At 36.2% G+C, this 144,179-nt stretch overlaps 2 protein-coding genes and 2 pseudogenes across 3 annotated transcripts; 2 read left to right on the top strand and 2 right to left on the bottom strand.

Annotated features, from left to right (window-relative positions):
- Positions 1 to 17,989: 17,989 nt before the first annotated feature.
- Positions 17,990 to 18,402, bottom strand: LOC113197353 (large ribosomal subunit protein eL32 pseudogene; annotated as a pseudogene).
- A 5,134-nt stretch (positions 18,403 to 23,536) lies between these two features.
- Positions 23,537 to 34,636, top strand: F3 (coagulation factor III, tissue factor). Its single transcript, XM_026409621.2, has 7 exons — positions 23,537 to 23,610; positions 23,851 to 24,022; positions 25,174 to 25,279; positions 29,227 to 29,426; positions 31,504 to 31,682; positions 32,389 to 32,548; positions 33,732 to 34,636. Exons 2-7 carry the CDS (start codon positions 23,923 to 23,925, stop codon positions 33,866 to 33,868), a joined length of 882 nt encoding a protein of 293 aa, XP_026265406.1. The 5' UTR covers positions 23,537 to 23,610; positions 23,851 to 23,922; the 3' UTR covers positions 33,869 to 34,636.
- Positions 34,637 to 47,448: 12,812 nt separating this feature from the next.
- Positions 47,449 to 134,594, bottom strand: Abcd3 (ATP binding cassette subfamily D member 3). 2 transcript variants are annotated; one of them, XM_026409618.2, is made up of 23 exons: positions 134,365 to 134,594; positions 103,718 to 103,754; positions 96,665 to 96,763; positions 92,909 to 92,997; positions 86,117 to 86,186; positions 84,782 to 84,879; positions 84,121 to 84,244; positions 81,947 to 82,003; positions 79,741 to 79,883; positions 77,098 to 77,167; positions 74,772 to 74,841; positions 74,582 to 74,679; positions 74,395 to 74,486; positions 66,196 to 66,287; positions 66,036 to 66,108; positions 64,661 to 64,724; positions 60,552 to 60,629; positions 60,386 to 60,451; positions 60,208 to 60,297; positions 59,616 to 59,735; positions 53,515 to 53,619; positions 50,550 to 50,606; positions 47,449 to 49,051 (listed from the first exon to the last, which is right to left on the bottom strand). In XM_026409618.2, the coding sequence occupies exons 1-23, from the start codon at positions 134,472 to 134,474 to the stop codon at positions 48,974 to 48,976; spliced, it is 1,980 nt and encodes a 659-aa protein (XP_026265403.1). In that variant the 5' UTR covers positions 134,475 to 134,594; the 3' UTR covers positions 47,449 to 48,973. The 2 variants fall into 2 exon arrangements, with proteins under 2 accessions (XP_026265403.1, XP_026265402.1); XM_026409617.2 differs by lacking the exon at positions 86,117 to 86,186 and adding an exon at positions 87,724 to 87,793 and having other exon boundaries at positions 47,450 to 49,051; positions 134,365 to 134,591.
- Positions 104,951 to 110,775, top strand: LOC113197356 (F-box/LRR-repeat protein 3 pseudogene; annotated as a pseudogene).
- Positions 134,595 to 144,179: the final 9,585 nt, after the last annotated feature.

Below are 144,179 nucleotides of genomic sequence, written 5' to 3'. Positions count from 1 at the left end.
AACAGGGGCCAAGTGCTATGGACTGAAACCATGAACCAAAGTAATCCTTTTCTCCTTATAGAAGAATATACTGAGATTTATCTTGGCTAACACATGTGGGATTCTCAATAAGAGTTATAGCTGATTTCTCATCAGAACTTATGGATGCCAGAAGGCAGTGGATGACATATTCAAAGTTATGGATCAAGAATTCTATCTCTGGGGGCTGGGGTTGTGGCTCAGAGGTAGAGCGCTCAATTACCATTCATGAGATGCTGGGTTCGATCCTTAGCACCACATAAAAATAAAATAAAGATATTGTGTCCACCTATAACTGAAAATAAATATTTTTAAAAAAGAATTCTACCTCTAACAAAACTATACTTCAAAAATGAAGCAGAAATTAAGACATTCACAGATAAATAAAAAACAGGATTTTTCAGAGCAAACCTGCTCTACAGAAGTTTCTAAAGGGAGTCCTTCAGACTGATATAAAAGGACACTAGACAAAAACTCAACACCAGAAGAAGAAATAAAGAGCACTGGTAAAGATAAGTACATAGTAACACCCATAAGAAAGGGACTCTAACTAGAATAAGATATTTTCCATGCTTGTATAATTATATCCAAACAGATTCTGCTGTCATGTATAATTAAAAAGAACCAATAAATAAAAAAGAAAAGTACATAGTAAATAATATGTGATGAACATACAATATAAAGATATAACTTATGTGTAACACATATGAATATGACAACTATAAAAGAAGGAGAGAGGGAATGGAACTCTTCAGGAGCAAAGCTTTGTATAACTCTCAAAATTATGTTGTTAATCTGGTTAAAAATTAAGACGTGATCCTCAGGTAAACTATTGAGAAAACAGTTTAAAACAATCTGTGGTACAGATGGTTTAACAAATCCAGCAAAGGCTCATTGGTACATACAAATAGTAGCAAAACCAGTACGACTTTGAAAACTCTCTGAAGAGAATTAATTATTCATTTAGGATGTTGTTTTTATGAGTTTCTCAGTATACAGTAATTGGAAAAGCAAGCAAGGTGTTCTTTCATTCATTTTAGATTGAGGTCCTCCTATGTGTCAAACACTGTTTGATGCTGTGTAATACTGCTTATCTGAGTCTGTCTTGATGAAGAGCATTCCTTATGAACTTGTAACTTCTACCAAACTCCCTTCTGTTATTCTAATTTCATAATGACTCAGTGTCCTTATTAATCACCTTCATACCCAGTCTGGTCTATTTATTCATTCCATAAATATGTTGAATTCCTGTTATATGCTGTCCATTGCAAATGAAGTGGTGAACAAGGCAGACTGAGTTCTTGCCTTATGGAAACTTACATATAATGTGTAATATAATGTTTTGTATATAATGTAATGATAATGAGTGAATATACCAGGAGGAAAAACAAAACCAGGGTATGAAGATGAATGCTTTTAAACAAGGTGGCTGGGAAAGAAATCTTTAAGAAGGTTACATGTAAGAAGAGATCTAAATACAATACAGAGACCTGGAGAAGTTTTCCAGGAAGAGGAAACAACTACAGAAACTGAAGTGGGAATGAGCAAAGAGTCTCTTTGAGGACGAGTGAAGCCAGTGTGAATTGAAATTTCTTCATTCAGCACGTCGTAGATTCAACATGCACCTTCATGCTTCTTGACGCAATTTATATCTTTACCTGTATCACTAATATTAAGTTAAAAGAACCCTCTAATGTTCTTCTTACCTAAGTCTGTGTCCCCTACAATTCCTTCTAAGCTCCATTGTCAGACATGGCTTTTCCAGAGTGATTTTATCATGTCACTTTGCAATTAATAAAACTACTTCCCGATGCTAAGAAGACCAGGTCTCTATACTCATAGAGCTTATATTCTTGAGGGATCAGACTGACGGTAAACAGATAAATGTCAAGATAATTTCAGATAATAGTAAATGTCAAGAATAAAACAGAGAAATAGTCATGGAGGAGACAACCTGAGATGCTCTAGAAAATCTGGGGGCCATCTGTTCCAGCAGAGGGAACACCAGACGCCAAGACTCTAAGGTGGGGCTTTTTGAGGCTGAACTTCATGTCATCTCCTTTGAGAAGTCTTCCTCAATGCTCCTGGGAAACAAGCTCATCTGAGTGACTAATTCAGTGCTCATATTTATATTTCAGTGTTTGTCAAAATTGTCAAGTTTATCTCTCTCCAATAGACTAAGTCTATCAAGTACTGAAAAACTGAGTACAGAAACCCTATCTAAGTCATTTAGCTATCTAAAACACTGTAGTTATTAATAAGTTATCTGTGGAACTGAACTGGATGAAGCTTAGTGTCCTAACCTGGAAGCTAAAATCATCCATTAATTGAGCTGCAATCCAACTTGAACTCATTCTCATGGCTCCTGTTAAGCCATCCTCACTGTCACTATCTCTCTGGGTAAAATCTGGCTGTTGGCAAATTTTGATAAATCAACATTAAATAGATATAAAATTGTAGAATTCAAATTATTGTGTGCCTCGTTAGAATAACTTCAAGAATTAACATGCATCAACTCTTGGACTGAATTAATCAATTACCTCTCTGAAAAACTGCTTAGACTTTTAAAATTGATACTGACGATACTGACTTGTGAACAGGCTTTATCTTGATTTCAGAAGTTTTTGTTGAAAGATATTAGTCAAAAGACTGTCACTAATGGAATATTTGTTCTATTGCTATTATTTTTAGGTGCTTCTATGTGCCAAGTATAGTACCTCTTTCTGGGTATGTGAGGTTAAAGAAGTGCACACATCTTTGTGTGTTTACCTTTGTGGGATTTGTGGTCTTGTCAAGACACAGTAAAAAACAAGAAAACAAACAAACCAATGTATAATGACAGCTTATGATACACACTATTGAAGACACAAACAGTGTACAGGCAGAGAATAGCAAGGGAGACCTTTGCTTTGGGTAGTCCAGGAAGGCTTCCCTAATAAGTGATTTTTGTTGGGGGGAGGGGAGGGGGGCGCAATGGCACATGCCTGTAATCCCAGCAGTTTGAAAGGCTGAGGCAGGAGGATCCCGAGTTCAAAGCCAGCCTCAGCAACAGCGGGGCACTAAGCAACTAAGTGAGACCCTGTCTCTAAATAAAATACAAAAAATGACTAGGGATGTGGTTCAGTGGTTGAGTGCCCCTGAGTCCAATCACTAGCACCCCCTCACAAAAAAAAAAAGTGATATTTTAAACCGACCTCAGTCGTGCAAAAGAGGAACAGATCTCTCAGCCTTTAATAAATTCTAGATAATTTGTTTAATTTTGAGAGGTAGTTCACAATGTCTTGTGGTTATTATATTTTTCTATGTTCTTAAGAAAAAAAAAAGACTTTTTAGCAGAGAGCAGTGGTGCACACCTGTGATCCCAGCTACTGGAGAGATAAACAGGAGTTTCACAAGTTTGACGCCAGCCTCAGCACTTAGCAAGACCTGTCTCAAAGTAAAATATGTAGTTCATTGCTTGTCTAGCATATGCAAGGCCCTCAGTTCAATCACTGGTCCTACAAAAAAAAATGTGTATTTTTTTAAGCTTTGTCCTACAACTAATCAGAATTCACTGCATTTATAATATAATATGTCATTATAAAATAAGTACACTTACCAAAGAGATGAGGCTGTGTTCTTTATATCCCTTGAGCATGATCTTCTTTCATTCAAGTTGGGTTAAGTGACAGCATTTGTAGCTGTGTTTCCTAATGACACTGATCCCTCTGGTAGTTCCCGAAACGCACTCTTGAAATCATGCAGTTTGTCTCATTAGAACTTGGTGTCTGTGGATCACCTGGGGACATTCAGGTTGGAGCTTGGTGATGGGTCAGTTCCATGGCCATAGGTCTCATACCAGCCCTGACCAGCAACTCTCAGCTTTGTTCTTTAGTTCTTATCAAGGCTGATATTTCACAACCTCACAGAGGTGTTGCAGGAAAGCACTCAGCAGTCGGATTAAATGTTTCATTCTGAAGCACTTGAAGCACTGTCCCCACTCTCCTCAGAAGCAGGACAAAGGTAAGGCAGAAGCAGCATGAGATGCACACAGCTACTGACAGCTGTGCCCGAAATCAGAAGCCCCCTCTGAGAGAGATGATTGCTTAATAGCTCCTTATGGCTGTGTACCCCTGAACTGGACAGGGAAATTACTGCAAATTCCAGTGACCTAAAAAACACATGCAAGGGACCCTCCCTGGGTGAGGGAGTGTGTTTTAATAAAGAAGGAGAACTCAATAGTCACAGGACAGAACTCATGAATTCTTTGAGTCAGAATTCACTATAAAATTTCAGTTAATCAGAAATTTTATGGAAAATAAAAGTTTTATGACTGCATTGCTCTATATAGTAGCCACAGGCCACATGTGATTATTAAGAACTTGAAATGCAACTAGCACAAATCGAGATATTCTTTGAGATATTCTATACACTTAGTTTTGACGACTTAGCACTGAGAGAGCCCAGATGTAAAATGTTTGGAATATATTGGGCTCAGAAAAATATATACTCAAAATCAATTTCATCTGTTTCCTTTTGCTTCTTAAAAAATGGCGACTAGAAAATTTAAAAATCACATATGTGACTCAAATTATTTTTCTGTTAGTCAGCACTGGTATTATAAACTGAATTACCCAAATAAATCCTTTGTTATTTCAAGATTACTGAAATCTGAAATTTTTTCTAACATGTGTTGTTCATTTTCTGGTTTTAATGAGCAAAGTCATTAAACTCTGTAGCTAATGTAATTGGGTCTGTTTTGAACAATGTGTTGAATGACTGTTCATCATCAAAGCTTTGTTCTAAACATTTCTCCATGGCCTCATTATCCTGAAAATGGGAATAGTGGTTCTTCCACAGTGACCTTGCCCTTGGAAGAGCCCTGATATTGGGGCTCTCTGCTTCACAGATTCAGAACAAGGGCCTTGGGGTTTTCTGGCTGAGATCTTAAGGACATATTTCTCAAGAGTTGGTAGAAGAACACTTCTTTCCAGAAAGACAGGCTTTTCCATGTCATTCTGTGTGACACCTTGCTAATTCATCTTTTCACCTCCCAAGATCAAGCTAACCCATATATTTGTCATAGATTGGGCTCCAAACCCAGGAAGAGCCATGAAAGCTAGGTGGGTCCCCTCACCAGGAGCCAAGAGGTGGTATTGGGAGTGGAGTAAGGAGCAATGTGTTCATCACAGAGACACAATGTGAACTTATCTTAAGCTGCATCTCTCTCAGTCCTAGGGTGGCTTTCCCCACTTTTTTTTACTACCTACAAATGGTCAAGCTCTAGAGGAACAAGTCAAACTGTTCAAGTTCACTTCATACTCCAAAGACAACTTACCAATTTTTATGAAGAAAACAATTGCCAGGGATCAGAACATTTGAGTTAGAGTCACTTCACTCTTCTTTCCTTGAAAAAAAAAAAAAAGGCTATTTAGAAGAAAAATTCATCAACAGGAAGGGGTTGTTGGATAGACAAAGGTGGTATATAGGAGAGATAGAATGATAACCCAGCCATTTGAAAAGGGATCAATGGACACCCTATGAAGAGTTAAACTATAAAGTCAAATCACTTAGTGGATCAGAGAAGAGCCATTTCTACTGGTTAACTTGGAGTGAACACTCAGGAAAATACCTGCTGAGTGCATGCACGTCTAATCTAATAGTGAGACAGAATGATACCCAAGCCAGAGCAAGTCTTGACTGGGGTGGAGCAATGTGTTTATCATCCACAGACTCACAGAAAAGGAAGCGTTTCAGAAACAAACTTTGACATTTGTTCCATGCTAAGAGAATAGAGGGTGCCTTGACTGCAGGTAACTATCTGAGAATAGCCTCCTTCTGCAATGAAGGCAGAGGGATTCCATCTGAGGAGAAGAACACATCCTAGCTGTCAGAGTCTAGGTCAACCAGCATCGGAGTCCTAGAAATACGTTCCCTGGTTCTGATTCCAATATCATGAAGCTGATAATTTGACATCCTGTGTACTTTTCAATGGGAAAGACCACGCCAATGAACTTGGTTTGATTATCTAGTCTGTTTAAGGGTTATATATTTTTAATCTGGTAAATTAATTGGATTTATGGTTGGAGACAGCTGTTGAGCATGGAATTCATTCATATTATGAAGCAGAAAAAATGAATTGTGTTCCCTAATGTACTCAAGAGACAGATTCACTAAGTTCCACCATTATATCCTTGCTATTTTGTGTTACTGAATTCCACTGCCTTTCAATACACCTTTAGCAGTGAGCGTAAGGCATGTTCAATCTGGCTAAGATGACCCACTTGGAATTTGCTAGTTCTATCAGTTGACCACATGCTTTGGACAGCTAGAGGCATAGAGAGGGAAGAGACATTGAGCTATTGTTACCCAAAGTCAGCTTCTGAATTAAAAAACAAAAACAAAAAACTTTATTATCAGACTTTTGATGTATAAAATATAAAAACAGGATTATTATTTATTCATTCATGCATTCAACAAACTGAGCATCTGGTGTATCTCAAGGACATATGTTCATGAATAAAATATACAAAGATATCTGCTCTCAAGAAATTTACAGTCTAGAGGGTAGGCAGGAAAAGACTATCAATCAAAAAAAAAGAACTATGTAGTATCTTGGAAAGAAAAATGTGTTATTTAAAATTTTTAAAAATAAGAATAGAGCAGGAGAAGGAAAATCTGGAGTTCTTAAGAAGCAGATGGCAAAATTAAAAGGCTTAATTAAGTATTGTCTAGTTCATTTCCACTTTGAGCGCAGGCACATGAGAGTAAACAGGTAACCACATATGCTTTTTAAGAGTTAATTTGCAAATACCTATAGACTAGGAAAGAAAGTTGAAAAGAGAGGCATTCTAAAGACATCTTTGTAAATTAGGACCATTCATGAGCCCTCGCTGTATTCTCATTAGGAGCTACTTTAAGACCAACCTTCACACACACTACTTACTAAATGATTGTTTAATAGTTGGAAGTACTTTGTCTCTGGGCTATTTACCAGTTTGTATTCTCACAAATCAGCACACTCCCTACACCGAGGGCCCAATCTCCCCACCCAACCTGCATTCTCAAAGGGCAAGAGGAAAGAAAGGTTTTCTTCAGCTGCCAATCAGGTCCTTCAGTCACCTTCCATAGCAAAAGATGAGGAATTTTGATGTTCAGTACCTCTTAGACTATCTAAGGTTGCTAGGCATGTGGTTGCTCAGCAACAAAACAGTGATGCTCCAAGCTGTTCCCACCCTGTGCTTTTCCAATCTACACAATCAGCACTTGGTGGGATGGTTTGGGATGCAGGATTCTTCCTCACATTTCCCAGCCATCTACCTTACTTTTTAAAACATTGCAATGTGAGTTGCCACTAAAATATTAAATTAAATTAAAAGCTGAAGGCATTTTTAACAGAGTTAAATAAATTCAATAGGATCAACAATACAGTTTACCCAATCTCTAAACAACATAAATAGGTCCCTTTCAAGGGAATTCAAATCAAAAGCATGACCTTGATATCATGCCTTCCCGCTTAGAGTTTGGTTGAGCCAGAATTCAGCCCACAGTTTGTAATGGAAAATACCTTCTAGTCCCTCAAGGTCATGCATTCAGAACCCCAGTTTCTATCAGCGTCATTCAATATTACCAAGTCTAAACTCAGGACTTTTCAAAGTTAAACATTGATTATCTTTTCCTTTCTGTATCCTACTTGTGAGGACTAAGCAATCAAACGTGTTTGATAAGTATGCCAGATGAATAAACACAGAAAAGAAATCAAATAAGGAAGCTAACTTGTGTAGTTATTGTGTGCCTTAAAAGGTTGTAGGTTCTTGGTTATTTATGAGCACACCTGGAAACAGGAGTAGGCTTTGGGTTCTCAGTAGACCTCCTAGAGCATGATCTACCTTATGAACGGTATGAACGGTAAAGGAGATAAGCTAGCTTTTAGGAGCCAGATCTTAGATTTGTAAATGATGTCTGGGGTCATCCAGGGAGGCAGGTTTTTTTTCTCTGAGGCAACCAGCCTAATGTAAAAGTCTGATGCCTTTACCCTAACATAAATCCATTGACAGTAACGCTGAGGAAGCCTCAAGAGTCTTGGGAGTTGCCTGGTCACCTCATCCCAGTAGGTAGGACTCCAATTATTTGGCAGGAGCCACTCAAATTCTACAGCAGAGGTCTCTTGGGTTTCTTTAAAAAAAAAAAAAAGAATAGAGAGAGCAGGCAGAGAAAAGTGCTAACAATCAATTTATAGGGCTCTCCAAGACAAAAAAGAAAACAAAAAGCCATATTCAGAGGACTTTCTATACTATCTCACTTATGTAATAAACAAAAATAGAACACCTACATAAGTCCTGTATGTGCATGTAAGCATATGGTAATTAGCAAGTCAAGCTGTCAGCAAAACAGTGCTCCAATTTTTTTCAGTCTGAGATGTTTCACATTTGCTCCAAAAGGGAGAGAAATTAAACATTCAGCATGCAGAGAAAACCCTTGGCCCTCCATGTTCATAGTTCTCCATCCATGGATTCAACCAACCTCATACTGAAGAGATTTGAAAAACAATTATATTTTTACTGAACACACACAGACATTTTTTCATTATCATTATTTGCTAAACAACACAGGATAATCACTATTTACATAGCATTTACCTTGTATTAGATATTACAAGTAATCCAGAGATGAGTTAAAGTACACAGGAAGGTGTGTGTAGATTACATAGCAAATATAATGCCAATTTATATGAGAGACTTGAACTTCTGCAGATATTGATATGTTTAGGAGGTCCTAGAACAAATCTCTATCTTGGAACAGATACCAAGGGACAATTGTATTTAGATGCATGTGAATTAATAACATATGAGCAGTACTAATTTACCAGCCAGTCTAAGACTTCAGAGATCTAGATCTTTCACAAACAACTGATCATCACAGCGTCTTGTGAGGGTGTCTGTTATGGTTTGGCTATGCGGAGTCCCCAAATGCTTCTGTGCCAATGCAGGAATATTCAGAGGTAAAATGATTGTACTGTGAGAGCTGAGATTTAATCAGTCCACCCTAGTTTAGATGGACTGACTTTGTGGTAACTACAGGAAAGTGGGGCATGGCTGGAGAAGGATCCCTGGGAGCATGCCCTAAAGTGTGCATCTTCTTGGCAGCCTCTTTCCCCCATCTCTCTCTTTCTGACTTTCCACCATGAGGTTTCTGTCTCACCTTGGGTCCAGAACAATGGACTCCGCTGACCATGAATGAAACCTCAAGAACCATGAGCCAAAATAAACTTTCTCTCCTCTAAGTTGCTCTTGTCAGGTATTTTGATCACAGTCATGCAAAACCTAACACAATGCCCATGGCTTTGTGAGAGGGCTTCATTCTACAGGGCAGTTAGAAGAAAAGTGGGAGCTCACATGAAGTCAGCAGTAGTATTTGTATTCTGCATCTGTTGGAGCCTAGTCAGAAATCACCCCAGGTTTCTTGAACTGAGTAAATTTGTTGGAGGAATTTAACTGCAAAGATAATAGAAGAGCTGAGAAGCCAGAAAGGACACAGTGAGTCAATCCCAAGAGGAACAAGAATTGATATCTGCTACCATTCCTAGAGACAAAGGGACAGCAGAAAGAGATGGTGCTACCAGATCCCAGGGTTGGACTGCCCAACAGGGCCCAAGGGGGCAGCACAGCCAACAATGGACATGCTGACCAACTCAGGGTCTTTGGGTGGGGAGAAATGCCCTCACTTTTACCTTCTCTCGCCCTCTATTCTTCTGCTGGCTCCTCCCAATAACAAAGCTAGAAGCTAAGGGAGCCTAGGAAATGTATTTCCCTTCCAGACAGATAGGAGCGAGCCATGAATTTAAGGACAAACATGCAAATGACCGACTATGCTGAAATCAAGCATATGGGAAGGAATAGGTTACAAATATGGCAAAGGGAGAGGTAAGGTAGGAAAAGGAGGGAAGTGTTGCTGTGGGTCTCTGGTTAAAGAGAAATAAATAGGTAAGTGCAAGAACTTTCCTTTGCTCATTCCTGCAAAGGGGATATTCTCCCTAAATGCCATAGTTTGGATCTTGAATGTCCCCCCAAAGGTTCATGTGTTAAAGATTTGGTCACCAACTTGTGGAGCTATTGAAAGGTGGTGGAACTCTTTGGAGGTAAGGCCCAGTAGAAGGTATTTGATCCATTGGAGCATGTCTCTGAGGAGTGTGTTGGAGTTTCAGACCCTTCCTGTCTCTCTTTTTGCTTCCTGGCCACCGTAAGGTGAACAGGCACCCTCTGCCACATGCTCCTGCAATCCATTTGTCCCCATTTAGATGGGGCAAAAAGTGGAGATCAGACATTATTTATGTCTAAGACTGATTTTCTCATCTTAAGTTAATGTTTTTGCAAAAAGTGCCTAGATAATTTTAACTAATCCATTACTATAATTTACTTTCTGGTTTATTAGTAATTAGAGCAAAATACATCCAAACAAATTTTTGGTGTTGCAAACCTTTAAAAAAAAAGTATTCATACGGTGATAAGGAAAAAGAAAACTCCATTCATTATTCAAGATACTCAATTTTTTTCTATAACTATGCTCAAATTCACATTCTTGGAAAAATATTGTTGTTTGGATCTTGAATGTATTAAAAATGCAAATACATTTCTGTAAGAGGGAATAAGTCATGTCCCAACCTGAACAACCTGGTGTAGAATCTCTGCTTCCAAGAGTATTGGCTTGAGAAAAGTTAAATTTTTAAGCATAAGCCAAGTGTCTCCACTTATTCAGCCAAAGTATATTGGATATAATGTTGTAGTTTGTGCAGGCCTCTCAATCTGTGTTTTCAAAAAAGAATAAGGGCTACTGGAATCTTGTTGAGACCTTCCCCACCTTTCACCCCCATGGGAATTTGCAGCCTGGAACTCCAGCAGGATTGGAAATCCACTCCAGTTCTCTATGTCCATTCTAACCCATCTCAACCCATGGTTTCCTGCTGCCTCATCCTAAGTGAATACGTGTGAGGCCAAAAGTCTGCCTGGATCCATTCTTATGTAGCAATTTGATCTATACTATTCTAAGATTTGTGCTACTTTCAACACCTGAAAACATCAGTAAAGTTTTAGGCTTTGCATGTAAGATCAAAACAGTGTCACTATTGTCTTTGGCTGGAGAAGTCAAATCAAAACATTACACATTGATCAAACAACATTTGGGAACTTGAGGGTTGGGTGGATTTTTGGTTTGTTTGCTTCTCAGACTGGCTTTGTTGACTAAAGCAGCTGGAGCAGTTGAACAAGTATGGGAAAGGGTGGATCATTTTAAAGACTGTTCCTCCTTGTCCTTCGGTGTTAATTAAGAATTTACATCAATGTTAATGCCTTGGAAAGTAATGAAGTTGGCTGAAGCTAAATTCACCCTTGGAGAGGATAGACAATAAGAGAAACAACAACAACAGAAAGAACAGAGATGCATCTAAATATTCCCTGCGGACCAGGGGGCACCAATGAGAAAACAAGCTTTGAAATTTTACTTGAAGCCATCGTGTGTGAAAAAGACCTTTCTCCTAGTTTTCAAAGTCTGATGGTAGAGGCGGCCGCGTTGGAGGAGAGGTGGGACGCAGCTTGTGGGAACTGGGTTACCTGCAGGGACGTATCGGGGCAGGAGACCGATTGGCGGAGCGCCGCCTTCCGGCAGAAACTGTGAGGATGCCAAGAGGAAAGCGGGTGTGGGCCACAGTGTATCTAGCAAGGGAATGGAGAACCCTGTATTCCTGAAGGCCAAGACCCTGGACCAATACCTTTTGCTCGTGGCCAGGCTCATTATCCATTTTCAAGATATTTGGTTATCACCTGGTGCACCTGCTTCGTGGAGTCCATGGAGGCCCTCCAACAGGACATCTGGCTGAGTCCCCCCATTTGCAGGGACAAAGATTGGATCGAGACTACCCATGACCTATGGCTTTGAGGAACTTTCATCGATTTGGGCCCCAAGGAAATTCACATCTTCAGTGCCCTGGCCTTTATGGCTATGCCTCTCCTGTCCCCACACCCTGACCACCCCTCCCTTCCTTCACACTTGTGGTCCCTCTCCAGCAGGAAGTAGCCAGAAAATCTCATCGCCCTGCTCCCAACACAAAAACAAGCAGGGAGGAATGTTGGGTATTTGGAAGACTCCCCGCCAAAGTTAAGTTTCCTCTCAGGAGAACATCACGGGATCACTTACCCCTACCCCTCCTCTCCAAAGGGCGCCATGCCAAAGAGCACCAAATTCAAAGGTTTTCTTGACCAATCCCCACAGGACACAGTGTCTGCTTGCTGTTCCTGAGTCACCCTGCCAATCAGCACCTGCCAAGTCACCTATACAATCCTTCTTAAGCCAAAGCTTGCAAGCTGTCTGCCTTCTTCCACTCTTACCTCTTCCTCTTCTTTCTCTATCTCTCTGCTCTGGTCTCTTTCTCTCTGCTCTCCTCTTCTCCTCTCTCTGCTCTCTGCCTCTCCTTTTCTTCCCCTTCAGACAGCCCCCCCAATAAAATCTCTTGGTTGAAAAAAAAAAGTCTGAGTTATCATTTTAGTATACAATAATTCATTGAAATGAACTATTGAAAGATGAGATTGAAAGATAAAATAGCCTGCCATCCAGAATTGATGACTGTTTTCTCAGTTGCTGACTATGGCTCTTTTGATCTACTTGGATTCTGGACTTGACCCACTGTGTTCTCTTATAGTGTACATTTCTGCTTTCATCCAACAGGTTCCCTTGAGGATCTGAGGAGCCCCTGGTTACCCCCCTCTGTGCTGATGCATACTGAGTGCTCAGGGTGAGGGTACTAGCAGGATGGATCATGGTCATATGTCCACACTTGTGTCACTTTGAACCCTAGCTCTATACAATTCAGTGTGTGATCTTGAGCAAGTTAAATTAGCTTTGCTAACCCTGTTTACTCAAGAGTAAAAAAATATATAAAAATAAAAATGTAGTATCTGCCTCCCAGGGTTTCATGAAAAGTAAATTAGATAATTCTAGTGCATGGCAAGCCCTCAAAATATTTGGGGTATTACTAGTGACTAAAAAATAACAACCTAAGTAGACTTTATTAATGTTGATAACCCAATCACTTATTTATGAAGTGTTCAGGTAAAGGGAAAGCTACTCATTTAGACAGGTGCTTAGAGCAGGATGGAGTCTTAGGAGGTGAGTACTGGGGAAAACCCACCACCACATGTCCATTATCACCAAGAAGGCTTTGAAGAATTGACAGTTCTGGAGCAGGTAGTTGGAGGGAGAATCCAGTGAGTTGGCCTGGGAAGTTATCATAGGTGATAAGAGAATCCAGAAAATTGCTTTCTGCCTGACTCTGAGACCTGTTTCTCCCAAGTTCTCTCCTCCTCAAAGCCTGTCTAGAACAGCACATCCCTGCTGAAAATGGAAAGTGATGAACAAATTGATAAACAGGTGCAGAATCTGTCATGCATCCAGTTTCCACCTGGCCTTCCCCTTTGGACCTCACCCACCCTGTCCTGAATGGGATATGTGCCCCACCAGTGTGCCTGCCTAAATTATTCTGCCCTGAGAGCTGGTTATTCATTGTGTACTAACTAAATGGCTGAGTCTCAGTAAAAATGAACTGTGCTAAGCCCACAATAGCATAATTACTGCATGTGCCAGTGCTGAAATACAGAGACCCATAAGTAAATGGCCCTCATGTCCGAGTTACTTCTAGTGAAAAGTAAGAATGAGTCTGCATTTGGGGTCAAATTCTCATGATCAATTATATCTGGAAACACCAGATGTTTGAAGTAAGTGAATTGTCAACATATGTTCAAAGAACCTATGAAATATAATCATGATAAAAAGACAAATGTCAATGAAAAACTTCAAAATAAACCCAGACATAGAAATTATTCAATACAACTGGCATAGATCAACCTTGAAAATAAGCTCTGGCCCCAATGTCCAAGTGTTTAAGTAGCAAAGCAAACAATATGAATGTTGGATCACTGGTCCCTTGTCCCCTATCACAGATAGGGAAACTAAAATTGTCAGAAATGGAATGGCTAGACATAAAAGCACAAGCATGCACACACATGCACATTCTTAGTGGAAGGAGGGTGTGCCACTTTTCCATGCCTATGTTTGACTTTAAGACCTAAGCTATTTCACATGGCCTCAAAATTCAGTGTGCTTAGCTTCTGGATTAAGTGAACCATTTGAACTAAATGTTTAACTTGTCCTTAATCTTCTCTTTCAAATGCTGACAGCAGAGCATTTATCGCCTGACCTAACAAGCCTCAGGCACCTAAGGAAGCCAAGAGCCAGCATGCACACTTTTTAGCAACGAAAAGGGCCTGGGCCAGAGATCTGGGGAGCAGATCTTCATGGGGCCCATGCTGGAGACGGCATATCAAAACCAAAGCTGGGTCAGGGAGTGAGCGTAGGTTATCAGGGGAGCCATCACATGCTATCAGGAAGGAGTACCACCCAGAGCTGAGGCTGCAGTAAAGGAGTCAGAACTCTAGGGTGATTTGAAGTGGTTGGAATTCTTTGTGAAAGAGAACCACAGAGATGGCACTTCTTCACACCTAGTGTCATTGTAACCCATCACCATGGGAGGTGATGATTAACCACCCTACCCCACCCATCTCAAAAGCAGCTGGGACTCAGTCTATTGGCACTGCCTGGTGTAATTAGAGTCCTATCTCCACTTTAAACATGGCCTTTCTGTCTTATGAGGGCAGAAGCCAGAGGACCTTCTCAGATATGGCACAGAGCTCTCCTTTATCTCTTGCATCACTGGGAGGCTGCTGGTGGGTCCTATGGTTCATGTCCACACAGGCAACACCATGTTCTTCCCTGTTATAAAAGTAAAACTCTCTCCTGCCCCCAAACCGTCTACAACATACATTGTCTCACTTAACTACCATTGCCCTCCTGGGTTTTTTTTCTTTGTTTGTTTCATAGCTGCTCTTAATGAACCTGATTTCTAAACCATGAAAAAATATGTCTGATGTGAGAGAGGAAAAGGGCATCAAGAGGTTTCTCCTGGGATCAGCCTGACTGTGCATTCTGCAGACATTAATGGCTACTCTGAAGGTGAAATAGGGATGACCACAGAGGAAGATCACAAGGTTGGGACTGATCAACAAAGAGGGGCCCAATACCCAGGCACTGTCCCAGAGGCAGACTCTGAGGTTTTTATCAGACATATGTTCAGACATATGTATCAGTCTTTAAGTAGCAAAGCACTCGACCAAGTTTGGGGGCGGTGGCCATGGAGGAGTTGGGTCAGTGATGGAGACTGACTGACATTTCATGGAGAGCTCATGGGCAGAGGCTCCCTACTGGGTTCCCAGGTAAGGAGAAACCATCATACTAATAGACCAGAGAAAATACAAGTGACTCCATGACAAGTCCCATCTTGAGCCTGGACCACTGAATCATGATGATGAATAGGACATGAATTCTTAAGTGAGAAAAGTATGGTAGAAGGGCCAGTAGATACATGGAAGTGATTATAGATCAAACTTACTCATCATCTCACTAATGCATAAGTGAGAAGTAGGTCAGAAAGGGATTCCTAACCCTGAGTCCAGATTGTCACGACAACCCATATTACTTAATGAATAACAAAAAGAGCGGAGGAGCATTTATTTCATGTTCTTAGGAAAAATGTGCCATTTTCAGGTACAGCTTCTTTTTCTCTTTTTCGGTTCTGGGAAAAAAAAAGCAATCTGGATATAGAGAAACTTTAAGAACAAAATAAATTGGAAACAAAGCAAAATAAAGAGCCCTTTATTTTTGACTAAGGCCAGGTTTTGGCTCAGTTTTCTTTTGGAAATTCCCCATGTTTAGAAGCCAGGGACTGCAAAGAGGGTCAGCTTCACAAAGCAGAAACATGGGGAAATAGGAAAATGGGACTTGGATTGATGCAGTGGTTTTCCCTGAGCCTTCATGGGACATGTGCACATTTTAGCACCATCATTGAGGTGAGGTGACCTAGCACTGTGGTTACTAGGGTGTGCCCTGGAGCTCCACCACCTGCATTTAATTCCAGCTGAGACATTTTCCAGTGGTGTGCAAGGGCAAGCTGCTTAAGCTATCAGGGCTTCAGTTAACTCTCTGTAAAGTGAAAATGTCTACCTCTCTCTCACCAGATTGTTGTGAGAACTAAATAAGTTAAATAACTAAATAAGGTATTTCCTGTCATATTCATTGGTAGAAACTAATAGAAATAAACTGGTATTGGGAGCCAGTAAATGATTCCCAAAAGATCACTTGCTGTTCCACTGGTATTATGACATGAACTAATAAGAAATAATAGAGGGAACACTGTCATTTTTTGCAGAGTTCCTGGATTCTCAGGAAAATTATGCCCATAACCATGATAGACCATTATAACCATGTCAGGGCTACGTCCCGGTTACTGTCTATTCATTTGGCAAAGATCTGGTGGTAGCGTCTAAGCATTCCTTCAAGTGGAAACTGCCTGACATCCCATAGGAGAGAGCTTGTCCCTTCTGGCATGTGAGGACACAGCAGCAAGTAGACATCTAGGGAGCAGAGTGAGCGAGCCCTCGGCAGACACTGAATCTACTGGCATCTTGATCTTGGACTTCTAAGCCTCCAGCACTGCTATTTCTGTCATGAATTACCCAGTCTGAAGTATTTTCCAATTTTTATTTTTTAGGTATTTTTTTATAGCAAACAGCTTGAGACCTAGGTCAAATACTGTTTTCCTCCAGGGAAACTTCTCTCATCACGCTAGTCAGAAGTAAATTCTCTTCTTGGAAGTCCTGTTCACCTTTTACATATTTAAAAAAATCTTGATGGTTATGGGGAACGTACTATGTGCCAGGTTCTGTGTCTGTCACTAAAGATAAAGCAGTCTTTGCTGTCACAGAGCTCTCAAGCTACTAGCAACAAGTGTGGAAACATCTCACTTCATAGCTACTGTTTTCCTTTGTGTTCTTCCCTGATTTGACTGCAAGATACTTTACAAAAAGGATTAATATAATAGTTCCTGGCGGAATCCTCAGAAAACTTGGAATGGAAGAATCATTTGACCTGGTTATCTCACTCCTTGTTTTATACCCAAAGGACTCAAAATTAGCATACTGCAGTGACACAGACACTTCAATGTTCACTATAGCCAAGCTATGGAACCAACCTAGATGCCCAGCAACAGATGAATGGAGAAAGAAAATGTGGTATATATACATAATGGAATATTACTCATCCATAAAGAAAAATTTAATTATGGCATTTGCAGGTAAATGGATGGAGTTGGAGAATATCATGTTAAGTGAAATAAGCCACTCCCCCAAAATCCAAAAGCAGAATGCTCTCTCTGATATATGGATCCTAGCCCATAACAAGGGAGGGGAAGATTAGAAGTTCATTGGACTAGACAAAGGGGAATGAAGGGAAGGGAGTGAGGGTGGAAATAGAAAAGAAAGTAGAATGAATTCAACATATCTTTCCTATCCTTATATATGAATACACCACCAATGTAACTCCTCATCATATTACAACCACAATAATGGGATCCTAATTGGAACAAGTTATACTTATTCTATGTGTGTATAACATGTCAAAGTATACTCAACTGTCACATATATCTAGAAAGAACAAATAAAAATTTGTGATAACATGGCCACGTGCATAGTAACCACTCAATAAATATTTATTAACCTATAGAAAGCAGGATATTGGTTAACAAACCCATAATGATAGAAGATGCAACACAAATGCTGTTCTTAAAATAAGGTCCAGGCTTAAGATAATCTTTCAATTTAGTTGTTTCAATAGCTGTTTATAATGCTTACCAAATTCTGAAAAGCCAGTCACTGCCATGGTACCAAAAGCACTTTCTAGAGTTCATTCTGGCTCTATATCCTTGACTAAGAGTCTTTATTTATTTACTTACTTAATTTTTAGTTTCTGTGGTTTTATTTAACCGGGCGTGTGTGCGCGCGCGCGCGCGCGCACACACACACACACACACACACACACACGCCATGTGAACTGTCTATTCATTCTCATCACTGCACAGCCTGGCATTGAGATTGGTGACTCTGATGGCCAGTCGGGCTGCTCTCTCCACAATGGCTTTGCAGTTCTCAGAAGAAACATTGTGAGCAATCTCAGGACAGTAAGGTTTGTTGCACATGAGCAGCACTTCCAGCTCCTAGACATTGCGGATCAGGAACTTCTGGAAGCCACTGGGCAGCATATGCTTTGTTTTTCTTGTTGCTCCCATAACCAATACTGGGCATCAATCAAGATCTGGCCCTTGAATCTTCTCTGCACCTTGTTGTCAATACCTCTGGGTTTCCACCAGTTGTGCTAAATTTTGACATATCAGTCTGACTGGTGCCAGATGAACTCCCTGGTCCTCATTTTGACAATTTTGGGCTTTGCAAGAGGTGTGAGGGCAGCCATGATGGTGAATACGGATGGCTACCACCTCTGTAGGCAGCACCAAAGAAGAGCCTAAGTGCCCTTAAAACAACAGAAATTTAGGTCTCCCAGTTCTGGAGACTGGGAAGTCCAAGATCAAGGTGCTGGCAGAACCCGCTTATGAGTTCCATTTTCTGGTTAATAGATGGCTCTTTTCACTGTGTTCTCACAAAGCACAGGAAGAGGGAGCTCTCTGGAGTTATTCATAAGGGCATTAATCCTAGTCATGAGGGCTGCACCTGTGCCCTAGCCACTTACCAGCAGTCCCATCTCCCAACCCTAACATTGGAGGTTAGTTTTTCAAGATATGAATTTGTGGGGGAGAGAGATACAATATTACAGCTATAGCATCCTGTTTTCCCTCTTATGATAGGGAATAGAAGCTGTTCCATGGTTTGTACTTTATTTAGAACTATGAGTTACTACAATAGACTAACTTAATGGGTAATGGTTGAGGATGACAATTACAACTAGGTTAACATTATAAATATGTTCCCAATGTGGAAACAACTTCATATATTAGGGACTTACTTCCTGGCTTGAAAGCTCTACTTGAAAGAGGAATTGGTATAATAGGATCATCTATCAAATCATCATCTATCAAAAGCAGCAAGTGATTAGATGGGTGGCAGGTACAAAATTTGGAGCATCTCTCCACTAGGCTATTTTATAAAACATCAACAAGTTTACATGTAAATTACAATAAAACTGCCTTCACACCTACTTTTAAACTTTGTTTTAACTAATATTTTCATGACCTGAGAAATCTCATACCTGGCTCTTTTTCTTCCAGACTTTTATAGAGTTGTATCTTTAAAAAAAATTTTTTTAGTTGTTGATAGACCTTTATTTAATTCATTTATTTATATGTGGTGCTGAGAATCCAACCCAAGTGCCTATCATTGAGCTACAACCCCCAGCCTAGAGTTGGTAGTGTTGAGCATTTGCAAAACTTAGAGTCATTGATACATTCAAACTAATGAAGTACTTGTGTTTCAATTTGCTGAGTTAAAGATACCTGTTTGATTGACTGACTATAATATACCTACATCTTTTTGATTGGGTAGGGGCATGGAACAAAATTTACTAATAAACAACATTGATAAGATTATTTTATATCCAAAGCAAATGCTGATAGAAAATCATTAAAATATTGGCAAAAGCAATGATGATATAGTTAATAAGAAAAGAACTTTTCAGTTTTACTCATCAAGGGTCTAGCAGAGACTCTGGATAATCAGGATGATTGTTTTTATTGTACAAACTTTCAACTATTTAATTTTGGTCTAAATGTAAACGGTTAGACCAGTACATAATTATTTTCACAAAATGCATAATCATGACTGCCAATTTTTCCATGACTAACTATGCCCTGCCTGATGTTTGTTAGGTTCTGCTGAGTCACTTTTTTTTTTTTTCCAGAACTCTATGTTCCCACTAAATCCTAATTCCCTCTGGCCTTTTTTCATACTTTGCCTTTTACCTGAATTTGGGGGAAAATAGTTTCATTGCTCGTTTTGCAATTGCATATATATAAAATAGGTTTTATAAAGATTTACTCTCAGGTTTACCCACTTGCATAAATCTTAATCTATCCCTTTCTTGGGGACACAGACATTTTGAGGAATTTATTCCAAGAAGCCTCTGTAGGCAAGGAAAGTTATCAACAGCAACAGCATCATCACATAGGATGACTGAGTATATTCTGAATCACGCTAGAAGGAAAGCTTTTTTTAAAATGTAACCAGTTCCCAAACTTTGCATTTGTTTCTGCTCTCACCTATAGTCCTCCTGATTAGATTTACTGGCCACAGGAAGGATTGTCAATCACTGCTTAGACAGTCAGAGTTTGCTGTCAAATGCTGCCTTTCTACCCATGGATTTGCATTTTCTTAGCAATCTGAACATTATGGACTGCTTGCTGTCTGGTCCCTAAACAGAAAAAGTTCAGTAACAGATTTAATCTCTTGAATTCCAAGGAAAATATTTGGCTGCATGCATGGTTCCATAAAGCCTTCTTTCATTGGTTGAAAAAAGCACCTACTATGTGCTTAAAATTGTGCAAAGGATTGGGCAATGTAAAGAAAATCCCAGTTCCTATTACCCCAAGGAATAAGAATGGGAAAGACTGAGAAGTAAATGCACAATTGAAATCAAGAAAAGTAGTTGATGAATATGAGTTGGTAAAATTAGTAGCAAGTATTATAAAAATACAAAAGAAGGGTTGAAACAGTACCCTAGACATTTTTTGCCACATTTAATCACTAGTTATGCAAAGGGAACTATAACCTTCTATGTGCATGTATGTTTTAAGGAATAGCTGACAGGATATTTCTGCTAACTAAGAACAAGTTCCCAAAATTGCAAAGTTTTTTCTTTCTTTCTTCAGTTTTTCGTTTTGGGGGTTTGTTTGTTTTGGTACCAGAGTTTGAACTCAGAGGAAGAGGCGCTTTACCACTGAACTACATCCCCAGCCCTTTTTATTTATTTATTTATTTATTTATTTATAAATTTTGAGACAGGGTCTCATTAAGTTGCTGAGGGCCTCATGGAGCTACTAAATGCTGTCTTTTAACTTTTAGTCCTCCTGCCTCAGCCTCCTGAGTAGCTGGGATTACAGGCAAGGACCACTGTGCCTGGCTTCACTGCAAGTGCTTTCCACACCACCTGCAGAACATAGTTGAGTACCTAAGGGTGGATAAACCAATCATGCAGTCAATGGAGTTTGTGATCCAATCTTACTTGCATGCAGTGGGAGTAGAAGAAAGCATGATAATAGAAGGAAAGCCCCTAGAGTGGGAAGATCAGATCTGTGTTACTCTGTTAAGAAGCAAGTTCATTCAGGTCAGCAAGTCTCAGGATCTTGAAAAGAATGTTTGTGAGATCCTCTCCACCCCCTCTACATTCTAAGATTTAATCAGAAAGGACTGGCCAGGCCAGCATGATTGTCATGACAGCTTAGTAACTTATGGCACTTTTCAGAGCCTTCAAGATGTACCAAAGCTTGCCTTTACTGAAGGGAATTTAAAAAATTGTGTAAAGGTAGGGAGTAAGTAGAACAATAAATTTGTTCCTGTGTAGTAAATATCAATAGTGAAATTTCAGGAATGTGCTTTCACAATAGTACTGGAGAATTAAGCCCAGGGTCATTGAGCTACACCCCCAGCCCCTTTTATTTTTAATTTTTAATTTTGAGACAGTCTCTCCAAGTTGCCCAGGATGCCCCTGAACTTAAGATCTTTCTGCCTCAATCTCCCAATAACTGGATTTGGAGGTGTGCACTACTATGCCCAGGTAGAAATGTACTTTTAATAGTGCCAAACAACAGTTGTTCTAGAAATCACCTGGCCACAATCTCACCAACTGGAGAAAAACTTTGCTTTGAAATATGACTTACTATGACCAGTTTTCTTCCTCCTCTTCTTGAAAATAGTAGTAATTTCAGCAAAGAATCATATTTCATATTTACTAAAAAATCTATTCAAACACCCTGAATATTCTTCTCTTCCCTGCCTGACAATGGATATGCAAATAAATATTCATCTAATTCATCAATATTTATGGCACTTTGTGTCACATATTTTTATTATCAAATGGTTGATCTTGGCATTGCTTAAAATTCTTTCATATGATTTCTGGACATTCAGTTAACTCCAAATGGAATTTCTCTGCACAGGGAGGAACAGTTTCTTGGGTCTTGGAAAAATTGGTTGAAGTGTAACAATTTTTTTGACCTTTAACTAGAGAGCAAAGAATCCACCCCAGGTGAGGCTGAAGATCCCAGTAGGGAAAATGACACTGGCCAGAGACTGCAAAAAGGCGTATTGCAGGCTTAGTTTTGCAAATATAAATTTTGTGGGTTTTAGAGCTGGAGGAGAGCTCAAAGAGGAAACCAGTAAGCACAGTTTTCCGCTTCTAGGAAGGACTGCAAATGCTAAGCCTGTGTTCCCTCCACTCAGGCAAGGGGAAAAAATTAAAATTTTGCAAGGTTTACTTTGTTCAAAATTAATTTTTAATACTATGCCTTAGCAGATTTATATGGAAATGTGTGTCTAGTCTATACTAAAAGGCAAAGCTGACTTCACAAACTCCACTCTCCAAGAATCTCCAATACTATCTGTAGGCAACTACAAAGTAAAAACAAAGGAGTGATGGGAGACCCTTTGTTGACAAGATGGTGTAAGATACCACACAAAAAGGATAATAGTTAACATTTTTATGCCTGACAACTTCACAGCAAAGCCCAGAAGAGGAAACAGGAAAATTATTCAGAAAAAAAAAAATACAAAATTTAACATTAGTGGCACAGGACTCAGCGACAGACTGTGAGTTTAGTATGTGCAAAGCCCTGGGTTCAATACCCAGTCTTAGGGGAGTTTAACAACAAACAAACAAATCAACAAACAAAAGCGGGTGGGGGTGGGGGATAACAAGTAGCCTGAAAGTCGGATCATATTTTTCAATTTCATTTTTGGTTTCCCTACACTTGGAAGGAACTCACTCAATCCCACAGATGTCTTCTTCAACGTGAGAACCATCTTTTCTGGAACCACAGGGCTGCAGATGTCACACTGAAATTCTCCCAGAGGCAAACTGCCAGATTTGAGGCTGCTCGTCCTCATTCACTATCCGAGTTGGACTCCATGGCGTCTGGGACAACTGGCCTTCGGACCTGTGGGCTGAGGGCCGTTTATGTCCACAGCAAACATGTGCATTTTCATCACCCTTATATAATGCGATCCTAAAAGCCCTGTTTGGCAGGCAGGCCAGAGGTCCTTGCTCCTCAGGAAAACGAGGAGATCGTCGCTGGGAATGGGACTTGCTCATGACAAGTCCCACCGCGCAGTTACTTTGCCGAACGAGCAAAGCCTCCGTCCCGCATGCGCCAGGTCGCGGGAAATGCCCTCTCCACCCTAGCGGAGTCCTGAACCCTTGCTTTCTACGAAATGCTGCAAACGCTTCCGCTCCCACCAGCACAGACGACACGATCGCCAAACGGAAGGCAAGGATCCCTTCCCTCTAACTCAAGAACTCTTTTCCAACGCGCCTTTCCCCACCCCCCACAGACGTGCGGGCCACCCGGACCGAAGACTGGGAGACGGGGGATGCCCGGAGCCCGGGTTCTCTCAGCACCTGGACCCGCCTCCGCCAAAAGGCATTTTGGCGCTCGGCGGCGCAATTGAATCACGGGTGAGTCATTCCTTGCAGGGTCCCGGAGTTTCCTACGGGGTAGAAGGCGGGGCAGGGGTGTGGATTCGCCAGGGGCCGCCCACCGCGGCGGCCAGTGACCTGGGCGCGGGGCGGGGAGTCGGGAAAGAGCGGCAGGGGCGGGGAGCCCGGGGCGCGCGTCTCTTTATAGAGCACCCCTCAGGAGCTGGGGCAGACTCAGTGTTCCCCGAACCCCCTTTGCTCCTTCTGTTCACCCCACAGCGCCTGCAACCCAGCCTCTCCAGCCTTCGAGGCGCCTTGGAGTCCTCCCGACCTCTCAGCCCGCTGGTGGACATGGCGAGCCCTGCCTGGCTCAGGCTCCCGCGCCTAGAGACATTGTTCACCCGGACGCTTCTGCTCGGCTGGGTCCTTGCCCAGGTGCCGGGTGGTACAGGTGAGTGGCATCCATTCAAGGAAGCGGGAGGCGCGCCGCCCGCGGGAGAGAAGGGTCAGTCCTGGGAGCGCGCTGCCCGGGTTCCCGCGGCGCCGCAGGGTGCCTCCCACCCCCGCTCCCGCGGAGCTCCGCAGGGCTCACCTCGCCGGGTTTGAATGAACCCGTGCTGCGAGGCGCACGGGCGAGAGTTGCGAAATGGTTGTAAGTGTCCCAGACCCGTTTCGCCTTTCATTAGAGATGCTTAGCTTGGTGTGTCCATTATTTGTATAAGCGGATTTTGGGATCCCGCTTTAATTTTGAGTAAAAAGCTTCCTAATGAGTTGCGACCTTGACTGTGTTGAGACGTGGTCCGTATCCGCACAGGTTGACACGCGAAGAATGATTTAAATATTATCTTTCAATGTGTGTTCATCTTCCCTTAATAAAGAGCACCCCTGGTCTTTCTTATGTGGTCTTTGTCTTAAAATTGGATAGAAGCAATCCTGCTGTACAGTGTCGCTAAGATTGGATTAGGCATGACAGTGTGCCTATCCCATGCCTGTTGGGGCTGGGCAGAGATTTCCTCCTTTAGATTATCAACAGAGAAGACCTTAATAAAGCATCCTAATAGAATACATCCAACAGACCGGCCACCATGTCCATCTTGATCTCAGTGAAAGTTTCAGGATAGAAATGTTTTGGATAAAATGGAAAAGGTCAAGTTTGACTTTTTTCATTTGTATGCATTCCTAACTCTTACACATGTGGGATCTACCATAGCTAGGAAGAATTTTCCTAACTCACTGAAAATTCTTCCTAGCTATCCTTCTGTGGTGAGTTGACCCTGAGTTGTGCGTTTCTCCGTGGCTCCTGGGCTGTGCTTCCAGGTCAAGTCATGACAGGGCTTTCTGAATAATTCCAAATGAGGATTTCAAGATCCTTGCCTGTTTCCATAGAAAGGTGGATCTTGCCAAGAGGAAATTCTGGGTCTAGAGAAAATTTGAAAAGTGTTTTTTCTCCCCTCTTAATAATTCAATAGCAAAACTTTTGCAGTTGAAACAAAAATGTAAAGTTTATAGTGATGGGAGGCTGAGAAGATGTTTTATACTGTTAGCACAAAGTTACAGACTGAGAGGTACATGTAATAATAGCTCTTTCTCTGTTGTTTGAAGGCACTCCAGTTAGAGCATATAATTTAACTTGGAAATCAACTAATTTCAAGACAATTTTGGAGTGGGAACCCAAACCCGTCAATTATGTCTACACTGTTCAGATAAGGTAAGTTAGATCCAAAAGAGAGAGAATTAAGATTTTTGATGTTTCTGCTCTGAATATAAATGCTGACTTTAGACTGGATGAGGTTATTTAGCGATGACAAAAAAAGAGGGCGTACATGATAATTTGCTGGCCAGTGTCTTTCAAGCCTCAACATTTCTGGGCCTTAAACTTACATAATGTTTTCATTGTTTTTGGAAATGATGAGAAAATTCATAAGCAGAGTATAAACTGTAGAGAGGTGAACCATCCTGAGCAGGTGCTGATCCTGTGCTTTAATATCAATGATAACTAATCTCATCTAAACATAGATGTCTTTTTGCTTTGCTGTCTAGACTAAGCTGCATCCAACTTGTTAGGGAAAAGGTGGGGAGGAATTCCAATTCCAATGTATACATTGCCCTTAAGCAGTGGTTGATTCATTAATCTTTGGACTCTGAATCGAAATTTGGTTGCATACATGATCTCAGAGGAAGCCAAATTCCTGACTCACTGAGCCGCACAGAAATACTGCTAAAGGACTTCATTGTCTACACCTTCAGCTGTCTGGGGCTCATTGGCTCATTCAAGCCTCATCTCTAATTGACAGCTCTCCCCAGGAGCCAGTCTAAGCATATTTGATTTAAATGTCCAGGGTGTGCCACATGTTTTCCTTGATGGTTTTCACCATATCCTGGGCAAGCTTTTGCTAAAATGTCCTGGGAGGCTTGGTAGAGATTTTAAGAAATAGAGGACAGCTGCTATGGAAATTATTTTTAACACTAATGGTATAAAGAAACAAATGTATCACTGGCAAAAATTAAAAGTGTGTTACAGTTTTGTTATTTTGTGGACTTGTGTCAGACTTCTATAGCATTAAGATGCAGCTCCTAGGAACAGGGTGGGTCTTTTAGGTGGATATTTTTGTTTTTCAAAATGAACTCTATGACAACTATTGCCAAATCATAGGGGAAGATAATTTGCATTCATGCATGAATGCATGTATCTATGTGCTCCATACAGAGAGAGATCGAGCAATTTCATAACCCAAGATTATAGTCAAACTTGTCAAATCAGCTTCTACTAATTAAAAAATAGTAATTAATTTCTTTGATAAGGACCTTAAGTAGACCTTAATAAACTCTTTTCTTCTGGATGACAAAAAATAGATTTTGGGAAGAATGCTAAATATATTCTATCTTATATTTGAGCAACATGTGAAAATATACTTATGATTTACTTGAATTTGAAACATTAGCCTTAGTCAACTCTTTTAAGTTCTTGGACTTTTAAAAGCTGCCATTATTTAAATGAGCATGACCCTTGACCTGCCTACATCAGACCTCAGGTATGGGGAAGTTGGCCCTGCCAGCAGGTCTATCTCCCCATGGTCTTGCTGCTGGAGGGCCTCTGAGTATTTCCATCAGCCACAGCCTGAGTTCTGAGTGCTTCTTTCATCTCCCCACAAGCAAACTGGATTCCTAGGCTGAGAGGATCACAGCAGTTATTGTCTAGATCAGGATACTGTTACTCTGGAAGGTGAAGGATCTATGATGCCTGTGCTGGTGGGTGGGAGTGTGCCCACTCGGGCCTGGAGTTCCAGTTTCCTGAGACCCTGGACTGGGGCCTCTTCCAGTCTTAAGTGTGGCCACAAAACTAGGAGGAAGAGGGAAGGCCTGGCCCAGCATATCTCCTTGGTGGGCTTCCCTTCCCTCCCATTTTCCTCCCTTTAAGAAGCATCTTATCTTTAGCCACCCTTCCATGCCCACTGCCCTCACCCCAAAGTCTGGCTCTATCGAAGGGCAACACTGTCCCCCTAAAGTCCCTATGCAGAGCTCCAGCTGCATTTTCCCCTTTGGAAGCAGGTTTCAGTGGTGGGTGGGAATTGTCACTGGCTCAGGCCTCTGCACCAGACCATCGCCTGTAATACTGATTCCATGGGGATGTTCTGAATACTAAAACTGAGTTTAAAAACTTTCTGAAAACAACCTGCAACTCATTGGTGACCTGTATTCTTTTGGAATTTGTATTAATTCAGGAGGGGCTTTGGTTATTTCCACATCTGGGGATTGTGCAATACCTAGAGGAACCTCAAAGGCTCTTAAGGTTCTAATGCTGTTTATGGTATTCAGAGGCCCCTTCTAGAGAATTGCCCCTTTATTACACATTGACAGGATTTCACTACTTACTGTGATATAGGCCTTTGTGCTAAATTTTGCCAAAGAGCATATGGTCCCTGCTTATGAGTTGGGAGCAACTAAACACTGCGTCTCGCAGACAGTATGTTGCTGCAGAGTTCAGCTAGCTGAATGGCTTGTTTGCCATAGCAATGGAGAGGAATCACCACATTCCCATGCACTCCAAAGAGGATGAAAATTCACTCGGGTCATTCTGAAACAAATAGCCTATGTTTATCACAGAAATTTTTAAAAAATAAAAAACATTCCTATATCAACCTTAATTTGTGAATTTTAAGATAAAAAAAAATGTGCTCACCCGAATTCTTTTAGATTGGTCATTTAATTCCGAGTTTTAAATAATAAACATTTATGGCTCTTATGCATGGATTTAGACAGTTGAATCCATATGCCCCTAATGATTTATTAATTCAACCTGTAAAGGTAGACCATGCTATTCACAGAAAAGTCCCCAAGCCCTGCAGCTTGGGAAGGAACACAAGAGCCAAGTATAAAGAGACGGTGCCATATTCAGTGCATGAGTGGTAGTATGGTGCTGGGGGACAAGGAAGGGAGAGATTGATGCTAAGCATAGTGTTCAATCTGGAGATTCCTGAAGGAAGGGGATTAGGAGCTTGTCCTCAAATAATGGGTCAGACCCTGGCAGGATGAAGGGCAGAGCAGTGACTTCTATCGCTTCACCTGGGATGGGAATGTATGGATCAGGATGCAGTGTTAACCTGTGATTGTTTGGGTCCTTTAGAAAAATTTCATTTTTAGTAAGTTCTTTAAATCGTTTCCCCTTCAATGGTATCTTACAAAGAAAGATCTTTTAGCCTCGTAGTCTTAAGACTTTACTAGGTAGATACTAACTGTATTGTTATCCTATAATTTTTGATAAGATGTGTTCACATCTTGTATTTACATCTAGCATGTAGTATAATGAGACCAACAGACCCAACAGCTCTGCCACTCTTTAGCCATGTGACCTTGGAAAATTAGTGTCTCTAATCTTCCATGTTCCCATATGTTTAAAAAAAAAAAAAATCCAGTACTTTCTTGGAAGGAGTAGATCAAATGAAGTAACATGTAAAAGGCCCAGTATAGTATCGGGCATACAGCAGAGTCAATAAATGATTTTATATATATATATATATATATATATATATATATATATATATATATATTTTTTTTTTTTTTTTTTTTTTTTTGGTATATGGGACATGGTTCGGGGAACTAACCCAGTGCCTCACGAATGGTAGTCAAGCCCTCTACCACTGAGCTACAATCCCGTCCCAATAAATGATTATTAACCACACAAATAATGATGATAATAGAATGATACAGAATATATTAATAGATGAATTATTACCATACAGACAATGTTCTACATAGAATGTAGAATATGATATAGTAACAGAATGTAATGTATAGAAAGTAGACTATAATGAAAAGTTGAGTGGAAAACTTCTAAAACTTTTTCCCAAGTAACTACAACAGAGCATGTCCACTTTAAGAGATATTTAACAACATGGTTCAGAATACAGACTCAGGAGTCAAATAGCTGAGTGGTTCCAAGTGTAGGTGTGATTCTGAGCAAGTCACCCAGTCTCCCTCTCTCAGTTGCCTTCTCTGTAAAGTCAGCCACTCTGGGTGCTACAGGCACTCACAAGTCTCTGAGGGACTGGTTATGGATGCTCTTGTCATCAGCACTGAACACCACAGCGAAAGCCAGCTGTCTTGTTGTATACAGCTTGTTACATTCCATTTCTTTTTCTTCCTTTCTTCCTCTAGTGCTGGAACAGGGGATTGGAAGGGCAAATGCTTCTACACAACAGACACAGAATGTGACCTCACTGATGAGATTGTGCAGGATGTGCAGCAGATATATTCTGCAAGGGTCCTTTCCCTCCTGCCACGGGACTTAGATACCACTGGTTCTGCCAGGGACCCTGTCCTTCAAAATGCCCCAAAGTTTGAACCTTACCTGGAAAGTAAGTAGCTCAGTTTGTAATACCTTTATTCTTGTTCTGTCTAGATATCCTTCCCACTTGACCTAAGATACTAATTCAAGTCCAGCAAGATATATCAGTGATTGCACAAACTCCTTAAATTGACCCCTAGGGGCCACTAGATAAAATATATATCCATAACCACACCTTTTTTTCTCAGAAACTGGCAGGTGCCACAGCCCTCCTCACTTACTCCAGATGTGGCAGGAGGTTCACAGAATGTGAATTTTGGAGTTGATAACAGTATCATCAAGTAACTTTCTCCACTGGTCTGCCCCCAGTCCCTACAAGCGACCAGCTGAACATTTGTGGCCATGAGTGACTTTCAGCTTTCCCCACCATACATATCACACCCCATCTGTCCTATCATCAGACCAGAAATCCCAGTTTAGGAAATTCCTCAAATGGTCACTAATTCATGAAGAAACCACAGTTTCCCTTTGAGCCTGTGCTGACCTATTTCAATCATTTGAACTGGAGTCCCATGATGTGCCAGCTCTTGGCCTGTGTCATTGATCTTGCACTTACTAGAGGTGGCTCTCACCCTGCCTCCCTCATGCTGGTTTTGAAAATGTGGGATGCTTTCCTGTCTGTCTTCCTCTAGTAATCCAACCCTGGGATCTAAGGAGGGAATGCAGAGAATTCCTGCCAAGTAGCAGAATCAAATATTTTTTATCACAACTATGGTTCTGAGCTAGGCATTTTAAATAAACATGTGTACCATATTAAGAAGAGTGAAATCAGCTTTTCTTTTAAAGCTTGCTGGTTAGAATGAAAGTGTATATTATTGGTGTTTTCATATATACCCCTCTGGCTACTCTGTGATGGTGAAGGGTGCTCCAGGTAGGGATGGTGAGAAGAAGGGTTAGAGAGACAATCAACCAATCTTATCCTTCTGTATCTACTTTGCGAGTCTCATTACCCCAGATGAATGTGGCCACCTTCCAGGGCCCCTATTGGCAAGACTCTGTCTCCAAACTCAGTGCCATAGCTGTGCATCTCTGTGGCACCTGGCTAAAGCATAGATAAAGCCAAGCCCCCTCCCATAACTACAGGATCATTGGTACTCACTATCCCTTAGTTGATGACATTTTCATAATTTCCTCCTATAGTTGTTGAGTCTTGGTAATCCAAGTCTTTGTGAGTACAAGATAGAAAATATTAGCCAGGTGTGATGGCACATGCCTGTAATCCCAGCAGCTCAGGAGACTGAGATAGAAGGATTGGGAGTTCAAATCCAGCCTCAGCAACTTAGCAAGGCCCTAACCAACTTAGCAAGATCCTGTCTCTAAATAAAATATAAACAAAGCGGGCTGGAGGTGTGGCTCAGTGGTTGAGTGTCCTTGGGTTGGATCCCCATACCAAAAAAAAAAAAAAAACAAAACAGAAAATATTTTTTTGCATGCACACACACATACTTTGCCCTGTGACTTGCAGGAAATGGATGTTAAATGGGATGTGTTTTACTATTATTCAACTAAAGCACATGAGAAAAATGAGCCATTGCAAGGACCTAGAGGTTAAAACAGATTCCTTGACATACCAAGGACATTTCTGAGGCCTTCCCACAGTCCCCCCCAACTTTTTGTGCATAAACTGTGGGAACTTTCACAACTGCACACTCTTCAGTATGGTAGCCATGACCACTTAAAATATGGCTAATGCCAGAAGTATAAAACACACACTGAATTTTTAAAAATGTAAAATATTTCACAAGTTTTTGTGTCAACTACATCTTAAAATGATAATAGTGGAGGTATAGTGTGCTAACATCTGTTACTAAAATTAACTTCACCTGTTTCATTTTACTTTTTCTAATGTGACTGACTATAAGGAAATTTAAAAATTCCTCTGAGGCGCCCTTTGTATTCCCGAGGGGCAGCACTGCCAGGGAATGTCCTAGCATTCAGCTCTGGGGCCACCAGGACGGCTGATGCCTGCGGAGTTGATTCTTGAGTGTTTTATACGAGACAATAGAGCTGTTAACTGTGACAGCTAGATGAGGTTTACTTTGTATAGACTTCTTTGGTCTCAACCAAGATCATTTTCTACATTTCAGCAAAACTTGGACAGCCAACAATTCAGAGTTTTGAACATGTTGGGACAAAACTGAATGTGACAGTACAAGATGCACGGACATTAGTCAGAAGGAATAACACATTCCTAAGCCTCCGGGATGTCTTTGGCAGAGACTTAAGTTATATACTTTCTTATTGGAAAGCTGGAAGCACAGGAAAGGTGAGAATTTTTCACTTGCTTTTATGTCTTGTTTTAAATTGTGGATCCTTGATTTTTATAGCCCACTTCTTCCCCAATTCAAACACAGCAGAATAGGAGTGGTTGAAAGGATAGTGGGTAAAGTAGAAGGGGAAGGGAAAACAGGTCTTGGTTCTACCTGTGATTCTGAGCTGATTTGTCACTTTAGGCAGAGCCACCTTGGAAACCCAGGACCCTCAGCCAAGGGACTGGACCAGACCTTCTCTAAGGGTCCTATCAGCTCTTACATGTCACATTTCTTCTTCTATTGAGGATCCCAGAAACAAAATTCACTTTACTTTTTTTTTTTATTTTAACCTGGACCAGAGATCAAACCCAGGGCCTCACACATGCCAGGCAAGGACTACCCCTGAGCTACATCCCCAGCCCCCCAATTTACTTTCTATTCAATAATTAAACCTTCCTTCTTTCTTTTCCTGTAGATAGTTTTCAAAGGGGCTACATTGGATTGGATGCCTAAATTGGATCTTCTTAGTCTTGGAAAAGTTATCCTTAGTAGTTATCAGGGATTACTGGTTAGCCAAGTCACTTCTAATCCTTCCTATGTCAGCTCTGTCCACCTGGGCTTTGCTTAGAGCCCAGGTTTTTATTTCCGCAGTGACTTAATAAAAGGGAAAGAATTCACTCTGAGCCTGGAGGAATTAAGAGCCCTTTCATCTTTTCACAGAAAGCAGCCAAAACAGACACTAATGAGTTTTTGATTGATGTGGATAAAGGAACAGACTACTGTTTCAGTGTTCAAGCTGTGATCCCATATCGAACTACTAACCAGAAGAGTCCAGAAAGCCTCATCGAGTGTACGAGCCAAGAGAAAAGTGTCTTCAAAGGTGAGTGGCCCAGCCTGTCATTTGTCCAGGAGGCTTGGATGCCCCCACCTCGGGGTCAGGATGGACGTCTTTTGTTAAACATTCAGAGAGAAACTACCTTCGATGTTTGAGGGTTTGTTTTAGGTTCTCTCAGGCTTTGGGACATTTAGAAGTGATTCTGTGTTGTTCCCTTGTATTAGCAAGTATTTTCCTGAGCACGTACCACATGCCAAACTCTGTGGAGCACTAGGTGTATAGATTTTGTTTAGGATTTAGCATCAAGTCACAGATTTCTTTGGGCTCTTTCTTTTTTTTTTTTTTTTTTTTTTCCTGCTGACTTTTGGATCCTAGAGGAATGGTTTCTGGACCAACGATAGCAATACCTGGTAGACTTTCTGAGTACCAGGTTGGGCCACATAGTAGGAACCACACTATGTCTGTGTGCACATGCACTCACAGCTGGGGCCCAGACATGTGGCTCTGGGAGATATGACAGGTGCCTGAGGCATAAAGCCTATGAGTCTCTCTCGGCTGCCCAAGGGAAATGCTCTGAGTATTTTCAGGGACCCAAATGTCAGAGGACACTTATGGTGATCTAGTTCCTTGGTAATATAAGGTTTTAAATTGTAAAAATCACTTTTGAGTGCAGTTTTCTTTCCTGTTTTTGCTGTTGACAAGAGAAGGCACCTTCCCTTTGGTACCAAACCCCTCTGGGCCATCCTACCCACAGCCTGCTCTCATTCTATCACCTCTGCCTTTGTGCACAGCCACGTCTCTGCTACCCTGTCTCTTCTGTCTGCTGAAATGTGCCCCCTGGGAGGTGTTTCAAAGGCCACCTACATCACCCAGTTGCCTCTCCTCTTCACCTGCAGGCTGGTAGCACTTCAGTCTCCCTCTTCTGTGAGACTGAATCATCTACAGGAATCAATGCCACCAAACTCAGCTTCATTTTTAGCTACTTGTTTCCAACAGCTGTTCTTACTTCCAACTATGTGTATCTTTTTTAGACTGTGAACATTATTAAGTGGTCCATTTAACACTTTTAACCTCAAAAACATGTAGATTTGACAAATTCTTTGCTAATCTTAGTGAGGTGCAAAAAAAAAAAAAAAGGATTGATGTAACTTGGGGTCATGCTCTCAGTTCTCCCACTGGTAAATGGATTCAAGCTCTCCAAACTGATGTGGTTCTTTTTATTTTTCAGAAATGTTCTTCATTGTGGGAGCAGTGGTGTTCGTGGTCATCATCATCATCATCATCCTGTCTCTATCACTGTATAAGTGCAGAAAGGCCAGAGGAGGGCAGAATGGGAAGGAGCACTCGCCACTAAATGTTGCATAGAGAAGGCTCGTTGGAACTGCTGACTGAGGTACCTGCTACACTGCACTGTGACCAAGAACGTTTAAGACAATAGAAGATACAGAAGCACAAATGAGTACTTTGGAGCACAAAGGCTGCTGGATCCCCAAACCTTAGCATTCTGGTTTTGACATCAGCATTAGTCACTTTGGAATGTAATGAACGGTACAACCAATTCCAAGTCGTTTTTATTTTAACACTATGGCACCTTTTGCACATATCATGCTTTAGATTGTATATTCTACACTAAAGAAGAAACCTAGGCCATCCAAGCAGAAACAAATGAACAGATGCCTTAAAATATCCCGGGTGAATTTGTAGAGAGCTTTTTGAGAGGCTGACTATAAATGCTATAGGAAAGTAAGATGGAAATTGAGTGAGCTTTTCTGACATACATCTGTCCTTTTGTAATATGGTGTTTAGGTTCTTTTTCTTTTCTGTTTTCTTCGGTTGGAGTACTTTGGGAAGTTGAAAGCAATTGGCAAACTTATTTTAATATGTTAAATGCAGGAGACTTCTGTGTTGGACACTTTCCTAATATGCATTACAGTTTAGCACTTTAACTGACTACGTGGTGTCAATTAGACATTTGACAGCTAACTATATTTTTATAAGACTACTATACAAAGAAACTACATAGAGTTTATGATTTAAGGTACTTAAAACTTCTGTGGTTAACACTGTATATATTTATAACTTTTTTTAAAAAAAGGTTTTGTATATGGGGATTTTCTATTTATATAGGTTCTATTTGTATATATTGAGTTAATTTATTTAATGTACTTTTATAGAAATAAAGGTGATTGGAAATTGAGACTATTGTGTTTATTATATCTTCCATTCATTATTTACAATGTGGTATTTGCATTAGTCAGCTCTGCTACAATAAGAAAATTACCCTAAAAAAATCTCAGTGGCTTTTAACAACATACCTTTATTTTTCACTTGTACTATATTTTGGTAACTGTAGGTTGGCTATAGGTTCCCATAGTGTCTCTTTATTGCAGGACTCAAAACAAAGGAGAAGTCTATTTGGATCAGGGCAGAGGTAAAAAACAAAAAACTGGTAGAGACAGGCAGCCCCATCTTCAAGATTTCAGTCACCTCTTAAAACTTATACTCTGCATTGGCAGTGTCACTTGTGTTCATCTGCCCACGCTCTGCCTCCTGAGAGGCACCACAAGCTTGTGACAATGGATAGGATATAGCTCTAAAAGGAAAGAAGAAAATGATGCGGCCTAGAGCAGACTTTAGAGAGATTCCTTCCCATGGGCATTAGTTGGAGTTGTGGATGATGATTAAAGAGGAGAAAAAATTATTTGGATCATTGTGTTAAAGTAGGTAAGCCGGGCACAGTGGCACACACCTGTGATCCTGAACTGGCTTGAAGGATGGCAAGTTCAAAGCCAGCCTCAGCAATGGCAAGCCATTAAACAACTCAGTGAGACCCTGTTTCAAAATAAAATACAAAATAGGGTTGGGGATGTGGCTCAGTGGTTGGGTGTCCCCGAGTTTAATCCCTGGTACAAAAAAAAAAAAAAAACTATTAAAAGAAAAGAAAATTAGGTAAAAGGAAACTAAAAAATAAGGAGTGAAGTGGAATGAGTTCTCTAGATTGAGCACTCTTGGCAGGCAGAGTGTCTGCCTGTGTACTGCTCCTTTAGGGAGGCTGCACATGCACAGCTGAGCGAGCTGGCTTTCTCTCTAGAATGTGAAACAGTGTGCTCCATTCACATGCAGCAGACTCATGTTATAGAAATAAGATTCTAATGAGATGAAAATAATGTTCTTGGCACCTACCTGAGTCACAAAACTGCTTTTGCTTCCTGCTGTGGAAAGCTGGCTGCTGTCATTTAGGAAAAATATCCAGATGGCACACCCACCTGGAAGTGGTCTCACAAAGACACAAAGAAAGTATTAAAATATGTGAAGACTCAGTTTGCTATCCAGCTGTCAGTAAATTTTAAATCCATTTTGTTCCTTTGCACCAAAGAACTCTAAGCCTGTCAATAGAACTAAGTATGAAATGTTGGATATAATATCATATCCAAAGGAAAAATAAGCAAAATGAAACTGATGTCCTCATAAAAATGGTAGCCTGAAAGGAGGGGAAAAAGACATTTTGGGGGGGGGGAGAAATTAAGGGAAACAGACCAGCAGTCCTTTTATTTAGTTAGTTTGGTTTGCTTACCATTATCAGTCGCTGCCTATGCTGAATGGTGCAGCATTTTGTTGCACTCTGAAAGCAGAGTGAACAAGAGAGAGGACCCAGGTACAGGTTCATGTCCTCAGAGGAGGGTACGTGCACCATTATCTTGAGTTCCTGCTCACATGGGTCAGGACAAAGAACTCGGCGTACCCCACAATAGTACAGCAAGCTACAGGAGTAGGTGTCTAACTAACCAGGCACTTCCCTGCCAGGAATAATTATAGCATTATGCAATTCCCAGGCTTCATAATCTAAGGAATTTGAATTATCCCACTGTAGAAAGTTTTGGCAGGCTGAAAGCAGGTCTGGGTACTAATGAGGTGAGTATCTGGCTGTTCACAGGGAAGGAATTCATTATAAACCTGAATGAAGCTGAACCACGAGGCTCAGAGAGCTTCCACATTGCAAACATTAACCACTCCTCTGGCTGCCACACCTCTCCTTTTAGCTGCTACTAAAACCAACAGTGCAATTAATTTGCACTGGAGCAGAAAACCATACTTGTATCCAGAAACTACTGCCCTCTGGTGAGCCAAAGTATACTTCATTACCTGGCCTGTAACATGCCTCATAAACCTAATTGTTAGTAAACATTCATGCTTTGAAGAGATAGTTTTCCATCTTAGATTACTGACTAAATTTGGCTTTTATATAAGAAACCAATATTCATGAAATCCATATTTTAGCTTAGTTATGGTTGATAGCCTGTAACCTAAATAACTGTCGATTAAATAAACAATTATCTGTATCCATCAAATGATAAACTCATTCCCAAATGCCCTCCTTACCTGTTCTAGGAAATGTCTATTTAACATTCCTTTCTTCCAAGCATTTCCCAAGAAGGTGCATTACAGTTACAAAGTGAATTTCATTCATTTATTCAGCTTTGGGTGGATATTAGTTCTTTCCCATTGCCCTTGCTTTTCCACCTGGGATCTGGGTGATTCTGGCTTTGTCAATCAGCACATTTCCTCTCTGTGGCTGCAGAAATGGGTTAGGCACACGACCTGACTATATCTAAGCAGAGTGAGACTCAGAGCCTTTCTGGGAATGGAGGGACGCTCTCCTTTTTGATAAACACTGGGAAGAAACATGGGGCCCCCAGAGCTTAAGCAGTCATTTTGGGACCAGCTTTTAAAGGAGCTGACGTGTTGGAGAGTCTCACAGAGTGATAATAACAAGCTAAATCTTTGGTGACATCACCAAACTGCTAGACAAAGCCCTTCCCACAGCCCCTACCCATGGACTTTTCACTGCACATATCTGATGAGTTGTTTAAGCAAGCTTGGGTGATGCTGTATAAGCACTGACCATGCCATATAAACACAAAGGAAGAAGGTCTCTGGAATGTAAGTTTACAATGGAAAATAACATGCCATTTTCATGCCTTCTCAACTACTTAATGACTTTACTCCAAAAGCATTCCTCTTCCAGCATTCTAAGTTTCTCCCTTATTATCTGATCAGTATGTTAGAATACAGACATACTGTATTATTTCCTATCTTAAAGAAGCAGTCTTCCTTATCTAGAAATAATCTTCCTCCCATCTTTATATAAAAAACATGTATGAAGATTTGAATTTGATGTCAATATATCTTATATACAATCAGAGATAATGATAAACTGTGGTATATATGTGTATTAAGAATTGTAATGCAAAAAAGAGAGTGCATGTATAATGGCATAATTTGGCGTGAACATACTTTGTATATACAGAGTTAGGAAAAATTGTGCTGTAAATGGGTAATAATGAGTGTAATACATTCTACTATTGTTATGTATGTAAAAAAGAAAGAAAGAAAGAAAGAAAGGAAGGAAGGAAGGAAGGAAGGAAGGAAGGAAGGAAGGAAGGAAGGAAGGAAGGAAGAAAGAAAGAAGCAGTCTTCCTTACTCTGTTAAAGCCCTAACCTAGATCTTCTTATTTCCTATGTCTTCTTGGACACCACCCTCTGCTTTCCAACTTCTAAATGGTGGATTCTCTTAGCACTTGATCCCACTCTTCATCAATGATCCCTCTCTGGGCAACATAGCCAAGCCCATGTTCTATTATCCAGCTCTCTCACACTACACACCCATAACATCTATATACTATTGGCTCCCAAATGCACCCCACCCCCAGCTTCCTTCCCAAACTCCAGAATTGCACTGTAGGTAGAACTTCATCCACAACATCTTTACTTGGTATCTAACAGGCATTGTCATCTCAGTATTTCCAAAGAGAAATTTTTAATTTCTCCTGACCCCAAAACCATTTATCTCCCTATCTTTCCCATTTCTTAAAAACATTTTTTAGTTGTAGTTGGACACGATACCTTTATTTTATTTATTTATTTTTATGTGGTCCTGAGGATAGAACCCAGCGCCTCATACGTGCTAGGCAAGCGCTCCACTGCTGAGCCACAACCCCAGCCCCTATCTTTCCTATTTCACCAACAGCTGCACCCACAGCTCAGGCCAAGTTTTTTGGTGCCATCCCTGACACTGCTGCTTTCAGTCCATCAATCAAGATGCTAGCTCCATTTTTAAAGTATTTCCCAATTCCAACAGTCAACTCCTCTGCTCTCTCTGCTTCAAGTCACCTTTCTCTCCTACTAGATAAGACAGTAGCCTCCTAGCTGGCCTCCCTGTTGACACAGTTCATTCCTACAGTTCATTTTTCTCATACCAACCAGAGTAATCCTTTTAAAATATAAATTCTGTCTTTAAGGGTACTGCTCTCAACTTTCCAAGAGGGTTGGTTCTATGATAGTGGAGGGAAGGTTATTATGTGGCAATCTGGCTAATCTGGAACCATGTTTTCCAGAATCCTCCTCTTAGTCATATTCTAGATTAGATCCCAAAAGGGATCTCTGCACAGAATTCAGACAGAAGTGATGCAGGAGCCATTACAAGGTTAGCATGGTTAGAAGAAGTAAGAGACAAATGCAGAGGTGTCTGCAGGTTCTACCCTGCCCTCCTCTCCCTTACTGTGACTGGTTTTTCTCTCTCACCCCTGCTGACCAATAGTGACTCCACACCTCCCACTATATACAATCTTCCATAGGCTTTCCCCCAGCTCTCCTTTGCCAGCATTCTCTCTTTTGGAGTCCAAGGGAATGATGACATTCTTCCATGGGGGTCTATAAAGGCCTCAAGGAAGAGGTGGATGGGAATCCATACTGATCCTTCTTTCTAAGGTCTCCCCAATTTTTAGACTAGAGCATCCGATTTCTTGGTGGCTTCCCTTGTTGTGTGAAGATCAAAGGGCTGCTCAGCACAAGCTGGTCCATGCACCGAGAGAGCTTCCTGCTCAGCCCTGCCCCACCAGGGGACCTGCCCTCCCAGGCAACCACCCAGCCCTTCACTATTGAGCTGCTTACTCCCTGATCCAAAGCTATGGGTTTTTATGACTTACCACATACAAGGACGCCATAATAGTACAAATGGGTACACAGTCCATGTACACAGTAACCATAACATGCTTCATTTTCTAACACTTAATTTTTAATTTAGTCTCCCTTTCTACCAGACAGTAGAAACCATTCCCAGCAATTTGATGATTTCACCAGTAAAGATCCCTTTTCGTTGGAGTTGTGTCAACATCCACAACCCCACTACTGCTGTTCTTGCCCTCTACCTCACTCCGTTTCCCCACCAACTTTTCCTTCTAGTAAGGAAATCCTTGTGTCTAGGGATGGTGAGCTGGGGCAGGGGACCCTTATTGCTACTTGTTGCCATGTCTCTTTTAAATCTCTTGTCTATGTACTTAGTCCTGCCTTTTCAGCTTGTCCAGAACGAGAGGAAACTCGTCTTTACTACCATATCTCTTTCCTGTTTTTTTTTAAACATCAGAAATTTATTAGTTGCTCAAAACATTACATTGATCTTGACATATCATATATCATACATTTGATTCAAATGGGGTATGAATTCTTATTATTCCCATGTGTACAGATTGCAGGATCACATTGATTATACAGCCACGTTTATACATACTGCCATACTAGTGTCTGTTGTATTCTGCTGCCCTTCCTATCCCCTTCCTATCCCTGCTCCCCTCCCCTCCCCTCCCCTCTCTCTACCCCATCTACACAACTCATTTCTCTCTCTCTTTTTTCCCCTTCCCCTCACATCCTCTTATATGTATTTTTGTATAACAATGCGGGTTTCCTTCTATCTTCCGTGCAATTCCCCTTCTCTCCCATTCCCTCCCACCTCTCCTCCCTGTTTGATGGTAATCTTCTTTCCTGTTTACTGCAAAGAGGCTGGAAGTAGGTATAGACCAAATCTGGCATCCCCAGTCCCATGGAGAGTTTAGAACACAATCACTTCTAAAGCCAAGACAAATTCTCTGTGCAGAAAAAGCACAAACAAGATCCTCCATCTACAGACTGCACACTCCTTATGAAGGTTTGTCACACATAGGTCTGTTAAGATTTTCCTTGTTGCAAAGAGCAAGAATTCTTTCAAGAAAGTTTAAGTAAAATGGTATAAAAATCTTCAGCCTCTTTTAATCTAAATTCTGTGATTATTTTATTAGAGCTTTAATAATTAACAATTTTTAAAAGTCACTCTTACTAAGGGATATGAAAAAATACAAAAAGGAAAAGAATCCAAGAATTGTAAAACTGAAAAATTGCAATACAAAGATTAATACACTTTAAAATAGGGATCTAAAAAAAAAAAACTTTATGAGAAAGATTCCTGATACTTAAAAACCAACAACCAAAGAGTCATGAAACATCTTGCATAGTAATTTGTGTTTTCCAAGTATACTTCAGGTCAAAGAAGAGACATTACCCTCAAGGGGCAGGAAATATTTCTTCCATTATTAACAGCATCTGGGCTGGAAGTGAACTTGATCACTTAAGATTGTGGCGCCATCTTCAGTTCCTCAGAATAGTATACAACTTAAAACCCTTTAAGTCCCAAGTTTCCAATTCTGCAAACATTTCAACAAAATTGACACAAGGCGCATTAAAATAGGTTGCAAACCATAATCTAGAGTTTATATATTCCTTATTATCATTAAGAGCAAAAATAGATATTGTCCTATAAATAGGACACTGGAACAATATATAGAATCAGATAATTTGAAATACAGTTTGTTCCTCCAAATAAAATGACAACGTAGTTCTAGAAAATACTTCCCTGAGTGCATTTATTACATATCAGTTATGTATGAAACATTTTGTTCAGTTGAACAGTTAGAAGTAACTTTTGCAGCAAAGTTCATGCCATTTCCCCAGTGAATTTAAAGATGTTTCAAATGCCCTAATCATTCATCCCTTACTTTCTCAAATGAATACATGTCTAAATATATAATCATTATTCAAAAACTACCAAGTGGTATATTTGTTGCTCAATTTGAAATTTTATAGGCATTCCCTATTTGGGATGATGGAACAAAATGGATTAACCAGAAAATTCATAGACTGGATTATAAAACAGTCTAAAGGAGTCATAAATTAATGCCAAAATACCATACCTATAAATAGTTTAGAATGAGGAACATGAGTGAAGGGGTGGTTGGAATAATTGAACCAGACAATCTTTTCCAGGTTTCTGCAACTCTACCTGCAATGGTCACTACAGCCCACAGCTGGAGGAGCCACTCCAGATGCTGCTACTTGCAGTGTGGCCTGAGACAGTTGTTTCAGTACCATTTGACAGCTAGTTAGAAATGGACATCAAGGGCCCCACCCAGACCTACTGAATCTGAATCTGCACTTTCCAGATGATTTGTATATACACCAACCACCTTGATTTCCTTCACAAAGGTGGTGGGGGAAGTGGGATGGAGAAGTGAGACAGACATGCCATCAATGGACAGAAATTGCATAGATTTAACAAGAAGATGTCATTTATTAAATTTTATCAGCCAATTGTTAATCCATGCCAAAAAGAGAGTCCTGATCATATTGCAAATGTCACACATTTCCCAGAGGCAATACTTTGAGCACCGCTGCCTTAATAAACACCTTTCTATAGATCACAAATTTTCCTGCTTGATTCCAGTGATCATTGGGTCCCGCCTTTAAAACTGTTTACTTCTTAGGTCTCAAGAGAGCTCTCCACTGGTGGATTCCCATTGCACCCTCACTAATTGCTTGCTACATTCTTACAACTCTTTAATATTTTTAAAAAATTTTAATTTGTTATATATAACAGAATGCATTATAATTCATATTACTCATATAAAGCACAATTTTTCATATCTCTGGTTATACACAAAGTAGAGTCAAATCCTTCATGTCTTCATACATTTACTGAGGGTAATGATGACCATCCCATTCCACCATCTTTCTTGCCCCTATTCCCCCTCCCTTCCCCTTTGCCCCTTTGTCCTATCTAGTACAATTCTTAACCTCATATAGCAGTCATTCACCTGTTGGAGTCCCATTTCTGGATTGTGATTTCCTTGCCAAGAATCATGCTTATGTATTTGAATTCACTCATTGATTCACTTATTCTAGTATTAATATCTACTATGTGCCAGACATTATGGATTTTATTAAAATATAACAGCTATACCTTCAGCTCTTATGGAGCTTACATATTTTAGAGCAAAATGTCATATAAGTCATTATAATAGCAGATAATGTTATGATAGAGAAAGCAGAGTGTTTGAAGTCATTTGCATCTAACTTGGACTTGAGTTTTCTAAAATCTCAGCTGAAGGACACAGTTCACCAGGAAAAGTAGGGAAAGAGAGTGAAGTGTTCCAAGAAGGGAAGGTGCTTATGCATCAAGCAGCACCTTGGGCATAGACAGTACAGAAGAGTGTGTTGGATGAAGTTTGGACATTTTGTTGCCTCAGGCATTCCAAAGTCAGTCATTTAGCAAAATGAGTTTGGATTAAAAAAAAGAATGGGGCCAATTAATGTTTCAAAAAATATTTTTAAAGTACTGGCTATAACTTATTTTTTTTAATTTAGGATAACTGTCCATTTTTAAAATTGAACCATAATAATCAGATCACTGAGTTCTTCCATTCAAGAACTTCCAAAAGGAGTTTCACCTGCACCAACAGGAAGTTCTAAGAAATCAAACATCCTGAGTCAGCTCTAAATAATAACTGTGAAAGTGACAGTCTAAAGAACACCCCAGAATTGAGGCCCTTTATTTATTTTAGTTTTCTTAAATATATTAAACTGTTTAATGCGAATAACCAATCTTTTATATAAAAAGAACACAGGGACTTCAGAGTCTTTGTGAACTTCTGGTTATAAATGAAACACGTTTCTCCTTTCCTTCCCAACACTCCACAATAAGGATATTAAGCAAATACAAAAGGTTTAATTCCTTAGGGACAAAATGGGAGATGTTACTCCACACCTTACGTGTGCACAGGAATAAAAGGGAGGAAAATTAACTTGCTGCCAAGGAGCTCCTCAGAGCCTCAGCCACCAGGACTTGCCAGATGGGGCAGCGAGTATTCTTGGAAGGCAGGGAAGAGACACTAAAGTAGGAAGGGTCAAAGGAAGGATGAGAAATAGTAGTAGTGGTAATCATAATCATCATGTGCAAAGAAGAATCAATATACTGAAACTTCTCAACAGTAGATTGGACATGAAAAATAAAAATATAAGAGGACAATAAAAATATTTAAGGAGAAATCATCTTCAGATTAGATTTATCCCAGCTGCACTTTCCACATATACAACAGACTATGAATATTTTCAAATGTACAAGCTTTTTCCTTCCCCTGCCCTCTTTTCCAGGAAGTTGCTGCAAGACATGGTCAACTGAGGAACTTACAGATCCAAGGAGCAAGCTCAGAGTAGGGCTGACACTTCAGCATGCAGCACCACCAGCCTAAAGTCCAGGACAGAGGGCTGGAAGAACATCTCCAGAGGGCAACACAACAGTGAGGCAATAGATGGCACAACTGGAGACGATAGAGAATTACTGTTATAATTACTGCAGAAAAGGCAAGGTTTAAGAAAATGAAAATCAGACTTAGAGGGAAAAAGTAGGAAAGGAATGTTGTTCTCTTCTTGGTGCTACAGAACAATACTACATATTCTTCAGAAAGTAAATTGATTGTTAAATTATTTAACTGTCTAATTAGCGAGAACTTCTGCATTCTATTGGCTGCAAAAATAGTCTATAAGTGGGTCAGAGAGGCCCCATATATACTTCTTCACAGTGGGCTAGCACCATCATCCCAAAGCTTGCTGGTGCCAAACTCAAATTCTGACATCTCCAACAGACAGAGCCACTAGCTCTGGAAGGTATCTCTTAGGAGGGATTTCCTCTCTCATGCAACAACCCTGTGTTTGGACAGCAGCCAAGGTAGAGGGGACTCGCACCTCTAGGTGAATGTCCAACTCCTCATGATCTCATCTTCTGTCTGCCTCTCGAGTACCTGAACTTACCAAAAGAAGTTACCAAAGTCTGCAGGTTCAAGGGGAGGTAATAAAGATCTTCACCATGGAGAATATCAACCACACCGTAGAGTATGTGAGCTGGGCATAGTGGCACATGTAATCCCAGTGGCTCAGGTGGCCAAGACAGGAGGATCACAAGTTCTAGGCCACCCTCAGTAATTTATCAAGGCACTAAGAAACTTAGTAAGACCCTGTCTCAAAATAAAAATATGATGGGCTGGGGATGTGCTCAGTAGTAAAGTACCCTTGGGTTCAATCCCCAGGACCAAGGGGGGAAGAGGGGAAGAAAGAGGAAGAGGTGGAGGAGGAAACAATCTGTTCCAAAGACCAATATAAAAAAATTAACTGCATTTTTATATTACAGCAACAATTAGAAAATGAGATGTTAAACAGATCCCACGGATACTGAAATCAACAAACCTCAAATGTTTAGAAATAAAGCAAATTAAAGACACAAAACTACAAAATATTCCAGAAGTCTTAAATAAATGAAAGGACCTATCCTGTTCAGGGTCGGATGAATTCTGCATTTGCTGGGTATGTATGTCTGTCCGGTCAGGTAGGTTATGTTTATTTATGTATAGGGGCTTAATTTTGGTTCAGTTATTCTGTCAGCTGCCACAAGGCATTACTCTTCCTCAAAAACAGTGGATTTATGTATTTTTCCTTAATCCTATCAGTTTTATGTGTTTTGAGCCTACATTATTAAGTACATACAAATTGAGAATTGTTACTAATTACTGTTTGATCCTTTTGTCATTAAAAAATCTTTATTTCTACAAATGCTCATTGTCTTACAATCAGTCTACTTTGATACAACATTTAAATACTAATAAAGGACTCATACTCAGAATTTATACAAAACCTCTGAATCAATAGGACATTCTAGAAAGAGGGCCCAAAGACTAAACAGGTACTTCAAAGAAGATGATATCTAGACAGCTAATAAACATGAAATGAGTTCAATTTCAATAGTCATTGGGAAAATACAAAATGAATCCACAATGATTAACCTGGTGACTAAAGACACATAAGTCTAAACAAAACACTGACAATATCAAGGAATTAGCAAGGGCTGGGAAAACTGGAGTTCTTCTACACTTCTCATGGAGTATAAAAGAACAACTTGAGCAGTATACTACAAAGATGAGCATATCCCATTCCAAAAATGATCCATGTGCCCAGACATTTAAAATGTTTACAAAGACTGTTCTTAATAGCTCCAAACCAAAAATGGTAATGGCTGAATGAAAAGTAAGGGCCTATTCATGTGTTTAAATACTATACAGCAATAAACAAAGGAACTACTGTCACAATGGCTCAGTCTCACTACACTGAAAGAACAAAAAAGGCTATCTAATATACATCAAATACAAAACCAGGCAAAACTAGTTTATGTGATAGAAGTTGAGGGCTAAGAATTGGAAAGACATAAAGGGAGCTGGAGGGGTGGTTATTTATACCTTACCTTCTCAAAAAGTACATTTTCTTAAGAATTCACTGAGCTCAAATTTATGAATTTTTTGGCATATGTACTGCAATAAAATGTTTACAAACTTTTAAAATGATTTAATTCAAAAGGGAGAATGTAGAAGAAACATGGGTGGTAGGAAATGTTTAAAATTAATAAATCAATCAATAGCTACGGGCATACTGTTAAAAAATTAAGAATTACCCCCAATTAAGAATTAAAAATAGTTGCTCTTAGTGGGTATAAGTAATTGCTTCTCAGGTTTTTAGTACTAGATTTCTTTTAAAAGTGACAAGCTAAAAAAAATAAAATAAAAAATAAAAATGACAAGCTCATGATATGTATAGAAAAAGAACATTTCAATCCTTCACAAAGGAAAAATTACTAATGTAGGTTTTTTTTAAAAGTAAACGGCTTCCTAAAATCAACAATGCTAAAGTCTATCTGACAGAAGAAAATACACTCTGCTTTTAGGCACAAACTATGGTTTTAAATACCAAATTTCAAAGTTAAAAAATTACACGTGGAAATGACGGTTGCTATAAGATTGTCACAGTTGTGTAAGGCAAATGTTAATCTCTAGAAGAGAGGGAAAGAGACAAACCTTGGACATATTTTATTTTATCAATGTATAGCAAACCACCATGGTTATTTACATACATATTCTCACTATATAAAAAAGTAGAGGGCCTGGCATGGTGGTGCATGGCTGTAATCCCAGCCTCTCAGGAGGCTGAGGCAGGAGGATCAGGAGTCCAAAGCTAGCCTCAGCAACTTAGTGAAGCCCTGAGCAACTCAGTGAGACCCTGTCTCTAAATAAAAAGGGCTGAGGATGTGGCTCATGGTTAAGTGCCACTGGGTTCAATCCCCAGTACCAAAAAAAAAAAAAAAAAAAAAAAAAAAGGTAGGATGTTAGCATACAAAGTGACATACTTAGTTTGCAGAATGCTTCTCATGGACTAAAGTTCTTATTTTTTATTCTTTAGATTAAATTGCTATTTCTCAATGTAGTGTGTAGAAGATGGTCCTAGGAATTATGTAGAGAAAGATGTTACACTGTGCAATCATGTTTTGGAAACAATGGTTTTCTTCATCTTAGACCTTCAGAGAACCTCATCATGTTAATGTACACTGATTCTCCAGAAGGCTCTTCCTCTATACCTTGAATGATGAGGCACTATATTTGTTAAATTGAAAAAAGAAGACCCCCCCTCCCTTTTGATGGCAAGAATCCATCACAGAAGGAATCAGGAGACATCCAGGAGGACACATCCATTAGCAGATTTAAGGCAGCCCAGAAATCTGAAAATCTGCACTTTCTGGGTCTTAAAATCTTTCCTAGGGCGCCAAGGTCTCTTAGGTATTTAGTAGCATTTGTGAAGTACACTGAAAATTTTATTAGGATTTTCTAAAAAAGAAACGAACGCACATACAAACCAAATTCAACAAAACTGTAAAAAGAAACATGTGCTTGAAGATACTTTCTGAATGTTAATTTATTTTTGTTTTTTTCAAGTCAAGACTATATGAACTATGCATGAACCACCAATATTTAGATACCAGAATAAAAAAAATAAACAAACAAACAAAAAACAAGCAAAGGTTGTATAGGGTATCTGATTTTTTTTTTTAATCTGAACAGAAAATAAGTATACAAGTTTGCTAAAGAGAAGTGGTAAAAACTGAATGTTATGTATTATGTAATCAGTACATCAAGTTTACTTCGGTAGTCAGTGATTTTAGTTAATTTTGCAAAAAATAAAACCAGTTGCAGAAACAAGATTATAAAATGCCCCTTTCCAAACCCACATTGATAAACCCGATTCATGTCTAGCTTATTATACTCAGATTCAGTTCTCCTTGTGCAAATAATACATGTAATCATTAATGTTGGTTTGGTGAACTGAAACTCATTTAGGATAGTTTTAATATAATAACCCAAATGTGAAAAAGTTATTCAAGATTCAGAGATAAACCAGTACCTAGGAAACATAATTCACCCATGTGCGTGATAATTTTTAACATATTCTTCAAAATAAAATCACGGTCAGAGACTGTGATGGCCCTGCATACTCAGTGCATTGCTTTACGTGGTGCATTCCTATGGCTCACCTGGAGTCTAAGGCCATATGACCACCACGCTTCTAAAGAGTAGGCTCCTAACACACAAATCTGTCCAATTTTCTTCAAGATCTAAACTGCTTATAAGACCTTGAGCTTGACATGTAAGAACTTTGCATTTTAATATCCCAAACATTGGGAAGACTAATGACATGTGACATGTCATTAGTGTGTGACATGTAGTAACCATCCCTTCTAGGCAAGACTATACATACACTTTCATTACATCACCACAAAGAACCCTCAAAACAACTCAATCCTGCAGATTGAGAAGGGCACATTTATTATTTAGCTTAAGAAAGTCCAAATGGCTCTCTTGGGGTCAAATGCACCCCAAGGCATATATAAGGAATGAGTATAATTGGCAGCAAAAGAAATCTGCCACTGTGTGATAAATGCCATTAAGCAAAGAGATGTCATACATTTTAAGAATATACTGTGATTCGTTTGGTTCCCATTACCATGGGGCACAAGAAAATGAAACTCAAGACTACTTCCTTTCAACTGGACAAGAGATGACCCCAGTTTTAAACAGGGCTCTTCATTGAAGGAAAAGACAGAGCCATAAAAGTCAGATTAGCTGACTTCAAATGGTTTACATCCCAGGATGAATCAGATTACACTGATTTAAGCCCAATTTAATTTAGGCAGGTTTTTAACCACAAGAATAAGGACATTCTTAGTACATATTAATAATTAAACCAACATATACACAATTAGCAATATCCTATATAATATTAAATGTTTTAATATGTCCTCAATTACACTTTACCTAGTTAATTCGTTGTTTTGTTTTTTTTTTTTTAAAAAAAAAAAAACAAGCTCAACTTTATTTTACAATGCACTTTGTATTTCTAAGAGTATTCTGTAATTATTTGATTTCATTGAAGCAGGTACAGTTACTCCGGATTTCTCTAAGAGCCAAACTCAACTGTATCTTCTGTGATCTGTTTGAATTCATAATTGCCTCTGCCATCCATATGTAGGTAGTACTATGGGAAAGAAGGGAAAAATCAGTAACTAAGAAAATACATAGTGCTTTTCTTTATAAGAATAAAATATAGGCTTTCACATTCTTTTTAGGTAACCAAATCCACATGCATCCCGCAAATTAGAATGTTTCCATACTTCAAGCACCAAGGATCTGGAGCTACCAGTAGACTGACCTGTACCACTCCCTGACTGCTCAGTAGGGCTGTCTTCTTTTTTTACCTGATTTCTTAGATCAGCTCAGAATAACTTTATGGGTTTTTTTGCTTGCTTGGGTTTTTTTTTTTTTTTTTAATTTGCAAGAATCTCTAATGTTTTTCGCTTGTTGTTTTTACTTAAAAAGGGCTATATAATGTCTAAATAACCTACTGTGAAGACAGGACAGCAATTACAAAGCTTTGTTGTTACTTAGTAATTTTTTATTTACATACTTCTTATTTATAAAAAGTTTTTCGTTTTCCATTTTTTGCATTGCTATGTTTTAGTTATTCTGGCCTTTATATTCCAACTCTTTGTGTTTCCCTCTTCACATGATCACTGGCCTGATAGTTGTTTTGTTATTTGCTTATACCTTCAAAAGAGGAGGAAAGGTAAAATATAAGATGTGTCCATGTCCTATGGCTATAATTTTGAAGAAAACACAAAGGCTTTGATATATTTTAAACTTTGATTTCTAGTTACTCAATTTCTCATTCAATTACGGAAAATGGACAAATTGTAATATTTCTTAAGATAACAAAAACTAGAATCCATACAGCTATGTAGAAGTGCACTGCATTTTATTATTTCATATAGGTCACTTTATATTATCATCTCAACCTTTTCTTTTTGTGGTGCTGAGATTGACTCCAGAGCCTTGTGCATGCCAGGCAAGCAGTCTACCACCGGGCATGTGCCAGCCCTAAGCCATATGGTTCCTAAAGGTAAAAACAGTAATTTGCATCCCTCATGACACTCAGCCCTGAGCCTGGCAACAAATGGCACTTAATCAGGCAATATCCCTAGGACAGAATACCTTTACCATTGTTCCAATTTTTCTCCAATCTTCTTTCAATCAAAGTTTGTTCATTATTTAGGAATGAAAGCAAGAAATATTTAATTTCCCCCTATTAGTCCTCTACTAAAAATTCTCTAAATTTTTTGCCATTTAATTTTTCTTAAGATTTTTCCCCATGTCAATATTGGATGATAAGAAAAACTTAACTATATTTGTGACAGTATTTTGCAAATATTGCTGGTTTTAATATAAGAGAACCAGTGTCTGTCACATATAACTAAGACTGTTTATACACCTTGTAGCTTTCAAAACTGACAACTACAATAATGTCTAAGAAAGTCCTATTGTTTTTATAAAACTGAAATAAAACCACCTTTTTTCCTTAAGGTGCATATTATTTAGAGAATATATACCATAAAATCTAAAACTATACTCATTCCAACTCACATATTTAAATAAAGTAAGCTTTCACTGTCCCACCATACAATGAAAGAAATACAAACCTCATGGTGTTTCCAAAGAGATTTTCTGTGTGACACAGTGAAGAGCGTAATGCCAACCTAGTGAAATGAAAATGACTGAAGTTTATATTAACAAGTCAAAAACTAAACTAGTAACACATATTTAAGCTTTTAAGATAACTACCTTCCATGGCTATAGTAAAAATCAATGTCAATAAGAAAAATTTACAAGGATGCTAAATGTTTTCTGGTAATAGAAAGCAATGGTCATCAATCACTCAAAAAAAACTAAACTGGCATTAAGTGCATTATATTGTTTTAGGCTGAATACATATCTCCTAGCACATTTTCTATTTATCATGAAAATATGTGAAAAGATAATCTGACAATAATAAAAATAACAAAAGGTCAAAAATCAAGAAAAATTAAGTCACCACAGCAATGTCTGTAGTCAACTTGCTTCTCAAGTGCAAGGTAATAATCTCCTATCAAAACTCTTATTTTACAATGTGTCTTGGAATTCAGATTTTGGAAATCTATTATTTAGCACCCCTCCTCAGGAAGGTTCTGAGGCAGAATTCTATAATTACACATGAATGTTTCTGTAGAAATATATATGAACACTGACATTAAGTGAAACAAGAGTTTAAGTATTTTTTGTTAGACCAGGTTTTATTACCTAATGAGCTATTACAAAACTAATGAGAAATGTTCTAGTTTTAAGAGCTTTCTGAATTTCAGACTGAAAATAAGGATTTATAGTTTTGCACTTCAAATTTTCAAGAAAACACTAATAGATACAACTGTAGCTGCTCTGAATCAGTGGTTTTCAACTAATGAGTGATTTTTGTCCCTCCAGTGACATTTGACAATATTGGAGACATACTTAGTTGTCACAACTGAGAGCACTACTGCCATCTAATGGGTAGAAGTCAGAGATGCTGCCACACATGGCAATACACAGAAGAGCCCTTAGAATTATCCAGCCAACATGCCAACAGGGCTGAGGATGAGAAACTCTGCTCTATGTCACTGTTTTTCAAGAGACCTTTCAAAGCTGACAGATACATGTATATGGGTTTCAAGCATATGTCCCATGATTTCTAACTTTTACTTTCATTTTGATAATTTTTAAAAATTAGTCTAAGTTTATTCTAGATCATTTCTACCATGAGAGTTCAGTGCCCAAATTTGTACTTACACTTCTGCTGGCACAAAGTGGTTCCACTTAAAACTTATAATATGCCACAAATCTGGGTGTCTTGTGAATAATGGTTATGAATTGCATGATAAAATAAGTTTATTAACAGTATTAAAAATGTGTATTTCAAATGTATACTAATCTGATTTTTAAAATTCGTTTCAGTGATTATATTTGTTCATGTTTCTACAATAACTGAATTAGATTTCTACTTAATGTAGGCATTCTTTACATGAGAATAACTTAAGCCAAAATATAATAGCAAAATTGAGCCTAAAAGATCTGAAAACTTCAGATTTTATCTTTCCATAATTAAGTTCCATACCAGTGGCTTACTCTCAGCAAAATGGCACAAATTCTAAATTGTGCTTAAGTTTTGTCTAAATTCAATTGGTGAATTTGTATTGGTAATGTAGCTGTAAAAGAGCTCTAAGCTTAAGGAGATCACACCTCATTTTCTGTCTATTCATGTTTAAATGTTATAAATGTAAACAATCATTGAAGCTGCATATAAACTTTTTTTCTTTTAAATAGAATTTGTGTTTTAAAGAATTCATACAATTTTATGTAGAGACAGTCTATAACTAAAACATAACAGGAACCACATGGTCAAAATTACTAGTGAAAAGTCTCCACATCATATGAACAAATACAGACTATATGGTTTTATATATAAGAGAATACCACAAATACCTCTAATACCTACAAAAACTGAAAAGGAATGTGAAGAACTGCATAAAAATTACGTTACTAAAACTGATTCAAGAATAAAAAATAAAGCATTAAAAAAAATGAAATCAGTAATTAAAATCTTCCTAAAAAGAGGAATATATAGCAAATTCATTTTTTCATCATTACACTAATGCTTCTCAAACTTTCATGTGCATTTGAATCACCTGGGGATTTTGTTACTATGTAGTAACAAAATGAGATTCTTCATTTCTAACAAACACCTAAACAATGCTGATGTTGCTGATCTGTGACCACAGTTTGATTAGTAGGAATTCATTATATATGTATTTATTTTATATATTTATACACAGACACAAACACACACATATACACACGTATCAAGTATTTGCATGTCTGTGCGTATATACATATATATATATATATATATGTGCAACATAACCTTTTTTATTTACTATAAACGCTCTTTTTTTAATATTTATTTTTTTAGGTGTAGATGGACACAACACAATGCCTTTTATTTTATTTTTTTATGTGGTGCTGAGGATCGAACCCGGGTCCCGCCTGTGCTAGGCAAGCATTCCACCGCTGAGCCACAATCCCAGCCCCTACTATAAACTCTTAAAGAACATGAATAAGATGTTAAAATACTCTTGTACCTCATTAATTTACAAAGAAACTATAAAACAGGAAATGTTATTCTTGTTCTCAAAAATCTAACAGATGGTGGTAATTATTCACGAATGGCAGTGTAAACAAGACTCAGATCTGTTCACTAGAAGTTTGGAAAAATATTTCCCAGGACAAAGAATAAAATGGATACATTAAAAACTGCCAAACGATTACTATTGATCTTTCCTGATAAAAACTAAATCATGTTCAGGTGAAGTTAACTGAACAATCTAAGAAATGATCAGTTTGTTAACTCTTAGTGTAAGTAATCAGGTAAAGGGGAAACAGATTCAAACATTTGTTTAAAATTCTTTAAGCAAGACATCATCTTTTGATAGCAATTCTGTTACTTACTAACTTGGATTCTTCTCTTTGGATACATATTTGGCTGGACATAGCAAATGTGAAGGGGACATAGACCCTCCAAGAACCTGTGACACTCACCTTCCGACAATGACTGTAAATGTAGCCTTCCACATCCACACTGACTGCACTTGTGCATTCATCCAAAATGGCAAACTGGGGTTTATGATAAAATAATCTTGCCATCTGAAGCACAAAAAAGGAAATAATTTGTGTAAACACATGCAAAACCTAAAACTGATAAGGTAAATTTGTTTTAATTAAATATGCATTTTGGATTCCTATAAAGTAAGAAAATTATTCTAACTCAAAAATTCTACTTCCCAGAAATAGAAACAATACAAATAAAGCTAACTGTTTTTAATGTCATCTTAAAGGAGGAAATATAGTACATGGGGAATAATTTATTGCTAAGAGTGAAATAAAGTTCATTAAGCAAACAAGATTAGAGGGCAGTATACCTTAACCAAATCTTAGAATTTAGACAGTAGTTGACTTAGAGCAAAAAAAAAAAAAATCTCTTTTTTAAACATTTGGTTGGTTGTTTAAATAATGATACAAATTGCTATTTCCACCCTTTTTTTTTTTTTTTTGGTACCAGGGAACTGAACTCAGGGGCACTTAACAACTGGGCCACATCCCCATCCTCAGCCCTTTATTTTGAGACAGGGTCTAAGTTGCTTAGGGCCTCACTAAATTGTTGAGGCTGGCTTTGAACTTGTGATCCTCCTGCCTCAGCCTCCCAAACCACTGGGATTATAAGCATATGCCACTGCATAGGCACCAACAGTTTTTAGTGTGCCCATTTTATGTCTCTGTTGTCAATACTGGGTATGTTCATTTTTTAAAGCCTTTGATAATTTTATAAATGAAAAATAACATCAGGACTGTAATACCCTATATTTTTTAGATTATCAGGAATACTGAACACTTTCTCACATTTATTTTATTTTATGAAAACTGTTAATGATGATCCTTTGTCCACAGATATTTTAATTTGTCATCTGACCCCAACAACGATTTCCATGTTGCAAAACCAATAAACACCTTCCTATCCCTACCCAATTTCTCTTCTCAGCAACACTGTGCCCAGATGACTACTCCCTTCTTTAGAAAGTGACAGTGAAACCAATGGGCATCCTCGTGCCTCCTAGGCTGTTTTCTCAAGTTTTCTTTCCAGAACTTTGTCTTCTACTTGACCTTTAAATGTGGGTGCTCCTCAGGCTAATTCCTGATTTCCCTTCTCTTTTTCCTATGCTATAAACTTTCTGAGTGATCTCATTCAATCTTACAATTTCAAGTAGTATTCATATTCTGAAATCTCCCAATATATACCTTCCCCATACTTTTCTAATTTCCAGATTAATATATAAATTCCAATTTGACTTTTCACTTAGATATCTCAAAGGACTCTAATCTTTTAAAGTTTAAAACTCGAAGGCATTTTCTAGATTTATCCCTCTAAAATTCACTCCTCCCCTCATATTTAACATTTCAGAAAATGGCACTAACAAAAAGTCACTCAAGCTAGAGAGCAGAAGTCTTGATCCTTTCCTTCTCCTCTTCCTCCCACCTATGCCTTGAACACCTATAGTCTAGTCCAGTGAGTTCTGCAGAGTTTAAGGTTCACTGTTGCTCATCTCCAGAGTCTGTCCTTGGTGTAGAACACATGCATCTCCTGCCTGGATGACCACAAAGAATCTCCTACTTCTTTTCCCCTCTCTAATCCATTCTCTTTAAAATTAGAGAGAATCTGTCAGAAATGTAAATCAGAACTTCACTCTGGCTTAAAAGCCTTCAAAAACTTCCCATTTAACTCTGAGTAAAATTCAAACTCCTCATGAGGCCTCCAAAGGCCCTACACAATCTTACTCCTGCCCATGATCTAACCTCAACATTCTGGCCATATTGTCTCTTCCCAACTGCTAGGAATAAGGTCTCTGAGGTCTTATAGGTTTAGCACATGTCATTTTCCCCCTATGTCTCAATTGCCTGCTCCTTACAACTTTCAAATTTCTGCCTAATGTTACCTTCTCAGACAAACCAACCCTAATCCCTGCATTTCAATCCAAGTGGGTCCCTTTGTATGTGATGAATTGGAAGTTTGTCTTTGTCTACTCACCTAAGATTGGCAATCATTTTACTCCTCTCTAAGACTAAGATTCACTATAGTAGAGTCTATGATTTAACCACTACTATATACCCAACATTTACATAGGGACAACATTCAAATATCTGAAAAATGAATGACTAAAGCAAATAAACAGCTTTCTTGGGGTTTGTATTTGTATGAGGTGAGGACGAGGAAGCATCAAGTAGACATTATCAAGAAGTTCAGCTCTGCAGAAAATGAAATGTACTGACACAGGGAACCTTAGTCAAGACAAAGATTGATTTTTAGATTAAAAGAGAGAGAGAGAGAGAGAGACCTAAAAATATCTTTCTGAAAGAAAGAGATTAAATTTAAATGGAGGCTGGAAGGGTACAAAACTGAAGGCAAGGGGTGTGATCAAGTCAGAACAGAAGGCCCATAAAATCAGATGAAGACATTTATCCTTTCCCAAGATGGATGGCATATCTGCCATGGACAGCAGAAACAGGGCAGAGCAGATCAGTGCAAAGTCAATCAGAAGACATGGTTATCGGAAGGCATCCCACAAATGTCCTCTTCTCTGCCCCCACCTTCACTACCCATGCTCACATGGAAATTTTCTCAGGTATGTGTGCCCCTCTCTCTTCCATTATGCTGTCAGCTACTTGATTCCACAACACAAGAAAGCTATCAAGTCATATTGCTGCTTGAGTTTAATAAGCCCACCCCCTCTATCCATTTTAACATTCACTAGCTATGTCTGTTTGGCAAGCTACATAACTTTACTTAAGTTCAATTCCTCTGTAAATTGAGGCATTCACAGTTCTTGTCTCACAGAACTGTTGTAAGGATTAAATAAGATAACTTGTGTAATGTACTTGGCACAGTGTCTATCACCTATTAAGCAACCAAAAATTAGCTATTGTTTAACTGAAATAATAGCCTCTCTTTTTCCTTTCCTTTAGAGTGGTAGAGTAAACAATGGGGTAGAAAACTCAGGATAGGAAGTTCCTAAATGATTATCACAAAAAATGAGAGATGAGTAAAAATAAGTAAAATGATTGCCAAGCCACGCTGTGAACGCCTATGAACTGGAAACCATAAAAATGTGGTGGCACCAATCCATACATCATCATCTCAATTTCTTCAGCCATGCTCAGAAGCCTGGTAGAGAAACACTCAGGCAAACAACTTTTCTTGGTTTGGCGTTTAGAAGAAAAAGGAGTAGGAAAGAAAGTTAAGGGGCAAAATCACCTGTTCATCTCTTTAAGAATGTCTCTGGAGCATCTCCTATGCATCAGGCTCAGGACTATGTCCTTGTATTAGACAGGGAAGAAGGCAGAGTCAGAAGAGGACCAAATAACATAGAAAAGGAAAATATTCTGGAGAGCTCAGTGAGTCTGAAGAAGAGGGACAGTCATCAATTTAAGGCAAAATAAAAATAATTATTAAAATGAATTTTTAAAACACTAAAAATTTTGATATCTCTGATATGAGGGTTTAATTCCTTTCATACTTTTATCAATATTCCCACTTTTCTACCATAAGAACTTTTTCATAATTAAATATTGAAAAATTACTAACTAGGGATAGCAAGAATAGAGGAATAGAAAAGATAATTTTTTCTATTAGACAACCCAACTAATGATATCAGCTGAAACAATCCTGGGTAATGATGGGTGGCCTAAATGGGTGCAATGAAAAGGAAATGTCACTTTTGAGATTTCTAGGAACAATGAGAAGAGAACTGGTAAGGCAGCCCACCTGCACAGCAAGAGATACATAACGTACTGGGATTAAGAGCAAGAGCTCTGGTGTTAGACCCATCTCAGTTGAATCTCAGTTCTGCCTTTAACAGTGAGACATTAGAAAGCTGCTTAAGTTCTCCAAGACTTTACTCGGGACTGTACCTCACCTCAAAGGGATGCTGGGAGATAGGAACAGCCATTTGAAACCAATCTTCCCTCTTCATTATCCCAGTGAACTTTCTTCTTAGCTATAATTGAAGGCTGCCTAGTCAGTTGATAATATGGAACTCCTGATAGATTATAAGGGCAGGACTTAGCAGTGCCTTGCACAGAACAGATTTTCTCCTTTTCACTGCACCCATTTGGGCCCAGCCATCATTAGCCAGGATTGTTTCAGCTGATATCATAAGTTCGGATGTCTTAAATCTCTGATCAACAGAGGCTTGCTTCACTGCTGAAATAATGAATTAGTCATCTTTTCCCCTACATGTACACTATGCTCACTGGACCTCCCTGTGTTAAACATCACTCCATTCCCTCTCTTGTCCCAAATTCAAATTCGGACCTTCCTACCCAAGTTTTTTTTGGTTCATTTGTTTTACACCAACCTTCACTCTTAGAGATGGTTGTAGGTGGTTCTTAAACATTATGCCTTCTTTCCTCCTAACTTTTTTTTTTAGCTTTAGGTGGACACAATATCTTTATTTTATGTGGTGCTGAGGATCGAACCCCGGTTCTGCCCGAACTAGACGAGTGCTCTACCACTGAGCCACAATCCCAGCCCTCCCCGAAACTTTTTACTTTGACAATTTTTCAGTCCTACCAAGACAACTAAAGAACAGTAAAATCAACACACATATACTCTTTACCTCACTTCACCAATGTTAATACTTGTTGTGTTAGCCTTCTCTTTCTGCCCCTCTGAAACAAAACAACAAACCCTCTTTTAAACTTCACCTTCAACTCTCCAAACACTGGCCTATACAGATCACACCCTGCTTGGGGCTTGGCCATACTCTGGTCACACTGTACCACTGGATGAGCTTATATCTGTAATAGTTGTTCCCAAACAACTATTTATTGTAATAAATGCCTGGTTTTAAGGGTTCTCCCTGCACTTTCTATCGCTTGCTTTCCCCAGATATCCTCTCACCCCTCTCTCACACCCTTGAATTTCTCACCTTCACAAAATACTACCCCAAATGTACCTTTATACCACACACACAGAATTTCTCAGTTAGGCACATTTGTAATTTTTTCTGAGTTTCCACTGTGTCCATGAACTTCCTCCTTTCATTTTTTTTGAAGTTATAATATACAAATTTAAATTTGTTCTCAATTTGCAGTTGTTTCGATAGTCATCTTCTAAACTGGCTTCTAGAAATGCCCAATTATTTCAAACTCTCTCTCCTCCAGCCCAATTTCCATTTGGAATACAGCATATATCTCTTTTCTCTTGTGTTTAGGATTCATTCTTCTCTCTTGACTAATCTCATGTACTAGCCAGGCAAATAACAATATTAGGAAAATTAGGTAACTAAAGGTAGACTATAACCTAAAGATAACAGGTAAGAAATTCTACCATAAACCATTTCTTTTGCTTTTTTTCCTTAACCATAGTTTTCCCTAATTTCCATAAGGCTAACACTGAGGAAAGAAAATCCTCACTCTCTTCAAACTATGGAATGCATAGATAGAAGATGACCCTTTAGAAGTTATCCCTCTTAACAGGGTATCCAAAGTATCGTTGTTAACACATATGTTTAGGCCATATTTTTGTTTTGGGATAAGTTTTGTTGTAAAAATTAAAATAGTCCCTTCTACATGTTTCCTTATATTAGGAAAATTTAAAACTTCAAAACAACTTTAAGCAGTAAGTAAAGATACATATAATAGTGAAGGGAAAAGCAAGAGCAGAGAATAAAATGATAATAAAATTGAGCTGATGATTTTTAGTACTTTCAGCTATTTCAGGGAGAATAGCATAAATAAGACAAAACAGGCATCTGTGGGGCAAAGATACAGAAAGAGATCTTATAACCCAATCAGATTTATCATATATCCCAGGCCAATGCACTAGTTTCCCCCAACTTTGAGAAAAATACATTATAGTATACCACTGGATCTGCAGCTTTTCCTTTCAGAATATTATTAATCAATTTTTCAGAATTCCAAATTTACATGCAAGTTAAAAATTTCTAAATTTACCATTTAAACTAATCTTTATTGTAATAAATGCTAAAGAAGACAATAAAACTGTCTTAATTAATCAAAATGCTGAACTCTAGAACAACTTTCAAGCAAGCAATTGCACTTTGTATAAGTCTTCAGAGTATACTTACTGCCATTCTCTGTTTTTCTCCTCCACTAAGCACATCCATCCAATCCTGAATGCTGTCCCAGCCTCCTTCCCGTTCAAGGATATGACCCAACTGTACATTGTCCAGGTACTCCTTCAGTACCTTTTGGCAAATGATTAAAGACAAAGTCAAGCTTATGATAAACCAATATTCTTTATATTGTTTTATTTAAATTAGTATCTCTATAATTCGATTGCCAATGCCATTTAAAAAGATACTCTTCAGGAAAAAAAATGTGGCATAAAAGTAGTTCTGAACTTTTCAATGCCTATCTATATCAATCTTGACAAAACATGTTTAGCTGCTTAGAGAGATTAATACTATTGTGCATAATCAAAGGATGAGGGCAATTAGAAAAATAAGTGATAATGTAAAGACAGCTGTACATGTGAGGATCACACTTAAGCAAACTGGTTATCACCTCACCTCAACTTAGAAAGTCATAATTAAGGGCTCAGGAAGGCTTCAAAGGGTGGGACAAACTACCCGGAATCTGAATACTTAACTGACTCAAAAAAAAAAAAAATGTGAAAGGGAGCATTTTCAATGGGTCTAGATTATGAATAGTCCTTACAAGATCAGATATCCCCTTCTTTTTCTGATCTTCTCTTCCATCTGGATATATCACTTGGTCTCGAAGCGTTCCAAGAGTCATATAAGGTCTCTGACAGTAGTATAGCAACATTAGAAGGTAAGTTTTTAAAACATAAATAAAAAGATCTTAAACATTACAAAACAACTCAAGATCATACCTGAGGAACATAAAATAACTTTCCTCTCTCTGGCTTAGTTAGACGTCCTCCAAAAAGAGGCCATAACTATAAAAGGAGAGAGGAAAGATGTCAGTCATGAAATTCACAACATAGTAGACAGTATTGCAAAATAAGGCTGAAAATTTGGAGGCCAATTTCTACATACTTCACCAAGAACACGAAAGAGTGAACTCTTTCCACAGCCATTTGGACCACAAATTAGAACATTGGCCCCAGATCGAACCTGAAAGAAAATTAATCTATGAATTAATTAAATCAAGTAAATATATATGCAATAATCATTTTCTTAGAGACAAATAGCTCCTTGCTAATGATAAACCTTCTTTTTTGTCTGTAAATGTGACATTAGATAGAGCAGTAGAGGGTTATATTAAGAAATATTTTACTTTTGCTTACTTTACAGTTTTTTTCATTTAAAAACCACTGATTGTTATCACTCAATTTGAATTAGAAACAAAGCTAAAACTTTAAAAATATCTGAGAATTCTTGAAAACAATGTGCATATCCATCTTATAAAAAAATAATTGTATATACAAACTGTTCCTATGACTTGCTTATATTACTTAACAATGTATTACAAATATACATTATATTTGTATATTTAGATCCCTCTGTCCATTCTTTTAATGCCTGCAGTACAATCCATTGTAAGAATACACTAACGTATTTAAACACACTTCCTTTGGTTAAATAGTTACGGCACCTGCATTTTGTTTTGCTTTCTTAGATAAAACTGCAATGAACCTCTGTATCAGCAAGCAAATTTATGCACTAGTGAAAGTCTACAGATTCTTAGAAATTAGAAGTGTTGGATCAAACTTCATGTGCATTATAAATACTTACAAATGGCACCAAATTTTTCTGTAATAACATAAAGTGAAATGTAAAAATGTAAAGTGTGGTTACATTCTAAGCTTATGGCGTTTTAAGTATCTAATCACCTCTATGAGAAATGAGAAATGAAAAAACCCAGGTTATAATTCTAGTTTACAACATTAACATCCACATAGCACAGCAGGAAAGAAGTCTGATCAGAGAACCAACTGTGTAGCCTGGCTTTGACAAATTTTTTAAATTCATGAGCCTTAGATTCCTATTATTTAATTCAATTAATATTTACTGAATGTTCTGTGTTAATCTCTCTTACAGGGCTGCATTAGTGAATAAAAGAGACAACAAAACCCCTGCTCTTATCTGTTAATATTCTAGTGGGAAGAGAAATACAATAGAGAATATGCATAATAAATAAGTAAATTAAGTTGTGTTAGAAAATCTCAAGGGTGGTGGAGGAAAAACAGGTCAGGATAAGGAAACTCTGGAGAGGGTGAGGGAAGTTGCATTTTTAAGGTCAAGAGTAGACCTAATTGAAATGGGTAGAACTTTGAAAGAAGTGAATTAGAATTTATCTGGAGAAAAACTCTTCCAACCCATCTTCACTCACAAAAACCTGGTGCAAAGGCACTGAAAAAGGAAGGTAGCTGTCCTTTTCAAAGAAACAGAAAAGAGGTTGATTTGGCTGGAGAAGAAAGAGCAGAAGTGAAGAGTAGTAGGAAAGCGATGGGGACAGGACGGGGCAGGAGAATCCTACAAGGCATTGTAAGTCACTGAAAGGACTTCAGCTTTTGCTATAATGAAATGGAGGGTCATCAGCATTATTTATATTAGCCAACAGGTGGAAGCAACTAAAGCAGATGCATGAATCAACAAAATGTGGAATATACATTACTACTATCATGTGGATTTTGAGTGTCCCCTAAAGGGGAAACTTGGCCCTTTGGGTGGCACTATTGGGAGATAGTAGAAACTTTAAAAAGTAAGGTCTAATGGGAGGTCTTTAGGTCACCAGAAGCATGCCCTCAAAAGAGACAATGGGACCACAGTCCCTTTCTCTTCCTCTCTTTCATTTCTCAGCCATGAAATGAGTACTTCTGCTCTGCCACAGGTTTCTACCATGATGTGCTGCTTTGCTACAGGTCCAAAGCAACAGTACTAACCAATCATGGACTGGAAGCTCCAAACTGTGAGCCAAAATAAATTTTTTCTTCTAAGTTAGTTATCTCAGATGTTGTTACAGTAACATAAAACTAACACACATAAAATGGACTAGTACTCAAACTTTAAAAAATAAATTTTAATACATGCTACAATATGAATGAATCTTGAAAACACTGTATTAAGTAAAATAAGCCAGATACAAAAAAGACAAGCATTGCAGAATTTTGTTATATGAGATAGCCAGAATAATCAAATTTAAAAACAGAAAGCAGACCAAATCCCTTCTAACTTTGCTTAAGTCATATGTGTACCTATAATGTTAACTTACTTTACTTCTGGATTCAGACAGAAATAAAGGAAAGCAGCAGAAAGGACCAAGAGGCATTCTTAAATGGAGAAGTCCCATGTCCCTTTTTACCCTCAGGAAGTGGCAATAAATAGGCTTCTGGAAAACTGATGAAGACAGGGGTTCTGAGCTGTGTTTTTGCTCTGAAAGCAAGTCTGGAAGGTGGCTACCTACTTGGCACAGGATACACTAAAGGGACTGGAGTACTGAGGGCTAACTAAGGAAGCACTTCTGTGACCCTTGGAGCCATTTGACATTTACCAACCATATTTAGATTTTCTGTACTTCCTCTAGTGTTTCCTAGATTTAAAATGTGATAGTGATATAATTCTCATTGTTGGGCAAGTTCAAAGTACTTTGCATAACTAACATTGTTCACTTTTACAGTTTTTTAAGAAGATAGGAGATGTACTTAATTACTAAGAGCAGAAAAACTGAAGGTCTAACAATTTAAAAACAAATACAATAATTACTCTTTATTTTGTAAAGTATTAGATAATGAAAGCAGCTGAAGAAACTCCCAGATAAAACACAGATTACAGAAGGCCATACACATAAGCATGTAGAGAAAAATTATAGAGCTGTGCTGTTCAATATAGCAGCCACTGGTCATATGTGGCTATTTAACTTAAAATCAAACTAATAAAATTAAATAAAGTTTAAAACTGAGTGAGCTCCTCGGCTGTACTAGTCACATTCTGAATGTACCTGACTATAGTGCTGTACAGAGCAGATAAAGAACATTCCATTATCACAGAAAGTTCTATTAGACAGAGGAGAGAGTCTGCAAGATAGTAATTTGTTACTAATCTTTACAAGACCATTCATACAGTCCCACAGTCACATAACTTAAACAGTAATCCTTAGATCCCCAAGTCTTAGAAATTACACAAAAATATTCATTGCTTTTTATTTTTAATGTGGACTATCATATCCTGTTTCACTAAGAGCATACACTGAACCAGCATCACTACTCACTTGGCCTGGAATTCTACTTTTTTGAGGGATAGCTATTTGTAGTGCAATTGGGCTGCTCTCCTGCTGGTTTATCAGTAATAAAATAGCCTATGTCTTATTTTTATAGGTATAAATCCTCCTGTATAGTCAAAACAATACCTAACCATAATTTCTTTTTTAATTTAAATGAAATTAAAATTATATTCACATATTTAAATTATCATTCTACACTTTCTGCAATGATGGAAATGTTCATATATCTGCTCTGTCCAATACCACAGCCAGGTGTGGATACTGGTCACTTAAAATGTGACCAGTATGACCGAGGAACTTAATTTTAAATTTTGTTTAATTTTAATTAGTTTGATTTTAAATTAAGTAGCCACATATAACTAGTAGCTATTGTACTGAACAGCATAGCTATAGAATTTCAATTAACTATATCTTCTATGGCTTTCTTGGTATGTACTTTATTTGCAAAAAAAAGAAATATTTGATACAGTAGTAGTACTTGAAATTTTAAAGTCAGGTCAAAATTAGATTTCTAAGTTATTTAAAGACTTAGGTGTGTTGTTTTTTATTTTTTCCAATTTGTTCTTTTTGGAGATACAGTAGAGTATATTCTGACATATTGTACATACATGGAATATAACAGATCCTAATTAGGATCCTATTCTTGTGTTTGTACATGATGTGGAGTTACCCTGGTCATGTATTCATAGGATACATTCAAGGATAGGAAAGTTATATCCAATTAATTCTACTGTCTTTCCTATTCCTCTCCCTCTTTCCTTCCCTTCATTCCCCTTTGTCTAGTCCAGTGAATGAGGATTTAGTTTTGAAATAATTTCTGTGAACTTAGATATTAAATCAAGCCTTAAAATTAATTTAAATATTCAGACAATAATTTTTCAGTTCACTTTTTAGGCTTTTATGTAAGCATCTTAAAACTTACTTCAAAATTAAGATCTCGGATTAAGATATCTCCATTTGGTGTTGCTAAAGGAACATGATCAAACCTGTAGAGGAAGTTAATAAAGAGAATGATTTTAAAATATATAAGGAACTTGTACAATTTAATACCAAAACCACAAAAAACCTGATTTTAAAAACTGGGAAAGAACACAAATAGAGACTTCATAAAAGAAGAAATTTCAGATGGTCAACAGGCATATGAAAAGGTGCTCAATACCTCCAACTACAAAGGAAAATGCAAATCAAAACCACAATGAATATCACCTATTAGAATGACTATTATCCAAAAGACAAGAGGTAATGGCTGGCAAGATGTGGGGAATGGGGAACCCTTGTACACTGTTGGTAAGAATGTACATTAGGGCTGGGAGTATAGCGGAGTGGTAGAGTGCTTTGCTATCATACACAAGGCTCTGGATTCCCAGTATCTAAAAAAAGAAAAGTAAATTGAAAAAGCCACTTTAGAAAACAAAAAATTAAAAATGTAATTACCATCTGATGCAGCAATTTCACTTCCAGGTAGATTTACAAAGAAAATAAAACCAGAAAACCAGATAACCAAAACCAAGGCCAGACAACCAGATAATCAAAAATCAGACAATCAAAGAGATATCTGAACTCCCATAGTCACTGCAGTATGTATTCTCCAAGCTGAGTTACAGAAATCACTAAATTTCCTTCAATTAATGAAAGGATGAAGAATATAGTGTGTGAATACATACATACATACATACATACATACAAATGGACTATTATTCAATCTTTCAAAAAGGAAGGAAATCCTGCCATTTTTGAGATGGATGGAACATTATACTGTGCAAAATAAGACAAAAAGAAAAATACTATAAAATCTTACTTATGTAAAATCTAAAATAACCAAATTCATTGAAAGAGAGAATAGAATGGTGGTTTTCAGAGGCTGAAGGAGGAAAAAATGGGGATGATGTTGGTCAAGGGTATAAAGTTTTGGTCATAATACAAGAGCAAGCTCAGGAGATTTAATGTATAGCATGGGACAATAGTTAAAAACAATGCATTGTATACTTGAAATTTGTTAAGATAAATCTTAAATTCTCACACATACATACAAATGTTAACTATGTAGAGACGTCAGACATGTTAATTAGCTGAAATGTGGTGATAATTTCACAATGTATACATAATGTCAAAACAATCTAGTTGCATATCTGAAATATATATTTTCTATGTCAGTGATATCTCAAAGCAATTTCTTAAAAAACAAGATTAATTTTAAATTAAATACTAAGCAACTTTAAGCTAAAAGAGAAAGGTTATTACAAAAGCTTAACAAGGCTACTATAAAGCTTATGGTGCTAAAGAATCTTTTGACATACTTTATAATGTTATCTGCAATGATGATTTCTCCAGTACCAGGTATCAAGGTACTGACTTGTACTCCTTCAGTACCTGAAATGGAAAATACGTATTAAAGCATCATATTGTGTCAGTAAAAACTTAAAAATTGTGACCTCAAACTCTGACATTCATATTTACCCTTTTCCTGCTGCAAGACCATTGTGCGTTCATATTTGCCATGATTTAAATCCTTCAGTACTTGCATTAATTCTGTAATCCGGGCAGTAAAACTAAAATTTTAAAAACAGGAAACCATAATCAAAATTCCAGACTATTATTACATCTTTTATTTTATACAAACCTAACTGGAATTTCTAAAATTATAATTCAGTTTAAATAAAATAACTCAAAAGAAGTCTCACCATGAAGAATTAGTGCTTTCTTCAGTAAAAGCAGGAACATGGAGATAAGGGAAGAGGTTTCAGAAACTCCCCAACTCAACCACACAATATGTGATTAACAAGCAAAACAAGACAGTTGTTTAATGTTAGAATTTTAAGGAATATTTTTATGGACCCTATAAAAGGACAATTGCTAGTGTACTCCTCAGACCCAGGAAGGAGAGACACTGTGATCCCTACTGGAGTGACCTATTAAGAAATGTGTAAAATCAACCTTTCCATCTGAGTGAAGAATACACTAGATGTGTGCCAAATGCATGCTGCCTCCCTGAACACAGGGAAGAATTGGGAACAGTCTCTTTTTCTTACTCTGGAAAGGGAAAAAGATAAAGAGTTCTTAATATTAGATGGAAATTGCTGGGGCAATAGACAGAAACCAAAACTAGTAACATTGTGGTTATCAGAGAAGTAAAAGGGAATTTTTAAAGAACAAGCAGAAAGGTCCTAAAGGAAATTTTGGGAGGTGATGGATGTTTTTATGGTATTGATGGAGTGATGTTTTCCCAGGTTTTCACTCATTAAGTTGTATGAATTAAATACATAGTTTTTTTAATACGTCAATCACACCTTAATAAATTTTTTAAAAGAAATCCTCAAGGAACAGAGCCATACCACTCCACATAGCATGAAATATATAAAAGCATGAGCAAAGTTATTACAAATAGAAAAAATATCAACATTCTCAAGAGAAAGAGACTCCTCATAGTGGTTTGCAAGTTCTAATTGACCATGAAGATATTAACTATCACAGGGGGAAAAAGAAAGGAATGAAGAGAAATGTGAAGATGAATCACAGGCCCAAGAAAGATCTTAAGTGATCAAATTCCCTCAGGTAATCTGAAATTTATAGGGCTTTTTTCATTATGGTTTTTCTTTTACATTTGAGTCAAATGGGGTATAATTTCTCATTTTTCCAAGTGTACAGGTTGCAGAATCACATTGGTCATACAGTCACGTATACACATACAGCAATACTAGTGTCTATTGTATTCTGCTGCCCTTCCTATCCCCCTTCCCCTCCCCTCCCCTCCCCTCCCATCACTTCTCTGTACCAAATCTAATGTGCCACATTTCTTCTTTTTTTTTCCCTCACACCATCATACATGTATTTTTTTTAAATAACGATGAGGGTGTCCTTCCTTCTTCCGTGCAATTCCCCTTTTCCCTCCCATTGCCTCCCACCTCTCTTCCCTATTTAGTGGCAATCTTCTTCTCATGGTCTTCCTCCCTACCCCATTTTGAGTCACTCCGCTTATTCAGAGAAGACATTCGGCATTTTTTTAGGGTTTGGCTAACTTCACTTAGCATAATCTGCTCTAATGCCATCCATTTCCCTGTAAATGCCATGATCTTGTGTTTTTTTTTGATGCTGTGTAATATTCCATTGTGTATAAATGCCATATTTTTTTTATCTATTCATCTATTGAAGGGCATCTAGGTTGGTTCCACAGTCTAGCTATTGTGAATTGTGCTGCTATAAACATTGATGTGGCTGTGTCCCTTTAGTATTTTCTTTTTAGGTCTTTTGGATATAGTCCAAGAAGGGGAATAGCTGTGTCAAATGGTGGTTCCATTCCCAGCTTTCCAAGGAATCTCCATACTGCTTTCCAAATTGGCTGCACCAATTTGCAGTCAAACCAGCAATGTATGAGTGTACCTTTCTCCCCGCATCCTCGCCAGCACTTGTTGTTTGACTTCAGAATGCCCGCCATTCTTACTGGAGTGAGATTGTATCTTAGAGTAGTTTTAATTTGCATTTCTCTGGTTGCTAGAGATGGTGTACATTTTTTCGTGTATTTGTTAATTGATTGTATATCCTTCTCTGAGAAGTGTCTGTTCAGGTCCTTGGCCCATTGTTAACTGGGTTATTTATTTTTTGTTGTTTAACTTTTTGAGTTCTTTGTATACTCTAGAGATTAGAGCTATATCTGAAGTGTGAGAGTAAAAACTTGTTCCCAGGATGTAGACTCCCTATTTCCTCACATATTATTTCTCTTGCTGAGAAAAAACTTTTTAGCTTGAATTCATCCCATTTGTTGATTCTTGATTTTAACTCTTGTGCTATAGGTGTCCTAATAAGGAATTTGGGGCCTGACCCCATGTGATGGAGATTAGGACTTTTTCTTCTATTAGACGCAGAGTATCTGGTTTGATTCCTAGTTCCTTGATCCATTTTGAGTTAACTTTTGTGCATGGTGAGAGAAAGGGATTCAATTTCATTTTGTAGCATATGGATTTCCAGTTCTCCCAGCACTATTTGTTGAAGATGCTATCCTTTCTCCATTGCATGCTTTTAGCACCTTTGTCTAATATAAGGTAGCTGTAATTTTATGGATTGGTCTCTGTGTCCTCTATTCTGTACCATTGGTCTACCAGCCTGTTTTGGTGCCAATACCATGCTGTTTTTGTTACTATTGCACTGTAGTATAGTTTAAAATCTGATATCGCAATATAGAATTGCTTTAGCTATTCTGGGTCTCTTACTTTTCCAGATAAATTTCATGATTGCTTTTTCTATTCTGCAAGGAATGCCATTGGGACTTTGATCGGAATTGCATTGAATCTTTTGGTAATATGGCCATTTTAATAATATTAATTCTGTCTATCCATGAGCAAGGTATATCTTTCCATCTTCTAACGTCTTCTTCTATTTTTCTCTTTAGGGTTCTGTAGTTTTAATTGTATAGATCTTTCACCTCTTTTGTTAGCTTGATTCCCAAGTATTTTTTTTTTTTTTGAGGATACTGTGAATGGGGTAGTTGTCCTCATTTCCATTTCAGAGGATTTGTCACTGATATACAGGAATGCCTTTGATTTATGGGTGTTGATCTTAAATCCTGACTTTGCTGAATTCATTTACTAGTTCTAGAAGTTTCTTGATAGAACCTTTTGGGTCTGCTAGGTATAGGATCATGTCATTAGCAAATAGTGCTAATTTAAATTCTTCTTTTCCTATATTTATGCCTTTATTTTCTTTCATCTAATTGCTCTGGCCAGTGTTTCTCGAACTATGTTGAATACAAGTGGTGAGAGAGGGCATCCCTGTCTAGTTCCAGATTTTAGAGGGAATGCCTTCAATTTTTCTCCATTTAGAATGATGCTGGCCTGAGGCTTAGCATAAACAGCTTTTACAATGTTGAGGTAAGTTCCTGCTAGCCCTAGTTTTTCTAGTGTTTTGAACATAAAGGGATGCTGTATTTTGGCGAATGCTTTTTTTGAGTCTATCAAGATGATCATATGGTTCTTATCTTTAAGTCTATTGATGTGGTGAATTACAGTTATTGATATCCATATATTGAACCAGCCTTGCATCCTAGAGATGAATCCTACTTGATCATGGTGCACGATATTTTTGATATGTTTTTGTATCTGATTTGCCAGAATTTTATTGAGGATTTTTGCATCTATGTTCATTAGATATATTGGTCTGTAGTTTTCTTTCTTTGAGTGTCTTTGTCTGGTTTTGGAATCAGGGTGATGTTGGCCTCATAGAATGAATTTGGAAGTACTCCCTCTTTTTCTATTTCCTGAAATAGCCTGAAGAGTATTGGTATTAGTTGTTCTTTAAAGGTTTTGTAAAACTCTGCTGTATAGTCATCTGGTCCTGGGCTTTTCTTGGTTGGTAATCTTTTGATGGCTTCTTCTATTTCCTCACTTGATATTGGTCTTTTTAAGTTGTTGTGTATATTCTCCTGACTCAATCTAGGCAGATCATATGACTTAAGAAATTTATCGATGCCTTCATTATCTTCTACTTTATTGGAGTATAAGGTTTCAAAATAATTTCTAATTATCTTCTGTATTTCTGTAGTGTCTGTTGTGATATTGCCTTTTTCATCCCGTATGCTAGTAATTTGAGTTCTCTCTCTTCTTCTCTTCATTAGCATGGCTAAGGGTCTGTCAATCTTATTTATTTTTTCAAAGAACCAACTTTTAGTTTTGTCAATTTTTTCAATTGTTTCTTTTATTTCAATTTCATTGATTTCAGCTCTGATTTTAATTATTTCTTGCCTTCTACTGCGTTTGCTGTTGATTTCCTCTTCTTTTTCTAGGGCTTTGAGATGATGTGTAAGCATTTATTTGTTGGGGGTTTTTTTTGGTTTTTTTTTTTTTTTTTGAGGAATGAACTCCAAGCAATGAATTTTCCTCTTAGTACCGCTTTCATAGTGTCCCATGGATTCCAATACGTTGTGTCTGTGTTTTCATTTATCTCTAAGAATTTTTGAATTTCCTACTTGATTTCTTCTGTAACCCATTGTTCATTCAGTAGCATATTGTTCATTCTCCAAGAGATGTAGGAACTTTTCTTCCTTCTTTTATATTGATTTCCCGTTTTATTCCATTATGATCAGATAAATTGCATGGTAATATCTCTACTCCTTTATATTTGCTAAGAGTTGCCCTATGGCATAATATATGGTCTATTTTTTAGAAGGATCCATGTGCTGCTGAGAAAAAAGTATATCCGCTTATGATGGTTGATATATTCTATATATGTCAGTTAAGTCTAGGTTTTTAATTGTGTTATTCAGTTCTAGTTTCTTTATTCAACTTTTGTTTGGAAGATCTGTCCAGTGGTGAGAGAGGTGTGTTAAAATCTTCCATGATTATTGTGTTGTGGTCTATTTGTCTCTTGAACTTGAGAAGAGTTTGTTTTATGAACATAGCAGCACCATTGTTTGGGGCATATATATTAATGATTGTTATGTCTTGTTGGTGAATGGTTCCCTTTAACAGTATATAGTGTCCTTCATCTCTTTTGATTAACTTTGGCTTGAAGACAATTTTATTTGATATGAGTATGGCCACCCTTGCTTGCTTCTGAGGTCCATGTGAATGGTATGATTTTTGACCTTCAGCCTGTTTATGTCTTTTCCTATCAGATGAGTCTCCTGTAGGCAGCATATTGTTGGATTTTTTTTTTTAATCCAGGTTACTAGCCTATGTCGCTTAATTGGTGAGTTTAAACCATTAACATTTAGGGTTACTATTGATATATGGTTTGTACTTTCAGTCATGTTTGTTTGTTTTTGTTATTTAACTTCATTTGTTTTTCCTCTTTGATTAGTTTTTTCATTTACTGTGCTACCTCCCCTCGTTGATTTTCATTGTTGTTTTTCATTTCCTCTTCATGTAGTGTTTTGCCCAAAATGCTTTGCAGTGCTGGTTTTCTGGCTGTAAATTCTTTTAACTTTTGTTTATCGTGGAAGGTTTTTATTTTGTTGTCAAGCCTGAAGCCCAATTTTGCTGGATACAATATTCTTGGTTGGCACCCATTATCTTTCAGCGTTTGAAATACGTTGTTTCAGGATCTTCTAGCTTTCAGTGTCTGTGATGAAAAATCAGCCGTTAACCTAATTGGTTTTCCTCTAAATGTAATCTGCCTCCTTTCTCTTGTAGCTTTTAATATTCTCTCCTCGTTCTGTATATTTGACATTTTCATTATGATGTGTCTTGTTGTGGGTCTCATGGTTTTGACATTCGGCATCATGTAGGATTCTAGGATTTGGATTTCCATTTCATTCTTCATGTCTGGAAAGTTTTCTAAAATTATTTCATTGAACACATTGCTCATTCCTTTGGTTTGGACCTCTCAACCTTCCTCTATCTCAATGACTCTTAAGTTTGGTTTTTTTGTTATCCCAGATCTCTTGGATGTTTTGCTCGTGGTTTCTTACCAGCCTTTCTGAGTTGACTAGACTCTTTTCAAGATGATATATTTTGTCTTCGTTGTCTGATATTCTGACTTCTAATTGGTCTACTCTATTGGTGATACTCTCATTTGAATTTTAATTTGGTTTATAATTTCCTTCATTTCCAGGATTTCTGTTTGATTTTTTTGTATCCCTGTAGAGTTGTTCTTCTGCTTCTTGTATTTGTTTATGTAATTTGTTGTCAAAGTGATCTTTCATTGTCTGCATTTGCTGTCTAAGGTCTTCTTTAAGACTCCATACCAGCTGAAGCATGTATATCCTGAAATTTTTATCTGACCATCTCTCTGCCTTGTCTAGCAACTCTTGTAATGTTGAGCTGTCCTGCATTGTTTGTATTCCTTTTTTTTCATGATGCCCACTTTTCTTTCCAGCTCTGTTGGACTGCTGTGCTATTATTTTCTCCTATAAATTTGTTTTGATTTTGTGTAGCTCCGAGATCTCTCCTTTGTGATGGGAGACAATGTCTAGAGATGTTGGGTTCAGTTGTAATTTAAAGTAATTTCATCAGTTTCTTAAAAGGCATACAGATTCTGATGGTGTATAGAGAACTGAAGTTTGGTCTTAGGACTTTATGTTTAGGTGGAAAGATGTGATGATATGGGGGTTAGTATATCTTAGCTACTTTGGAGGAGAGCTCTAATGAAGGGGGATATTAACAGGAGAATAGACAGGAGTATTTGGGGATAGTTAAGTACTTAGGAGGACTATAGAAAGCCTAGAAACATTCACCTATTTGCATTTAGTAAATTACACGTAGTAGAGAGAAAAGGAAAGGAAAAAGAGAAAAAAAGGAAAAAAAGGAGAAAGAAAAAAAAATATATATATATATAAAAGGAAAAATAAAATGCACTCCTAGAGTTCTATTTTCTTCTCTTCCAGTGGGTGGAATTGTGCTTTCCAGGCTAAGTCTCTGCCCAAAGGATGTAGGAAACAATACGTGGGGAGGCCCTGCTGGGTGTCTCTCCAATCCCGGTCTCTTTGGGTTGCTCCTGGTCTCTAACCCCCTTGCTTCTCCTGCTCGCCCGGCCCATTACCGGGGCTCCTCTCCACAGTTCTAGTTTCACTCTGGGCATACAGCTCCCTGGATGCCCTGCTCTCTTGACCGACTAGGCACCCTCTTTGTTTGTTATTCACCCAGTCATCAAGGCTAATCTGTCGCCAAACTTGCTGTGTGTGATCCAATCCGCTGACGTCGATTCTCCAAGATGGTGACCGCCCGTTTCCAAGCCGGGGAGTCCAGTGAGGAGGATGGACCTGGGCTGTTTCTTCACTAAATTCCAACTTCAATTCTCAGTCTGGTGCCCTGTGGAGGCAAGGGTGTCAGACCTCCACAGGATCCGAAATTCCATTTCTCTGCGCTGCCAGGTCTCCACAGTGCTCAATTTCGCCCGGCCGTGGAGGGTTACTGTTTAGTTCCTCGGGTTCCTCCGTGCCAGGGCGGCTCGATTTCTCTCACGTCTGAGCTGTGTCCATGCCCTTCCAATGCTCAAACTCTTGCCTGAGACTCCATGGAGACCAACTTCCCTGAATATTCCTGACAAGACATCAACTGGCCGTTTTGAACTCACAGCCTGTGAACACAGTGGCACGGGTCAAGGGGCCGCTCACTCCCTTCCCGCCGCCATGTTCCTATCAGTCTATGGTCTTTTTTTTAATACTACAGCCCTTTGAGAAGAGTCTAAAACATTGAAAGATTTCATTCCATTCCATGGTCTAAGAACAATTTCATTTTTACACAATCTGATTATATCTACATCTGCACCTACAGATGTCACATGCAGACTTTTAATTTTTTTTCCATCAAAGTCAGTTCAAATGTGGGATGGTTTTTTTCTAAGTTTCCACTATTAAAAAATCTAAGAAAAAATTGTCATGGAAACAAAAAAGTTCAAACAAAAAAAAAAATCTATTCATTAACTTAATTTCTGAGAATTAAGAAAAGGCTGCCATGGCCCATCATTTCCCAGCTCATAAAATGCCAGTATCCACCAAGTAAAAACCTGAGAACCACTAATGTAATGTAAGGCTCAAAACAAGTATCTTCAAGAAGCATGAAAAGATTTCTGTTAGAGAAAAATCTTGCTTAATTAACTTCTATCAGAATCAGCTTCCTTGACTAGGAAACGTTGCCCCTTATCTTAACCTCACCTGGGCACAATCATTAAGGACAACGTATTTTTTAAAATAATCCTCTGTAATTGCTCATTATTAGCCAGTCTTACCCAGCCAATCTAGTCATTTCTCGCCCAGCCAAAACTATTCGACCCAGAGCTTGAGACATTCGCAAAAGCATCCTTCCACTTTGGTAGTAATCCTTAAATAGAAATAAATATTAGTTTTCATTTACATTTCAAAAATTTTAAATAAGGTTATTTTTAAATTTTATTATCATCATTATTGTTACTTTACCTCCAGAAGCTCTGAATGCGTACTCTTGAGATGACGAGGATGAGATAAATCTAGGAAAGGACGACTCACAACCAGGTAACCAACTACAGTGGCAATGTCTGAGAAAAAAACAGTCAAAGATCTAAAACACTATCATTATTTCACTTTTTCCACAAATCTCATTACACCATCTCTTTGAAAACATACTTACATTTGGCAATTATGCTATCAATGAAGCCCATTGAAAACCGAAACAAAATGAAATTGTGTAGGTGTTCCACCTGTCATAAAACAGAAGTTTATTTTCTTAATATATATAAAAATTAAATCTATCATGAGGATAAAACAAACTATAAAATTCATTTATTCAATAAATATTTACTGAGTATCATTTCTGATTATAATTTACATCACACTTCCCTGAGTATGTGCTGATCACAGAGCAGGTGCCAAACACACACTTCATGAAACAATTTTTAAGCAAACAGAATGGAAATTATGAAAGCAATTTAACAATGTTGCTTCCCTTGCGTGTTACAATGCCTCCGTTTATAATATTGTTAGACACATATATCCCCAAACCAATCAAAAGCCAAAGAAAAGGAATAGAGATGAGCTAATTTGGATGAACTATTAGCTATCCAGATAGGTACTCAATGCTTTGTTATTCATGAAGACACACAGTCTTTAAGAATTACATTATAACCAATCTGAACCAAGTGCTAATGTAAATCAATGCCACACAACCTGAGTCTGTGAATTGCATTATCTGAAAATTAGAAATCTACAAACATGATTTATTCTGGAGTTTTAGGGTTCTCAAATTCTCTACCTATCAGATCATTCAAGGTGCTGCATGATCTGGCAGAGTTCTATTTTTAAGCTCGTCTGCTTCTATTTTGCTACTCTTTTTTTTGGGGGGGGGATACTGAGGATTGAACTCAGGGGCATTTAACCACTGAGCCACATCTCCAGCCCTTTTTTGTATTTTATTTAGAGACAGGGTCACTCAATTGCTTAAGGCCTTGCTAAATTACTGAGATTGGCTTTGAACTAAAAATCCTCCTCCTGCTTAGCCTCCAGAGCTTCCTGCATCACCCCTGGCTATTTTGCTACTTCTTGTTGAGCCCCAGAAATACAGGTTCATTTCATTTCACAGGCTATCCTCTTGTTCCCTCTGTTAGCAACAAATGCTTTCTTCTTCCCACATGAAGTACCTAATCCTCACTTCATGTGGGCTTCTGACTGAACAGTGCCTCTTCAAGAAGGACCTTGGCCATTCTAGACAAAGTAGCTAGGCAACAAACCCCATCATACACTCTCCCACTACTCTGCTTCCTTTTAGGTTACAGACTTTATTATTATATAAAATAATAAAGTCTGTAATAAAGGATATTAAGCAGAATATCCAATTGTTTACATATTAACTGTATTAACTGTCTCTTCCACTAAAATGTAGGCTTGCTAAGTACAGGGTAACTTGTTCTAAGTATCTGCAACTACAACAATGTTTGGAGCATTACTCAATGAATACAATGCATCAGACATTGCTCAATGCTACAGACACAACAATGAATAGAATGGACCAGGTCCCTGAGCTCATAGAGTTTACATTTTAATAAAAGAGGATAACCAGAAAACAAATAAGATAATTATAAACTGCCATGTACTTTTAAGGAAACAGATGATTAAAACAAGAAGGAACTGTCACAGAGTGATTTCAAATAGGCTCATCAGTATTAATATTTGAGCTGAAAATCTAAAGCATGAGACTAATCAAGCCATATAAAGAGCAAACTGGTAAACAGCAGTCCCCTGGAAAATGGCCTTAAATGCGTTTTGTCAGTGAGCACTGAAAAATTTCAGTAATGTTAAAAGATAATGCAAAAATCTAGTTTCTGAAATAATTTAAAACTTCTTTTACCTTTCTCAAATATGTATCTAAAATACATATTTAATTTCACAAATTTCGACTAAAATGTAAGGGCCCCAAAGGAAAGATTTTATCCATGAAGTTCATCATCTACTTATCAGTAGCACCAACAATGGAGCCCATCAAGTACTTGATATCTTTTGAAAAAGTAATGAATAAAATTACTTGAATTCAAATTTTCCAAGTAGCAATTATGTACAAACTGAAATAAAGCTTTCTTAAGAAACAAATGTTTATATTCTAAATCAAATATCAGCAAACTATGACCCCAGAATCTAAATCAAGGATACCACTTGTTTTTGTAAATAAAGATCTGTTAGAATACAGTCACTCCTATTCATGTATATATTATATATAGCTGCCTTTGAGTAGCAGAGCTGAAAAGTTGCAAGAGTCTGCATGGTTCCAAAAAAGCCAAAATATATTACTTTAGTAAATTTATCCACTTTCATAAGTGGGCAGATTAATATTCACAGATATTTAAAAGGAAATGTTTTTAAGATATGTATACATATATACATATATATACAAGATAAATATTTTCTGGCGTAAGCCAAAAAAAAAAAATTCTGTAAATACATGAGCCACAAATATGTCATCTTACCAGTTTCCGGAAGACTGAGTAGATTGTCTGCTTTTCTCTTTTATTCCCGTTGTAAAAGGCAATTTCTTCACTATTAAGGAAAATAATTTAGCAATTAATTATTGCTTACTTAAGACTGAAAAGTAATTGAAATACAATATTTGATGACTAAAAGTTTGTATTTAAATGGCTATTTTGTGACTAAGAGCTTATCTGGTGCATCTCAAACTATCTGCTCAATTTATTGGGTTGCAGCAATTCACACTGGGATGGATCATACACTGGACTGTAGCCAATGCCAAAAGGTAGTCTGGCTATAAAAAATATGACAGGCTAATTCTCAGGAATTTGAAATAAGACACAGTAGGAAGATGCTATGATATGTAAAAAGATATGGCTAGGACAGACATTATAGTCTACAAGTTCAAGTAGAGACCCAAACAGGAGGTGGGGGGGGGGGCGTAGAAAAAGACAGGTAGCAATGTCTTCACAGCCTTTGAAAAACAGAAAACCAGGTTAAGTCCTGAAGGCTTCACAGTGCATTCCCAGGAGCCCAGATGCATAGTAATTGTTCTTATTCTTGGAACCCCACTACATCCTCATAAATGCCCTTTTCTAGAGCTAGCTTGAATGTGACTACAAAGACAAGAATCTTGACTAGAAAAAGTGGGGAGGAGAGTGGATTTGATAGATGAAAAACTGTTCCACGGAGTTTAGTCAATTTGTTAGTCATATAGCCAGCAAGTTAAGAAGCTGAAAATATCACTCCTTTCTGACCTTAAAGTTTATAGTCTTTCCACTATACAAATATAACAATGTAAACCATCCCAGCAAAGTCCCTTTTCTAGCAGAGAAAAGTAAACATTTACACAGAACTTTAGAAGTCACATTTGAAGCAACTTCAAAAACCATACAAAATATTTCTTAAAAGTCTTCATTTTTTTTCCCTTAAAGTTTTATTCTATTACAAAAAACCACCTGTATTTTTCCCATCATGAAAGCAAGGTATTTTCTAACTCGACCACTTCCAGAAAAATTACTTTCCATAAAGGTGAACCACATTTATCCTGTGCTTCCCAGCTTCCTTGACCTGACACAGAGTCCCATATATGAGAATCCCAATACCTATAATTACTCTTTTCTTCTTCTTTGTTTTCTTTTTTACTTCTACCTCCTCTTCATATCTAAGTCTACAGATGTTGATGAGATGAGAAATTTTCCTTCTCCTGGAATGAGTCATTTTAGCCCTAATGAAAAATCTCAAAGGACTGAACATCTTATAATATTAATGACTGACTATTCAACATCTATTCTCTTCCAAGTTTTTCCTAAGAGACCTCATTTATCTTAAATTTACCTATTCTTTTCTGTGCACCCTAATGCTCACCCCCAACTCACAGAGTACAGGATCCCAACTAATCTAAGCCAATCACTTTGCTGTGGTTGCTTTAGGCATGGGCAAACAATATTTTGGTCATTGAGATGTAAGGGAAAGTCAGCTATATAATTTCTGGGAAAGGTTTCTTTGCTCCCTTAAAGTGACACCAGAAGAGATGGCCCCTTTTTGCTCCTGCACCTTTTTGCAAGGTGGATAGGCTAGTGCAATCTGGGACTGTTTTTGTCATCTTGTAATCACGAGAATTAACCCATGGAAGGGGGCAATACACAAAGAAGGGCATCACAAGAGAACATTCAACAAGAGCAAGAGCCCTAATCTCTCTTAGGAGTCTTTATTGTTGGGATCTCATGAGTCATGTTTGCTTCTGGCAGTAAAAAGTATCCTAGCTGATACCATCTTTCATTTATTTGGCAAAACACCTCTCTACTTAACCTTCTATATTCCCTCCCCAGAGTACAAAACCCCATGTGAAACTAGTACCATTTTAACAATCCAATAAGAAGGAATCATTAAGAAAGTAATTTCCTAAGTATTTTACAAATTTCAATAAAATAGCCTATAGAGTATTATATAAATATTAGGACCCTCAAAATGACTTAAGATTGGCAGACTGATAATATTTATTGAGCACTTGCTCCATATCAAAAAACTGAGCTAGAAGCTTTATATAAATATATCAAGTATAATCCTCTATATTATTCACTTCTTATAAACAAGAAAAGTGAGTCTGAATAACTTACTAAAATCATATAATATATGATCACTTAAGTGAAGAGGCAGGTTTTAAAATTAGTATGGCTCATCAAAGATGCATAGTTTTTCTTCCTATTTTGAATACTAAAACTACCTGGAAAATAGGTAAAAACACATGTAGTAAGACTGAATTAGACAGCACTGCAAACATACTCTCAAAATAAAAATGTTTGTGGGTAAATTGAGAGAAAATTTTCTTTGAATAAATACTATAAGCAAATTTTAATTCGAATTGTACACATGACTTAATTTAAAGCAAAATTAACAAAAAGTAGTCAACAGATGATATGAAGAAGGGAATCAAGGATACTATATGGGATTAACAAGAAAAAGGGTTAGAAATAGGAATTAGTGCTTAGTAAAACATACTGTATAAAATGTACATTTCAGAACAAGAAAATATGTACATACTATTTCTGTAAAAGCATTACTAGATATTTTAGAGTCAATTTAAATGACATCAATATTCATAAAAATGAATTTTCTGATAACCCGCAGAAATTTATTCTTACCTGTTTGTAATGAGCCGGGAATTAACATATCTATATTCACCTTCATACTTTTGTTCAGTAATTGTCATCTTACCAATGGGCCTTCTCAGTCTAGTTAGGAATAGCCCAGACACAACCAAGTAGGCCATCATGCTTGCTGGGCCCTATTATTTTTAACAGAGAAAGATACACAAAGTTCAAGGATACCATAATAAAATCCACTGGATGCAAACATGTACAATTTCTATAATTAACTCCAATGAATGATAGAAAAGGCTCCTTGGGTTAATGTTTTTCCCTGTTTCTTTCCTGAAAAAATACACAATAGTCTCTACACTTTCACTCTGTCTACTACTCTAACCAATGCAGTTCATCCCCACTCTCCCATATCTGCTTACCTAAAAAGCTATAATTTCAGTTCTTACTTTTCCTGCAGCATCTAATGCTCTTCTATTCTTCTTGATAAGTTCTTAGTATTCCACAATAATCCTCATATCTCTGTCCTATTTTTCAATGTTAATATTCCCTCAGTTTCTTTCCTTATCTCTCTTCTTATCCCAAATTTGTACTTCTAGTCTCATCACTCTTATGATCCCAAGATATTATTGCCAAATTAGTATCATCACACATCTTCAACTCACTGCATAGACACCTCAAGTTCAATTCCCTCAAACTCTGCCTTTCCCTGCTTGTACATCTTGCTTCCAGCTGCTATACCTTCTAACTTTGTAAATGACCCTATCACTCATTCACCATTCTAAGAAAGAAGATTCAAGCTGTCCACGTTCATTACTGACCCTTCTTTCATTACTATATAAAATATATCCTATGCTGTGCCATACAAAAATAATTATTTCCTGAAAATGCCATTCAGTGAGGTTGTTCTTATGTCTGGTAAGCCTAACCTATCTAATGAATACCCATTATCTCCTCAAAACAACTCAAGGATCAGTTCTAATTCTTCCAGGTGGTTAGTACCTGCCACTTCCATTATTAAACTTTTCACACTGTTTTATAATTGCTTGAATAACTACATGTTTCACCTTTGTTCACATGTCACAATTTCTCTTCAGGGGGAATTTAATCATCTTTCTGTACTATCTAGCATAATGTACATGAAATATAGTATCTATTCAAAATTGTTTTAAAATTAAACCTAGGGTTATGGGGTGCAGATCAGTCACAGAGTGCTTGCCTAGTATGCTGCAGGCTCTAGGTTTGAGCCCCAGAACCACCAAAAATTAAAAAATAAAAACCTGAAAACCTGATTGAGAGTCTGGGGATATGGCTCAGTGCTAGCACACAGGTTCAATACCTAGCACCAAAAAAAAAAACAATCCTGATTGATTCAAGGTGTTTCAAAAACTACTGGAAATACAGGGCACGTGATAACTAAAACATAGTTTTTGCTTTCAAAATATGAAAAATCAGATTAACAGTAATACACAAAGACATGTTTGTTTTTTATACTAAAACAAAAATAGTATAGCATAGAGATAAGACAGATTAGAATTAGTCACTCACAATAAAAATAAGCTTTGAGAATGATTTAACCTGAATTACAGGATAGCAAAGGGTTAAGATGCTAGACAAGAAAAGTCAGACAAAACCCACTTTCCCTAGTGTTTTGGAAAGCAATAAAAACCATTATGTAAGTTATTTATTAATCAACTAAAAATGCATATATGTACACATAACATAAAACAATCCCACCATACATGCTTGTGTTATAAATACTTATGACATTACATATTAAATGACTAAGTGAGAATATTCAAGAGAAAATTTAAAGGTAACTCTGGCCATGACAAATGCCAGAGGAAAGGTAATAAAACTCATGGGGATAGTTATATTATTATAAAATAGTCTTAAAATTGTTGTGACTATTCTGAATGTACTGCTGATATTTAACATTCAAGTTTTAGAGTAAAATGGTTGTCTTCAAATCTCCTTTTAGACATTACTTTTCAACAATAAGTGTTTATGTGTTCAATGTTTAAGTACTTCTGGTTATTACTGCAATAAAATTTTTCCAAGTGTCTGACTTAAGGGAAATTAAAAAGCTAAATTAGAATTTTTTAATCTTTAGTATAGTTTATAACCAAACTTTATTAGGTGCATCATGTGAAAACATGTTCTTTGGGATACAAAAAAATTTCTTAGACCATCAATCTATTCTCAACACAGTACTATAGCAATTTAAAAAGTGAAATAAAAATAGACTTACCTCAGCTCCAATTGCACTTGTTAACTTGAAAATATATAAAACTATATCTAAAAATGGCTGTAAAATAAATACAGAAAATTAAAACTGAAGAACTGGATTGCCAACTAATACATGCTAAATACAAAATGTTACTCAACATTTAATACTTAAATTATCAACATGTAGAGTTCATACTGAGCATAATGTACTATAATAGAACTCAGATCAATGACTACATAAAACATACAGTTCTTATCTCAAGAAACCTAAAATAAAGATAACCTTAACAACACCTACTGACATCACATAGGAGAAATACTCATCACTTTCCATCAACTAAGACAGCCCTACTGTGATAATTAACTGTTAGCAACTTAGTAATTTCTCAATGTAATCTAAAGACACACAACAAACGTACCTGAGCTGTAACCTCAAATCTACTATCAACTTTTCTAGTTCTAATCATCTTCAGAAGAGGTTGTTCCTGCTCTAAAACTGTTTGATTCTATTATTTTATCACAACATTTATAAATTGAAACTATCAAGTGAGCCCATGAATTTAATTTTATGACATAAAACTCAAGCTTCTATAACTACCTTACTTATACTGCTCCTCACAGAGAAGTCAACTGTCATACTATTAGTGGCATGCACCATGAAGTGTTTCAAGGACCCCAAGTTTTGCTCATTCACTTGAAATCTACAGCTTCCCCTTCAGATGTCACTAGAAGAGATTGGCCAAGATCTACCTTTTCTTTTTTTCCTTTTTTCTCTCTTTTATAAATTATCAAGAAGTTAGAAATACTCATAAAATTCAAGTACATTTAAAAGTCATTGACAAGTCAAAAAAAATGACTCAATTTAAGTCAGATATCAAATAATTAGATATTTAAAACAGTAAACACATCACAGCATCTCTAGAATTAATTCAACAATACTCTTTTCTATTGTAGATGCGACAAGACCTGAACTACACTTTTGCTCAAGTGCCAAGATGTAAAGAATATATTATAATTTGCCTATAGAACTGGTATCAAAATTATATAAGTTTTATGTAAATCCCCCACCCATAAACCCTATATCCCCTACCACCGCCACATACACAGAGAACAAATTTTCAATGTAGTAATGTGAACAGAAAAGAAAGCTGAATTACTGAATTACTATTTGCACTTGTCTAAGTTCCTAGAGTTCAGATGAGTTAGCAAAGGCATCTGGAGAGCTAAATAAAGAATAAAGTTTGGCATGAAATGAGAATATTTTAGCAGAGGGCCTGTATGTATACAAGGAGGGAAGTTCTTGTGGATATATATCCCTTTTTCAAGTACTGCTTTTCTCTCCAGCCATGTACCTGAAGCAGGAGCATTCCCAGTCTTACAACTTGACCTAGTCCCTTATGTATAGTTTTTTGTCCCAAGACTGGATATCTGGGTCAGTTGTGACTGGAGGCAAAGATACTCTAATCAATCCAGTTTGAGACAAGGTCCTACCATAGTTCAAGGGCAGTTATGTTGATAAGAGTGGAAACTGCAGCATCTCAGATGAAGAGGGGAGGGGATGCTGGGTTAACAATCTTACAAGTGCCTGTTAAATATGCTACTGAGTGCAGGAGATAAGGACAAAGAAGCTGGCTTAATGAGAAGACTATAGTAGAAATTCAAGGGTGATGAGAGAAGATGAGTAAGACAAGTAAGAACTGAAGACATGAACAGCTTAAAAGAAAACTGGTTAAAGCTTATCAAAGTCAAGAGCTTGGGCAATATTCTGAGAAGGGAAAAAAACAGTATTTAGAAAACTGAAATAAATTTACACCATGTGAAAGTTTTCTGTCTACAACTTAATGATCTATTAGAAATGGAGAAAATAAAACACAAAAAAGGTAGGAAGCCCTTCATCTGTAGTTTGAGGATGTGGAATTAGATACATAAATTAAGTCAATTTCCAGCAACTTCACATGTACACAAGTCAAGAGATAAGAATTCAGATGTATTTTACAGAAATCAACCTGAAAATTCTTACAAAATCTTTGTAAAAACAGTGAATGACCAATTCTAAGCTAAAACACAAAAATAATATTAAAAAATAATTATATAATTGTAACTATTATAACAATTCCCGTTTTCTCATAAAAACACTGAATATTTATATGCTAAATTCAACAAATTTAACAATTTTTTAAAAATAGAGAAACTTACCTTAATAAGATTTGAATACAGATCAACTACACTGTTACAAAATTTTTCTACATCCTGTGTAAGTAGCTGGTCTGGATTAGCTATTCTGTTGTCCAGATTTCCCATTTTATAATATGTGAAAGTTCTAAAATAGCAATAAGAAAATGACAAGTGATATTAAACACATAACCAAAAAAAATCATATTATGCCACCAAATGCAAACACAGAGAAGCAGAAATGTCTAAAGACAGAAAAGACTCTAAGAATTGTCTTAACTTATTTTAGACATAAGGAAGCAAGTCCAGAGAAGGATGACTTGCTAACCATGAGCCACGGTGAGATTCCAGATAACTGAGAGATCAGATCATCCCCAGTATGCTTTTGTGTCTAGAAGTAGTTTTCTTAAAAAACATATATAAAAAAATAAGAAAAACTTCTATATCTCAGTATCGCAAATACTAACTGTTCAGTTTAAGTAGTTTTAATTTAAAAGTAAGCCATCACTGGGCTGAGGTTGTGGCTCAATGGTAGAGCACTCGCCTAACACGTGCAAGGCCCTGGGTTCGATCCTCAGCACCACATAAAAATAATAATAATAATAATAATAAGTAAATAAAATAAAGATGATATTGTGTCCAACTAAAAAAAATAAATTAAAAAAAAAAGTAAGCCATTACTTACTGGAGATACTCCTCATAGAGGTATCTGGTGAGCCTTACTCGGAAGCACAGTTTGAGCTCATTTAACCCATATTTCAAGAAGTTATTAACCAGAGAGATCTAAAACAAACAAATATTATTCGTATTACTTCACTTCTTACTAAGATATAATTTACTTCTGTATCAATTTACTGCATCCACAAATCCTATGATTTCTATAACTGCTAGTCCATATTATTATAATTCAATTGTTTTACTTAGAATTTACAACAATATACACAACAAGCTAAACCAAATGCAAATGGCTTTTATTACCTTATATTAAACTTTATGTGGAACTTAATCTAGAATATTAGTAATTATAAAATATTACATTTTGTGAACAAAAAAATCAAAGCTGTCATCTTTCTATACAATGTAAAGAAGTGCTTTTAGAAATCCAAACATTTATTTTTATATCTTCTATTGCCTGCTATTAGAACTACAACCCTATACAATAAATGCTACTGAGTTTATTTTAAAAAACAGTATAAGTTTTATACCAACTAACGTTGTCTTACAGATTATTTCTACAGCTATATTTATTAATACTTTCCATGATAATATAAAAATTAATCCTCCCATAGTTCTGAACTCATATTTACATTTCAAACTCATTCATAACAAAAATTTTCTCAAGTAGTACTTGCAAAACACTGGTTTTCTACTGATTCTCCATCTTTAATATCTATGTTGCTTATGCCAACCACCAAGGTTTATTAAACTAGAATTTCTGATATTCTTTCAATTTTTATAATTAAGCTTCTCCTTTCTATCCCCAAATTTAGAACACTAAAATTCCTATAGGGTCAATAAGATAAAAATAGGAACCATGCTAAAAAAATCATTCATATTTTAAAATAAATTATTTTTAATAAATTCAGATCATAAATTCTAATTTAAGATCAATTCCTATAATAGCTTAAAGCAATTGCTCTCAACCAGGGTGATGTGCTTCCCTATCTTGCCTCCAAATTAGCACAATATCTAGAAACATTTTTGGTTGTCACCACTAGGAGAGGAGTGCAACTAATGCTACTAAATACTAACACTGGGGAAAATATGGCCTGAAAGTTAAAATAAAACTCACTAAAATATGTATACCACAAGTGAAATTGAACCAAGCAATTTCTTTTAATTTTTCTACCTACTGTGATGATTTACATTTAAATATTAGACTATAAATTACAAAACTAAACTCAAATTAGAACTTTGTATCATAAATCTTTAAAGAACTTAATAACTAAAAATCTTTAAAGATTTTAATAAGATGAAAATTTTCCCTAGATGAATAAGATTTTTCAAGAATGAAACTTACGAGAGGCATGGCAGCGATGAAGTTGAATAAGTACCTCTTGAAATCTTTTCTGCTACGACCAATGATACCACTGCAAACCACCACATGCAATGCGTTAGTTGCAAAAGAAGCAAAATTAATAAGAAAATTTCTGCAAAAGTCTAAATTTACTCTTGGAAATTTCTATTGAATTAAAAAATAGAAACAAAGATAAGAAAAAATATTTTCTTACAAAACATTTTCAAGCTTTGAAATGCTATCGTGTAAGAGTCTTCATGAACCTCACTCTGCAGATGACAAAATTAAATAAGGATGATGATAACTAGGGGCTGGAGATGCAGTTCAATGGTAAAGTTACAGCTAATTAGCATATGCAAGATCTTGGATTAGACCCAAACACCACCAAAAATGAAAAAAAAAAAAGAACAATAACTAGTTCTTTCCTTACTAAAACTGGGAATTTGTTTAAAAAAAAAAAAAGGCTTAAGTTATCACAAAAGGAGTTTAGATAGTGAAACAATTAACAACTTTCATAGCCCCAGGAATGGGTCACTATGGATAAACTGAAATAGTAAATTTTTCCTTTAAAGGGTCAAGAATGAGAATTCTAGGCTTCATATCCCTTAAGGTCCCTGTTGCAACTACTCAATTCTTCCACTATAGAGTAAAAGCAGCCAAGGGCCTGGCTCATGTGCTAACAAAATTTTCCTTAAACCCATGACTTGTAGTGAGAGTTCCCCTGTGGGTCCTAGTTTCCAACCCTGGGACTCAACTCTAATTAGAGAAGTCAAAGAATGGTTCTGTAAAAGCTTCAGATTCTTTGACATAGTTCAGCTAAACCAGCTCTTCTTTTGTCTGCTTTTGATCTGTTTTACACACTTATCTGTCTTTAAAATACACATTAAAATTTAGTTCTTAATAAAAAGTTCTCTTTTATAAGTTTGAAGTTTGAAAGTCACTGTACCATAAAGATCTCTGAGTATGATGTGTCTGTGATTTACTAAAGAGATATAATTTATTTGATCACAGAATTCTTTTCTAAGAATTTTCATTAATTTCCCCAAATGTAACAAAATATATTTTAAGAAACACTGGACTAAATGATTTAACACAATGCCCCACCAAAAAATGACTGATAAATGATAGAGAAATAATTTCCTTTCTATGAGGGAATAGGTAAATAAATTTGGGGAAATTTGGGTTAAAGAAAGCTAATAAATGCCTTTACCAAAAAGACCTTCTCAAAGATTTTAATACATACTATCATCGTTGTAACTCTCTAACAGGGGCTTATAGCATGTAGCATTTCCTTGGACAACACTTTGGGAAATGTTATCTTAAACTAATTGAAAAATTCATAGTCCAATTTTGATATAACATTTAAAAAGCAAATAAAGTCTAAAAAAATTAAACTAGAAGTTAAAATGGAACCACACAAAAATTTTTATAGCAATAAGAATATCAGAAACATTAAGCAATTATATAGTACAAAAAGTTTAAAAGTTTAATTAAATTAAAATTGCTTGAACCAAACTACATAAAACCAAAGTGCTTTAGTGCTGCCCAAGCTATGAAGCACACAGATTAAAATTTGGTAAAGCACATGCCATCATTCAGCAATGGTTTACCATTGGAGTAGCAGCTATAAATTTATAAAATGGTTCCTTGAATAGAGCTTTATTTCTGCTTATTATTCCACTGCAAAAAAAAAATAATAATTAACAAAGAAAATTTTTATTAGTAGTCCTAATCTTTATTCCAAAATATATAAGGACTTTTTACAAAAGATACTTTGATAAATTTTAGAATGCTTTTATCCAAATGGTTGAAAACAAAATATATCTTTATGATGAGATAAAGCAGCAACATGTTAAGAAGGATTCGCCTCCATATCTGCATTTATTGAATTATTATAATTTCTACCTAAAGACATATCCATCCGACTAAGATCTGTCTATGCTACAAAGTCATCAGACTCTACAACAAATGAACTTATACAAAGAATACTAAAATGCATTAAGAACAAATCTTTTGGAGACTCTTTTTAGCAGAAATACATGAAAATAGACCTGCACTGGAAGAGGCAAAAAAATAAAAGACCAATAAATCCTTTGACAATGTGCTTTTAATAGTGATAAAGAGAAATGTATTAATTATTCAAATAAAACTGCCTCACATTATGAATGCACAATATTTTAATACTTTTTAATTTGACCAAATATTAAAAATATTTAACCAAATATCAAAGATCTCATACATAACAGAGTCTCAAAAATATTTACTTAGTAGAAAATCAACAACTTTAATATTACTATTTTATAATTGGTGAATGTACGTTAAGAAGATGAGGAAATTTCTTGTACTATTCTTGCAGCTTCTTTATATGTTTGAATATCAAAATACCTTAAGAAATTTCAGAAAAACATAAAAAACTTTTTTAAAATCTCCATTTTATTTTAAGACAGGGTCTCACTGTATTGCCTGGCTGGACTAAAACTCAGCCAGGATCCTCCAGTTTTAGCCTCCCAAGTAGCTAGGATTAGAGGTGTGCCACCAGACCCAGTTGTAACTAAAATTTAAAACTGAGTATCCAGTAGGTTGACTATCTAGTAGAATAATAAACTGGCTCATGCTACATAGTAACTTTCTTCTTGTGCATCATTACCAATTAATATATTACCTACTCTTGGCTGTGTATTTTTCCAGGTTATTAGTATTTAACAAAATTAAAATTATTGTGTATTCAATTAAAGTTGGAAATCCCTAGTATACAAAAAAAAAAGTATTATTCTTTTGGATTGCTAAAGTATGAAATCACAAAGCCTGAATAAAATGGGAAAAAAACTTTCAAAAATGAAGTGATTTTCTAATCTATTCTATTACTGTTCAGGGTTCTTTATAAATAATATGTGGCTGATTCTACACAGATACCTAATATGTTGTTCAATAGTGGATGTAACCTGTATATTTTTGCCACAAGGCAATTAACAATATTATAACTGGGGAGACTATACTTTTATCAAAACGTAAGGCATTTAAAGTCACAGATAAAATTATCAAAGGAAAAATTAAATTTTACAACTCATATGAAAGGACATAAATGTCTTCTATCCATCAGTTACGTAAGGTCTCAGATTACTTGTGCACACAGTTTATAAAAACAAAACTTAGCAATAAAATTTATTTTCTTCAAGCTAATATACTAGCAGCAATGAACAAATATTTCACTTATGTTTATGTTTTACTTCTTTGAATATGTTAGAGGATTCCTCACTAGGACACATATACATAAAAAGGCTCCTACATACACCCTTCAAGGGAGACCAGACAATCAACAAGCCTTTATTCCTGCTTTTTAAGATCTTCACTTTTAAATATGAATTCACTGTCAAGAGCCACATAATACTTGAGAAAAGACCAGAATAACAAAGAACCATGAAAGAAAAAACACTGAGAGCTAAAAAACAAAAACTAAAACAAAATATACTTTTAAAAACTTAATTAATAGCTTGAGATGAAAAATATTGCATATTTTAAAGTATGATTGCTACAGAAACATCCACATGCAAGAGAAATCTTAGAAATAAAATTATATTGTGTACATGTATGAATATATAATAACAAATCCCATCATTATGTATAACTATAATGCACAAAAAAGGTGGAAAGAGAAAATTTTTTAGAAAAGAAATAATATTGTAACAAAAATTCACTGGATAATAATGTCCCAGAAAAGAGAATAAAATGTCACAGTTGAAAATAGAAATTTAAAAATATACAGGTGATCAGTCTGGGATTCAACTCTCAACTAAAGATTTAAAAAAAAAAAAAGAGGAAGAATTTTTTTAAAAAACAACAACAAAAATATTCCCAGAATGAAGAATGAGTTCCCAAATTAAAATGAGCCCACCTCATGACCAGCACAAAAAATGATGAAAAAAATTCATACCAATGTTTAGTGAAATTTTCAAGTACAGTAATACCTAAACATTAAAAAATAATAATGAGAACGACAATAGGCCTCAAGATCCAATGTGGGTATATAGATTTTTAAAATTCTTAAATATTTATTTATAACATGTATCAGACATATTTAGCAAACTCATTAAGTGTAATTAAATAAGCTGAATCACTTAAAAGGCAGCATATTTCATTTTAAGAAAAAGGACAAAATTCCATAGTGATATTGATGATGTTGATAAAAGTCAAGGTGTGTGGTTTTTAACCTTTGCTACAATTAGAAGCACCTAAGACATTTCAACAAGTGAGGACTAACTGAAGCAGGATCTGTATGGGTGAGGCTCAGGCATTAGCAGTTTTAAAAATTCTCCATACGAGGAATGTGATGGACATCATTGTCCAAAGTACATATATGAAGACAAGAATTGGTGTGAACATATTTTATATACAGAGATATGAAAAATTATGTTCTATATGTGTAATAAGAATTGTGATGCATTCCGCTGCCATGTATTTAAAAAATAAAAGCAATTTAAAAAATAAAATTAAAAAATTGAAAACTGGAAAAAAAAATTCTCCTATGATTCCCGTCATTCTGCAACCAAGGCTGGGAGATAAAAACCAAGAAAAATGGTTTCAAAATGCTGAGGTAAAGTCATTTCCAGCTTGGAATACATAAATACATCTAAATTATCAATCAAGTGTGAAAGCAAAAGAAAGACATTTTCAGATCTACAAGGTCTCAAAAATTTATCTCCTTTGTAGCTCTTCTCAGAAAAAAAACTGTCAAAATAAGAAAGTAAACTGAGAAAGAAAACATTAAAAGATCCAGAAAATAGGTTATTTATTGCAAGAGAGAAAAATGAAAGAAATTCATTTCAACCAGGTGCCATGGCATGATCCTTTAATCCCAGCAGCTCCAGAGGCTGAGTCAGGAACAGCTAGAGTTCAAAGCCAGCCTCATCAACTTAGCAAAGCCCTAAGCAATTTAGTGAGATCCTGTCTCAAAATAAAAACTAAAAATGGCTGCAGATGTGACTCAGTGCCTCTGGATTCAATCCCCAATACCAAAAAAAAAAATTTCATTCCCCAAATAATTATAAAAGTAAGTCAAGCTGAGTATGGTGGCACACACATATAATCCTGGTGACTCAGGAGGCTAAGGAAGGTGGATCTCAAGTTCAAGGCTAGACTGAGCAACTTAGTAAGATCTTGTCTCAAAATAAAAAGGACTGGGAAGCTAGCTCAGAGAGAGAGCTCTTACCAAGCTTGTGCAAGGCCCTGGTACAATACTTATATCCAAAAATAAAAAAGCCAATTCAAAATAACTGCTATTCAGTGGGTCTAAAGTAGAATCAATACCAATTAGAGCAGCAAGACAGGAAACTAAAGGGACATAGAGGTGGAAACACAGACATAAAACTGAGAGATTACCTACTACCTTTGACATACTATAATGCTGTGAAGACTTTACAGTTTTGTCAAAAGGTCTGAGCTAAATTATAACAGTAGGCAAAATATTAAAAGTGCACAAAACAAAACTTTGCAATTTATAAATGCAAGGACCAAAAACAAAAATGTTTTTTAAGCATGTGGCTCAGCTGTAAACAATAGTCAATATCATGTAACCAATAAATACAAATTTAACAAAAATTGCAACATGACATTGAGAATATGATCTTGGGTATCAACAGGAGTATGAAAGAGCTAATTTTCTCATCCCAAAATAAGAAATGTATACGTACATTTTGGAACTGAAAGAATCTATAGACAGAAATACAAGTATGTTATGCCAAAACACAGAAATAAAATGAAACAGTAAAAAGAATGGAAAACAACTGGCTCTGAGTAATGGCAGTTGGAAACCTAAGCCACAGGATTGTTTTATAATAAAGTAACCTTTAACCTTTGCTGCAATTAGAAGCACCTGAGACATTTAACATTGAGCTATGTTCATATTTCACTATGATTAAAATAGAAAAGAATAGGACTTACTAATAGTTTTAGGGAGGCTTATGTTAAATTTAAAAACCTACATAATTTACCTATATTCAGAGGTATGTGCTTAATTTAAGGGCTTTAATCCTCTGTAGCTAAACTTCTTTATTCTCCTAGAAAAATAAGTCAAAATTTAGGTGTCTCATTCAAAAAGTTAGCTTATATTAAGTATTTTAAAAAATTTTCTGACAAGAAAAAAAACTTTTGACATTCATTTGGTATCATAATACATTCCTCATTAAAAGACAAATGGTGAATGGTTATAACAACCATATCCAATCTAGCATTTCTGAAGTTGTTAAAACAAAATTATCAATTCTTGTGATTAATAACATATAGAAAGAATATGATGAAAAAATTTTTTTAAAATACTAAATTCAAAAGCAGAAAAAAGGTCTAAGTATTATTTCCTTCTAATCAACATGTTCAATGTAATTCACTGAAATGCTTTGATTTTTCAAAAAAATCATATTATTCATATCAGATATCCCACTTGGTGGCTCTTTTAAATTCCTATGATTGCACTTGTACTGTACTTTAATTTTGAGATTAGTTGTCTCTAATTCCCTATAAAATGTCAGCTCAGCAAGCCTTGGTACAGAATTTCTCCTCTTTGTTGGAGTATGTATATCCCTATTAACAAGTAGCACAGTGCCTGGAATGTGGGAAACAAAAAATTTTAAATAAACAAATTTGACTTAAGTATCCTTTGCCTGATTTAGAATTTTTGTTAATAAATATTTTTATTTTTGTCTATAAATATTTTTTGTTTTATAAGACAAAGTTTAAATATGAGACAATTAGTATTTCACATATATATATGTATTTACACAAGGAAGGTGAATGGACAAGTACCTTTCAATGAGTGTCCCATTTTGAATCATCCAAACATCACAATATGTTCGAGACACCAGCATAACAGCAATAAGTATCAAGTATCCTGTCTAAAATAAATCCAAGTATTACAAATTAAATGCATTTGTAAAAGTTAAAAGGACAAGTACCTGGTAAAGATTTTTGGTTTCAAAATTTAAAGCTTTCTTGTACCTTAATACAGTTGAACTACATTTTAGCTATCGGCAATTTTTAAACATAGCCTAAAAGGAAACTTAAAGTTATAAAATAAATGGAAAAGGCCTTATAGATCATTTAATCTCTCTCATCTGGAATTCAAAAATGGATCCCTGAGTTATTATGGCAAGATTTACACATAAAAAAAAATAACAAGAAAACAAATTCAAGCAAGTACACTTGTGAAACTTCATATAAAAAGTGATAGGATGGAAAGGTGTGGAGTAGCAAAGACAGTTATGGCATAGAAATACATTAAATAAATTAAGTAAAACAAAGATGACAACTGATATTACAGGTAAAAAGAACAGGTGAAGAATTTAATGGTGGGAAAAAATTAAAACCATATGAAGTATGGTGTTGCATATAGAGCCAAATTTAAAGTCAATATGAAATCACTGTAAACTGCTACTAAGTAGAACAAAATGTTAAAAAGAGATATTCTGAGAATGTTACTTAAGCAATGCTGTGCAAGATAGATCATGAAGCAGGAAGAGATGAGAATCCTGACACCACTCCCTCCTCCCCCATCAATAAACAAATTCAAAGCTGATCTTTGAAAACTCCTAAATTGGAAGAATATGAAAGTAACATAACAAGCTAAAGTTGGGGAAAGGACCTAGGGAATTGGAGGAAGGAGGTTGTTGGATACTTTGTTCAAAGTTATTGAAGTGAAGGACAACTCCATCTATTACTTATATACTTTTTGTGAAACACACACTGTTTTTCAAAAGGTGAATATATTGGAAATATGGCCCTTGAAAGTGAAAGACAAGGCAGAGGGTCATAGCACAGAAGTTATTACATCAAAGAAATTATGTAAATGAGCTGTGGCAGCTGCTACCCCAATGTTTGCCAGAGTTAGCTAGAAAGATATCACCTTCCTACCCTATCCCAACATCCCCAAGTATTTAAATGACAACAGAAGAACCTAAAGAATTGACATCTACAGTTAGCATTTATTAAATGTTACATGTATACATGTTCATTTAATAAATGCTAACTGTAGATGTCAATTTAACTTATGATAATACCAACTTTAAATACAGTCTCAAATCTAAAGTAATCATTAAGGTACAAAGAAAACATCAGACCATTAATGTTTTCCTTCACTTTATATTCTTGGCTCATTTTTTTTCTTTACATGAGTATCAAGTTTACTTGTATTACTATCACAAAATCTGGTGAACTAGACAATTGTGAAATGCCTTCATACAACGGATATCCTTAAAATTACCACTATTCCCTATTACTAATGTATGCATGCAATAGAAACTAAAGATCTGCACTGGTTTAGGCAATCCATCTCTCAACTTTCGTACCAACTTCCACACATTCATATGTGCTGCATTTTCATTTCTCTCTCTCTCTCTTCCATTTTCTATACTTCTAAGGGAGTTTATTCTGCTTCCTTGAACTGGGGTTAAACCTAAATTTTTACATCCCTCAAAGACAGTATATAAAATGACTCTGTGACATAGCTAGATCTAAACACAACTGGGAAACTAGTCAAATAAGACCTTTCTACCTCCTCATTGACTCCTGGGGGATTATCCACAGTGCCCTGATGAACTCACCGTACATGCAGCACACCTGCAATCAGCAAAGTAAGCACTGAGCTGCTAAGTTTCTAGTGAGTAAGATGCCAATCTTTCCAGAGAAACTTGCATTTCTAATAGAGATTCTTCAAAGCCAGTTAGGTGTAGAACACAGAAAACAATACATTGTGCCTAAAGAGTTATAAGAAATCTTCACAAAGCAGGTAACAAGTGTTGTTTTATTTTTATTTTTTTTAACATATCTGGCTTGGGGAGTGGTAGGGCAGGATGTTAGAAGACATTGAGAACAAGTGAAATCACAAGAATCTGATTGTAAGACTAAATAATCTTCTAAGCAGATGATATTGAAAGGAAGGCTAAAGTCAGATTGTGACTATAAGAGAAAAGAAGCCAAATGTTTTTATGTGTTTTAGAAAGAAGACTGGACAAGGAAAGAAGCAATAAACAAGTAATAATGCAGGTAAGACATAGTGAAAAGAGCAGGAATATAAAGGGGAAAACTAAGTTATGAGAAACTCTAGGGTACTTGAATAGAACATTTATAATATAAAGAAAGGAGTAGATTTTAAAGGTGTGTGATCTCATTTTTATCAAAATACATGTTCGTACACAAGAAGACTATACATTAAAATGAATGCAATCTGCATTTGGGGTAAAATTGGGAGTTCATAACCCACTTCAATCTAATGTATGAAATATGATATGTCATGAGCTTTGTAATGTTGTGAACAACCAATAAAAAAAAATAATTAAAAAAAATATATATATATAATTTACCACTGAGAATGTAGCTCAGTGGTAAATTGCCCCTAGGTTCAATCCCTAGTACCAAAAAAAAGTGCATTTTTATCTATGACATTTTAAATTTACAATAGATATAATCTCATTGTAAATTAAGAAGCATCGGTAGAAAAAAAAAATGAATGAGAAGATGATAGGGCTGAGAAGAAAATGTATCTGCATTTTCCAATTTTTTATTTAAGAAGTAAGTATTACCTGTCTACTTAGGGAAAAAAATGTTATTACATTATTTCTCATTATTTCCTAGTTTCTCAAGGACACAAAGTCAAGCAAAAGAAAATGAGTCCCATGTGATGGAAGAATGGTGAGCTCTTGGGGAACTAGTGCTTTGGGAATATCTTACCTTTATCTTGCTATTAATACATTATAAGGCTAATGCTTTTTAAAATACAATGGGAAATATTTTAAAATGATAAAATGACAGAAAACATTTTAAAAGAGAAAATTCTAGAAGTGTGACTAATTAAAAAACACTAATATCCAGTTAAGAACAGGAGGAAAAATAAGCAGATACCAGTGACTAAAAAGATGTGGCATGGGGAGGAAGAGGAGACAAAGGCAATGATATTTCTAATTACACAATGGAAGAGTGCTGAAGAATGAAAAAGAATGCTGCATTATTTTAATAATCATTAAGAATGTCTATCAAATAATGATAAAAATAATCTTGATAAAAAGATAAAAGAAAGGATAATAAAATTTTATTCCTACAACCAGCTCACTTCCTGAAAATATTTAAAGAATTTAGATACCATTTGAGGTATCCTAGAAATATATTTAATTAAATATGAAGAAGCAACCCTCAAAAATATTCTATACCAATATGACTTATAATCATCTCAATGTTATAAAAATGCTTTGTCCTTTTAAATTTAATCTTGGTTTTAATAACAGTACTTAACACTGAAGCAACACCATGGAAGGTAGCTATAATGCAATACTCTAGTATTTTACATAAAACAGAATGAAATAATATCTCATAAACAGAATACTATGTAAAAGCTGGCACTGAGCAAGCATACTTGCATGACGGACTAATTTAGAGACAAAAAAGTTAGTAGTCTTCTTTATTACACAGAAAACATTTGACCGTTAGTACTACCTAAGAGTTATAATTTATTGTTCTAATCTCAAAACCTTTAAACTTTAACATTTAACATTACAATTTCATAAGACTTACCTCTTTACAAAATGTCCTAGGGACCATGATTTTCAGGATCTGTGTGAGCCTTGATAAAAACACCCTGTCCACCACAGCTCGCTCTTTTTTCCCTTCTTTCTACATTTAAAAAACAAAACAAAACATTTTTAAGACAGTTAAAACAAAAAAGATTAAATATTTCATCTAAGTCAACACAGACAACTATCAAGATGATTACTGCACAGTTCTTCATAAACACGATTCCCAGAAAATAAGATGTTCCCTAGAAACTGAATAGGGAAGGGAGTTGTGGAGCCATCTGAATATCTAGAAGCAAGCAGAAGAAACAACAACTGCAAAATAACAAGGTGAAAGCATGTTTAATGTGCTTGAGGAATTACAAAATGACCAGTCTGGATGGAGTTTTGAGAAAGGCATAGTAGTAGATGAGATCACAGAAGAGTTAAGAAATCTTCAAGTACTTACTAATGTTTCTTTTATTACCTACTTCTTGATTAACAGAAGACTACAAAAAAGAAAATTACAACAGGATTTTCTGTGATAAAAATCAGAAAATTTTTGGATTCCTAGATTTCCAATAAGCAATTTGCTAATTCACTCTCTCCTCCTTATAAATTCAAAGACAGAAAAGGTTCCTTTATTCACGCAGTACAGTCTATCAGGGAAAACAGATTTTTTTAAAAAAGGAAACCAATAAAAAAAATTATTACAAATTGACTAGACAAGGCCTTAAGAAAAATAAGAATGGTTCAGACAGGATGGCCAGAAAGATCTCTTGTCATTTACGCTGAGACATAAATAAAATGAAGCCACATGATTATTTGGGAAAGGAGGACGGGGGTGGGGGGTGAAGCACAAGGAAGAGCAGCACAAAAACCCAGTGTTGGGAATAAAACTGTTGTGCATTTTAACAGCAAGATGCTAGAGCAAAAGGAACAAGAATGACAGAAGGTCAAAAGGTAGACAGGGCAGAGCCTTGAGGTCACAGAAAGGACTGAGAATTGACTATTGTTGTAGAGATATTAAAGATAAAATGATGTTCTCTACCTCTGAGATTTCTTTATTTTCACTGGATATATGAATTGTCTATGGTAGAGAATATTTACCTTATTGACAGTGACATCAATAGCCTATGGTAGAGGATATTTACTTTAATACCCTTAGACCATCTGGGGAAACAGCGGGAGAAACTTTTTAGAAAAGGCAAGACACTCCAGAACCCCAATCCCTACCTAGCCCTTTTCTGACTCTCAAAAATCAAAGTTCACTAACTTGTTTGATTAACTAACTAGGGATTAAACCCAGGGCCTTACACAAATTACGGAAGCTACATCCCCAGTCCTTTTTAATTTTTTTTTTTTTTTGAGAGAGATAGGATCCCACTAAATTACCCAGGCTAGCCTTGAACTTGTGATCTTCTTGCCTCAACCTCCCTAGTAACTGGGATTACAGGTATGCCTCATTGTGCCCAGCAGTACTATCCTCTTGACAAACAAATACCCATAGTTACTATTAGTTAGACTACTATTACACAAACTTCAGAGTAATTATGCTTTAATTAATATCTAACTTGAACTTAAAGTGAATAGTTTTAGTACTGTATTTCACTGTGCAAAGTGACTTATATAAGCCTAATAAACAGGCACCAAGTAGTTCAGAATTGTAGACAAAGAAGCTTGAAGAAAAGGATAGACAGAAAGAACTAGCTGGGTGCAGTGGTCCATGAATTGCAGATCTGAGGTCAGCCTGGGCAACTTAGCAAGAACCTGTGCCAAATTAAAAAACAAAAAAGTCTGGAAATGTAGTTTAGTTGTAAAGCAACCCAGGGTTCAATCCCAGTAATAAAAAGGGGGTGCTGGGGAGAACGAGAAAAAAATCAGTCCACCCTATCACTGCTGTACGGAGATTCAGTGTTTCAAGTCTTTCAGAGATATAAACCATCTCCTACTGAATTACACTGACAGTCTACTGTATTCACACATACATTCTTTCATTCATTTATTCATTCAACAAATATTTACTTGATCCAAGGCAGTATACCAAATGATCAGGACACAGCAGTAAACAAAAGAGGCTAAAATCCTACTCAAAATCTAGTTGAAGCCAGCCACAGCGGCACACACCAGTATCTCAGTGGCTCGGGAAGCTGAGGCAGGAGTATCGCAAGTTCAAAGCCAGCCTCAACAAAAAGCGAGGTGCTAAGCAACTCAGTGAGACACCCTTTCTGTAAATAAAATACAAAACAGGGGTGGGGATGTGACTCAGTGGCCAGGTGCCCCTAAGATCAATCCTGAGTACCACTAAAAAAAAAAAAAAAATCTAGTTGAGTTAGCCTATTATCCTCAAACCAAACCTTACTACTTCAACCTAAATCTCTTATTTCCCAAATTAAGAAAATACAGGAAGAAAAAAATAAACAGTAGGCAATATACAACCCACTACTTTAAAAAAAAAAAAATTAGACTTTTACTGTCAAAGTTTTCCTTCTGTCACCACCACCCCTTCACCTCACTTTATCTATAGTCAATATATACTATTAACAGACTATAATCTCAGTACCCTCCATCCATTCCTAGCTTATAATTCTGAAATGAAATGTCCATGAAATAATTTGACACAATGAAGAATGTTTTTTAACATTTTAAAAAAATGTTATGAGAGTAACACTAGCATTTTAAAATATTAGCAGGTAAGTGGTCTCTAGTTCCTCCTCCTCCTTTTCTTCTGTTCCTCCAGTCACTCACTGGTTTCTATTCTTAAGTTACTTGAAAGCTGACTGGATTTTCATTACCTTTGAGACCATGAAGGAAACTACATTCTTCCAAAAGTCATCAGAGAGTTTTCTACAAAGAAACACCTGGACTGGAGGGTTGGCTCAAAAAAGACAGAATTAGAGAAAAGAACAGAACAGCAAGATGCTCTACATTTACACAGTAAAATTCATACTTGAAACCAATATAAATAAGAATACAGTACCTACAGAGACAGCATGTTTCCTAATACTACTAGCCTTTCCTAAGAATTAATTTTAAATTCAAACTTGACTTTGCCAACCTCTAAATTTCCCAATATTTAGACTTTTTTTCCTCTCTAGTGCTGGAGACTGAACCCAGGGTCTCCTACATGCTAAGCAAGTGCTCTTCAACTATGATATACCCCTACCCCACTTCCCAGTACTTAAAATATATGTATTTATATAGAAAAGGCAAACAAACCATTAGATACAAATAATAAGAAGTTAAAGTAATAATACACTCAAGAAAAGAAAAGTAACATTCTGGAGAAAAATCAAATGGCAATGAGATGTTCCTACTGAAATGTCAATCAACTTATAAAAGTGAGATGAACTAAAATTAACTGAAAAAGACAGATGTTTAAAATAGCAAATGAAATAAAAGACCATATGATGCTGGCTAGAGTATAAGTACTACTGTACGTTGCTGGAGAAAGTGTAAATTGGTACAACTATTATGTTTAATCTAATCAAAATGTAAAATGCACACTAACTATAAAATGTAAAATAATTTAGCAAATTTATTTATAGTAACTTATCCTACAGATATTCCTGCATAAACATTTAGTCACACAAATGAAAAAAGTCTGCACTGTTTATAATACTATTAAATAAATACAATCTAAATAAACATCAATATTATATAAATTATGGTAAATTTATTAAATGAAAACTATATACTATAATAGGGAAGGAAACAGTTCACATTCACTCAACAGAATACTACAGAGTAGTTAAATTAACATTTCCAGCTATAGCTGCAGAGCTAGAGATATATCAACAGAGATGGCTCTAGGGTGGGGGAAAAAATCAGAATGATATCTATATTTTATTTTACAGGTGAATTTATGAAGTTTCTAAATACGTAAACTACTTGTACAGTTGATGGATATACACATATTTAAACCTATCCACACAACCTAAAAATATAAAAATATACCCAGGAATGCTAAATATGACATCTAGCACATTGTATAGCTTTATACATTTTGAATTTTGTTTTTACAGTACTAGGGATTCAACCTGGGGGTGTCACTCCAGCTCTGAGGCACATCTCAGGCCTTTTTGTTTTTTAATTTGAGACAGGGTCTCATTTGTGATCCTCCTTCCTCAGCATTCCAAGTAGCCAGAATTAGAGGTGTGCTTCACTGCACCTAGCATTATTTTAAACTTTATAACACACACATCAAAATTAAATGTACACTTTAAAATCAAACTACTTTCTGTACTATTTGCTAACTTTAAATCCTTTACCCATCCTTAAATCTCATGCCTTGTGAAAATTCTTTCACTCTACCCCCATCTCAAAGATTATGATTATAAAATATTTCAATTAAAAAAAAACTCCTTTTAATTGCTTTCTCTCATAAGAATCTCATAAGAATACATCCACTGAAGAAAAATTATATTCTGATAAGCAAAAATAAGAAACCAAAAATAAGAAATAAGAGATATCAACTGTTAATATTGGTATATAGCCTTGCAGATTTCATTTTACTGAGACTGTGTGTACATACACATCCTATCAATTTTACAATGGTGGAATCAGTATACATCTTGTATATTTTTTATTACTAATCAGTTAGATTAATCTAAATTTATCTTGTTCACACTATACAACCTATAAGTAAGTATATGTTAAAACAAAATTGTACAAAATTGAAAAATAGGGAGAAATACTAAAATAAGTCAAATGAATCTTGCTATCCTACAAATTGCTGATATGACATGCAGGTAATAGGTATCACTAAGATAACTAAGTTTTGATTATTCAGATATAACATACAAGAGATAATAATCATAGAGATATACCAGAAAACTGGACTTATGCACATTTTATTCCATTTTTCAAATAAGAAGAAAGATGAATTATAACAAAAATTTTGTCGTTAATCTTCAGGATATTCAGAAACTACAATAATACATAGGGTTTAGGAACACTTAAGAAATGCTAATAATTAGGAGTAGAGCAAGTTTACTAAAAAGAAGTCATGTTAAACTATTCTAATTTTCTCCTTTGTTAATATACTGTATTAGTATATTAGCTGACATGTAGAATGTATGACAGTGTGGACTAATTTTTTATAACTGCCATATATCTGGAGCCAAGAACAATGCCAGGCATATGTGAGAGACTCAATCAATATTTGTTGAAAGATTGGCTTAATAAATGATGTAATAAATTAACCAAGGATTGTGATATTTCTCTAAAATTCTGGTGGCCTCAATGGACAAATAAGAACTAAATTTTTCTATAATTAGATATAGTCACAGCTAAATAAATTATAACCAAAAATAAAAACCCATAAAGATTAAGAAATGTCACAGAGTAATATCCTTGGTCCTTTCCTAGTCAATACTATTAGCAATTATGAGGAAGAAAAAGAAGGTAAATTAAATGTATAGATAATAACTTGTACTTAATACACTAGATATAAGAATTGTACACTAATAGTACTGATGGTGAAATTCATTAAGCTGACATTTACAGGTATAAATTAATATTTATTTAAAAGAAACCAACTAAAGTACCCTGTGATCCAGCAACTCCACTCCAAGGTATATCCCCAAGAGAAATGAAAACAAACATCCACCTAAAAACCGGTACACAAATGTTCATAGTATCACCATTCTTAAAAGCCAAAAAATGGAACCACCTAAATGTCCCTCAACTGATGAATGGATAATAAAATGTGTTATACCTATACAATGGAATACTATTCAGCAAAAAAAAGAAAGAAATAGAATATTGATTCAAAAACAGCATGAATAAACCCTGAAAATATCATGCAAAGTGAAAGAAGACAGACATAAAGGACCACATATATTACATGATTCTAGTTCTATGAAATGTCCAGAAAAAAGCAGATCAATAGAGACAGAAAAAAGATTAGATTAGTGGCTGCCAGGGGCTGGGGGAAGAGAATGCTGAGGCAGTAACTAATACTTGGTATAGAATTTTATTGGGGAGTTAATAAAATTTTATAAAATTAGATAGCAGAGATGGCTTTTCAACTCTGAATATACTAATAGCTACTGATTTACATACTTAAATGAACGAATATTATAGTATATATGAACTGTATCAGTAAAGTTGTTATTACAAAAAGAAAGAAATCAACTGATGAATATAGAATATAAGGTATCTGCCAACAGAACTATTCATCAGAAAGATAACTATAGGTTATAATTTACCATAAACTTCACTTAATGTAAACAAAAGTTATGACTAAATAAATAATCACAATCTTAGACTGAATTTTAGCACTATGGTATCCATATCAAGAATTGTAATAGTATTGACATATTCAATGCCAGTCAAGTTATTTCAACTACATTATATTCTTAGTGCAATGTTCAAGAAAACTAGCTTAAGCCCAAAGGAATGTGTACAGAATTGAAAAAGGATCAAAAAGCCATGTCACATGAGAAATATTTGAAGAAATGAAGATTGCTTAGCATAAGGGAAAAAAGACTTGGCATTCACAACTATCTTTAAATATATGTGTCTATCACAGAAAAGAGAGTAGATTTGTCCTGTACAGCTACAAATGACATAACAGAGTTAGGAAGCAAGCAGGGGTAAATTAACCTCAGCATGGACTAGAACTAACAGTTGTAACTGCCTCATTGGAATAATGCCCTCCACAGAATGCACAAATTCAAACAAACACTATGAGACACTAGTCAAGATTCTATTTCAGAAAAAAATTCTATAATACATACCAGATTAGAAGTGATATTTTTACAAAGCATGGCACATAACCTGTAATCCCAGGGACTCAGGAGGCTGAGGCAAGAGAATGTTAATTTAGAGTCTTACAACAACTTAGCTACAGACCATGCCTCAAATTAAAAAACAGAGAGGACTGGGGGTATGGCTCAGTGGCAAAGCACCCTGGATTTAATCCTCAGAACAACAACAACAACAACAAAGTGATATTTTAAGTTTCCTTCTAATTCTAAAAATTCTATGATTTTATCCTAATTCAGAATTGTGTAACAAAAAATAAACTAAGTATATAAAATACCAAAATGTAGAGGATATAAAAATTTACCTCATTGTTCTGTAATGGTGGTTTTCCACTTTTCTTACTGCAGGAGGAAAAAAGAGAGAGAGAGCTTTACTTTATTTGCAAAATACGATCATCATTAAAATGATCCTAAGATGTCAAAAAGAATATACCATATTCTCCAAATAGGTTTCTTTTCATATCCTCCTGAGAGAACATATTTAAAAGTAATAGTTTAGTTGTTTCTTTACAGTCTCAGTAACCCTTATCTGAAATGCTTGGAACTTGTTTTGGATTTCAGAGTTTTTCTGATTTTGGAATATATGCATATTTATTATCAGCTGAATATCCCTAATCTAAAAACATGGAATGCTCAAAAAGTTTCAGATTTCAGATTTTTAGATTAGAGATGCTCAAACTGTACTAAGGATTATTTCCGGGAAGTGATAGTAAGTGTTAACTACAACTATGTGACAAATATTTTGTTCGGCAATTTTTACATATATATTATATAAATATATACACTTATTTTACAAACCCTTCTATGTAAAGATGGCAATATATTTTTTCATTTGTGAATCGAAGTTTCGCCCTATAAACTGCTTTCACAACTGGGACTTCAATAAACTTACACTAAAAAAAGCTTGAAATGTTTGTACACTGAAATACTATTTATACAGTGAAACACTGAAATGTTTCTCTAGCTGCTGGGAAACTTCCCCCAATCACATAGGAAATCCTGTGCCAGTATCTCTCTTAAAAATGAGAGAACATGTGTCATTCACATATTAGAAATGAGAAAACTGGCCTGGAAAGAGTAAAAGCCCAAAATTTATGATTTGGCTACTAAACCATGCTACCTCCCTAAACAACAATATAGTTAACCAACTTAGGTCCTTTTATTACATACTCCCAGAGTACCTGTGCTTCTATATAATAGTGATTATATTTTTAATTTCTTGTTTTATGTATATTTCTTTCTAGAAAACTAGTTCCATGAGATCAGGAGCTACTGAGGATTGGTTTCTCTGAAGCTGAGATAATAGGGTATTTGGGATACAAAATGTTTGAGATTAACATCTGTAAATTTTAAGACAGAGAAAGCAAGTTCAGAAAGAATTGTGATACAGGACCAACAAAATTTTAACCCAACTAGATGAAAGTTCTAAAGCAATTACTGTCCATCAGAGCACTCTGTGATTTCTCTGCCTGCTTAATATATAAATGTGTGCTGCCACAAAGAGGTCATGACTCTGCAGCTGAGGTGGACCTTAAAGCATGGGAGAGGAGGCTGCCTGGATTCTGCATTTCTCTGCTAGGTAGTAATCCCTACTTTAAAGAGGAATCTGAGCAATACATCTCCATGTCAACTACAGGAGTCAACCCTCTATGTTCAACACTTTGTTGAGCTACAAAAATCTGCATAATGAGCATTTTCAGTAATAAAATACCAGTTCACCCAATAAAGCTAGAAAGCCAAACTTAATTACAATTCAATAGATGTTATTTTTAAAAGTGCTTAGGTTTATTATTTCTAATATCAATTGTACTACAGGATTGTTTATCTGTTTAAAACTGTTACAAATTATAAAACTATTTCAGAAAATGCCTTTTAGCACAACAAATATAATAATCAACAGAATGAAGAGACAGGCTTTAGATGAAAATATTTGCATACATCTGATAATCCAAAATACACAGTAACTCAAATGACAATAGAATGAAAACAAATAACCCAATTAAAAAATAAGCAAAGGACCTGAATTATCATTTCTCAAATGATCAACAAACATGAAAAAATGTTCAACATCTCTAATCGGCAGAGAAATGCAAATTAAAACTGCAGTATCACCTCACAACTGTTAAGATGACTATTATAAAAAAGGCAGAAAAAAACAAGTGTTGATAAGGATGTGGAAAAAAGGGAATTCTTGTACACTGTTGGTGGGAATATAAATTATCATGGCCATTATAGAAAACAACAGCAATTTCTCAAGGATTTTAAAATAGAACTCCATGATACAGCAATTCTATTTCTGGGTATACATCCAAAGAAAATGAAATCAGTATCTTGAAGAGAAATCTCTACTCTCATGTTCATTGCATTATTATTCATAATAGACAAAATATTAAATCATCCTAAGTGCTCATCAAAGTCCATCAAAAGATGAGTAGAAAAAGAAAATGTAATGTAATATATAATGGGACATTATTCAGTCTTTAAAAAAGAAGGAAATCCTGTCATTTACAACAGCATGGTTAAATCTGGAGGACATTATGCCAAATGAAAGAAACCAGGCACACATACACACAAAGAAAATACTTCATTATCCCATTTATAACGTGTAATCTAAAAAAAGTTGAGATCATACAAGAAAAAAGTAAAATGTGATTGCCAGAAGCTCTACTCCAGGCTGGAAGGGGGCGGAGATAGGGGGCAATTGTTGGTCAAAGGACAGAAAGTTTCAGTCAAGAACAATAAATAAGTTCTGTAAATCAACTGTATGAAAAGGTGACTGTACTTTGATACCTGTAATTACTTCATAAAACGTATACATCAAAACAAAATTCTAAAAAATAAAAGTCAATAAAAATGTCATAGCATTGCTAATAAACATTACTAATTGGTATTTATACAGCTAAATAAGAATCCATGTAATAATTAGGTACATTTACACATATACATACATACACCTACCTACCTCCTCTCTCTCTCTCTCTCTCTCTCTCTCTCTCTCTCTCTCTCTCTCTCACACACACACAAACACACACATACACCCCAATGGGCCACATGATCTCCTGGTGCTTTTTCTGCTTCAAGTTTCCATGAAATACTTTGTTCTGAGTGCACATCTTATTAGGCATTCCCTTGGCCTAAGCACATAATTAATGTAATCCTATGTTCTTTGATCAGCCTGTGATGATTAAAACAAAACATTATTCTGTTGCTCTATGTTATTTTCATGATTATAAAACAAAGTTCCATTTTAAGATCTCGGTTTTTCAGAAATTCTCTAAAAAAATCTCTCATTTATAAACATCCCCATAAAAGAAAGTTTTAATGGCAAAATTATTCAATATGAGGTCAAAAGCTGAAGAAAGATTTTTCTCAACTTTGCATTAGCATACATCAACCTAATACAAATTCTACTACTGCAAATTTGTTTATTACCATATATGTGGTCTGTAGACAATCACTTAACCATTCAGACATAAATACCAGCACTGAGATCTGTGAGTATGGTAGACACTAAGATAATCAAGAATGTGCCAAATGTGCCAAAATGCAAACACAAAATTAGAAAATTCTCATAGAACTTTAGGACCTAAGGGACAGATCTTAGACCTACTATCCTCAGGTCCTAGAGATACCACTCTAGCCCACCTCAGTCAAAATCTCTAATGAATCTCCAAATCTCCAGCTTTCATGAGTTGTTGACTTGAATATCTGTTTTTTAAACAGGGTTTAATGAAAATACTGTAAATATTATAAACCTGATATCCACATCTGAATGTACCTTTCCACCCTAAACCTACTCTTCCGTTTTCCTATACTGAACATGGGTCCTAATTCAGTGAAGATATTTCATATATACTAGCTACCCAAACAACAAACTTAGGAATTATTCTGAGATATCTTTCCTTTCTCACACCTTCATTTCCACTTGTTCTCTACACTCTTTCCAACTCTATTGGAACTGAGGTCACCAAAATTTCTCACATGATCTAGTATAATATTCTTATCTACTTTCTAAGTAGTTTCCTCATTATTCCTCTCTCCTATTCATTACAGCAATCATACCAAATATGGCATGCATTACAAATATACAGGTACATATATATGCACACTCATACATATACAAATATACACCCATACACATTGACCACATATATGTATATAAAACATGTAACCTGTCAATTCAACTAAAACAATGCTTAGAACCTAATTTTAAATTTCAATAAACAGGGGAAAAGGTTAATAATTTAAACATCCAACAAAAAAACTATAAAGGAACAAGGGAAAGCAGAAAGTAGAAAAGGCATAATAAACACTAATGGATAAAAACCCAAGGGTTGGTTCTTTGAAAACTAAAGCATCAGATAATCTAATTCTAAAAGGAGTACAAAAATGCAAGATAAAAATAAATAAGCACAAAATAGATGAAATTCACTCATTTTTAAATGAGAATTCTTATCTCAAATTTCTATAGATTTGAAACCTTGAATTAAATTAGTAATTTTTTAGAAAAAGGAAAAAACTAAACAAGCTTGAAAATTTGAGAAATTTGCAAAGTTTCAGGTACCTACCTCCTATCCACCTTATCCCTTAAGAAAAAGCACCAAGTCCAAAAGATTTATAGTGGAATTCTACAAAATCTCCAGAGAAGAGATAATTTCAATGTTTTGGCTATTCTAGGGCATTAATAAAAGAAAGTATCCACATTATTTTTGCTTCAAGTAAAATACCAACACGAAAAAGCTGAAAAAGTAAAAATAAAAAACGGTTTCTCACTCTCAAGATAACCCACGTTCTCCCTTGAACTCATTTTCCTAATTTTGTTTTTGTGCCTCTAAAAATAAATTTTTGAACAAAAAAACTACATCTATTCTCACTTCTGCCAATAGTGAGAATGCATTGGATATTAAAAAATTAAATACTTTAAATTAAATATTTTAAAATAAACATATAATCACTTTCAGAACAATGTCCAAACTCCACAATGTAGTACTCAAGAACTTCATGACCTGGTTCTAGCCTTGTTTTTCAGGCTTATCTCCTGTCACTAAACACAAATATTCTGTGCTTAAGTTACCTTAACACATCACATTGAACTATACAAAACTGCAAATATTTGGCCATTTCTCACAAAGTGGCAATTTCACATGCTTCCATCTAATGCTATATTAATCTTCCAGTATGTCTTTCTATACTTCCCCTTAAAAAGCTTCTTCCTCAATTAACCTGCTTAATTCCTACCTGTCTTGAGAACTCAGCACATGACTTCTTAGAATGGAGTGATCATCTCTTATCAGTTCGCCTGGAACAACCTTTCTTACACGTACTGACCTTGTATAATGATTAATGGTACCGTCTTTCAGTCTCAAAACTGTACCCATTAGAAAAATAAATTACAGGTGACCCTGTCTTAGAAGCCTTCTCTGTTCATTTTCCATCCACAAACAGTGTGTATTAAGTATCCTCTGTGCTCCCTTTACAATCTGTACATCATATCTGTCCTTCATCAGCTACTTGAGAGCAGGAGCCAAGTCTTGCTCACCTCTATATCACTGATGCCTAAGACTATGACTGGTACATGGAAGGTGCTTTGGAAACTTCTGCCCTGTTTGCCTTTTAAATTTTATTTTACTTAATATGTTAGTAAAGTTACTTTCAAAATTAAAAAAGGAAGGAAACTGTTAATTGAGTTAGGTCAACACTTTCAGAATTTACCAATAAAACAGAAAGATCTAAACAACCAGATAGCTAAGTGACCAGCTTTGGAAAACCTGCTAGAGCTGAGGCAGTAAACCAACTGAAATGAATAAATGAGAGAGCAGTTTTCTAAGACAAGCAACATGAGGAATACAAGGATACTAATTTTTTCATGAAACACTCAGGGTAAGATAAGTGCTCAAAAGTTCAGCTATATTTGCATATATTTTTTAAGTATCTCTTGATATCTAGAATTTTTCCAAATAACTTGAGTGTTTTATCTAATTTTTAATATAACTGAATCCCATTTAGAAAAACCCATACCTGGACACAAATTATTTATCATTGACCATTGAAGTATTTTTAAAAAATAAAAAATTTAAAAACTACCACCTGCATTCAAGATAAATTTTAAAAAATTATTGAGATTTTTCTCAATGAGTATAATTTGATTTTTCTTTACATCATCAAAAGTACAAAGATCTGGAGATAGACAACAGAGGAAAGAGTATACATATCTTAAAAGCCAAATCCTAATAATAAAATCCAAATTTAGTAACAATGTGTTTCCATAAAGCAAATATTATATACCTAAATTTAAATCAATTAGAATTCATTTAAGGAGCCATTTATGACAAATAAGAAGTCCAACCCAAAACTTGTTTTTCCTTATGCAATTCTTTCACAAATCAAATCTCCTAGATAAATGCCCTTGGCAATAACAACTTTCATCTTCTAAGGATTTGAATTCATTTTTAAAATGCCCCAAAGCAGTTCAAGTTATGTCATAAAAGATAGGTGATTATTTCAAACATTGATGCTTTTGGTCCACTGAAATTACAGACTCTACCATAGAAGAATTGTCATGGTAAAAAGAGGGAAAAAAAGAAAGAAGCCAACAACTCAACTCTGATGCAGAGTACACTTAAGACATAGGTACCCCAGTAATGATCCATCCCTCAAAGTACTAGTGGCCAACAATAGTGATACACTGACACCACTAAAAATGAGCAGCTTTCCTCATGTCTCTTCAGCCGGTATCCTTTGTGTGGCTGATCAATGTCACGGCTTACCATGGCCCTGAATTACCACTAAGTGATGATCTGCTATTTACTCTGCTTTCTCAAAAGCATGTTCATTTAAAACACTTGCACATTAATGCAGTCAGTGAAAATCCTGGACAGACACATTTCCATATTACTCAGAAAAGCAGGGATGCATTCATCAAATATTCAACCACAGTGAACTTAGTGATGTATTTTTTTTAATATAAAAAGGAATTTGACCCATTTTTTCATTATGAAATTCCTGCCATTCATCTTCACTTTTGAGAAATCGGTAAGCAAAGGCACACTTGACTGTGTGGGAATGACATGCCCTAGACTAGTTGAACTAGTAATGTATGCTAATGGATTATAGTTGCTTGATGAAGAGTTAATTCACATTCCAGAATGTTGCAAAAATCTGTCAGCACTGAACTAGGGGAATGTGAAATCTCATGTAGTGCTTTTGTTGAGTTTGTGAAGATGTATGGTGGCCACCTGTCTCAGTTATCCATTATGAAGAATTATTAATTCCTGGCAAAAAATATAGTTTGGAGCAGATTCACTGGGAAGTATCCAAGCATTCTGGTAGGATGTGATTTCCAGATACAATGCCTACTTGGTAAGGACTGCATGATGAAGGGCATGATGAATAGCACCTTAACTTCAAGCAAATATATTATAATAAAAATTTATTTGCTGTCATTCTGATATAATTCTACTATTTTGTGGGACATAACTTTGATACCCAGTGTATACAAAAGGATTATTTAATAGGTTATTTAATTTCACATGCCTGACTTATGGAGATGTTTTGAATTTGAACTCAATCAGCCAGCTACATCTTATTTGAAAACTATACATTCAAACCATCTATAATAATCCTATAAATCAGTTTGGGGCAGAAAAATCCACTTGTTCCTTTAGCCTGACAACAATCAAATCTCTAAAACTTAAGGAAAAAAAAGATTTCAGATTAGAAAGTAATAACCATTTCTGAAGATTAAACAATTCATAGTCTGAAGGAAGCAAAAGCCATACATTATAATATCTAAGAAGCAAGTACTAAGAGGTTTTCTGAGAGAGAGAGAGAGAGAGAGAGAGAGAGAAGAGAGAGATAATTTTTTTAATATTTATTTTTCAGTTTTCAGTGGACACAACATCTTTATTTTATCTTTATGTGGTGCTGAGGATGGAACCCAGCGCCCCGAGCATGCCAGGCGAGCACGTTATCGCTTGAGCCACATCCGCAGCCCCTCTATTCATTTTTTTAAATGACATTTTAAGGTCTTCAATTATACATACACCTGTTATGAGCGAGGTGTTTAATATAGCTCAGGAAAGTGAGCATTTTGTGATAAAAGTATAGGATATATCCACATCTAATGACAAAGATTTGTTGAATGTTCTCATGTTACGAAGCTGTTTTAAAATTTTTTTTTAAAAAAAGGTGTGTGGGGGATGAGAAATTGGAACACTTAGAAAACTGATAAATATCACACAGTGGTTATTATAGAAGGGTAACACACAGAGCCAAGTTCAAACTACAAGGAAATAAATGGAATAGAAGGGAAATAAAATTTAGCTTTGTATAAACTTCTAGATTTCCTTTGTAATCTGCTAAAAGACATAAAGTTCTTTTCTGTAATATATTACTATGCATGTGGCACTTGAGGCATTATAAGCAAAAGTAGGGACTGTTTTATCAGTCTCCTTGGTTTTTTCTTTGTTTAAACTAGTTTGAAAGTATTTTACTACAATTAAAATGAAAATCTTATCTACTTTTAAAAAGCCAAATAATTAAAGAAAACTTATTAAATTGTTTTATAAATTATTTCCAAGAAAGAATATTAGTCTCCAGTGAATTTTAGAGATGGCTCATCTTTCCATTTTGGAATTATGATGTTAATATAAGTAGAGTTAAAAAGGGAGGGTTGGGGCTAGAGCTCAGTGGCAGAGCACTTGTCTACTATGTGTACGACACTGGGTTTGATCCCTAGCACCACATACAAAAATAAGCAAATAAAATAAAAGCATGCTGTCCACCTACAACAACAACAACACAAAAAAAGAAGCACCAGGGTACAGTTGAGCATAAACAGAAAATATAGAAGATGATATATTTAAATTCATAATATTATATATTTGAGTAAACATTGCTAAGTGAACTGAAAAATTTTAATAGAAAAATATCTGCTGTTTTGTGATTGTTAATTTGGTTAAACTAATACTTTATTTTAGATAGATTTTATATTACTTTAATATGAATAAAAGTAATTCCATGCATTCAAGAATCTATATAAATACTATGTTTGGGGTTATATTTAGTATTTAATTGTTTTAGATAAAATATAAACTTTGATTCTAGGTACTATAGTGTAGTAGATACTATCCTCCTAAGAGAACTGAAAGTGATTTATCCCCAGAAATAATCATAATGCTTGAAATGGTTCCCTTCAGTAGTATGACTTTTAGAAAGTATTTTGGCAATTAATAGAAGTTAATCTTAAAATACATGAACTTCCTAAGAATAAAATAATAATTATTTTGACATAACTTATGCTTTTCAAAAGAGATATTTTATGCTTCAGTAACATATAAATGAGAATTTAAAAGGCTCATCTAAACCAGAAAATTAAAAGCAATTATTATAACATTTCCCCCCTCTTACCACATAGTTCTGATTGTACAAGAAACACTTGTACCTAGTAGATTTTGTTTTTTTAAAACAACTCTGGAAAATGGATGAGAGTACATGCATTAGTTCTACTAACCAAAGCTTGAAAATTTAATTTTTGTACAAATTGAATTATAAAATGCTTGAAATACTTTGTTACTTTATAAGCAAAATGCACAGCACTTAATCTGTTTATACTGTAAAAAATGTTAAATGCTTTTATCAATTTAGGAATAGTTACTAAAGAAAATTTAAAAGACAAATTCCTTAGAATTTCTAAGGAAATGAATATTATAATATAAAATTTGAAAGCAAAAAAATCTACAAGCCTTATCACAACATTATAGATCACAGACTCAGATATATAATAAGGGATTCAAAGATGAATAGGATAATACTTGCCTTCAAGGGGTTTACAATCTAGCTAGAGAAAAGTACTTACAGACAACTAGCCTATCAGAGTAGTATTTAGATCTAAGCAAGGTGCTATTAAAGACAAAGTGAAAAGCAACTAATGTAAACCCAAGAGGGGAAAAAAAAGTAAAAACTGTATTCCAGAAATGATGTGAAATCTAAACTGAGTTTTAAAAATGAACAGAATTTATGGGAAGAGTGATAAAAGGTATGACATTCCAAGTTAAGTTAATGATAAAGCATTAACATGATAGTGATGTGGGAAAACAATGATATAACTCCTTTGAGAAACAAAACTATGAAACATGAAATCTGAGTTTTGCTTTAAGATGCTATGCTACAAAGCATCTTAAGGGTCTTAAAGTTGTTCCCTTACTGACAATGTACCTAAACAAGAAAACTTTGCTCTTAAAAGGAAAGTATGGCTACTATAAGCCTCTAAATTTATCCTGACAAGAACTGTTAAATAAAATGTCCAGACCACAATAAAAAATAATCAAGCACCAAGGTTGAAACCACAATCTGAAACCAAGGACCAACAAAAATTACAGAAGGCAAACAGACCCAAAAAGATTCCAGACACTGGAATTTCCAGACAAATCCTATAAAATATAGTATGTATTAAATAAATATAAATAAGGGGGGAAGCAGAATGAAAGTAGTGTTCTAAAATCATTTCCTGGGAGGATGACGGAGTATCACTAATGTTTAGACTTGTTTAACATTTGTTAACACTGTTCAAAGGTATGTAATACATGTTAAAATGTGTTGGGTAAACAGTAAAAGACAAAAAGAGCTCTGAGAATAACTTCCTAACTGGAAGGGGGACGGGCGGGGGGGGGGGGGGATGAAATAATAAAAATAAGAAATCAATTGCCTTACAAGTAAACCCAGACAAAACCAAAGAGGAACTGTTCAGTCACAGAACTGAAGGTAAAAACTATTTTAAATATCTGAGTTTTGGGCTGGTTTATTATGTAGCAATAGATAGCTAACAGATATAATTCTGAGAACTCATGCACCAAAGAAATCTGAAAATATCCTGAAATAAATGATACATCAAATAGTATGTTTACAAAATGAAAAAATTTACATATCAAGAAATCTGTGGAATCTAAATGAAGCAGTAATTCAGAGAGATCATTACTTTAAATACATATTAGAAAAAGCAGCTGATTATAAAAACAAAATTAACTGAGAGAAAAATAAAAGAATATAAATAGATGCAAAATATGATTTAAAAACAGACACTAGGCAGGTAAAATAAAAGCTCCATTTCTTTTAAAAAAAAAGTAGTACTTTATAAACTTGCAGCAGGATCCAAAAAGGGGGAAATAAAAATATTTGAAATTAATTAATAGATTAGACAAAATCACCACCAAATTCCTACAATGCTGATTCTAAAATTATACACAAATTAAGAACAATTCAAGAGTTGATAACTGGAGAAAATGAAGAGATATTAGGGAATAAAATAGACCAAAATATATTGTAATATTGTGTGAGTGTACAAATGTGTAACAATGAATTCTACTATTATGTGAAATTATAATGCACCAATAAAAAATAAAAATTTTAAAAAGAGTTGATAACTGGCAAACTTCTTCACAGTTTGTATACAAGATTCACTATATTCATGAAATAGGGTTCCTCTAGATCACCTGTTTCTTTATCAAAATATCCAATTCCCATAAAGGCAGAAAAGTCACTTTAAACATCTTATAAAGAGGATTACAATCATTCTTTTTTATTTAATACTTTTGGTTGTAGATGGACACAATATCTTTATTTATTTTTATGTGGTGCTGAGGATCGAACCCAGTGCCTCACACGTGCGAGGCAGGTGCTCTACCACTGAGCCCTAGCCCTAGCCCCAGCCCCTACAATTTTCTTAACAATAATTGTAAAGGTTTTCTTGTTTTTTGTTTTTTTTTTTTTTAAATCTTTTAACCAGACACAATGGCATGTACCTGTAGTCCCAGCTGTTCAAAAGGCCAAGGCAGGAGAATCAATCACTTGAGCCCAGGAGATTGAGGCCAGCAGGCTGGGGCACACAGTGAGATCCCATATTTTTTTAAAAAAGCTTCTGTTTTCTGTGATACCTTGGTTTGCAATCTGAAGCAATGAAGGTCTCTGGCATGCCAGGAGGGCTCCTCCTACTGTGTGGGATTCATGGCCTTGCTGATATGTCTGTAAATTTCTGAATTCTGGCTTTTGGTCAGAATTAGATGAATGTCTTTGGTGAATGAAATGCCACCCCAGCCTTATGAGCTTTATCTAGGAACTGTTTGTTCTGTAAGCAGAGTGCTATCTGGCTTCTTCAAATTCATTTACATTCTTACCTCCGGTGGCATCAGGAAATATGAACACCCATGGGGTGTTCACTCACATATGAACCAGTGATTTCAAATATCAAAGTCTATACCCCAATATCATGTTTTGTTCAAAAAAATTTTTCATTCATCTTTGCACATAAAGAGGTATGGAATAATAGTATTCCATCCGGGAAAACAACCCCTGGGCCAGTGGGAAATAAAAACTCAACATTATCTCAAGTGGAAAATTTGGGGACCCTTCTAGGAGCATCAGATGGGCAAGTTTTTCCCTTGGTAGACTAATTTTTATTGCTTGGTGTGAAGTGGAAGAATTAAGCTACAGATTCTGGTGGTGAAGATAATCCTATAAGCCCTGGAACTCCAGTGATCCAAAGGTTGCACTGACTCTTAAGAAATGGACAAATGTATATGGATATTATCTTTTACCTTTTTAATAATGTTCTTTTAAAAATCAGTTTGCTCTGCTGTACATATTTATGCATGTGAGGGGAAAAGGAGCTTCCCAGACTTATATTTGTAACAAAGGCAATTTCTTTAAAGCTTTTAATTGTGATTATAAACTTACTAAAAAATGCTAGACTATTACAAAGATTTCTCATATACTTTTCAACTACATTTCCCAATTAACATTTTACCACATTTGTTTTATTATTCATTTTCTCTCCATACACATATACAATTTTTTTCTGAAAGATTTAAAATTAAATATCTAAATACATCAGTGTCTATTTTCTAAAAACAAACACTTTCTCTCACATAACCACAGTACAATTATCAAAACTGTGAAATTAACATTGATGCAGCACTATAATCTATAGATTTTATTCAAATTTCTCCAATGGTCCCAATAGTATGTCCCACCCTATTCAATCAACACCCTTCCTTTCCACTGTGCTCCCATTCATGCCCTGTAAATAACAAATTTTATCACTTTCTGATTTATCTATCCTGTTTCTTTTTGCACAAAATGAGCAAATATATATACATTTGATTTTTATTCTGTCTTACATAAAAAGTAACATATCACAGTCTTTAGTAATTTGCTTTACTTCCTGACAATCATTCTTATCTGTCCACAGAAAGCATCTTCATTTTTTTAGCTACTCAAAACTCCACTATGTGTAAGAACCAGTTTGTCAACCAGATTTTATGGGCATTTAGACTTTCTCAAACAGTTTACAATTACAAGCAATCCTCTAATAATAATCTTATGCATACTGTCACAGCTGTATCTTCCATGAGACTGCTGAGTCAATAGGGAAATGCACAGTAGTTTTGTTACCTATAGCCAAATTCCCCTCCAAAAAGAATGTGCTTTTGTTTTAGCACCAGCAGTATAAAAGTGTAAAAATGTGTTTCTCCATTGCCTCACAAATAAAGTATATTATGACATTTTTCAATTTCTCCCAATGTAAATGTGAAGCAGTCTCTTAGTATAGATTTAATTTGCATTTCTCATTTTGAGTGAAGTCAATCATACATGTAAGAGTCATTTTTGTGTATTATCCCTTTATCTGTGATATACACTAAAGATAGATTTTACATTGCCATTTGTCTTTTGACACTTTGGTGGGGTTTTGCCACACATGAAGTTTTTAATTTTATGAAGTCAAATAATCACTATCTTCTTTTATTGTATTTGAATTTTTGAGTCACACTTTGAAAGATTTCCTATGTATCTAGGTTACAGAGGAATTCACCCACTTTTAATCTGGCACTGGAGTAGCTTTAATGGATTTATTCTTACATATGGTATATTTATTCTTGTATATGGTTATTCTTATTTCCAGTAGCTTACCAGTTTGTCTCATCAGTGTTTATTAAAAAGTGTACCTTTTTCCAATGATTTGAGATGAATGGGATGATTTTAAATCTCCCTGAATCCATTTCCCACCTCCCAAAAAAACCCAGACCGAACAAATAGAATAGCAAACCCAAAAATCCATGGACAACATATACAACAAAATTTTTTAAATGATTAAGTGTTCCTACAAGACCCAAAATATAAATATGAGGTACCAAAATGCCAACAGCTACAAGACCTGAATGATAGCAGTATCTGTGTAAAAAAAACAGTAGAGAGAATTAACAGGGTATCCAAAATCACTAAAATAACTCACTGGAAAATTCAAATGGCCAATTTAAGAAGAACAGTGAAAGTGGAAGGAGTTCTGCACATTCCAATACATAGCATGGGGGTTCAATGAGCTCAAGGTAAGGTTGGAATGGGTAAAACAGCCTGGAACCCTTAATACTCAAATTAAACAACTACAACTCCTTTGGGGTTCAGAAAACAATAACCCAAACATGCCACTTTGGATTTCAAATTGAAAGCACTAAAAAGCATCTAATGCTTTGCTACCTAAAGATTGAATCTGCCAAAGAATAACACAACTGTCTTCAAATTTTCTTACTGAAGTTTCATTAACCAAGGAAGATTATCACAGGAAGAAACTGAAAATCAGACACTATTCCTCAAGCCAAGAACTTTGTCCCAAGCCACTGTCTATTTATTCCTCCCCTAAAAATCATTTATTCCCCTACTTTCCTCTCTCCTATGAAGAGTGTATTTAAGTCTCAACCCTCCAGCCTTTCTTTGAGTTCTCATATTTTGTTTGGTGCTTAAGCACATTAACAAACTGTTATGAAAAAACAGTCTATTGTCAGTTTGTTCCATCATACTCAAATATTGAAGGGAAAGTTTGAACTTCCCTACAGCTTCCTTTCAGAATAAAGCCTCACCTTGAAGAGAAACTGAGGGAAACAGAATCCAGCGCAAGCTGACTGAGAACTAAATGAAGGAAAGAAACAGCCTGGAAATCTGACAGTAAACTACCATATTTTCAACCATTACAGGAAAGCAACAAAAGAGGGAGCTCTAGAGCACAATTAGAAAAATTATACTTCTCATTTTAAAAGGTGAAGAATTAACTTCAGATTCAGAAAATAAGCAACAAAATAGGCTCAAAGTTAAATCTTTTACATCGTTATTTCAAAGATTAAAAAACATAAGTGTATTCCTACATAAAATGAAAAGATGTCAGAAAGACTTTCCTATAGGAAATAAAAACTATAAATTATGATCTCAAACTAAAAAAATTAAGTTAACAATGCAGAATATAAACTAGTAAAGAAAACAATTTGTAAAACTTACAAAAGTGATAGTCAGAAATTTGAAAAGATAATTTAAAAATTGAATATGAAACTATAAGAAATACAGAACAAATTAACAGATAAAACTTGAAAATAATACACAAATTATATACATACAATTTTATATATTTAAACAGAAAACAAACCATTTGAGAAAAGTGATAAACATAAATGACAAACAAAGGTCATCTGATTTGTTAAAGTTCCCTCATAATTATTTTTAAAAAGGAAACAAAAAATAAAACTACAATTTGAAAAAACTCACCTGCAATAAAAGGGATTTGAAACCATAATATTAAACCACATGAAAATGCCAAAATTTGATCATTTTTTGATCTATAAAAATGGTTACTTCAAGCTGGGCATAGTTTCACATGCCTATAAGCCAGCCTCAGCAACAGTGAGGCCCTAAGCAATTTAGTGAGACCCTGTCTCTAAATAAAATACAAAACAGGGCTGGAGATGTGGCTCAATGGTTGAGCGCCCTGAGTTCAATCCCCTGTATCCCCTACCCCACCGCCAAAATAATGGTTATTTCACGTGGTTCAATAGAAAAGGGGAGAAGGAAACTATATACTTCAGAAAAATCAACCCAGAAGAACCCAGGATTTATTACTAAAATAAATGAATATAAGCTAACAACTAAAATAACATTTATAAGTTTTAATATGTGAAAACAACGTTTGCGTCCCCAAAAGAATAAGTCACACAAAGGAGAATGCAAATAGGTCACCACCAAACTTTGTGAGCAGAACTTAATGTCAGAAAACAATGGAGTAACACATTCGAATAGTCAAGAAGAAAAAACATGAACCAAAGAATTTTAAGTCTAGCTGAATTATCAAATAGTCAAATATAAGAACCATAAACTGTTTTAAATATGAAAGCATTCATGAATATTGTCCATGAGTGAATGTTGTCCATAAAAAAAAAAAAAAAGAATGATCTTGGACAAAAGGAATGACTACAGAGCCACTGTGATAAGGAGAGGTAACGAGCATTAAATATTTATTTACTTGTAGAACCAAGACTAAATAAGAGTTAAAAGGGAGAGAATATGCTCTGATGATGTAAATATAATACAACCATAAAAACATGAAGAATTTGAAGAGCATGTATTTTGTTTAAAAAAATACTTTTCAGAAATCATATTGATTTATCTGTAATACTACCTGGAGAGTGTTATGTGTAGAAAATGTGATAAAGCAACTGAGTATCCCTGTGATATTCTAATTTGACCATCCCCTATATTCTTAATAATCAGGATTAATGGTATAGAAAAAAGGATATACAAATGTTTGGCAGCAGTTAGTGATGAGCAGTGAAATATGAACCAACACTACAGCTGGGTCACAGGGTTTCTTTGAAACTGCCTTTAGTGAACAATCAAGTAACTTGTAGAACAACAACAGGTGTACTAACCCTGAGAATAAACACATGGAAACAGAGGGAGTCAATTAAGAAATAGGTCAAGAAAGAAAGATCAATGGAGCTAACTTCTTGCAGGGTCTACTGAGGTTATTGTAAAGTTAGAATTTATGGACCTAAGTTTCTCAATGTATTTCAGAAGGAAATATCATTAACAATACAAGCACACTAAGATGAATTTTGCCCAGTCATTGATCCCAGTACCCACATCAACTTGTAGGTAAAACCCTTTGAATAGAATGGCCATCATTACAGTTCTGGAAAGAACCAACTAGGGTCAAAAGCTCTACTGCCCAATATGAAGGAGGAGTTGAATAACTGACTGGGGTCAAGTACAGAAGGTGGTTCCCAGGTCTCAATGCAACCATAAAACAGCAACAAAGCCTGGTGTGGTGGCACATACCTATAATCCCAGCTGCTCAGGAGGCTAAGGCAGTAGTAGGATCTCAAGTTCAAAGCCAGCCTCAGCAAAAGCAAGGTGCTAAGCAACTCAGTGAGACCCTGTCTCTAAATAAAATACAAAATAGGTCTGGAAGGGGCTGGGGTTGTGGCTCAGTGGTAGAGCGCTTGTCTAGCATGCGTGAGACACTGGTTTCGAGTCTCAGCACATATACAAAAAAATAAAGGTCCATCAACAACTAAAAAATATTTTTAAAAAAATAGGTCTGGAAATGTGGCTCAGTGGCCAAGTGCCACTGAGTTCAATACCCAATACCCCACCCAGCCCTGCCACAAAAAAAAAAACAAAAACAGTAATAAATTTGGAAACAACACTGTTTCTTCTTGATGACCTGCTCTCCAAAGAGTTCTTTGCTGGAGTCTGACTTTATTTGAAGATACCAGCTCTCTATTTCCAGAGGGTTTTTGCTGGAGTCTAACTTTATTTTCACTCATAATATAAAGTTCTCTTGCTTGGCTTTTTGTATTTGACTTCTAATATTCTTTTGCTGAAACACAAGAACCAAGATTTGTAGCTTCAACTCCCCACTCTACTGTGACACAGATGCAGAAAACAGTAATTTAAAATCTTCAAATCCTATATACAGACTGGAAGTTATATAATATTCTATTTGTTTTTAAGAAAGGCCTAGACACAATGGCCAACAATCTCAACAAACATACCCAAGTTTCAGTTGTGATCTTGAAATACCATTTCCCATTAAAAAGAACCAAACTCTTCTTGGAAAAGAGATGATTTTAGGTCTGATCAGAATATATCTAACAGGAGCTTAAACCATACTATTACAGGCAGGAAGGAAGTTACTATCAAAGACCTCTGAGGCCATGACAACAGGGCTAAGGAACCAACTTTAAAGAGACTCTCACTGGACCAAGATGGACAACTGAACATGAATAAAGATAATAACCATAATGAACAGATGCACAAATAATTAAATCAGTGGTTCTTGAACTCACTGATCACCTTCAGACAATAACAGGAATCTAACATATTATTCTGAAAATTGGTTAATAAAAAAGCAACTATCTGGGCTGGATTGTAACTCAGTGCTAGAACACTTGCCTAGCATATGTGAAGCACTGGGTTCAGTTCTCAGCACCACATATAAATAAATAAAATAAAGGTTCACTGACAACTAAAAAAATATATTTAAAAAAAAGAAACTGCCTATCCTGCTTTTCTTAACTGAATTGTACCAATGGGTAACCAGAGAATAGAAAAGTAAAAGTTTCTTATTATGGAAGTATTCTACCTTATAAATAAATAACAGAATTCAATATATCATCTTATAAGCCTTACCAATAAGTCAATTATGTACACATAAACCATCTATGACTGTTAAAATCACAAAAGAGAAACAATCATACACTATACACTTCTTGACCAAGTAACCACACCTGGGCCTACAAAGTATTCCTGTTCATAACAACAAAGACAAACAAAACTTCAGTCTGATTAAGGTTTTAGATCCAACTATCAATTTGCACAAAATACAAAGGATAAAACATTATGCAATCAGCAAAATTCAGAATCTGTATAGGTCAAAATATCTGCTGTTTCAACAAACAAACTGTAAGAAGAAAGGGTAAAAGATGAATAGTAGGGTGATGTATACTTTCAGAGACTTAAAAAAAAACAGACACAACTAAATTATATTGCTCAGCAATGCACATTTAGGTTATAAAATTTAAGGAAATGAAATTAGTATAGAAGTCAGAATAGCAGTTACTTTTAGGTGAAAGGAAAGAAGCTGTGATTGGAAAAGGGTCACCTGAAAGACTTCTAGAATGGCCCAGAGATCCATTTCTTGATCAAAAGGTGGTTACAAAGGTGCTTTATTTATAAAAAGAATCCATTCAGTTATATATGTCTGTATAAATTTTATGCAGTTTTCTATATCTGTGGCATAATCCATAGACCTTTCTTTTCAAGTCAATAATTCCATGTCTTTGCTCAAGCTGTTTTTCCTATCTGGAATGCCCCCTTAGCAAGACACTCCATATCCCCAAAAGATCAGGGCTCAAATGTGAAATTTGCATTTGAATTAAACATTCCCATCTCCATACTCTCTCCCATAAAACAGAGTTCCCACAACTAGTCATACTTTGGTTGTACAAATTTTCTATTACTAAGATCACTCAGTTTGGCATCTCAATGCCCAGCCTACTGACATACAGCATTAAATAGAATGTACTGAATAAATATTCTATTTCTTTCCACATTAATGTCTCCTCTGAGGGTGGGAGAAATAGCTATTTTGTTGAAGGAATAAAATACAAGCAGAAATGTATCTATTTATCAATAGTTAAACTGGAAATATTTGATATTAAAATAAAAAGTGGAATCCTTATGAACTATTAAGTCTCATACTTTGCTTTCCCCTCCCCCATCGCCTTACTAAAACATCTTGGGTATTACTGAGGTAGAAAAAAGTGAAATAATTCCTACAGTTCAAAAATACCTTAAATCTAATTTTCTAATGCCATATAACTATTGATAAATAAATAGAGAACAACACCTTAACACATCATCAAGAGATGGGGGCGGGGGGAGGAGTTGCTGAGAATTTAATGAGAAAAATAGTATTAAAGTGTTCAAACACAGAACTCTCTCCTTCTGTTTCTCAAGAGAATAAAATCTTGTCTGATTTCATTTAATGATTTTTAATGTTTTTTTCTTGATTTAAATTTTAATCTTCCCAAATGCTCAAATACAAAACTAGCATAAAAAAGGTTCTGCTTTCTCCCACTGTAAGATCCATTTTGAAAAGAGACTTGTTCATATTCACTGGGTCCTTAACACCTAGAAATTCAGTGTCCAATTAGTTAAGATACAGACTTGTATCATACCCCCAACTCCTGAGAAGAAAGACCTCTCAATCAAATCTCTATACCAAATAACTCAAAACCCAGCATTTCACATACCGTGGGCATTCAACTGACTGAGTGGTATGATGACTAGGTTCCTTTCTTTGAGTAGCTCTTTATTCCACCTACTGTTCTCAGGCCAGGCTAGTTCCTCCAGTCCTACTTCTGGAAGGAGGAAACTATAGTATTCAACCTTGATTTCTTCTTTTCACCTCCAAGAGAAACTGAAGAACTACAATAACACTGAATTAGAGTGAGAAGTTTGAGTTTGATATGCAGTATTTTTATAAAGAAGATAAAAGCATGCATGATAAAAGGGAAACGCAACAGTATGCTAATACTATTTTAATCAAAGCTAAAAAGCAACAGTTTTAAGTTACATGCTCATTTCAGAAGTTAAAATGTGAAAAAAGTACTAAAATGTGGGGGAAAAGACTATCTTAGAATCAATGAAATGTGATAGTAATCATGATAAATGATGGGTGTTTTTTTCTCCCTTTTTCTAAATCATATCTTCTAGAGTGTATATTACACTTTATCGGCAAAAATGTCTAATATTTAAAACTATGAAGCATTGAAAGTAATTTTTAAAAAGTTCACAAGTTTTGTGGAATTCACTAAACTTATAAAATCATTGCCTCTTTACTTGTTAAGAGAAACTATGTGTCCAGGTTGCTTCATAGGTTTAAGTTAAATATATATCTTTAAAATAATGACATAAAGTAGACATATAAACACATGCTGGCTAAACTTTTACCTAGAAGCTGCCCCATTCTACATGGTATATTTATTTTTAATGCTGATATATATATATATATATATATTAAGAAGTCAAAATAATTTAGGCATTAAGTAAACCATTCAATTCACTTTTATGTTTATTATTATGATCCTAGTATAGTGGTAAGACTGTTAATCTATTAACAGATATCAAAATACCTATAACTGTGCTTTGATCAGCTTTATTTTCAATTTTATACTTTATTAAATTGCATACACTCAGGGACTGCTATTCTAGGGAAAGGTTAAGAAATGCAGATTAAAAAAAAAACATCTTTTAAGCACATTCACAAGTTGTTCTTAAGAAGGTTTTAAACCATTTTAATGCATACTACAGTTCCCACTTGAAAGAACACAACCATCAGTTAGCCAAAACATTCTGTCTACATGCTTAATAAAGACTCTATTCTTAACAGAGATGCCTACAACAAAAGTGATTTTATTGTACAAGAATGCTACAGGTCTTTTCTTCCTTTGGTTCTATCAATTGAACCCAAAGATGCTTTACCATTGAACGATATCCACATTCTTTTCTATTTTGAGACAGGGTCTCTGTAAATTGCTGAGGCTAACCTCAAACTTTTAATTTTCCTGCCTCAGCCTCCCAAGTTGCTAGGATTTTAAATATGTGCCACTGTACTCATCACAATTGTTCTTTTTTAATTATTATTAGTTATTGATGAACTATTCGTTTATATGTGGTGTGGAACCCAGTGCCTCCACACATGCTAGGCAAGCACTCTACCACTCAGCCACAACCCCAGCCCCTCACAACTGTTCTTAAGTAAAGCTACCTAATTTTTTTTAATAATTTTTAGTTGTTGATGGACCTTTATTTCATTTATTTTATGTGGTGCTGAGAATCAAACCCAGTACCTCACACATGCTAGGCAAGCACTCTTCTGCTGAGCTACAGCCCCAGCCCACAATGCCTAATTTTTTAATAGAAATACTACACATGCCAATGTAAACAACTCTAATGTTCCATAAAAATCTCACTAAAAGAATGGAGGAATACCATTAAATTGCATTTAATCTGGTGTACATCACTTCAAAGTAAATGTAAAAGACCCTTTCTTCCTCCTAATTCCAGTTTATATTCTGTTGCAACAGACTAGAAGTTAATTGTATTCATCAGGTCATGCATGACCATGATATTGATCCTTTGGGGAAAATACAATTTATCTAAATTGACAAGAGTGGCATGAGTACTTAAAAGGAAGAGGTAAATTCTAGGAGCAAGAAAAGAGTTCACGAAAATATCATATCAAACTAAGCCCATTCTCTTCTCTGAAGGAATATGGAAACTCTATAAACTTTGTTTACTATGCTACAACGTGATGTAAACCAAATCAGGGGTTCTCTGCCTTTTCCATGAAAGAGACCAATGGCGCAAAGAATTCTAGGACCTCATCTTCACGACACCATGATCAGAAAAGTCCCTTCCCAATTAGTAGCTTCAGAAACACCCCAAAAGAGGACTTTGGCCTAATACAGATCAGGTTATGAATATTGTCAGAATGCCAGGTCTGTTAACAGAAGTGCTGGCAAGATAAATATTCGAGCCAATATAATACCTAGAAGGTGTCAATTAATAGGAAGGTTAGAATGGTATAATTAGACAGCTTTACCCTTAGTTTGGTCCGATTTCTCTTTAATGTATTGGGAAAATATACAGAAAGAATGGCTAATATGCAGGATTAGTCAGGTGTGATGGCGCACACCTGTAATCCCAGCGGCTTAGATGGCTGAGGCTTGAGGCCTGAGATCAAAGCCAGCCTCAGCAACCTACACAGGCTCTAAGTAACTCATCAAGATCCTGTCTCTAAATAAAATATAAAAAAAGGCTGAGGATGTGGCTCAGTGGTTAAGTGCACCTGGGTTCAATCCCCAGTATCAAAAAAAAAAAAAAAAAAAAATATCCAGGATCAAAAAAGTTCTAAAGGGAAGAAGTAAAATGCTCAAAAAAGGTTTAAATGTTAGGACCTGCACTCAGGTTTAAAATAAACTAAATAAATAAGCACAAGTTGAGGAAGGAAAAGGAAGTAGAACCATTATATAAACTAAATGTGAAAAATATTTGGCTGGTATAAAAATGAATGTCATCTCATGCTTTTTTAACAAAAGCTTAAGATCTACAAAGCAGGTCATAACTTTGTTCTATTTTGTGCCAGTGAATATGAAATTTAGGAACACCTCTTTACAAGGTGGAGAAATAGAGTATCATATTACTGAAGCAGCAACTGAAAAATTACTGAATACCTGAAACTGTGTCACATAAAACTAACTTAAACACTTTCCAACTCCAAAAGTAAATGATTCTATCAACTGAAAACGGCTTCTTTAGGGAAATTTCCATAGACACATGTGAGGAAACTTTTAGGAAAGTTCAATAATTTTTTTTTTAATATTTTTAGTGTTGGACCTTTATTTTATTTATTTATATGTGGTGCTGAGAATCGAACCCAGTGCCTCACCCATAAAAGACAAGCACTCTTCCACTGAGCCACGACTCCAGCCCCAATAATTTTTGAGTAGCTAAATGGGATATTTCGTTGTCTTCTTCATTTTCCTTTAGCAAGCACAGCAACAGCCTATGAGAGTTATTTTTATTTATTGAGCATTGGGTTAAAACATTTTCTTGTTTAATCCTCACTCAACTGTTGAATTATGTGAATACTATTATCCCCATTTTACTAAGGCTCAAAGATGTTGAGTTAATTGACCAAGGCCATTTGTTAAGAGAAACTATGTGTCCAGGTTGTGGACAGATATAGCAAATGGTTTCTTAAAACTCTGAACCCATACCTGACTCCAAAGACCATGTTTTCTACTACATCAAGCTACCTTCATAATCAAAATTAAGCTGCTACATTAAAAAAATTGTTATTTCAAATATATAAATATATGCAAATTAAAAGAATCTTTCAACATTATTTTGCACCTCTAACGCAGAAAAAAATTAAATATTCCCTTACAATGAGTAATTATATTAGAACTCAGTCACAGTATTGCAAAGTGACACAACTCTTTAAAAGTAGTATGTCGTCAACCTATGCACCTCTAGAACATTTACACTTTTTCCACAAACACTAAAGATAGTTCATAAGCTTCCATTTATTAATCCTATTTCTGGCAATTTATTCAAGGAAATATTCAACAGAGATGGAAATGTTCACTCACAAAAATACACAGTACTACTTATAAATATTCCAGAAACAATATTTAAGGGTAAAAAAAATCATGATTAAACCACAGAAATATTTATGCATTCTTTAAAAGAACTATAAGAAAGATGTACACCTCAAATGAAAATAGCAAAACACATAATTACAGAATCATCAGGTGTGATGATGCATGCTTATAGTCCCTATTACTTGGGAGGCTGAGATGGGAGGATCATTTGAAACCAGGAGTTCAGAGTCCAGCCTGGGAACAAAGCAAGATTCCATCTTCAAAACAACAACAAAAAATTATAACTATGTAAAAAATGCATATAACAAAAATACAACAGTTTATTATTGTTATGGCATTATGAATAGCTTTGATTTTGTAGTTATCTTTAATATTTTCACTTTCTTGTTAACTGTCACAAGTAGGTTATAAATGGTACTAATATCATTTTTATAAGTTTCTGAGATTTGCTTTACCTATGGAAATAAGAGGCAAAAGGAGTCCAGCTCCTAAAAAACTCATAATATAGTTGAGACAAAATTTATATCTGTAGCAAGAAAAAGGTGTTATTTAAAACAGCAGTAACCACAGCCCTAAGAAAAGGGCATCTGCGAGATAGAGTTAATCAACAAATATTTTCTGAATGCCTACTGTATGCCAGCCATAGTTCTAGCCACTAGAGCTGTAACAATGAACAAAACAAAATTTCCTACCCTCATGGTGTTTACATCCTGACAGCACAGACATGTAATAAATAATATGTAAAATAAAAAGTGCTTTTGATAATGGTAAATGCTAAGAAAAAAAATAAAGCCATGAAGGTAGACAGTGTGTGTACTGAGGATGCTATTTTAAGCTGAGTGGCAACGTGCTCACTAACGTGTCTGATAAAACTGAAGGGGGAAGGTATAAGCAATGTGGTACCAGCGACAGAACATTCCAGGCAGGAGGAGAATAGCAAATGCAAAAGCCCTCAAACAGAATATCTGCCCAAGGATGTTAGTGAACCAAAAAACTAGGAAGTGTAATTAATTAAACAACTTTCACCCAGATCTCTCAGCAGACCATAGACAGCTACATAGTTCTCAGAACATTGCTCTGGGCCTGATCTGCCACAGTTGAATTCAGTACACAGTTGCTTTTGCTGTAAATCCTGTAATGCTTCTTTCACCTATGGTTACTTAAGCACCATCTTTTATTCTAGGGATCCAAATGAAGCCAACCCATATATCCAAGGTTCATCCTAAGGATCTCAAGCAGCTCCAGTCCCTCTAATGACTCATGCTTATAGTCTGCAAACCACTCTATGGACCTGTGAAACTGAAAAGAGTGAAACCATTCCTTTTCAGAGTTGGATTTTAAAGGAGCACAACTCACAAAAAAAGATAAATTTGATGTTTTCAGGAAAGTTATAGAAGGATTGGTAAAAAGGGAGTGCAAGTAGAAGCTAAAGATGTGAGGACATTTGAATGGTTAAAAAAAAAAAAAAAAAAAAAGGTCCAGGACCAAGCCAGTGAATCTTATAGGAAAAGAAAATAGCCAAGAAATTGCCAATAGTGGGAATGTTCAAGCAATTTCCCTGCCCCCCCTTCTTTTTCTTATTAATACAGTATTTGTCTTTCCTCTGACAAACCCTGAGCTAACCACTTTCCCCAGACTGCCTAGGAGATACAGGAAAAGAAACACAGAAGGCCGATGAGGCACGGGAGAAAAAAAGAGACTGCTCCTTCATATGGCGAAGAGGATAAGAAAGGCTACCATCCCAGACAAAAGAGCACCTCCAGAAGGGCAAAACCCAGAATGGCACAGGAGACCTGTCACTTCAGAGGAAGTCCCAAACACAACCCAAATCCCAGCCCCAGCCTCAAGGAACTTGTTTGCTGTTGTCAATATCCCTCGGAGTGGTGCTGGTTTAGAAGGTGCAGCTAGAGACAAGTGAGGGGATGCAGGAATGCCAAGCTCAAGAGGCTCTTATCTTTTAGTCGGGTCAGTTCAGCACCACTGCAGATAACGGTAAGTTCAGTAACCGAGAGGTACTCCTGACCAAGGATCCTGACTTGAGGAGGCATACATTTTCAGAGGTGAGGGGCCATCACAGAAGAACTCTTTAAGTGCAGAGAAGACAGTGAGTCTCAAGCAATTTCTTAAGTAAAAGAATTCTGAGATATTCACTATGCTGGGACACAATCCCTACTACTACTCCCAAATTTTCAACAGAAGTCTTCTAGAAACCCTTGCTTTGTGGATCTTGATTCAGAGAAATCAAGGCAGATACCAAAGAGACAAGGTTAAAAGACAAGATGTAGGTAGGATCTAAAAATAGAGAAGCCAAAAAGTGAAGTAAAGTGTGACTAAGAAAAACACAAGCTTCTTGAAACTCCTCAGATATATTTGGGGTAGGAAATTGTACCCCACCATTTATAGATTAGAGTGTTAAAAAGGGTAAAGGGTAAAGGTATACCCTTTATCAAAACACATCGCTAGATTATACGCTATAAACATGATTAGGTAAATCAAGAAAGACATTTAAACGTGTTTTTCAGAAGATTAAACAGGGAGTGATCATCATTTAGATCATCTAGAATAGCTAAATACTTCATGGAAGAGGTAATCCTGCTTTATTAGCTCTTCAAGGATAGTAAGATTTGGAGAACAGAGTACACAGAGAAATTTCAGTTATGGCCAATAGCATGGATAAAGCTCAGAAGCCAAGAATGAGGGTAGCCTGTTCAAACAGCATAAGAAACTGGCCTATCTGGAACAGAGCACCCCCTGGCAGGCAACAGCACATAAGATTAGCCAGGTAAAATGACACCAGATTGAGGAAGGCTCTGAAATCCAGGATAAGAAATCTGAACTTCACAATCACTGATGGGAAGGGAAAGAAACTGCTTTGTTATGCTTCATTTAAGATAATAAAATACTGCGGCAATGTAGACTGATTCCTTTCCCTGCCTTCTAAAACTGGAACACCAGTTTCCCACTACCCAGGTTATGTTCTATACTACTAGGTACACCATCATTTCTGTGACGATAATGCCTCTACTTGTTTGTACTAGTCCCACATCTCCAAGGCATTTCAATTACCCTTAAAGATTTTTCAATAACTTCAAATCATTTATCTACTCTAACACTTATCTATCCTATGGTAGATCCAAATAGGGACTTAAAGGTTACTCAGTCCATGCCCTCAAGAAACTCTGATGCAGGCAGAAGCCAAGAAAAGAAACCAGCACAATACAAAATGTTAACTGCTATAGTACAGAGATGCTTAAGAGTGTCAGGAAAGCAGAGGACATCTATCAGTGTGGAGACAGGGAAAAGACAGAAAACACCTAAGAGATTAAGTGTAGACTGAATCTTCAAGAAAAAGAACTATCACAGGGTAGAAGTGGTGGGTATGACACTGATTACAATCAGTCTGCAAAGGCTAGGCACAGCCTGTCACCTCAGAGATTACAAATTAATTCCACATGGCTGGTAAATACAAAAAGTAGTCAAAGACCAAATAATTAACAGAAGTTTTATTTTAAAGTAGTTGAAAGATTTTAATGAAGAAATACTATGAGCAACTTTACATTTCTTAAAAAAGAGCTCTGGTAGCTGTGGAAGATAGATGAAAAGGGCAAAGTTTCTTCGTATCATAAATGCCACAAAAATATGATAAAAGACTGCTATAATATTCAATTTATTTCATTATCCATTCCCACCACCTTCCTAAGTTTAGTGCACATTCTTCATAAAACCTACCCTAACCCCTTCAAACACAATAATCTGGTCTTTCTCAGAACTTTGAGGGCACGTCTGCCTAGACACTTCACTGTCATCATCTTACATTTTAAATACTTGTATTTAAGTTTGCTGTCCTTAATAAGAACAACAGCTTCTTAAGAAAAGATGTCTCATATTTTTAAATGTATGTTGTGTGTGTGTATATATATATAATGTGTGTGTATATATATATATATATATATATCCCTTATAGCACCTAGCACAGTAATACAACATTCAGAAACAGACACTCCTTTGAACTAAATAAATGGCTCTTATCCATGAGTAAAAAGATTCCATTTTCCCCATAAATAATAATAAAAATAGAATGTATGATTAAGTAAAACTAAAGTGAAAAAAGTTAGCATAGTAGTGGAAATGATTATAAATGAATACAAAGAAACTTTTCTCTGAAAAATTCTAATTTGTGATAGGCATATATTACACAAGTACATCCATTCACTTAAAAAATGTATAACTAAGATTTCAATGTATACAAATTTCACCTAAAAACCTGTAAAAACAAGGGGTAAGGAGCTGGTAGATATAGTGAAAAAAAGAATATCAGAATATTCTTGGTACTTCCTAGTAAAATGAACAGGGGGATTATTATATTATTATATGTGTGTGAAATTTTCCACAATAAAAAGCTGTGCAAATGTATGAGATTTAACTAGTAAAAATAATAAACTTACAAAAATTTAAAATAACCCAGAACATTAAATTACTCATTCTTCAAATGTTTGGAATAACAATATCTTGTAACCTTTAATGTGGTTTTACTAGATCTATTACCTATACAATTCCAAGAGAATACATATTCTAGGACAAACCTACTATTAACAACATGGACAAAAGAAGGCTTAGTAATCACATGTTCCTTAATTAAGCACCGGATAGACATTAAAATTAGTCCTGTTACAAAAGATATCCCAAAGGTCAACAAAATATAAGGTTGGAATTTTATAATCTTTGAACTGTGATAATAAAGTAGTGAGTAAAAGCAAGGCATAAGATTCTGGAAGTACATAACATCTACAAAGACAGACTCAATACCATTTTCTTTCTCTCTCTCTCTCTCTCTCTCTCTCTCTCTCTTTAGTTGTAAATGGACACAATACCTTTATTTTATTTTTATGTGGTGCCGAGGATCAAACCTGGTGCCTTCCTCATGAGAGGCAAGCACTTTACTACTGAGCTACAACCCCAGCCCATCAATACAATTCTTAATGATTTCAAAACAGTTCAATCATTTTATTCAGTAATTTCAACTCCACATTTATCTGCTCATAATCTGCTTCTCCTCCCACAAAATACTTGATGTGTAAAATAAAGATTTTCCTACTCCTGATACAAAAAATTAACAATAACCTTTTGTCCAGTAAATTAACTGTTGCATAATTCAGCCACCTCAAAAACTTCCTCAAAAAGAGATGCTTAAAGAAATGTACCATGATGAAAGAAGAGCTACAATAATTTAACAAGACAAATTCTATTATACTATTTCACTGCTATTGCTACCGCCCATTAGATGGTGTTCAATTTCTCTTATTCAATAACTGACAATCTTGAAAAGTCAATGTAGTAGTTTCCTTGGACTGTAACTGGAAGGGAGCCTGCGGAGGATTTCTGGGATGCTGATAATCCTGATGGATGCTGGTTACACTGGTGTGTTCTACTTGTAAAAATTCTTCAAGCTCTAGATTTATGATGTATACTTTTCTATATACATGTAGTAGTCCAATGAAATTTTTTTAAAAAACCATCAAAGCATGCCAGAACTGTTAGCTATCCTCAAGTCTCCTCCCCATGTCAAAACAATTTTCTGTGCTAACACTTCTCTGCAAAAAATGCAATTCAAGTTAAAGCACTTAATATTTCCTACCAGAATATGCCCAGATAACTGATAACTTTCATTTGCAACTGGGAGTTCACACACAGAATAGGAAAAGTGAATAGGTACTGTAAATGTCCAGCCCATGATGTGAATTATTTTCAACTTTGCTAAACTGATTTAGGAAAGAAAGGACCATCACTTCAGACTTTAGTTAGGAGGCGGCTGGAAAGTACTTCATGGGAAGAGGACTAGGAGCCACCTGTCAGTGTTTAGTGTTTATATACCAAGCAAATCAAAAACAGGAGAAAAAAGTACCTGTCCAGAGACATGAATGAAATAGAATTCATGAAAGCAGGATGCTAAGATTTAATACGACACATGTAATGATTGGCAAGAATGCTTGGGAACTAACCTTTTCTCATTCACTTGCCGTAGCCCAGGAAATAAAAATGATGCCTGCAATTCCACAACTATAACTCAATTCTCTTTCTTCCTCTAATCTTATGACCTCCCCAAAGTTAAATCTCATCATGAAAATCCTCTCGCGGTGAAAGCAGTGCAGTGTAATTAAAAAGGATCTTGATCCTCACCTAAAACACACTTTTACCTTTCACCTACAAAGCCAAGAGAGGGAACTTTGTCCGACAAATACCACGAAACTAATTCAGTTTTTCCAGATGAAATGTCAGGGCGTTCATTGAGCAATTCCAAAGGGGTGGTGTGGGGCACTTTAGAAGAAAACCATGCCAAGTGGCCCCAGGATAGCTCACAGGAATCACCCTGGCGACTATGACAGCAATTACTCCGGAATCGAGCCAAACCTCATCCAAGTGACTTAGACAACAGCGACTATCCTGGCGAGTCCAATCCCCATCCTCAAATCACACAACCACGTCCATAAAACAAATCCTTCACGGTCTGTCTGGAAATGAGATGACAAAACTAAAACACCGCCAGAAAGTTGATACAGAAATGAGACGGTTTGGATAAGGGATGGGCACACTGCTTCCCCTCCTCCCACCCTCGAGTAGGAGCGACTGCCCTCCGGGCTGGGTCGCAGATTTGTTTGTGGGCGCAGGAGAAAATTCTCACTCTTGCGGGTACAGCGAGGTGGCCCGACAGGCCGGCGGGGTACGCGGAAAGCCGGGGAGCCGGCGCTGCGGGGACACCCTGACATTGGAGCCTGGCTGTAGCCGCGGCCGCCCTCTCTCCGCCTGATCCTGCCGGCACCGGGACTCGTCTGCCAGGCGCTGGGCGGAGAGTGCACGCCGGGAGCGCCAGCTCGGGCCCGGGAAGGCGGCGCGGCCACGAGCCTTACCCGTGCAGGCCGAGGGCGCGGCGCCGCTTGTGGAGCAGGCAGAGCAGCAGGAATGCGGCCCCCGCCAGCGAGGAGTTCCGCGCCGTCAAGTACTTGCTGAAGGCCGCCATGGCACCACCAGGGCGGGCGAGCCGGCGAAGGGGACTCGGCGGCAACTACCTTAGTGCAGGAAGCGCGGGGGAGACTGGGAGGAGAGGACCGCGAGGAGGGAGGGCGGTGCCGGCCACGCAGGACCGCCCCCTGGAGCGCGCCGCCGCGCCGCCCGAGCGCCAAGCCCACCGCGAACTTCGGCTCGGCGGGAGCGCGCGCGGGAGCTGGGAGTCCGGAACGGTCCCGGGACGCGCCTTGCGCAGGCGCGGACCCCCACGGGGTTGCCGGAAACGCGGCGCTGGGACGTAGGCGATCTTCCCTCTGCCTCTCCTCACCCGGCAAGGTCCCGTTGCTACCCCCGCTTCAGCCCTACCCTCTCGGTGCGCTTACACCCGGCTTTCACAAGAACTGGAAGAGCGGGCCCGGCCTGCGCGGAGGACTCAGTGGGCCCTGCCTTCCGCCACCCCCCACCGTAATGGGTCGTTACCACCCTCTTAAAGGAGCTCAGGAAGAAGGGAGCGGCCCCTTTTACACAAAACTGGTGGCTTTATGATCACTGGGACTTACACAAAGCAGGCAGGGACTGTGGGAAGAACTCCTTTTTCCAGTGAGGGTTTTCCAAACCGTAACCTCTAGGGGCCGGTGAAATCGGTTTGGAAAAACAGGACCGCCACTTTGGTTTTTTTGTTTGGTTGGTTGGGTTTTTTTTTGGGGGGGGCGGGGTGCAGTTTTGGATTTTTTTTTTTTTTCGAGAACAACACAACGAAAATCTCAGAATACATCACTTAGTAAAGGAGTTGCTTTGAGAAGTTTTTATTCCAGTTTTTTGTAGATATATATCGCGGGTGGAGACATAAAATGTGTTTCTTTGTGTGGGTCTTGTCAAACAAAAAGTTTGATAATCTCCGTTCTTTGCAAAGCAACATTCATAAATAACAATCGTGCGTTGTATTAATGCTGGCCTTACTCCCAGAATCAGGAAGGGTTTACAGATTACAGCATTCTTATGCTGTCCGACTTCTATGATGCAGAATTGTTGTCCCTAACATTTAGCCTAACACATACACAATAATTTAAGGAGTCACAGTTTTCAGTTGAGACTGGAGAAAAGCAAGTGTCAGAAAAGTAAGATCATAAATTCTCACATAATATATACACGTATTAAAGGCTTCTACATGTTAGAAGTAGTCTACAAAACAGTGGTGCCTTAGGTGTTTTCTCAATATAAATTGGCAATTGCCTAATACATATTCCAAGAATCATAAAGACCTGATACAGTAATGATTGGCTTGTGTAGGGTGTTCAACAGCCAATTCTAAGTTATGTAAAAGTGAAGCTCCTACTAAATTCTCCAGCTGCCATGTGGACATTTTCATTATCTTGTGTAAGCCTGGCGTAATTAGTATGCCTGGCACAGGAAATACAAGGATGAACAGATAATCCCTATTCTCTAGAGGCTGGTAGAGAGAAAACACATGAAAAAGAAATTATACATATGGTAAGCGCCACATTGGAGTTTTAAACAAGGCACCATGAGAACTCAAGCAAGAAAATGCTTAGTTTTGCCCAGAGCTTTCAATTAAGGTTTGACAAAGAAGATGATTTTGTAGCAGAATCCTAAAGCACCAAAGGAGTCAGTAGGATAAAGGGAAAATTACAAAATTCACTAATGAATTACAGGGTGATATAAAAGAGTTGGGAACTTTGGGGGGAAAGTGATGATATCATCTTGGAGTTTATAAGAAAGAAGAAAATATGTGTAAGTCAAAAGCATAATCTATCAAATAAATAGATTCCAAAACATTCAGAGGAAAGATAGAAATTACCCACTGATGAAAAATTCTTAAAATACCCTTGTTCAAGAAGCCTGGCAAATTCTAAAAATTAAAACAGTTATATAAGATTCAATAATTTTAGTTCATGATAAAGACCACTGGGTGTGTAGGGCCAAACTTATAACCCAGCAAAGTTAATTTTATTAATTTGTTTCAACAAGGACACCGCACACCAAGAGAATGAGGCATGTCTCCAAAAAACAAGATGGGATGAGGAATCATTATATTTAGGGGAAGAGAGGAATGTAGGCACAATTTAAATTGAGCAGTGTTTGGTAAGCTCAAAGCAAATCAGATCTATATGTAATATTAAACCTAAGTTGAGAAGCAGACTCAAATTTCTATTCCCTTGGAAACATAAATTTAAAATTAATGTAGAATATTGTGTCTCCAACTTTTTATCTGAACTGCTGCCCTATAAATTGAGGCCACTTCTTAAAATCAAAGTGATTCAGATAATTGAGATCCTCCAATCGAGAAAGGGATGTTCTGTTCTCACTGATAAAATCTCAGAACAAGTAAGTTTCTAACAGTCTAGGGTCTTAGAGAATAAGGTTCCTCGACACTGTGTCCTTTGATAATTAAAATCAGAACAGTTTTTTCAGGTTCACACTTTATAAAACAAAATAATTAAGAAAAAGAGAAAATATGATTTTCTTAAGGAATCTCCAGAAGCTCTGATTTTTAAAACATTGAGCTATTGAGAATAGGGAAGAGCAGGGTATATGGATTTAGGGACTCCAGAAATCCTCTTGTGGAAATGTATTGGCCAGCCTCCAAGACCATTACCTCTTTATACCCATGCCCTTGTATAATCTCCTTATCAGAACTAGTTCAAAGAACAAGATGGTGATATCTGGCTTTTATTATTATTATTTCTTTTTTTAAGACAGGGTCTCCCTAAATTGCCCTGGCTGGTCTGGTGATTGCCATCCTCCTGTCTCAGCAGTCCAAGTAGCTACGATTACAGGTATCAGCTACCACACCCTATTGATAATATGTGACTTCTGAGACCAAATCATAAAAGGCATGTTGTTTCCAGCTTAGTCTCTTGGATTGCTTACTCTTGGGGGAGCTGCTGCCACAGAAAACACTCAAAGTAAACTTAGAGAAGGATTGGGGCCTCCTACCCAGAAGAAGCACCAGCTTGCCAGCCATATGAGTAAGCCACTTGAGGAGCATATCTCCATCCCCAGCCAAACCTTCAGATAACTACAATCTCATGAGTGATCCCAAGCCACACAAATACTACTAAATTCCAGACTGTAGGAGATAATAAATGTTTATTGTGTTAATTCATTAAGTTTGTGAGTAATTTTTTATGCATCTGGTGTAATTTGGGCAAGCCTTAAACATGGAAGAAAGGAGGTTTCAGAGAAGATACAAAGGGAACAAAGATACAGAGACAACAACGCACATAACAGATTGGGAAAAAGGACTAAGTTTGGTATTGACAGAGGTTCAGGAAGGGGTGTGAAATGATGAAAAATAAGGTTGAAATTTTTAATTGAGATCAACTCATGAAGAATCCAAAACAACATGTTGATCAGATGGGATATTATTCTGCACATAAGGGGAAGTATTCCATGCAGTATATGCAGGTTTGGGAGAAAGGTAGTAATCACAGCTTTTATTTAAGGATAATCATGCTGTTGGCAGCATGAAGGATAGACTAAAGGAGGAAACATTAAGCAGAGATACTGGTTTGTATACTCTTGAAATGGTCTAGATGTAGTGGTCTGGATATAAGTTTCCCCTGCCCCCCACCAAAAGCTCCTGTGTTAATTCAGGAATATTCAGAGGTGCAATGATCTTATTATATATAAGAGCTATAACCTAATCAGTCCATCCTAGTTTGAACGGACTGACTAGGTGGATACTGGCAGGTAAGGCATGGCTGAAGGAGGTAGACTGAGGGATCTGCCCTGGAAGTGTTCATCTTTCCTGCAGCTCACTCGCATTCTCTGTCTCTCTCTGCTTCTTGACTGCCGTGAAGTTTCCACCATACCCTTCGACCACAATGTTCTACCTCACCTTGGGCCTAGAGCACTGGAGTGGGCTAACTATAGACTGAGCCTCCAAAACTAAACATCTGAAACCATGAGCCAAAATATACTTTTCCTCCTCTAAATTGCTTTTGTTAGATATTTTGGCCACAACTACCAAAAGCTGAGTAACATACTACATAAAAGATAGTAAGCAGGGATGGATATCTGTCTCAGTTGATAGAGTGTTTGCCTTGCATGTACAAGGCCCTAAGTTCAATCTCCAGCACCATTAAAAAAAAAAATAGTAAACAACTGAGAGCAACACAAGGTAAATAGAGAGAAAAGGACTTTGTGGATCCAAATTGATGGAGATATATGAGATTGTTAATAAGAAGAAAAGTTTTAAATCAGCCTGATAGTTCTTGGCTGGTAAAATAATAAGATGCAAATGAATATGTTCCTTACTGCTTTCTCATCACCAGGATAAACTTTAAGATCCTTAGCATCTCACAAAAAGCCAGTTATGATACAAGTTCTACCAACCTCTCCCATCTTGGCACTCCTCTCCTCCAAAAGATACATTCTACCCCTATCCCAGGAGATAAATGCCCACTACTAGTAAGTCCTGTGGTCTTCCCTTGAATATGCTATTCTGTCTGCCTGGAATACTGATCCTATCCTACCTTTATTTTCTCAATTCCAATTCAGTTCATCCTTTGAAATGAAACCTTGATGATCTCCCACTCCAAGCAGTCTTCTCCATAGCTCCTGCCAAGTTAATCACTCCCTCCTTTTTACTACTTCTGTTTCTTATATAATCCTATTAATATATAGTAGGGTATCTGGAGATGCAGATCTTTAAACATTTTTTAAAGAGAAACTACAAGTCATTTCTCTGGCAAGGTAAACACATCATATCACTGGAAACAAATAATCTTTGCTTAGAAAAGAGTCCCATGAGAAGCCCCTCTTGCCGATACAAATGGAAGAAGAGAAGAGTTAGAGATTGCATTAGAGGAAGTATATAACAGGATATCTTGACAAAACTGTTCCTCCAAATAGCCCTAGTCAGCTCAACATGGTACTGGGAAAGTTTGCACAGGGGATCTATCTCTCCTGAGAAGAAAGATATTGAGACCTCCATCTTTTCCCTTTTGAGTTTCAACATTGTTTTAAAAAAATCCTTCAGATAGACTGGAATAGTTCTGTCTCATTCCCAAAGAGGAACTCTTAAGGAGGGATGTGAAGTCTGGGATACCACAGAAACTTCCTAGCCTACTAGCCAAAGGAAGCACTAGTTCCTGAAGAGTACACAGGTAAGCCTTCAGCCCATCTCAATTCATTCAGAAACTACCTGTGTTTATGAGAACTACATCCAGGCATAGGAAAACCTTCAGAGTTGTGCTTTCAAACACTTTACAACCTGTGCATCCAGGACATTATGGCAGAGAAGCAAAGAAACATGGCTTTGAGAAAAGCCTAGCCCCATTTGTTAACCCACTACATTTTAAAATGAAATTTAAATATGAAAGAGATAACTCCAGTCTTCCCAGGCTTTCCTTATTGAAAGTTGTGTCAAAGTTCTGTGGTCTCATACATCTATAAGGCATTGCGGAGACCCCTCCATTTATTAATATTCTATGAATACTATATGGATTGAAGTCTCATTCTCAGCCTGCATGGTTACTTCTATGTCTTTAAAGAGACATGGGGACCCTGAATGAGCCTGGGGACTTCTCTCTTAGCATTCTGACCTACTGCACCAGGTCAGATGCCCTTTCTCTCTTTCAATCTGTGGTAGGATCTTTTTAGTCTTCTTAAACCTCAGTCTCTGCTTGAACATTGACAACCAAAAGTTATGAAGACTTCTGCCAGTAAAAGTACCGAAGCACAGAGCTTTGTCTTTGAACAGGAAACAGAAAAGAAGAAAATGTATTACAAACAACTCAAGCAATCGTCTTATGACTCATGTATTAAGAACCTACCTACAAGGAATTCGAAAGTAAATAAAATAGTCCTACTCTCTTGCAATTAACAACATAAACCTGAGATTAACAACCAAAAAGGACATTGTAGTAATAAAAACTCTGCTGATGTAGGGTCAAAACTATAAAGGTATCTCGCAGGGCACAGTGGTACTCATCTATAATCCCAGCAGCTCAGGAGGCTGAGGCAGGAGGATTGCAAGTTTAAAGCCAGCCTCAGCAACTTAGCAAGGCCCTAAGCAACTCAGCAAGACCCTGTCTCTAATATATAAAAAGGTCTGGAGATGCGGCTCAGTGGTAAAGCACCCCTGGATTCAGTCTCCCCGCCCCCAAAAAAAAGGCATATAGGAATTTCTAAAAGAAAAACTAATTCGGGCTAAGGAGTTGCAAGGAGGCAAGTTTCTGACTCCATACACTTACATTTACATTAATTTCAGTTCTCTGGTCCAATGTGCACCATACTCCTATGCTCATTACCATTCATTTTTAAAGTCCTACAGATACAAGGCAATTGCAGCTTCAGTTTTGCCCCAACAGCTCAAAGCCTAGTCATACATCTATATATGGGGTCCAACCAGACACAGCTCAGAAACCTTGATAAAGCTCAGTTTGACTACTTGTCTAGTCCAATGCCACCATCCCCACTTTGAGGATTAAGTACTGCCCCTTAACCCAACTGGGATTGAAAATTTGCTGAACTTCATTTGGCTTGCTTTACTGGAAAAGAAGTTTGCACAATACCCTGCCCAGCCCAAGGTCCTGCTCCTCACAGTCCTTGTAGGATATCTGGCCACTGTCTGATTTTTAGATTCTCTACCACTCTATCCACCAGAGCAGAAAATTGCTAAAATTTGATGTGTCAGAAAAACCATAATGAGGTCGGAAAGTTTTTAAACAAAAAGCTGTAAGAGGATCAATGAAGTTTTTATTATTTCCATTTGTAGAATTTAGAAAAAAAATTAGTAAGTACAGTTTCACTAATATGACTATATATTATAGTAATAAATTTTGAGATAAGAAAAATGTAAATTGGCTTATAATACAATGTGTATCTAAATTAATTCAGACTGTAATATCTCAATTGCCTAGGTCAGAAAATGTATCAAAGATCTACCAGAGATTAATCTCATTAGGGAGAAAAGTCAAATATAAAATATTCAAAAGAGGATAGGAGTAGTTAACTGAAGATAAATATGGTAGCAGCCTTTATCAGAATCTTTTTGCATTTTAATATTGGAGGAAGGTCTGCACTCAGGATTAAGTTCCTTGCATCCATACCTTGTATTGTCCCTTCAGCTCTTTTTATGATGCTCAAATATGATCATGTAGTTTCTCATCTTCAATCCTTCAGCTACATCTCTATCATAAGAATGAAATATAAACTTCTTAACATGAAAAATTATTTTCTTTACCTGGACCTTACCTGCCTCTCCTTCTCATCCATCCATACGGGGTTACTTACAGTTTCAGTAGGATAGGCTCTGCCCAAACTTTGCATTCCAATTCTAATACTTTCTAACCTTAATCTTCTACCTCTTTCAGATATTGTCTGTCTTTCAAAATTTGGTTCAATGTTTTTTTTTTTTAATCTTTTTCCTACCGTCAAATAAGATAAAAATCCTCTCAGCTCCTTTATAATAGCAATTAAAGCTCTATATTTTACTAGTGTATTTACCTGACTTCTGCCTCCCTAACATAATGAATTACTCCAGGGAAGGTCTCAAATGTTTTCCTCAAAGGGCTAAATGGAAAATAGTTAAGCTTTCTAGGCCAGAAAGCCTCTGTCATAACTTCTCAACTCACCATTGTAGCATGTAAGCAACCATGGACAATAATGTAAACGAATGAGATGTCTGTGTTCCAATAAAACTTTGTTATGTACACTGGACTTTGAATTCTATAGAGCTTTCACATGTTGTGGAGTTCTGTTTTCACATTTGTTGTAGTGATGGTAGTTGTTTTTTAAATAAACCATTGAAAAATGTAAAATTGACTTTTGGCTTACAGACCACAGGAAGAATGGAGGTAAGCCAGATTTGGTTCAGCAGCAGTAGTTTGCTAACCATTGCTTTAGGGGCATACTCATTTATATCTTTACTTATGCTATTATCCATGCCTGAAATGTCCCTCTCTATTTTCTCTGCTATTTAAATCTTACCAATTAATAAAAATGATTTTATCAAAGCATAAATCACATCATATGTTTTTCTGCTTAAAACCATTAGTGGCTTCCCATTACCATTAGACTAAAGTCCAAACTCCTTGCCAAGGCTATGTGGTCTTTCCTGGTCTGATACTGTTCACTTCTCATTGTCTCTTCTTCTCAGTATGCCTCAGCCTCCTACTCTTTAAATGCACTAGATCTGCTCATATCTTGAGGTCTGTTATGAGGATTAAATAAGTTAATATTTAGTAAACTGCTTATTACAGGGCCTAGAACATGGTTGGTGCTCTATAAGTTTGGTGAAATGAAGTAAAGTTTACATATATTTATATACATACATGTACATATTCTCTCTCTCTCTCTCTCTCTCTCTCTCTCTCTCTATATATATATATATATATATAGAGAGAGAGAGAGAGAGAGAGAGAGTTTTTGTTTCTCTGGGGAATGCTAATATAGGTTCTTTATGCAAAATGTTTGACAACTTCTGCACCCAAAAATCAATGATAAAATAATCTCAAACAATAAAAGTTTATGAAAAGTAGCAAATACAAAATTAGCATCAAAAATCAGTAACATTCATACACACAAATAACAACCAGTTATAAGATATAATATATGATAAAGCTCTATTTTCAATAGCAAAAAAAAATAATTAGGAATAAACTAACAAGAAATGTTCAACATCTATCTGAAGGAAATTATAAAACATTCCTGAAAGACACAAAAGTAGATTTATACAAATAGAAAGACACCCCTGTCTTTAGTGAGAATGTTTCCATATCATCAAAACACCAGTTCATGGGGCTGGGGTTGTGGCTGGGTGGTAGAACACTTGCCTAGCGAGTGTGAGGCACAGGTTCAATTCTCAAGACCACATATAAATAAATGAATAAAATAAAGGTCCATCAATATCTAAAACATTTACAAAAACAAACAAAAAAATCAGTTCTACCTAAGCTAAATTATAACATAATTCAATTTCCAGAAAAATTCTAATGAGCTTTTTTATGGAAGTGTAGACAAGTTAATCTTAAGTTCGTATGGGAAAATAAATATCCAAAAATAGCTGAAAAGACAGGATCTGGCCCTACCAGATATGAAAACAAAATATAGAGCCTCTTTTATTAAAGCACTATGGTATCAGTATATGAATAGATGATCCCATGGGATAAAGCCAAAGAACAGAAATGGAGTCAACTGCATATGAAAATTCAGTGTATGTTAAAAGTAGTATCTCTTATAACTTGGGAAAAGATAATTGCTGACTTGTTTGCTTAATAAATGGTATTAGGGCAACTGAATAATCATATTTATTTATTTTTATTTATTTTATTTATTTTGGTATCAGGGATTGAACTCAGGGCACTTAACCACTAAGCTACATCCCCAGTCATTTTTATTTTTTATTTTGAGACAAGGTCTTGCTAAGTTGCTTAGGGCCTCACTAAACCACTAGGATTATAAGCATGTGCCTCCATGCTCAGCTGATAATAATTTTTAAAAAGGTAAATTAAAATCCATTTCTCACACTACATACAAAAATAAATTCCATATGAATCAGAGATCTGAATGTAAAAAATAAAGTCATACAACAAAAAAATGGGTAAATTCCTTCAGAACCTAGATATCAGAAAAGGCTTTATAACTATGACCAAATATCCAGATAAAATAAAAGAAAAAAATTGAGAAACTAACAAAATGGACAAATAACAAGAACAGATATTTTACAAAAAGAAATATTAAAATGGCC

This window comes from Urocitellus parryii, chromosome 11 (assembly GCF_045843805.1).
Source record: "Urocitellus parryii isolate mUroPar1 chromosome 11, mUroPar1.hap1, whole genome shotgun sequence".
Classification (NCBI taxonomy): domain Eukaryota; kingdom Metazoa; phylum Chordata; class Mammalia; order Rodentia; family Sciuridae; genus Urocitellus; species Urocitellus parryii.
This window is presented reverse-complemented; position numbering and strand designations above follow the sequence as displayed.

What these genes read in the sequence shown, in the direction of transcription:
- F3 (XM_026409621.2), top strand. Translation starts at nt 23,923, where the DNA reads ATGGCGAGCCCTGCCTGGCTCAGGCTCCCGCGCCTAGAGACATTGTTC. An exon ending in CCAGGTGCCGGGTGGTACAG is followed by an intron (nt 24,023 to 25,173) that starts GTGAGTGGCATC and finishes TGTTGTTTGAAG; the next exon opens with GCACTCCAGTTAGAGCATAT. An exon ending in GTTTGAACCTTACCTGGAAA is followed by an intron (nt 29,427 to 31,503) that starts GTAAGTAGCTCA and finishes TCTACATTTCAG; the next exon opens with CAAAACTTGGACAGCCAACA.
- Abcd3 (XM_026409618.2), bottom strand. Translation starts at nt 134,474, where the DNA reads ATGGCGGCCTTCAGCAAGTACTTGACGGCGCGGAACTCCTCGCTGGCG. An exon ending in TCATCGCTGCCATGCCTCTC is followed by an intron (nt 84,880 to 86,116) that starts GTAAGTTTCATT and finishes TGTTTGTTTTAG; the next exon opens with ATCTCTCTGGTTAATAACTT. An exon ending in CTCTTTGGAAACACCATGAG is followed by an intron (nt 49,052 to 50,549) that starts GTTTGTATTTCT and finishes TCTTTCCCATAG; the next exon opens with TACTACCTACATATGGATGG.